Source organism: Haliotis cracherodii, unplaced genomic scaffold (assembly GCF_022045235.1).
Source record: "Haliotis cracherodii isolate W230 unplaced genomic scaffold, xgHalCrac1.p SCAF_4, whole genome shotgun sequence".
NCBI lineage: Eukaryota > Metazoa > Mollusca > Gastropoda > Lepetellida > Haliotidae > Haliotis > Haliotis cracherodii.
In genome coordinates, this window is record NW_027266297.1 from 24,414,014 (window position 1) to 24,558,192 (window position 144,179).

The 144,179-nt window shown below is 39.3% G+C and overlaps 4 protein-coding genes across 4 annotated transcripts; 2 read left to right on the forward strand and 2 right to left on the reverse strand.

The window, feature by feature from the left end:
• Positions 1-5,784: 5,784 nt before the first annotated feature.
• On the forward strand, positions 5,785-13,794 carry LOC139478785 (XK-related protein 6-like). The gene is made up of 3 exons (XM_071261409.1): positions 5,785-6,598; positions 7,352-7,554; positions 10,084-13,794. Exons 1-3 carry the CDS (start codon positions 5,862-5,864, stop codon positions 10,788-10,790), a joined length of 1,647 nt encoding a protein of 548 aa, XP_071117510.1. The 5' UTR covers positions 5,785-5,861; the 3' UTR covers positions 10,791-13,794.
• A 123-nt stretch (positions 13,795-13,917) lies between these two features.
• On the forward strand, positions 13,918-27,172 carry LOC139479720 (XK-related protein 6-like). Its single transcript, XM_071262572.1, has 4 exons — positions 13,918-16,162; positions 22,190-23,147; positions 24,488-24,690; positions 25,179-27,172. Exons 2-4 carry the CDS (start codon positions 22,597-22,599, stop codon positions 25,799-25,801), a joined length of 1,377 nt encoding a protein of 458 aa, XP_071118673.1. The 5' UTR covers positions 13,918-16,162; positions 22,190-22,596; the 3' UTR covers positions 25,802-27,172.
• A 2,186-nt stretch (positions 27,173-29,358) lies between these two features.
• On the reverse strand, positions 29,359-71,568 carry LOC139478911 (uncharacterized). The gene is made up of 11 exons (XM_071261597.1): positions 71,314-71,568; positions 42,153-42,656; positions 40,226-40,335; positions 39,595-39,862; positions 38,122-38,271; positions 37,511-37,571; positions 36,867-36,913; positions 35,056-35,146; positions 33,564-33,726; positions 32,263-32,346; positions 29,359-31,508 (listed from the first exon to the last, which is right to left on the reverse strand). The coding sequence occupies exons 1-11, from the start codon at positions 71,366-71,368 to the stop codon at positions 31,455-31,457; spliced, it is 1,587 nt and encodes a 528-aa protein (XP_071117698.1). The 5' UTR covers positions 71,369-71,568; the 3' UTR covers positions 29,359-31,454.
• Positions 71,569-85,886: 14,318 nt separating this feature from the next.
• LOC139479044 (bone morphogenetic protein 4-like) lies at positions 85,887-96,185 on the reverse strand. The gene is made up of 3 exons (XM_071261790.1): positions 95,902-96,185; positions 91,114-91,230; positions 85,887-90,103 (listed from the first exon to the last, which is right to left on the reverse strand). The coding sequence occupies exons 1-3, from the start codon at positions 96,164-96,166 to the stop codon at positions 89,514-89,516; spliced, it is 972 nt and encodes a 323-aa protein (XP_071117891.1). The 5' UTR covers positions 96,167-96,185; the 3' UTR covers positions 85,887-89,513.
• Positions 96,186-144,179: the final 47,994 nt, after the last annotated feature.

Below are 144,179 nucleotides of genomic sequence, written 5' to 3' on the forward strand. Positions count from 1 at the left end.
AGGAAATATCCAAGATAATATTTGATGGAGATTTGCAATTTTCTTTCCATTTGGCTGTTTTTATAATGTCCACAATTCCCTTTAATGCTAATACAGGATTTATGCCAGCATGCACAAATAAATATAAGGTTAATAAAGTATAGATGATTAAAAACTAGGCAACACCCAAGCCACAGTCCGTTTTTAAAGACAATGTATCTAAATGGTTTTGACAGACTATAATTATTTTTAACTTTGAAAACTGGATTTGTGTTTAAATATATATATATGTTCCGGTGTTTACAATTCATTAAAACGTTTACTTAATATTAACCTTTGCACTTACGCCGAGCTCGTGAAATTTCTCAATATGCATCATAGGCTCGGTACAAATCCACTGATAGACTGATAAAGCTGAAAGTCACTGGTTTGTCTGGTCCAGATTCGATTATTTACAGGCCGTCGTCATATAGCTGGAGTATTGCTGAGTGTTGAGTTATATAACAAACAACGTATGGTCAATAATGTTTCATTGAGGGTAAAACTGATAGACGGATAAAGCTGAAAATCGGAAACAGTGTCAACTTAGTACAAAGGACAGTTAATGTCAGTTAATTACAACTGTTTCATGTACAAGGATCCATAATATGAAACGGGGCGGTCTAGTGGTTAAAGCGTTCGCTCGTAACGCCGGAGTCCCGGGTTCGATTCCCGACATGGGTACAATGTGTGAAGTCCATTTCAGGTGTCCCCCGCCGTGATATTGCTGGAATATTGTTAAAAGTGGCGTAAAACCACACTAACGCACTCATAATATGAAACACAACAGAGATCCGAAAGAACAATGTTAAACAAAAACATGAAACGGTCCAATATATCCAGGGCAATCAGTACAAGTAAACATCCCCAATATGCATTTCCAACTATATCCGATCAACACAGAACAGAACAAGTCAGAGCTTACACTGTTTATTTTAGAAATCTCATTTATACGTTTTACTTCTCTGGTATCGTACAGCCTTTCCTTCTCTCTCTCAACACCTCCCTACATATCATACAGCATCAAGGGATAAAGTCCTCATCTCAAATCTCGCCAGGCATCCGCTCTGGGACCCAACTGTTGGTATTTGTAAACATAGCTTAATGTATAAGTCTGGTAGGTAATTTAAGGTACCGACGTTTACTACAATATCTGAAAAACTATCGGACCTATACTCCAGTCAAAGTTGGTATAAGATTATTAAACAGTGATACATAACTGGATATTACATTTAATGCCCCTTCATCTGGTACTTTTGCAGTTACACTTCTATAACTACCCATCTGGCCACCACAGGAATCTGAGTACATGAGTCGTCAGCGTGTGTAGTGAGTGAGTGAGTATGGTTTTACGCCGTTTTTAGCAATATTCCAGCAATATCACGGCGGGGGTCACCAGAAATGGGCTTCACACATTGTACCCATGTCGGGAATCGAACCCGGGTCTTCGGCGTGACGAGCGAACGCTTTAACCACTAGGCTACCCGACCGCCCCTGTCAGCGTGTGTAGAATCCATGTAGAAGGTTTCATTCTTCATGAAGTTTCTTCTTAATGACATTGTTTTCTGCGTTGCTTGTACCTTGTTGTTTGTCAGTTCGCATTGCATCTTTGTGTCTGTCGTGAGGGACGGGGACAGGCTCATAGTATATATATCGCTATGCGGGAAACATTAACAAAGTTCCAGTGTAGCGAGGTATTAGCTCTTTTTGACAGTGGTTACTGGTTGTCACACACCACAAATTAATCTAGTCACATCAGCTCCTGACATTTTACGGGCCTTAGAATTAGCTGCCACTAACAATCTTCAGCACTACTCTTACAGTATATTCAGCCACATGACATGACTCAAGGATGACTCAGTCACGTAAAGGAATAATGCATTGTTAATATTCGTATTGGCTTGTCAATTTTGACATGTAACACTGATATTGCATGCCAATCACCATTGATTTGGGCTCCATGTGGATAAATCGCAAATGTGGATAATCTGTTTGGCAGCCATGTTGGTTTGAAAGTTTTGACAATGCAAAGTTTAAATACACCCACTGTCGATATATATCATTCATGAAAGTACACAGCAACGCCTGCGTAACGGTCTTGTATTCAGGCTTTAATAGCATAATGGCCAACACAGGTGTCCAAGAAGCCAGTCTTAGAGGATTATACCTGAGGATTATCCTTCCTCGTCATACGTGTACGTAAACACAGATTGGACTCAAGGGCACCACCTGCACGGAGCTACTACGACTGTGGTCAACACAGCGAGGCAACAAACACCTTGATCATACTCGGACCTGGACATGTGTGCGTGCGTGCCTGCGTCTGTCTGTCTGTCTGTCTGTCTCTCTCTCTCTCATTTTGGTGACATATATAACATATATTGACAAAGTAATGGCTTAAAAAACGCAACGTTATCTTGTTTAATCTGTGTATTTCTAATATTTCAAACAAATCTGCGCAAACACCCCACACACGGTCTGTAATTAATCGAGTCTGGACCAGACAGTCGCAGTTTGCATCGATGACATGCATCAACCAAGTCAGCGAGTCTGACCACCCGATCCCGTTAGTCGCATCCTACGACAAGCATAGTCGCCTTTTACGGCAAGCATGGGTTGCTGAAGATCTACGCTACCCCGGTTCTTCACGGGTCGCTTTTATTATGGCATTCACCTGTGGGAATTCCCAATTGGCATTCACCTGTGGGAATTCCCGATTGGCATTCACCTGTGGGAATTCCCTGATAAAACAAATGCTTGTCGCAAGAAGTGACTAAATGAATCTGTGGTGACCGGTTTGGTGACTCGGCTGACTGTATGTCATCGTATACCACCACGGGGTTGATTGTTGCTTGTAGCATCAATCACCGGTCTGTCTCGTCCAGATACGATTATTTACAGGCCGTCGTCATATAGCTGGACTATTGCTGAGTGTGGAGTTATATAACAAACAACATGTGAAGAAAAATGTTTCATTCATTGCGGTAAAGGGTAAGAGTTTGATTCCCGTTGTTAGTAAAATGTTCTAGGGTCATTCATGGTTCCATACTTCCGTACTTTATTTTATCTGATTCAGTATGTAACTATGGGTGATAGAGCACAAATATTTCCTTGAGATAGCAATGAGGAAAAGGTTGTCCTATGTGACTTCTTGTGGGTTTTTTCATGGGTGATAAACTATCGTACCACAATACCCTAATTATATCAGAAACAGAATGTTTCAAGCTTGGTTGCTTTGGGAAACAAGGAAATGCCAACAGAGCACCAGCTTGCATCACTGTGCATCCATGTAGAACGCTACAGATGGACAAATACAAACAGGCAGCATCCTGGACCATATGGAGGAATATGGAGACGGGCACCGACTCCCCGTGCTCTAGCATACCAGCTGTAGTGCCTGTCACCAGTCCCTGCTCCCGCGGCCTCTTTAGTTGTGTGTCGGTATATGGTCCCTGTTTGTAAGGCTACTGGACCGCCTCCGTGGTCTAGTGGTACAGCGTCCGCCCGTAGAGGGGAAGGTCCGGTGTTCGATCCCCAGTCGCATTATACCAAAAGACGTTAGAAGAAGGTATACTGCCTGTTTCTCGGAAATAAGGGGATAAAACAAGGCTCGGAGTCAGTATACTTTGTCTCGGTTGGGCATCCATGTTAAAGTGCGGCATGGTATCTCAGGGTTAAGCACTGCGCATCTGGCATTATTCCGGACTAGTACACCACATACACGCACACACACATTTCACCTCGAATAACCCTGTACAGATACTATATTCAAAATATGCAAAGACTGTCGCAAGTCTGTGTTAAAGTATGGGAGTTACGATCGTTTAGCGATAAGATGGCTTTGTGGAATGGGGTACTGTTTAAATCTCTAGACAGCTGTCCCTAACCCGCTTGCGACTTAACACATGGTGACTATATATTAATGAATGTGCGATCTCCACAAAGGACGAGGTGTTAAGAGTTCCCCTGTGCTGTTTAATGCCGTAAAGAGCTGTATAATCGGATGAGATATGGTCAACTATTGAGATATGCCAGAAGAAAAGTATTTGGTCAAACCGGTAAGCCTGAGGCCAGGCAATCCCGAAATCAGCGTCCTGTCATTCAGGAAGTTAACTCTGTACTCTGCTCCTCCAATGACACCAATTCTGCTGAACAGAACAGAACAGTTTATTCTCTCCAAACCATCGGCGGTAGTACACAAGAGTACAAAAGAATAAGCTTGCACGCATAATATGTAATATGTGACAAGTTGACAGTATGTCATGCATAGATATATCATATCTTTTCTGTTTTGTGTTTTCGTACTGCTTTAAATTTTTCATCAATAAATCTCGATAGGATCTTAAGATCTCTAGTGTTTTGACTGGACAATAACCTCAAATGTACACAAATTAGACCATTTATTTCGGTAATTGGTAAGTATACAAGTCTATGTTTTGATAGAGCCTGGCATCTAAACAGATAATGAAATTCGTCTGCAACTGAAGGAGAGTTGCAAACCACACACATACACAATGCTCTTTCTTTACATTATTCCAACGGCGGGTTTCAGTTGGTAAACTTTGGGTACATGTTTTGAATTTTAAGATTGGGATATACATATTTTTGTCATTAAAAGGTATCTTTCAAATGTTGGCTTTTCTGTCAGATACTGCAATAACAGTAACCTTTTACTGCTCAGTGCCAAACTGCATCTCCATCCTTGTACGAATTGATCCTGTAGTACCTCGCCTACCATAGCAATTAACCAGCCATGTGATATTACAGGTAATAGAGCTACAGAATATGCAGGTAAGTCCACAGTTATGTAATGTAGTTTTAATCCATTCTAGCCAGGGATTACTTATATCATGATTCAGTTAACCAAAGTGATAAATAATTTGTGAAAGTTTCCTGTCACAGGTAGTGTTGCGATGTTATGCCAGAAATTAATTACATGTTTTGAGATAGTTATGCGTAGAGGTGCTCTGCCTAATTCGCCATAAACCACACAGTTTGGAGTTGATGCTGATGAACGATATTGTAAGTTACGTAATCTTAATTTGTGTTGACGATGTCTCTCTTCTGTGACGTAGGCCTACGATGTGAAATTCTTCAGCATTCTCTTAAATGAAAAAATGTTTTTTTGCGGACTCTAGCTGGCCCTACAGAGAAACAATAATTGGTAATGGTTACCATGAATTTCAATATAGCAAAAATATACTTAAACGTTAGGTTAGATGTTTGTGTTGGGGTAGCTATATGGTGTGAGGGGGTGGGGTTAGGGTGGGGGGGAGTGCTGAATCGGTGCATGAGGGTGGTCTTAGATAGACGGGGGGTGTGGGTGGGTGTGTTGGGGGGGGGGGGGGGGGGGGGGGAGTCAGAAAGTGTATGTGCAGAGTGTGATCATACTTCTATTTATTATACCTTCATCGATGCATTTCAATGTTATTGTATAATCGTTACATATGCGATTGAACGTAATGTTATGTAGGCTTTGTACAGTAGTGACACGTTGATAATCTCTCTCTCTCTCCCTCTCTCTCTCTCTCTCACACACACACATACACACACACACACACACACAGAGAAACAATTCCTATTTCTCAGAAGCTCTGGGTCATCGCGTGCAACATTCCTTGTCGGGAAAGCTAGATACTGTTTGGAGCTTTGTGTTATAACGAACTCTTTTTCAGCGCTTGCTACAATAGATTTTACGATCAAGGAGACGAGGTCTCGCTGCCAGGAGCTGTGTATGTTTCTTTTTTTTCATGAGAGGTCGAGGTCGTCGCTGATTTGAGATTTCCTGCTGTCAGTCAATGGGATGAAATATGATGTAGGACCGCTGTAAAAAGTCACTGGACATGGCCAAAATACCACTTTCAAGTCGGAGTAGGGGTGTAACACCCTATCGCTATCTATTCGGACCTGATTCAGACGAGGATGAAGAAAGTGACGATCTCAATCGTGTCACCAACCGGCCATCGAGAAAAATCGAAACAGCAAGCAGACGAAGATCTGACAACTTGGATGGAAGAATACAAACAGCGAATAGAGATCACTTTTACAAACCCAATGAAGTCAAAGAAGATGTTATTGACTACCTCACTAACGACAAAAAACATCAACCTATCATCATTTCACACGACTCCCGTGATATGGGCGTGGTTAGGGCTGGTGTTCCGGAGACACCTTCAAGTTCAACGCCTTTACACACTAATCTTAAATTTCCAACAAAACAAAAAAACACATTCCATTATGAGTTTGGCCTTTATGAGTTATTGATCGGACTTGGGTCAATCATATTATATTTTGGAGATTTTGGAACTGACATTTGGCTTGTCGTGAAATATTTCATAAAAGGGGAAATATTCTACGGTTCAGTTTCACTTGTACTCACAGCGGGGCCGTCAGTTGTGACATGTGGCCTAGGACTCACCTGGTATGTTTTGGACTATAAAAGAGAAAAAGAAGCATTGACTGAAGCAAGACGGGACAAAGACCCAAGTAAACTTGAAAAAGTGAATGAGAAGATAACACCAGGCTATCAGTGGGCACTTAGGTTCATCATGACAGCTCTACAATTTGGACCAGTGATCAGGTATATCCTTGTTTACATAATAGTTTGAAAATTACTCTTAACAGTTTCTAAGCAATGCTAATTGGACTAAAAATTGTCAGTGGCTTGATTTTGTCAATGACCTCAAATTGTGTCGATCTCATTAAAATCAGATTTTCAATTCAAAATCTCTCCACATCAAGATCTTACGAACTTACCAAACGAAGGCACATCAGCTGAACCCAAACTTAACATTGAAGGCACAATAGAGCTGATATTGGTACGTGACTGCGTGTTTATGTTTGTACTTGGAATGCAGATACTATGAATTTTGAAGTCTCCACACTGATAAGCTGAATAGAAATTTCACCTGTCATTACCTCCACATGTCCTATGGAAGCTTTGTCAGATCTTGACTCTGAGAGGTATTGAATGTGAGGAGATCTTGTTTCAATGGGATTGTCAGTGATCTCAGATTTAGCATTCAGTCTGATCAAAACTGACAATACTTGGTCAATATCCAATAAATGGATGTGTTTCTACACTACATGTCTAATGGTGTTCAACTGTGTATAAACATGATAGATATGGAATGAGCTTATGAAATAGTATAAACATTGGATAACTTTGAAGTCGAAAAGAATGACTTGTTTACATAATGACATACATATATGTAAATATGTATTCCTTATAGGTTCTACATATGTTTGTGTAAACAGGTACTGGTAAACATTGAAAAGGTTCTATTTGTAGTAACCATAAACATGACATACAATTCATCTTCAAATCTTTCAGGATTTCAGAGTACATATACAATGGTTGGATGTTCATGAAATCAGAGGGCAAGTTAAAGAAGCACTACTATTGGTTGATGTTGTATGAAGATGTGGATGCATGTCTTCTTCGACTGTTTGAGAGTTTCCTGGAATCGGCTCCACAGCTCACCTGGCAGCTGTATGTGTGGATCATGCTGAAGCCGGAGGAGGATGTGGTGGGATGTAAGCAAGGATAAAGGGCCAGATCACCCTCCATTTTCTCTCCATATTTTTATATCGTTACAGATAGATAGCTGCAGTTCCTATATCCCCTCATCCATTCCTCAATTTTATCCTTGTTTCTTTGCCAAGTATGTCAATACTGAGGGCTTCAGAGTTTCCTGTTAGAAAGTCTGCCAATGTGCGCTGTAGGATTTACAGCAAACTTCTTCCATGTTTACCATGTCTACATCTCCAATTGGATTCAAATGAAAATACAAATTTTGATCGATATGTACTTTTTGTTTATGTCTTCTCTAATCACTTAACTCCGAATACATATACTTTTTTCATGAAAAGTGAACTTTCAATAAACATTATAAAGGATTCCAGATCAAAAACAAAAATCGGTAGATGTTTTGTAGAAGCGGCCATCTTGTTTTCCTTAACATGTATCTGTTTTTGTTTTTGCTCTGGAAGTAGCATAATTTGAACATGTTGAAGGCAGTTTATAAAGGAAAAGATTTGTATATAAGATTTTAAAATATATTTTATGATTTGTAGCCAATCAGAGATGTAGAAGTGCACTGTAAATCATATCGGCAGATTTATTAATTGGACAAACCGAAGCCCCTAGTTGTGACATATAGAAGTACAGATCTTACACAATGATTGGATAAGTTGATATGGTAACTGCAGCTGTACAGATAGCTTGAAATATCACAAAATAAGGATGAAGATAGGCATCCTGGGGGGTACTTGTCGGTAAGAACAGTGAGAATACCATGAATTACCAGCTGTGTGGCACTGAAAGCCTTCCATACCTGAGCATCCATAACTTGAAAATATTGAAATACTCAATATGCAATGTCAAACTGAAGATATAAAAACTTTATTAAAAACATTCAGGAACTGTTAAAGCCAAGGTTTCAAGGGAAGTGATTTATTATCCCCAGCCACTAAGTGGTGTGGGGAATATTGGATGAGTTCGTCCATCCGTCATTCAGTCTTTCGGTCCATCCTTCTGTCCATCCGTCTGGTTCTCAAGGGGGACAAATTTTCTCAAAACTATTTAGTCCGAGAAATGAAATTTTGCACACTGATGTTACTGGTCATGATCTCAAATGAGTCCAAAAATTGATTTTGTTAATTCAAGTTTTACAGAGTTATGACCCTTGCTCCGTGATTTTCAACTTAGTGCATACACTACGTAAAATGGGGACAAGTTTTCTCAGAAACTACTGAATTTACATTAATGAAACTTTGCATGCTTATCTAAGAGAAACCTGTCAAGACTTTGTTCGAAAATTTGTCCTGTCAATTATTTGTTTACAGAGTTATGGCCCTTGCCCCATGTTTTTCAACTTAGTGCATAGTGTGCGCAATGGGGACAGGTTTTCTTAGAAACTACTGATGCTACAAGAATGAAAGTTTGCATGCTTATCTAAGAGATAATTGTAAAGACTGAGTTCAAAAATTGGTCCCGTCAATTTGTTGTTTACAGAGTTACGACCTTCGATCCATGTTCTTTGTCCAATGGGACAAATTGTCTCAGAAACAACTGAAGTCAGTTCATCTAAGAGATATTTATCAAGACTGAGTTATTTTTTCCAGACACAGCCTTTTGTGTGTATTAATTTCACATTTAATCCTTTTTTCTGATGACAAAAAGCGGCCCAAGTGCCTACCCATATCTCTTTAATTCCTTATGGGGCTCTTTTTTATAGTATATGTTCACTACTGTATGAATAAACAAACTTCTAATGCGCCTCATGGTGGGGGATAGTGACAACGCTGTTTTTTTGTTTGCATGGTTGTGATTTTATTTTTGCAATTTTCATACCATCATGTGCAGTGTATAATCATGACATATACCTTCACTCTACACAGCTGTCAGCTTCATACCTGAGTAAATAACTACATCATTCCTTCCCCCAACACAAGGGGGCTATACAGCCCTTCTTCTAAGGTGCACAATTTGCTGAGCTCTGTTGCAGCCTTTAGGTGTGTCAGAAACCTATGATTTTGTGTGTCCGAATCACAGATTCACACTGATAATGTTTATAGGTTTGTCAGCACCATACCCAATCTTGTGGGTTTACTTCAAAGTGGTAAATGTCTCAGACCTGCATCACTTCGGGTTTTCCTCCCACAACAACTTGACATTCTGTGATATTACTGAAATACTGCTCAAATAAGTAAATTCACGAAATGACGCAAACATGACAGATATTACAAAAATACTTTAATTACTAACCACCGAATCACACATTATATATGTGATCTAAAAATAAAATGCACTTACAAAAGCATTAAGAATGATATTTAGACGATCTTGTTTCTTTGTTGCAGTGAGTGAGTGAGTGAGTGAGTATGGTTTTACGCCGCTTTGAGCAATATTCCAGCAATATCACGGGGGGGGGGGGGGGGGGTTACCAGAAATGGGCTTCATACATTGTACCCATTACCCATGTCGGGAATCGAACCCGGGTCTTCAGCGTGACGTGCGAACGCTTTAACCGCTTGGCTACCCGACCGCCCTCTTTGTTGCAGTGTCACTCAGGCTGGGCTCCCTGATGTCGTCCTGGCTGTCACTGGCTGTGTCGCTGTTGTCGTATCACCGCTCACTCAGGTTCTCCAGGGAAGAGAAGGCCGTCATGGAGGTCCGATCCATCCCCTTCTACTTCATATGGCGGGCCAGCGAGGTCGGGACACGTGTTCTTTGTTTGTGCCTCTTCGCGTCTTCCTTCCAAGCGTTTGTGTTCATCCCTGTGGGAATGCACTGGGTCATCATATCAGTCTGGCTCATGTGCCAAAAAACAAGGTTTTACAAAGATAATCTCTGTTTTGAAAAGTTCTTTGACATTATCTGTGGTTATGTAATGATATTTTGTTTTTTGAACCTGAAGGAAGGTCATTCAAGGTTTAGGTATTTGTTGTATTATGCCCTGTTCTATTCCGAAAATATTGCAATGTTGACAGTTTGGTTTTTGTATTCCTCGCATGTCGGAGAATGGTTTCATGTTGGAGGCTTCATCGCCATTTTGACCATGGCAGGATTGCATGTAGTTTTCCAGCTGCTCTTCTACATGTGTTGCCATCCAACTGACAACATCAAGTATTGCTTGCCGTGTGAACAATACACATGCTACGAGCTTGTGTGTCATGACTCGGAAGAAACAGCTGATCGTGTCAATGTAGAAATGATTGTGAAACGTCCCAGTCAATCACAACTGGAGAAAGAACAGACTCAGATATGAACAGGGATATAGAGAATCTCTTCTGCTTACCACCGTGTTAGTCAAAATTTGTTTTCACTTATACATCCACCAATGTTCATGTTTAGGATTTCAAGTATTTGCCATTTTTGGTAAATATGTATTTTATTTTTACTTTTAGAGTTGCAGAAAGTATAGCTTGAAATCCACAACTCACATCCATCTGTCTCTGGTTCTTCATGTTCTTAGCTACTGGCGTACATGCTGTGTATCAGTGTTGGAAAAATTAAGATTGAGAGGGATCGTTGTCTCAATCCTAATGTTAAAAAGCAAATACTATAACATCAAACATCAAGGATCCCATGATGCCTGTTAATTTAAAGGCGACAGTTGATATAATCTGTTAGTAATCTTCAAGGTAGGATTACGACAAAATCTGTTTTTGCTCATTTGGGATTCTATATTGTGAACACTCTGATTTTGAGAAGTATTATTGAAAAGAAAACAGTATTAAACACAAACAGACAAAGGATTATTATTTTTATATTATGTAGCCTTATCGTTTGTCAAATTATAAGTAATGCTGTTTATATTGACATTGTGCATGCTGATTATGATGCTGCTGATTATGATGCTGCTGATTATGATGATGATTATGATGATGATGATGATGATGAATGCATATGAACATCATAAACCTGTGTAGCATAAGGGGAAGGTAGTGCATAGTAAGTGCTAATATTCACATTGTAAATATTCATATTCATTTGTAAATAAATACTTTTCATTATCATGCAAAAACTAAAATGAGTTGTAACGATACAAGGTTCCTGAAAGTGAAATGAGCAATAATCAGTATCCATGTGTCATATCATGATACACTTGAAATGTACCATATGTGAGAATTGAGGCGTTTGTGGTTTTGGTCCATGGCACCTTCTCAACCTCTAAAGTGAACTAGCTGTTGAATGTATTTTCTTGGTTGACAGGGGCAGACATCATGAGTTAAATCCACCTGTCCATAGCTTCTTTCAAAGTTAATGGTGTTTGAAACCCAACTAGATATTTAAGGTATACAAATATTTTTTTTCAAGTCTTGGAAATAGTTGCTGTGTCAAACCATGGGTAATAAGTTTAATGGTTTGTTGTGTATCACAAGTAGTCTCACAGACAAGGGGGATATCTTGAACTTCTACATTGTGTATCATGTTGTTACCATGGTTACCCTTGAAGATGTGCCTTGGTTTTATATGTGATGCTCTGAAAAAGAAGGTAATTGCAAAACAATGAATTGCTAATGAATTGATTAAAGCTGGGTACACCATTTGTTTACGATATGTATAAATATTCACTTAATGTGAAAGATATGCAAACTAGTTTGGTGTGTTATAAAAGAATTATAGCATGGTACATATTGTATGTAACTCTGAAAACATGATGATAACGATAAATATATTTCAGTGTACCTGTTGTTTTGTATCTGGCTGTATGTCATTTGGAGGTTGTAGATAAGACAAATTCAGCTTGTAACTAAAGCCCCACAGAGCACTGTTTTCACTTGACATAATGTACCATTTTAGTTGTGTTCAAGAAGTTAAAGGTTCCTATGAGCAATACTGATGTCCCTCTGAAAAACATGTTTACCTCAAGTTTACAATGTAAATACCTCTTGTGTGATTGAGCAGAGCTGATTGTTTTGCCAGACTGAGCTGAGGGACTGTGGCGGAGCGCATGTGTACTTACATGAGAATTATGCTCAAAATGTTTGTTTCACATAAACGCATATTTGATTTGTTATGCTTGATCACCAAGTCTGCCTCACGTTTCGTTTTTATTTCCATTTTTAAAAAACCCTAAAAATCCTTAAATGTTCCAAATTCAACAGTAGTCAAATACTGTATTTTACTCATCAAGGAATACATTTATGTAGGAAGGCCCTTTTCGAGGGTGATTGTACACAACTGTTTATTTTGTTACACAACTGTTTGTTTGTTTACATACCAGTTTGAAACATCCCCCCCCCCAAAAAAAAATTAAATAAATAGACACTGCCCGCCTGCACTATGTTTTCTAAAACCATTGCCTGAGAGTTTAAAGAAGTACAATGTGCCTCTTTAACAGTAATATTATGATCAGCTGTTGTAGTTCTTTTTCCCCCTCTCAATATGATGTATGTAACAAAACATGGTAATATTGAGAAACAAAAGTTCATCAACATGCTGGCATTACCCTCACCTCTTCCTGGAGAAGAACATGGGTGGCACCGTTGTCTTGGACATGGAACTGGGCCGTTGTCAGTTTGAATCCCAGTTTTATTAGGTTACCATTTATTGGATGATGCCAGTACTTGCAGGTTTCAGCCTAGGTGTGAACATCTACGATCTGTGTCACTTGAGGCATTTACCCACATAAAAAATGAACCAGTGTATTATGACTGGAAGACTGTTAAAGTGAATGAGTGAGTTTGGTTTTATGCCGCTTTAAGCAATATTCCAGCAATATCATGGAGGGGACCACCAGAAATGGGCTTCACACATTGTACCCAGGTTTACAGCGTGATGAGTGAACGCTTTAACCACTGGGCTACCCCAGTGCCCCTGTTGACAGTCGTGTTCACCCGCACCCATTCACTCTCATTTCTGTTTATTTTTCCCAGGCACTTTGGAATAATCATTCTAAATTTTGAATATCCATGTCTGAATACGTGTTTTGAAATATTTATTTTCTTCAAAACATGAATTATGATTTTAATCTGTAGTTGGAATGGTGCTGCATAGTTATCATTCCTGTTTTTGTTTAACATTTGTTTACTGGTGCATTTTTGACCTTTGTTTATGCAGAGTGAGTGAGTGAGTGGGGTTAGGGCAACCATGACATGTTATCAGTTGTTTTTCGTATTTCGTAATGACTTTTCTAATACTGTGTTCCTCTATACTGTATATTTAAATGTATAGCCAAGGCTCGATCAAATTCATTTCTTGTTTCACATATTTTCTTGGTCAACTTGCAAGAGACAATGAAGCAAACTAATGAAAATAGAAAATGTTTTCCTTCTTGATTTGAGGTATATTTGTTTTTATATTACCTTCATGTTGAGAAAAGCGTGTTTTAATTAAACACATTATTAAGTTTTTTTATCAATTTTAACTCTTTTCACTTGTCCGTAAAACAAGAAAATGAAGCAGTCCTTTTGAGGATTTTTTTAATGTCTTTATGTAAATTTTATTTTATTCTGTAAATGATTTGTACTTAATATCATTGTGTGTCTGACCTGTATCTTATGGGTCGTAACACAATGCTGTACATTTGCATGAGTGTTTCCCTTTTTTTAAGAAAGGTCTATTGAGATTTGTTAAGTCAGTTTTGAACAACATTTTGACATTTATTATATTTATAAACATTTAAAAGCTCTAGCATCAGCGAAAACTGAATTGACCTGTGGATTTCAACTTCTTTGTATTCTTTGATAAGCAAACAAAGGTGCAAGTTCCTGAACTGAAACAACCAGATTGTGAAATTTGAATTCTTAAAATAGTCTTGTCTTCATCAGCATATGAAATGAGGATGTGTTGAGACTGGGGGTTTCTTAAGTTACCCTTGTTGCAAATCTTGCTAATACTCAGAAGTAATTCTTCTTTTTATAGAATAGAGTTGATGTTTATCATATTTAAATCTACAATAATAAGTAAAGAATAAATTGGCATTATTAAATTTAATCATATATCATGCTACAGGTATGAACAATTTCGAAAGTTAGTGCTTGAATATGTGAAATGACAGAAGTAGTTTGTAAAATTAAATTATAATTCCATCCAATCCTTAGAAACTTTGAATATTTTTGTCATATATATTGTGTATCTTTTAACACTGTTGATCCAATGCATTTTTGTGAGGTGCTTGCATTATGTCAGTTGTATACAATTTGGCATGCAGCGACAGACTATCAATATAAAACATACAAAATATATACGTTGTTATAAAATAATGCATTAGATATGATCATTGTAGAATATTATTAACTCTGCTTTAAGGGCAATTGTATTTATAATGAATTCCCATCCGGTCGGCATAGATTAAAGGGAGGTAATTCTTGGTTGATATCCTGACTGGGATGAGGTGTGCATTTGAGAACATTTCAATTTTCTGCTGTGTGAATTTTCAAATCAAGTACTTATTTGAGTTTGTTTTCTATATATGATTTCAGTTATTTTGTTTTATTGCTCTATTTGTCTTCTAGTCATATTCTAAACCTCTGCTGAATGGTGGGAAAGCTTTATCATTTTGTCTTTTTTCTTTTTGTTTTTGTTAGTGATATCCTGATGATTATTATACTCAATGATTGACTGACTGCCCTGTACTGATGCAATGATCAAATGTATGTGTTCCTTATTGATTGTGCTTTTTGATACAAGATTTGTATGTGAAATGTTTGACCATTTCATATGATCTGTCATTACTTAAACAAATGGCAGGGTCAGGTATTGATTAACATCTAATCTCTGAAATGAAAATATTTTACGAAAAAAAGTGTTGTTAGATTATCTTTATATAATATAATAAAAAATAGCCCAGAGTCCCTTTTAATTTGAAATCAAATACAGTAATCAAGACTTGCCAATTAATATAGACATGAATGGGATGTATTGGACATAGTTCTTTCAGGGTCTGTATGATGGAGTATGTCAGGTATTGACCAGCAGTTAATGTTTTAACTGTTGTAAATGTATAAACATTCATTATGCCTTATCACTATGCAACCATGATAAATTAGCATCCAGGTTTGATCAGTTGGAACAAACTGATGACCAATGATCAAGGACAAGATCCGAACCATGTCCTGTTCCAGTTTACCCTCTACGTAGAATAACCAAATATTAGCAATATTATAACCAGGAATTATTGTGTTTATTTATACTATATGACATTATCTTGGTATGAGAATAATCATCTGTGACATACTTGATTTTAGTGACTGATACATTCTTTGTTGAAGCTACTTTGAATTGTAAACATTTGGTAAATAAGGATTTGTTTTCTCTTGTGTGTCTTCTGAGAGTTCTGCCAAGACTGTTTCATTGGTGATCTCTCCATGCGGTATAGGATATGTCTCCATCCAAGACCTGTTTGACCAATGGCAGTGAACAATCTGTGTCCTTCCAAGAAAAATAGTATTTAAAAGGAACTTTCATCCGCCCATTGATATTAAGACAATATATTTTTCTTGCACATTTTTTGAAAGCATTTCTGACACTGTTATCGTTCTTTCAGATGTCTGATTTTGATTTGTTCAAGACCAACCTTGAAACTGCTTCATGGGACTTGAACAACCAGGAGTAGGAAATGACAATCAAACTAGTGGTTGTATGTTGTAGCAGTGAGATTCTGAGAGTCCAGAGTGTTCCTGTTGACTGAAGGTGAGGTGAGGTGAGGTGAGGTGAGGTGAGGTGAGGTGAGGTGAGGTGAGGTGAGGTGAGGTGAAATGGGGTTTAATGTCGCGTCCAAGATTATTGCACTTATATAGCGACGTGCATGCACGTGTGTGTGTGTACTAGACCGAACTGATGCCGATTTATAGTGCTAGCCCACTGAGATATCATGCCGCAGTTTAACATGAATACACCACTCAGGCACAGTATACTGACTCCGAGCTGACCAGTCCTTGCTTTAACCCCTTAATGCCGAGTGCCAGACAGGGTAACAACAAGTACCATCTTTTAACGTGTTTTGGTATGATGCGGCCGGGGATCGAACCCCGGACCTTCCGCTCTCCGGGCAGACGCTCTACCACAAGATCACAGAGGCGGTCCTGTTGACTTTAACCTGTTAATCTGTTAAATAACAATCAGATTAGAAAAGTTCAATCTCAATGGCCTCTGAAGTTCCATTCAACAAACCTTATTGATAGAAGACTAGACACTAGAGCATTTCTGCTTTTTAGCTTTATGTTGTATTTATGTACAGTGAAAGTCTGATTGTTCGAACAAAGCTGTTTGTCCAGAAAACTGCCTTACAGATGATTATTGTTGGCATTGTCTGTATGTATTTATAGGGACATTACCTGTGCTTTGTTAATCTGTTAATCTGTAACTCTTTGTAAATAGGATGATTCTGTAGGGATGGTATAACCAGATTAACATGGAACAATTGACTTGCCTTTGCATGTGTTTGTGATGGGTGCCACTGGTTCGCGGACACCTGGTTTCATCACTATTTGATAGTGATTCACATACACATTCATATGATATAGTCGTACAGTTGACTCTGCTTTTAGCAGATATTTCATATGATATTATGGAAATGGTTATGCCGCTTTTTAATGCCGCATGCTATATGCAGCCAACCATTAGGGTTTGGGTGGAATCATAATGATATTTGAACCAAATTCCACCAATACATTTAAGTGAAATATTTATCGAAACCATACAGTCAGTCAGTGTATGGTTGGATCTGGCAGTACCATGTACTTGATGAAGTTTAACTTGAAATGTGAGTGTTCCCTAGTTGTGATGATACTATCGCCTCACAATGCGTTACTACCACTATAATGAAAGTGAAAACTGAACTTGTTTTGCACTGTGTTATCTAGGGTTAAATAGAACCATGAAGTCATAGTCGGTGCTTGTAGAGTACAGATAAATACTGTTAGTAAAAAGAACTTTTCATGTTCAATTTGCAGTAATGTACTAGGAGGCATTAACAGTGCAACTTCCATAAATTGTTGTTACTCCCAGTTGCAGCCGTTACTGTCCGTTAAGTCTAATGAAGTATTAACACTGTTAGTATCCAGAAAACAAATATGATATGAGTGACACCAATGATTACCTTTGCTTAGTCCTCTGTCATGTATATGGGGGCATGAGTAGCCCAGTAATCTAAGGTGTTGCAATTCGCTGTGCAGGGTTACGTCCCTTAGGCATGCCAGGAACCTATGATGATGGGTTCAAATCCCAGTTACCCCTGACAACGTTTCTTGGTTTGTCAGACCCATACCTGTGCTCATGGGTTTCAACAAAGTGGAAATCCAGTTTTTAATCAAAATATTTTGTTTGTTTTCATTAATTTGGAAAGAAAACATGTCCCCATTCCTCAAAACAAACTTAGCCCAAAGATGCTCATGACTCCCATACATGCTGTCTTATGGCAAATTGTCGGACTAAGATTGCCTTATGGAACGGGGCTACAAAATTGTTGGATCAGTATGATTGAAGTACAAATATTTACAAAAACAGATTGAGTGATTATTTCTACTAACAGGGCATTGCAGTTTTGTTGCCTCCCTGTACATTCACCGGGATTTTATGCGTAAAACAGTCAAATACTGTAATGCCTTAAGAGAATGATACCCTCCCTAAATATGAGCAATATCAATATGTGATTATTTTCCACCTCCAAACATGTGAGCACACCTAGCAGTTTTAGAATGTGACTTACTGGAATAGGTTTTGCATTTACCAGCAACCAAATACCTAGGTCTGTAATTACAAAGATAAAATGATGTATGAAAGCTCCTTGGTAAATATTTTTGGATGCATCTACTGTAACATTGTATGATGATTGTATATTGCACTGAGGACTGTATGATAACCTAGTGTTTAATATCTTAGAAACATAGCCATTTCCATCAATAAATTTCTGTAACCAAAGGTTCCAGTTCTTAAAAGCTGTGGTACAGGGTAAACTGTTCAAGATGTTTTCATGAAAGTTAAAGTCATCATTCTGTCATTTATTTCAAGTTCCCAATTTTAATGTTTTTATGACTTTACTGCAGCATTATTTGGCCTTATGTGACATTACCATTGTTACATCATTTTGATTCTTGTTATGTTATCTTTTCAAGGTCTCGTGTCCATTACTCTCAAAGTGTTTGATATGGGCATATGTTAATATAGACTACTCAAAACTAGTTAAAGAACAGCCACATTTTGGTGGTTGTGTGTTGCAATGACAGATTAGTTATATTCATATGAAAATATCAGGTGTTCTTTAACTTCTTTTGAGTAGGTTATTTCCTCTATTTCCATGCTATACTTGTATGTGTGCGTGAAACAAAGGGAAACCCATTATAACTGTCACTTGAAATATATCAGAATATGATTTGAATGTAATCAAAAAGGTGCTGCAGAGCAAATACAGACAAAGACCAGTCTGTAAGAGAAGTTCCGCCCTGCAGCATGTGACACAATTGTTAAGCTCTCAGTAGAGAATGACTGATATATCACCTTGTTATAGGGAATCTTGTAATAGAACGGAAACCTTTGAGGCCATGATCTATTGCATGTATTAATGAATGAGGATATATGTGTTCAGCATGATGGTTGTAAAGGAATCTAAATATATATCAAGTAGGAAGAAGTATGTTTCTCTTGCACAGTGAGTGAGTATGGTTCTAGCAATATTCCAGCAAAATGGGGTCAGGTGTCATCAGAAATAGACTTCACACATTGTACCCATGTGGTCTCTATCACAATAGCCACACAAGCTAATAATGTTAATCTGTTCTTGTATCTCAAAAGAATTTTTTATGGATTTGAATTTTATTTGAATTTATCTTGGTAATGTGTTTCATTGATTGTATTAGCCTCTTACCTATTTTGACACCTACCTGTTTATGAAAGAAATAAACACATATATGAAAGGACAGTTTTGCAATGTGGTTACTATGACAACTATTTTATAAATAGTTTTGCAATGTCTGGAAGACTGTGAAGTGCTTTAATATATTGTTTTCATGGTAGGAAGATTATTTTTATACAATAGGATTTATGTATCTTGAACTTGTATGCATGTCAATTTCATACTTACAACTTGTATCATTATGTACAAGTTTATAAGTAATAAACCTGTTTTCTACACTTCGATTGCTTGTTTCTGTATCACTGTCACTATCAGTGTCTCTTTCCCTCATCCATGATTTACCTCATACTGCATCCCCTTGCTGGAATCATGTGTTGACATTCCAGGTGAGAATATTTCCACACTATTCTAGGCCTGTTGTAAGAGGTGAAATTGATCGGATGGTCAGGTTCCGTGACATGTTGACCGCCTCCGTGGTCTAGTGGTAGGGCGTCCGCCCGGAGAACGGAAGGTCCGGGGATCGATCCCCTGCTGCGTCATACCAAAAGACGTTCAAAGATGGTACTTTTTACCCTGTCTGGCGCTCGGCATTAAGGGGCTAAAACAAGGACTGCTCGGCTCGGAGTCAGTATACTGTGTCTGAGTGGGGTATTCATGTTAAACTGCGGCATGGTATCTCAGTGAGCTAGCACTATAAATCAGCATCAGTCCGGACTAGTACAAGCAGCCACACACACACACACACACACGTACATGCACGTCGCTATATAAGTGCAATAATCTTTGACGCCACGTTAAACCCCATTTCACCTCACCTTACCTCCGTGACTTGGTTGATTTTGTGTCATCGTACCAAGATGGTGTGGGATGTTGATCATAATGTCAGTCACTGGTTTGTCTGGTCCATAATTAATTATTTACAGGCTGCAGTCAGGCTGAGTGCAGCATTAAAAACCAAAAACACAAAAGTGAATGAGTGACTGTTGATTTATTACAAGTATTTAATCTATATTACAGTGGCCTGTGATTAACTTAATCTGATCCTCACTAGTCAGCTGCTGTCACAAGTGGGGATAACTGGTGATATTCTGTCCCACATGGAGGCGAGGCATCTCAAATTTGCTGATTAATATTGGCAGGAGTTTTAAACATTTGGACACCTGAATACTGCTTCTGCTGGTTGATGTAGGGTATTATTGCAGTAACCAGAGGTTGAAATCTGGTCCTCTGGTTGCTAAATGCTTGGTATGTTTCAGACTTCATGGACTGGTTTTGTTGACTACCGTTTGCTCACTCACTCCCTCATCAGATGTGACATGTAGAGTGTTCATGTTTGCTTGTAAAAGCAGGACAACAGTTTTGCATCCCTTGAGTTATTTTGTGTCCATGAGCTGAAGCCACTTTCATCTATGTGCTCTGAGCTACAATCACTTTAAACTGTTGCCTAGGAACTAAACCACTTTGATCTGTGGCCTATGAACTGAAACCACTTTCATATATGTGCTCTGAGCTAGCTTAGTGCTTAAAGCGTTCGCTCGTACGCGGAAGACAGTGTTGATTCCCCACATTGTTACAATGTGATATTGCTGGAATTCTGCTAAAAGCAAGGCAACCGTACTCACTCACTAAGGCTGACGCACTGTTGTATAAATGCTGTTCACAGTAGCATTAACCTTATTAAACCAAACCCAATCATTTACATCAATGACCTCGCAGGTTCTCACAAGTTTACCTGATTACACAACTCATTATTGAATAAAATTGTTATCTTCGAAGGGGCTTGGCAGGTAGTATTCGGGTTTTATTGGCTATAGCATGTGAACGTGCATCTGCTTGTTTCCAACGTCTTGCCCTTTGACTGAGTGAGCTGGGTTGAACGCCGCTTTTAACAGTATTCCAGTTATATCGCGGTGTGTCAGCTTAATGTGGGAGGAAAGTCCGAATTGATGCAAGTCTCAGACGATTACCTCTTGAGTGAAACCCACGAGCACGGGTATGGTGCTGACAAATCTAGAAACATATTCGGGGCGAACCAGGATTCGAATCCACAATCATAGGTTTCTAGCGGGCCTAAGGGACCCAACTCTGTACAGCGAATCGCGGCGCCTTAGATGACTGGGCCACCCGCGCCCCCTGCCCTTTGAAAATGCGATAGTACATGATTATTCAATAATGGACATTGTAGTGTTATATTCAAATATATACAGTCATGAAAGTAAAGACACAGGAACAACGAGGTATTTGCACGTACACTTTTAACCTGTGTCATTTAAGTACATCATACTTACTTGTGTCCTACAGATGTGGAAGGGCCAATTATATTTTCTTAGAAACATTGACATCTCCTGTATTAGCACACGGTTATTGTATTCATCCGCCCTGATTTTTCAGCGATAGTAAGAGAATGTTTTACGCCGCAATCAGCACTACTCCAGGCCTGAACAAATAATCGTTCACGGACCAGGGTCGTTCCACACAGCGATTGTAACTACGCTCAGATGTTCTTATTCATACGTTGACATGGATGTACGATAATCGTATCGCAAAGATCGCTTTTATTTGTGAAACGGATCCCAGGAAATAGCTCGGTAGCTGTTCTGACCCGTGGTTCCCACACGGTGTCTTTAGGGATATACCCAGACACTGCTGACGCAACTACTGTTCACTGGCTAATATCGCTGTTACACAGAAATATACCGCATCATGCAGTGCTGCGTTGGTGTAAGTTATTCATCCGTTGGCGGGTCTATACTGCAGTGCAGGTCGCAATATCACAACGTGTGACCGTCCCGGGAAGGCCGTATAAACTGACGTTGTTGTTGGTTGAGATATAGCTATTTCAGGTATTCTTTTGTTACTTCTTTCAGCGCGTAACACACTCACCACGAATTAACCGGCAAAAGAATGACGGGTTACGGTTACATGTATAGACTACGTTTGCCGCCCTGCAACACGATTCAACACCTAGCTGTTGTCTGATTCACAGCGTTTCCCGTCTTTCAAGGCTTCTTATATTATATTCACATACTACCTTCTGCTCAGGATTCGGCTAACTGGAGCCACTGTGTTCACAAACAGAGGGTTGCAGTTACGTCACAAGTGGTGAAGCAATACTTCAAAAACTCGCCAGTCGGGACCCCGGTTATACAGAACCCCACCTTCAAGACGAAAGCTGCCTGCTTACAAAGTGTCCTTTATTCGTTAACACGGAAATTCGTAATCGGAACGGATAAGGGAATAAACCGAGTGGGTCTGAGTTTCACTTCCCAGCGTCATGGAAGCACCGGATAGAAGCGAAGACCCTATGGTCATGTCAAATATACCTTTGTCAAGCCGGAATAAGGCTGTAACGCCCTATACTTATCTATTTGGGCCTGAATATAAAGAAACCGCTGATGATACTGTGGATATAGGCATGAGTTACGTTGAGTTTCCGATAGAAAGAATGGCAGCAGAGCCAACCAAGGAGGAACAATTCGCGTCCGAATTTGGAAAGGTGGGCGCCGTGTTCGGATTTATTGGGATTTTATTCTATGTTTTCGATGTTGGATCTGACATTCAGATGGCTGTGATGTATTTCATAGGAGGGGAGCTACTGCACGGGTCTGTGACACTGGTTCTGATTGTTGTGCCATCCCTGGTGATATGTGTGCTGGGGCTCATCTGGTATGCTGTGGACTACGACAAAGAACAGAAGGCACTGGATAAAGCAAAACGGGATAAAGACCCAAGTATGCTTGGAAAAGTGAAAGAGTTGCTAACACCAGCTTATTTGTGGCCGATAAGGGTTATCGTGACACTTCTACAATTTGGAATGGTATTCAGGTATGTAAATATTATTGTTAGATGATTGGTTCTCAGATTATCTGTCAAATGGTATGAGACTTGAACCAATTTCCTTTGTCCGTCTGTTCATCCATCTCCAAAACTACTGATACTGTAAGTCTGCCTTGTTGATTCCCTTTTCGAGTCCTATGAAGTGTCAAATTGTCACTACACATCTCCAGCATTGTTTAATGTTTGTAATGCGTGTTCCTGGCCATACACGGGCTCCGGTTTGTTCAAGAAACTTAATTTGTATGTAACGAAATCTTAAGCCCCCAAGTTAGGAAAGTGTGAGTGACTATATGTTTTTTTCGACTAATTTAGCAATATTCCAGCAATATCTCCTGAGGGGTACGGGAAATATGTTTCACACATTGAGAATCAAACTCAGGACTACAGCGTGACAAGCGAACGGTTGAACAAATAGGCTGCTCTCCCACCCCAAGGAAAGTGTGACTGTTAAGGAACTTAGTTGTTTTCGGTGTGCGTAAATAACAGTCTTTAAAGATACATGTTGGTACAAAAAACATCAACGTGAAGCTGTGCCACAATGTGTACAGAGGTTTCAACAATGGCCATAATTATGTGCAGATGGTCATTCATTATAGATCATCATCGTCGTCGTCGTCATCATCATCATCATCATCATCATCATCATCATCATCATCATCATCTACACATCATTTCACATCGGTTACTGAAATATTCGTATTCTTTTTCAAAAACGGTTATGTTTCTTCTTCAAGAAACATGATCGACTGAGTGAGTTTGGTTCAACACCGTTCTGAACAGTTTCAGTTATATCCCTGCCAGCTTGATGTGAGAGGAAGGTGAAAACAATTCAGGTCTTGGCCATTTACCACTTCGATTCTAGTGACCGTAAACCTCACTGTAAACTTACATGCTTGAGTGAGTCAGTTTTCTTTAACGCCTCTTTGATCAGCATTTCAGTTGCAGCAAGACACGGGAGGAAAGTACTAAGTGATGCAGATCTTTGCCAACTACCACTTTTGCGAAACCCACGAGCACGGGTCCTGACACGTTGAAATATTCAGGATGAAACTGTGATTCGAACCCACCAAGTCATTGGTTTATGAACCGCGCATAGGCCGCAAATCTGCACTGCGAAACGCGGCGCCTTAGATCACCGGGCCACATTTCTAATAATGAAACAGATAGTTTTAAGTCCACTATTTTCATACCTAATGCGATGGAATTTTGTGTGTAGCAAGTGCTTGTTAGAGCCTTCACCCAACAGATATATTTTATTGTAATATCCGTGACCACAATGTACATAAGTTAGTTTAGTCATCACACACAATTCACTTCCACTGTTTCAGGATTTACGAGTATTTAAAGAGTGGTCGCAAGTTCATGAAGACAAAGGGCCCGAAGAAGAAGGTCTACTATTGGCGGGTGATGTGCCAAGATGTGAATGTGTGTCTCCTGCAGCTGTTTGAGAGTTTCCTGGAATCGGCTCCACAGCTCACCTGGCAGCTGTATGTGTGGATCACGCTGAAGCCGGAGGAGGATGTGGTGGGATGTAAGCATTGAATGTAATTCACTTACGTTTTTCTTTGTCATACATGTATTTTTACAAGAATCACTGACCAAAAACCTTCCTTTAACATAATAATCATTGAATGAAATTAACGTGAATCAATCACTTTCGGGATTCCTCCCACATGAAGGTGGCGCGCTGTGACATAAATCAACTACTATTCAAAGCGGCGTTACACATAATCCACTCACTCATTCAATATATGGGAGGGAAGTTTCAATGGCTATGATGTAATGATTGCGTCAAAATTTAAAGCTTTATTTTGCAAGTCACAAATATTGGGTATTCTGATGTGGTGAAAATTGACAGACATGATCGTAGGTTATATAGAAGACATTGTGGGGTGCTTAGATGGCATATTATATAAGGTATGTAGATTACGTGGGATGCTCAGTGGGTATAAGGTTCCCTGGTTGTGGGCTAGGTATATAGGCAGGACAGTGGATGACGCTCTCCTCTATTTCTTGCAGTATCAAGACGTGTTATAGGACTGCTCTCCTCCTGGATATCGCCGACAATGAGTCTGATGCTTTATCACCGAACAATCAGGTTTTCCAGAGCTCGAGATGGTTTCAAGCCAATGACGTTTAGATCCATGCCTTTCTATTTGATATGGCGGGCATGTGAGTTGGGGACGCGCGTTCTATGCATATCTCTGTTCGCGTCTTCCTTCCAAGCGAGTGTGTTAGTCCCTGTCGGGGTCCACTGGTTCTTAATTTCTGCTTGGCTCATGTGCCAGGAGGCCAAGTTCTACGAAAAGAATCCACGACTTGATAAAGTTTTTGACGTCATCTGTGGCTTCGCTATGATATTTTGTTTCTTGAACCCGAAAAAAGGTCATTCAAGGTTTAGGTGTTTACTATTTTACATTTTATTTTATGTTGAAAATGTTGCAATGTTGACAGTTTGGTTTTTGTATCCCACCAATGTTGCAGAATGGTTCCATGTTGGGGGCTTCATTGCTATTTTGGCGTTGGCTTTTTTGCATGTACTCTTTCTATTGCTATATTACATGTTTTTCCATCCATCTGATGAAGACATCAACTATTGCTTGTCGTGGAATGAGGTTACGCTCTACAAGCTAATTTGTTAATGAAGTTCAGTTCATCTGACCAAAGGTCAAGCATTTTTATGTTATGGCCTGATTATCCATTGTCGTCTTCTCAGCACAGTCGCCTTTTACGGCAAGCATGGGTTGCTGATGATCAATTCTACCCCGGATCTTCACGGGTCCAGAAACTAGTGGACCACTGAAGTTGACATTTGCTTGATCACGAAATGGAAACTATGCTTGTAAGAGGCGGCTAACGTGATCGTGTGGTCAGGCTAATGCATGTCATCCTATCCCAATTGCGTGGATCGATGCTCATGATGTCAATCACAGACTCGATTATTTACAGACCACCGCCATGTAGCTGGAACATTGCTGAGTACAGCATTAAACAACAAACACCACCATACCAGAAATGACGAGACCTATATTCGTACGAGAGGCTCCAATTCGAACAACAAATCATTCCTGGTCATTATGAAGATTTGTGTAATTCTAAACGTTGTGGTACATGGGAGTACACACTGTTGTTATGTTTTAAAATATGTTACCACTGGTAGTGTATTGTACCCGGTATTGAAGTATTGACTTCAACATGTTTTGCGTCTATGGAGGTACACACGTATACAACCGGTGTGCACACGGTGTTGGTGCTAATTGTGCAAGGCAGCTTTTATTTTTATTTAAGAAATAAACGAAGAGTGGGAATTGTTTATCGTACAATGTAACACTGCAGGGAGAATAAACAACGAGGGCCGCAGACCCAAGTGGTTTATTCTCCCTGCAGTGTTTTATTGTACGATAAACAACGACCACGAGTCGTATATTTCTTATGAGATATCGACATTATGTACAGCCTCTTTAAGGATGTTGATAAAATGTGCAAGCTTCAACAATAGTTACCCTAATTTTAATAATGATGACTCCCTGAATAGAATCCGCCGGCAATGTCGGATAAGTCCATTTTATGAACAGGTGGGTTAAGTTTGGTATTTCCCGCATATTCTCACAATCCTCACGTCGATTTTATTTCGAGCGCATATTCGAATCTCCACAAATGACGTAATGATAGAACAATGTTTCATCGTGAAAAAACCCGCGCTACGTTCTTCATTGCTCTTTGCCGTTTATCTTGAAACCATCTTTTATAACTCCATAAACGCCAAAAGTTATTATTATTATTATAAATACGTCAACATTAATAACTTCACAGACTGCTTAATCATTAACACTTAAACAACTGAAGACAACAAGATGGAATATGTGACGTCGTTGACGTCAATAATGCAACACAAAGCCCCGCCTATTCTATAAACAGCCATCAATCAGTATCAGGAAATAGTTGCCCCATAGTGGGCACGGCCTAGTTTTGGGGTTAAAATCAGCCAACCACGGAAACACTTATTGAGTAATTAAACGGGTTTTTTTCTGCCCTGAGTGTTTTTTGTTTTATTATTCATGTATAATTCTCTCAACCCCCTCCTTGCAGTCTGTATAATACGACGGGTGACTGGAAGGTTCTGAGCCTACTTTGAAGGATGCGTGTTACACTCTGAACAGTTTACATGCTTTAAGTATAGTACTTAAGTGTCCATGCTTACAGGCTGTATTGGAACCAAATACACAACCAGGCAACATATTTCTGCAGGCATCAATATGACTACCTATTTTCTGTTCATGGAAATAGACAAATTTAGCTACCACGCTGTTTTCAAGTATCTCCATTAGCCACCAATGCCTGCAACTGCAACGAATTTTGTTCATTCCCTTTCCACTGTTAAGAGTTAAAGAGGGAAAGAGAGAGCCTCGAAGATGATCTAAGATCAGGAAAACCTTCAACAGCCACCACGAAGGAAAATGTTGATAAACTGCATGATGTTATTATGTACGATCGACGACTCACCACAAAATACATAACCAAATCAGTAGGCATCTCTCATGAGAAAACCGCCTCCGAGGTCTAGTGGTACAGCGTCCGCCCGGAGAGCCTAAGTTCCGAGGTTCGATCCCCGGCCGCGGCATACCAAAAGACGTTAAAAGATGGTACCCACAAACACACACACACACACACACACACGCTATATAAGTGCAATAATCGTGGACGCGACGTTAAATCCCACTGCACTTCACTTCACCTCATGCGTTGAGAGTTGAGAACATTCTGGGTATGACAATTAGTGATGACACCAGGTGTTCCCGAAAAGAGTATGCAAGAGTAGATAATCGAGACTGCTTATTGACGTTTTATGTTTACAAGCGCATTGGTTGTGTGCGCATTGTTTACACGCACATTGAACCCGGTCAATAAAATATTTCATCTTTTGTTCCAGACAACCAACGTCTGACCAACTTTCTATCCAAGTTGTTTTTCCCCAGCACTTCGGCCTTTACAGATTTTCAATGCAGACAGCGGCCCACAGAACGTTGATACATTAGAACAAGTACACTCAGATGTTAAAAGCACACTGTCAATACCTTACAAGAGTGAGTGAGTGAGTTGGGTTTAGCGCCGCTTTTAACAGTATTCCAGTTATATCACGGCGTGTCAGCTTACTGTGGGAGGAAAGCCCGAAGTGATGCAGGTCTCAGACGTTTACCACTTCGGTGAAACCCACGAGCACGGGTATGGTGCTGACAAACCTAGAAACATAATCGGGGCAAACCGGGATTCTAACCCACAATCATAGGTTTCTGGCGTGCCCAAGGGACTCAACTCTGCACAGTGAATCGCGGCGCCTTAGACGACTGGGCCACCCGTGTCCCCCACCCTGCAAGAAACAATAGCTAGTGTAGAATGAACTTTGACACCTTCTAATTTGGCGATTCTTAGATTGTACTTAAGTGTGCATAAATTCCTGGGTTTTTTTGTTGAAAATTATTGCCTTGTGAAGAATCAGTACGAGACACGGAGGCGGTCTCAGTCGATAGGGCGCTTCCTAATTGTTATGTGCTTAATAGTCCCTATCCGATATCCGTCTTAATCCAAAGTCATTAAATAAACAGTTTAAAGATTTATGCCTACGTGTTTACCCGTGTACCTGTATGTAATGTAGATATTCGGGTAGACTGGTTTTCCGACAGCGTGTGTTGGACGACCGCGAGCAGGATGTTCCAGTCGTAGGAATTGCTCGGATGTTGAGCTGGGACTCCGTTCACCTGGCTGCCTTGGCTGGAAACTCAGCTCATTGTTTATTTTGTGATTTTAGAGCAGGTTTTCCGCTCTTTGTGTATTTGTTATATTTGTTCATTTTGTGTATTAAATGTCCAGTGATGCCGATGTTTTTCTTCATTCCCCAGCACGGTGTAAAAATGACATTAGATGTTTACCAAAACCTATATTTGTTCTAAGATGTGCAGGGGCGGTCAGGTAGCCTAGTGGTTAAAGCGTTAAATCGTCACGCCGAAGACCCGGGTTCGATTCCCGACATGGGTACAATGTGTGCAGCCCATTTCTGGTGTCCCCCGCCGTGATATTGCTGGAATATTGCTAAAAGCGACGTTAAACCATACTCACTCACTCACTCACTCTCTCTAAGATGTGTAAGGACTGTGAAAGGCTGAGCCAACTATTCTTTCCTTCAAGTGTTTATTTTCCACGTTTACCATCACTACACAAAAGTAGTGTATATTATATAAAGTAATTGTCTAAAGAACATGTGTATCAAATATGTACAAACATATTTCAAAACAAGGCAATATTCAGGCATAGGCATATGTAGGTATTATAGCAACGGTTAGTGAATCAATGCTTGCCAGAAAAATTCTTCAGCATCTGGAGACAGAAAAAAACTACATTAGACCACAACAATTTTTAAAAATTGTTCTTTCCCATACTTCTTTGTCATTTCTTGCTTTCAAGGATTTTTGCCAAGACACATTTTTATAGCTCATCCCCGTCAACTGATTGAATAGCAATTAGATGACAAAGTCGATATTATTTTATATATTGTTTTCAACCTTTCTAACCTGAGAGGTTTTTTCAAGGCCCAATTCAATATTCCTACCTTTATTAGGCCCAGTAGATCAGTAGCAATGTTTCCAAGAGTGAGTGAGTTAATATTCAACGTCGCATCGGCATTATTTCAGCCATATAGCGACTTGTTTCCAATGAGAAGAACGGATAAATAACATGTTGTGGCCATATCTGTTAAAAGTTGAACTCTGAACAATGTAGGTGTAAAGTTATAACTATTTTTATATTTCAGTTGTATTTTAGGTAACGGATCATAAAAGTACCGAGAGAAAAAGAACCTTCAAAGGATACAATGAGGCAATAATGTGAATTCAGGCCATAAACCCATTAAGAGGAGTGTATGACATTGTTTAAATTTAGACGATTGATATAGTTTGTGATCACAACTGACCGTACACAAAAAGGATTTTACTATGATTCTACTATAACAATACATAGAATATAAAAATACAAATCTGGATGACATTGAAACTGTATATGAAGTATGCGTTCTATGTACAAGGGTATCTTACAAACAGCAGATGTATTGAAATACAAACACAATGTTGAACACCGTCTGGCCCTACACAATGTCCACAGACCCTATACAAATGCTGCGATCATAAGGTAAAGATGTATGTACAAAGCTTTAAACGTATAAATAGGAATATTATATCGCCATCGTGTCTATCGTATACAACCATTCTGCACGGTATATAGATATATGCTAAGTAGCAGAGTAGTACAATGGACGTGTTTCAAAAAGTTGCTTTGACCAATCACTGACTTCGTTATATCAATTGTTAGATAACTTAACAGACTGTAAAAAGGAGCCTTGTCATAAAGGGGGTCACATTTCAATACATCATTAGGTGCGGTTGGGTTAGAGGTGGTGTATAAATGTTTCTGATTGGTTTACAAATATAATCAATCAAAATGGGAAATTGTCCGACTATCAGAGTGTCACATTACTTCAACAGGTAAAAATGACCCTACCTTCACTTCAATACATAACGTTCAAGGATACAAAAAAACTTCCCGATTTCTTTGACAAAGTTCCTACTCACATATCAATACCCAAATAACCAACCCCATTGGTATACATTTACCTAAATGATATAATAGAGTTTAGAGCCAATCAAGTAATGTTTGGAGTGTTATTCGACCACGTTTTTAAGTATGAACTAGTTTTAAGAACTGGTTGTATCAGTAACGACCAACATGACCATGTGGAGAACAACTTCTTGAAACATTTCCACAACTGAGTCACACTAAATGTCTGAATAAGTACTGACATTTCAGTGATTGTCATTTCTTCATGTTCTCTTTGAGAACACAGATAAAGTAGCACATTGAGCACATGCTCTTGTTCAGAACGGGCAAACTGAGAGATCATCTTTCAAGAGTTATCTCCCTTCCACTGATTTCTGTTGACCGTCAGCTTCTATGAGACAGGAATTCTTTTTTCATTTTCAGACTTGCTGTACGTTAATGCTGAAGGAACCAGAGAGGTTCAGTGTTGGCAGAGTACTGCTAATGACTGGTCAATCATTTGAAAAGAAGTGTTTAACCACGTGGGAACCACGTCTTCTAGGAAAGAAGATTACTCATACTTGTCAAATTTTTCTCTGGCACTGTAAGAAAGTGATTTTAAGATTTTTAGTTTGCGGTCCAGACAGCAACACTGCACTATCTTTCATTCAAACTGCAAACATGGAATTGGTGAGTTCCTGTGACCAGCGCTTAATGTCTGGAGGCTGGACGGATGTTTAATGTTGAGCTACTGTAGGCCTGGTTCTGAAATTAAAATAATTTGTTGAATAAACGAAAACCAAGTACAAAGGCAAGAACGATAAGATTATGATATAATATGAAATCTCCCTCGTGAAGGTCTGGGTTAGAATTTGTCTTCAGCAACCCATGGTGGTTAAAGGATACTAACAGGATGGGGCGGTCCGGCTCTAATTTAGTTAACGCATGTCATCTATTCCTTTTTGCATAGATCGATGCTTATGAGGTTAACCACTGGATTGTCAGGCTAAGATTCGATTATTTACAGACCGTCGACATACAGCTGGAATATTGCTGAGCGCGGCGTTAAACAACAAACAAACAAACAAAGAGAGAAAAGAAGAAACAGCTGGTGTGAGGAATGTGATAGGGTGGGAGTGATACGTGGGAGGGGTGTGTGTGAGTGCGTACCTTGGGGGTAAAGTGGGAGCGATAGAGATCGAGTGAGTGAGGATGACGTTTAAGGGACTGAGTTAGTGAGGGAGTAATGGAGTGACTGAGTTGGGGTAACAGCGCAGCAAGGAGATGTGGGGTTGTGTGAGTGTGTTGATGTTGAGGGAATGACTGAGTGGAGAAGGTGATTGATTGTGTAGCAGATTTAGTCGAAGGGGATTTGATCGAGAAGAGAAGTGAATGACGGACGGGGTCCAGTGAGTGAGGAACTGTGAGTGAGAGAGAGAAGGATGGAGGAATGAGTGAGAGCGTGAATCAGAAGTGGAACCACAAGGTCGGTCAAATGGATACTCTGTTGTATATTTACCCCGTATGCAGGGTAGAATCTTTTCTTGGCGTCGTGTGACCGCGGGAGCGGCAGCGTCTCGGCATGAACGTAGTCATCCATCATCTGCAGCAACAACGACATCATCATCAACATCAGGGGTATACAAGGGGAGGATACGTGGAGATCAAAGCCGTGTATAGACCAGAAGTAACTCGGGATGTAAACATGAATTATATCTCAGTACACTGTTAGTGAGTGAGAAAGGTTTTACGCCGCTTTCTTTTTCAATTGTCCAGCGACATTACCAGAAATTGGCTTCAGTCATAGAACTGACGATCAGACGCCTTAACCACAGGGCTATTCAACCGCCCTGCATCACTATATTAAGGTGCACGGCTGAGATTCCATTAGTTGTGGGCACAAAACCTGTTTCACAGCCCCCGAACCATGTTATTTTTCCTTCTGCTCAACCCTTACTGCAATGCTATAGCCCTAAATGAAGCAAGTCTCGATTTTCTGAAATTCCCATATCTTTGGTGATCCTTTTCAGTTTAAGCGTAGTTTCCATCCAAGCTATAAACTGCCAGTCAAAAGAAAGAATACGCTTGAAAATTGTATTTGACTAAAAAGTTACAAATTTTATCAAAACATTACTGGGCTGAAAACGGTCGCCGAAACACTGCAAACTTAAGGCCGAAAACACAACTTAAACCCGCATCAAATCTCCGTCGAATCGTTGTTTGTTTCATTTGCCCGGCAGTTAATATTTTCAGAGACGAAGCGTCAGTCCACTAGGTCAGTAGTTTACTATTGCATGCCTCATAAATAAACATACATCCCCCCTACCCCCTCTCTTAAACCCAATCCCAACTAAGCATAGCATTTAAGGAATGATTATTTTTCAGGCAAGTTGACACATGTCAGAAAAGTTTCCCACCAGGGTATTGTACTGTTGTCAAACCAATGGCGCATGTTCATATCAGGGATCACATCAGCGAATCAGAGACTGAGCCCCCGCCACTGTTTCCTGTCAGCTCGTAACACTACGTTGCACCTTAGACCACTCTGGAATGTATCACATCCACATCGTTAAAGGTAGACATCGAACAGCCATTTCATGAAAAGAAGACTTGGGCGTATGCCCAAAACCCAAGGTTGAACGGTTACTCGAATATTGTTGTTTGTGAGATTCGGACAACGTGCTGTACTGCTACTGTGCAGGAAGAGAATTCCATTGTGACGTATTGATGTCACGTGTAAGTTTAGATCCTCCAGCCTTTTAGTATGACTCGATGACTATCTTTAAGTATATATATATGTGGTTACTAAGATACACTTACATATTCATCTACGTAGCGTATAGGTTCCGACACATAGCTCCATCTCCTCGTGTCCCTTGGGGGTAGTTCATATGGGCGTGTCCCATCCATCCACACCCGGGGTAGCTTAACCACACTGGTGTCTAAACTCCCCACTCCAACAGTGCTGGATCGGCTGGATTTTCTAGAGATTCCAAAAGATTTTGTGAGCGAAATATTAAACAAGGCCGATGATAGTTATACTAACAAAAGCGACAAGACCATTTCCATAATCATAAGAAATTTCCATTGTATGATTCCGACTATATTATAAGCATGTGTTCATGAATTACAATCAAATAGATACCAGGTATCATGAGGGTATCGTGCCCAACTGGCTGCACTCGTCACAAACACATCCAAAGGCAAGTTAATTGTTCGCCAGAAATAAACCATGGGAAATTGTCCGCCACATGTTCTCATAAAAACGTTTTGAAAGCCTTTTAGCAAGAATCGTTTGACAAAGTTGTGAAATTTAGACACGAAACCTAAGGATTGAGATGCTAACTATATTCTCGGGCGCCTCTTTTTTTATATTGACCAAGTTGCTTGAGCGTTTTCTTGATCAAAATTATGTTTTTAATAATCTGAACACAACCTTACCCGTACTCCTACTAGTTCGATGCTGTAAATAGTTACTATTGAATTAAAATACCTGGGTGGAATAATTACAAATTGTATTTATTTGTGTGTTTTTTATGTGTCGATGTTTGTTTCAGAAGTGGATTGTAAAGTAAGGTATCTCGATTTTATGTACAAGAGTATTTCAGAGAATCCGTTAGATGTACACAAGTAATAGTATAGAATGCATTCTTTTACTTAAAGGCGGAACCGCCGTCTTATAGCTGGAATATTGCTGAGTGCGGCGTTAAACAACAAACCAACCAACCAACTTAAAGGCGGTAGACACATAATGGCATCCACACATTCCTCACATGTGGGGACCAGAACCCGGTCTTCGGCGTGACGAGCGAACGCTTTCACCACTGGGCTATTCCACTGCTTCGTATCTAATCCAATATAACCGAGATTCTATTCTATTTCAGGCCCCCGCATGTTAACTATTTTTTGGACAGATATTTTTTTTATTCATGTTTACAGATCTGCCCCTGACTGTGTAAGTGTGTGAGTGAGTTTGATTTTACGCCGCTTTTAGCAATATTCCAGCAATATCACGACGGGGGACACCAGAAATGGGCTTCACACATTGTACCCATGTCAGGAATCGAACCGGGTCTTCGGCGTGACGAGCGAACGCTTTAACCACTTGGCTACCCGACCCTCCCCCTCCCCCCCCCCCCAAAACCGATTGTGTAAAATATCAAACAAAAAACATTTTTTAAACAAGGCTGTGAATGCTCCTTTGGAACAAATATTTGTATGAATATTTCCTGGCTTTCACATTTATATATTTAGTTGTTTATTTATATCCTGTTTACCTAATGAACAAGACCGCTATTTGGTCTGGTCTTACCTGTTTTTGACAGCACAGATGCAGACGAGGCACAGCAGGACGGTGAGGACCAGGAGTCCCCCGAGAACGCTGCAGCAGATGATGAGCAGGTCTGAGGCAAAGATAAACATCCGGTTATTTCAACGATGATAATAGGACATGTCGTGGTGTCGACGTTTGCCTTTTGGCAAGTTGTCAAAATATCGTGCCATTCATGTGATAAGCAAATAGTCCATACCCATGCTATGCAGTTGGATCAACATGTTTTAACATTCTCGACTACATTTTTAGATTTCTGAATTTTTATGACTGACCTCAACATCACCATTGCCGACACCATGTCAGCAGCAATGTTATCAAACCCCGGAAACAAACAATAGAAATACGGATAATGTTTTAAAAGTGATTCCGTTTGCTAATTAGATTTAGTTCTCAGCAACCCTCACATGCTGACATCTCAAAGGATTAATGATTGACTTTACATCATGCATAAGACTGGACACTAACGGTTCATGGCAGCGGGGAAGTTAGTGTACACTCACACACTACAAGGTGTTCACACACTACAAGATCCTCACACACTACAAGATCCTCACACACTACAAGGTGTTCACACACTACAAGATCCTCACACACTACAAGGTGTTCACACACTACAAGGTGTTCACACACTACAAGATCCTCACACACTACAAGATCCTCACACACTACAAGATCCTCACACACTACAAGATCATCACACACTACAAGGTGTTCACACACTACAAGATCCTCACACACTACAAGATCCTCACACACTACAAGGTGTTCACACACTACAAGATCCTCACACATTACAAGGTGTTCACACACTACAATATCCTTACACACTACAAGATGTTCACACACTACAAGATCTTTACACACTTCAAGATGTTCACACACTACAAGGTTTTCACACGCTTCAAGATGTTCACACACTACAAGATGTTCACACACTACGAGATCTTTAAACACTACAAGATGTTCACACACTACAGGATGTGCACACACTACGAGATCTTTAAACACTACAAGATCCTCACACACTACGAGATCTTTAAGCACTACAAGATGTTCACACACTACAAAGTGTTGACACACCACAAGATGTTCACACACTACAAGATGTTCACACACTACAAGATGTTCACACACTACAAGATGTTCACACACAAGATCCTTACACTACAAGATGTTCACACTCTACAAGATGTTCACACACTACGAGATGTCCACACACTATGAGATGTTCACACACAAGATCCTGACACACTACAAGGTGTTCACACACTACAAGATGTCCACACACTACGAGATGTTCACACACAAGATGTTCACACACTACAAGATGCTCACACACTAAAAGGTCCTCACACACTATAATGTGTTCACACACTACACGATGCTCACACACTACAATGTGTTCACACACTACGAGATGTTCCCACACAAGATGTTCACACACTTCAACATGCCCACACACAACGAGATATTCACACACTACAATATTCTCACACACTACAAGATGTTCACACACTACACTATTCTCACACACTACAATATGTTCACACACTATGAAATGTTCACACACAAGATGTTCATACACCACAAGATGTTCACACACTTCAGCATACTCACACACTTCGAGATGTTCACACACTACGAGATATTCACACACTACGAGATGTTCACACACAATAAGATGACCATCCATTATAAACTATTACTACACTACTGAATACGCAACGCCCAGAAGATGCATACTTATATACTACAAGATTGTGACCAAGGGTATACGGATGATTTCTTACCTTTTCCATTGATTTCACAGTTGCTTCCGATGAACCATTTCGGGCACCTAGTATGAATGGAATGACTTAGTTATACTAGGAATCTCACGGTACAATGCTTTATCAGAGGCAACATAGATATTAATAGAATGACACATTTTTCACTGCACTTGTATTTATTGACTACACACATCCCACGTAGTGTCGGGGGTAGAATAGCTCTCCTACCTTTCCCCAGCTAACCGGGGTTTCCGACGTGACGAGCGTACGCTTTAACAACTAGGCTGAGCGACCGCTTTAACAACTAGGCTACCCTGTCAAGCAGGACTGAATAATGAACATGATACATAATATATATATATAGTAGGTGAAGGATTAACAGTAACACCATGGACCCCAGAAATGGGCTTCACACATTGTACCCATGTCGGGAATCGAACCCGGATCTTCGGTGTGACGATTGAACGCTTTAACCACTAGGCTACCCGACCGCCCCAGAGAGAGATTAACATGAGTAGGTTAGGTAATGACAACAGGATATCTATTCTATTTAACCACCGTGCCGCCCTAACACCCGACGCCCGTCTATGGTATTCGTCGTATGAATGCAAGGGCAAGAGAATGTCGTTTGTGTGGTTATAGTGCGGACAGATGTGTCTCCTTACCGGCACTCAGTCTTTCCGTTAACAGAGTCACAGGTTCCGTTATTGCGACAAGGACATTTGACTGAAACACAATTGAGAACATAGACATGTATGTCGACGTGCCACTGAATCGTGTATGTGGATGCTATACACAAGTATTTTATTTCCAATTTCACGACATATAAATATAAAACGTTAACCCAAGAGAATAATCATTGCCGATTATCTGCTGAAACAGATACCATTGGGCGTAAAGGCAAAATAATCATGAAAATGATATGAATGGATCACTGAAAATCAGTGATGACACCAGGTGTTCGCGAAAAGAGTAACCATGTCCTGTTCTATCGGTAGCATCCACGACTAACACAATTTGTTTGTAAATGAAATCCATTGACATTATTTTAAGCTACGTAATTTACTTCCCTGCCTACATATAATATTTTAAAAAAATTCAAGTTACGTCAGTTTTGGGCAGAACATATGATGAACGAGTAATCGATTTGCTGAGGCCTGCGTTGATGTTTTCACATTTACGTCCCGTTTTTGTTTGAATTTTAACTCACTGACAGCTATTTGCAATCTTGCCCTTGGTTTTAAACAAAACAAGATCGTACAGAAAACTAACATACCAGCACATTGTTCGCCGGGACTGCGAAGCTTGTCAGGAGAGACGTCGACAAACCCGTCGTTGCAACTACAAGTGAAGGATCGCATCTTGTGGGTACACCTGGCGTTTAAGTCGCAGTAGTTGTGTGCCCGCTCCACGCAGTGGTTGGTTTCTGGAAACATCACTGGACAATTATACTTCTATTACGTTTGGCGTCTTTGAACGGAAACCACCGGAAATATACGGAAACCTTATCCTCCGTCGGTGGTTCGATCCCCGCCGCGAAAGATATGAAACACTTTCCAAAATTGAGACGATGTAATAAGTAAATTTAAAAAAGTCACAATAACTATCCTTCCTGTAAGAATTTCGTTTTTATTGTTACGAAAATTCGTGGTTCGATCCCCGACCACGTCATACCAAAGGCGTTAAATTTGGTTTGGTTTCAGCAATTACCAGTTATATGACGGCGGTCTGTAAGTGATCGAGTCTGGACCAGACAATCCAGCATCGATGCACGCATTTGGGATCGATGACATGTATCAACCAAGTCAGCGAGCCTGACCACCCGATCCCGTTAGTCGCCTTTTACGACAAGCATAGTCGCCTTTTACGGCAAGTATTGGTTGCTAAGGACCTATTCTAACCCGGAATCTTCACGGGTCCAAAGGCGTTAAAAGATGTTACTTGCTGTTACCCTGCCTGGCACTCGGCATTAAAGAGACATATGTGAAACAAGGATTGGTCGGCTCGGCATACGCGTCGCTATATAAGTTCAATACTCTTGAACGTGAATATAACACTTTAACGCCAGAAAGTAACCCGTCTCGATTATGGACGTAAAAAGGAAAAAAGCGGTGAAAATTATGTGAATGGAACACAGAAGATTAGTGATAAAACCAGGTGTTCGCGAAAAGGGTGAGGATGTCCTGCTCTACCAGTAGATCCTGCCACTGACAAAATTTAAATAAAATGGTAAATGTTTGATTGGTGCCCGACGCCGCACTTAATCCTGTAGTAATTCTAAACGTAAACGTGGTGCAATATTAGGCTACCTATATACACATGTAATTCAACACTATCCTTTTAACTCGATGTTGTAATGACACTTTTTTTCTGATCTGTATATACGAGGGACCATACAAAGTTTGTTGTTTGCTGTTAAACGCCGCACTCAGCAATATTCCAGTTATATGACGGCGGTCTGAACATAATCGAGTCTGGATCTGACACGCATCAACCAAGTCAGCGATCCTAATCACCCGATCCCTGTAGTCGCCTCTTACGACAAGAACCTTTTCTTACACGGATCTTCACAGATTGGGAACATACAAAGGCTTGTTATGATATATTCTAGTTTTTACGCCAGTGAAGTACATATTTTACAGATAATATTTTAGCAAATTTCCATTTGTCTTGTATTTGTAAATCCGACTCTTTTTCACACGGTAAATAAAGACAACTGATCGTCTTATATCCGAATGGGAATACTTACCGGTGAATGGTTTTAAATACCAAGCAATACTGCCATTGGTTCCAAGGATCAAGTCTGTGCCCTTAAGCTTGACCAGTCCCTCATTCTCATCCCTGTGGGCTGTGCTTGTCAGGCCTTGATAGTACTGACGCTGTAGGTAGTCACGGCCGCCGGAGTTCACTTTGTCCACTGCAATCTCAAAGGTAACCAGCACCTTCTCTGTAGCTATGTTGGTAACTTTGATACGCAAAATACCGGCTACATCTTGGCTTTTGAAAGCTCGTAGCAACTGAAAGACGAATTAAATACGTAATTTATAATTAAGTCTAGTTTTGGGAAAAAAAAGGCAAGAAATTAGATAAAAAGATCATGCTATTTACTTCGCGGAATTGGTAGAAAAAGATGACGTTTATTTGAAGGAAACACTGAAGGCGAATTTGATAAATCATAAAAGGCAATACTGATCTATCCTTATTGAATAAAATCCTCATATGTGAAGTTTGTATATTTATCACAAGAAGATTTGATAAAGAGAAAAAATGACCATATAGTGCATTAATATATATTTGAGGCTTAACACATTATGGGCGAAAGATAATTATAAATGGTCCTTATTATAGAGTATGACTCGACATAAAGATAATTTCCTTACAACTTGCTGCAGTTGTGATGTCAGTTTTATATATGCATCGCTAGATTTATCTGCAAAATCTTCTGTGTAATCGTTGGCTAACTCAATTTCACCAGTGAAGAACTGTGCAGCTGAAACATACAAAAAGGACCACGTATAAAGACATAACCTTGGCTGTCAAATATATTTCCATTCTTTTCCTTGAATTGTTATAAAGCACATGAAGGATTGTACTGTTTGAGTGAACGAGTGTTTTGGGTTTATATCAGCTTTGACAAGTATTCCAGTTATATCACGACGTGTCAACGTTATGTTGGCGAAAAGCCCGAAGTGACGTTGATCTGAGATGTTTACCTTTTTGGTGAAACCCAAGACCACAGGTACGCTGCTGAAAACCTAAGACAATGGCGAATCTTGGATTGGAACCCACGAGCATAGGTTTCCGGTAAGCGTAAGAGCCTCAACTCTGAACAGCGAATTGCGGTGCCATAGACGACCATCTTCCCGAGGCAAGAGAGTTAACTGACTTTAAAAGTCCAGTTTCGACTCGCCGAACTAGGCTGGAATTCCATGGCTCGATCGTAGCGCCACCAGTGGCTATTACGAGTTATGTCCTTTTTATGCCTCTCCTATTGACCAATCAGATTCAACCTCTCGTATCACTTGCATTTGCTTCAAACAAAACGGTGGCGCCCAGTCAAGACGATCTAATCGATAATCAAGATCTATATTGTGATAAAACGAGTCTTACATCGCGAAGTTCATCAAATCACGTGAGCATCTTGATTAAAAACATGAAAAGATTTAGAAAATATCTGTTGACAACGAGTTAGCGGTGCACATGCTTTGCAAACCCTGCAGTCGACCGAAATCTGCATAACAGTTTACGAACTGGATTTCGATTTCGGTGCGCGATTTTGATTGGACTATGCAGACTCGTTAGCCAAACCAAAATGTAACTCCATAATACCAGCCTAGTTCGGCAAGGGTGGAAACTGGACTTTTATAGTCAGTTAACTCACTTGCCTCGGGAAGATGTAGACGACACGCATCCCAGAATTAGAGCAATTGTCTTTCAATAGTTTGTCATTTTACATTCACATCTTTTGAGGTAAAATCGAGCATTTTCTTTTTACGAACATGTCAAATAGTGTCATACGACGATCAAGGCTTCAACATTCAAGACCTTGAGCTTTCAAATTTTATATGGTTTGGTTTGATTTGGTTTGCTGTTTTATGCCGCACTCAGCAATGTTCCAGCTATATGACGGCGGTCTGTAAATAATCGAGTCTGGACCAGACAATCCAGTGATTGACATCATGAACATCGATCCATGCAATTGGGATCGATGACATGCATCAACCAAGTCAGCGAGCCTGACCGCCCGATCCCGTTAGTCGCCTTTTACGACAAGCATTGTCTCCTTTTACAGCTAGCATGGGTTGCTGAAGACCTATTCTAACCCGGATCTTCACGGGTCTAAATTTAGTGGGCCTGATCACCCGATCCCGTTAATCGCCTTGAAAATCAAGGAGTGAGTGAGCATGGTTTTACGCCGCTTTTGGCAGTATTCCAGCAATATCACGGCGGGGGACACCAGAAATGGGCTTCACACATTGTACCCATATCGGGAATCAAACCCGGGTGTTCGGCGTGACGAGCGAACGCTTTAATTACTAGGCTACCTGACCGCCCCTGAAAATCATTGAAGACCCTAGGTATAAGCATACGATAGCCTAGTGGTTAAAGCGTTCGCTCATTGCTCCTCACACAAGGGTTCGATTCCTCACAGAGGTTGAAGGTATGAAATCCATTTCTCGTGGCCACCGTCGGGACATTGTTAGAACATTGCTATAAAAGGAGCGCAAAACCACACTCATTCACTCATATACATTTACACATCAATACACAATATACATATACACATGATAAGTACAAGAAACTCACCTATGCATTTTTCTGTTATGACGTCTTTAAGGTATCCTCTGAGGCATTCACATGTCCCCATTTGAGTACATCGTTCATAATTAATGACGTCGCATCCTTTGTGGGTCCTTTGATTACATGTAGGCTGAGAGCTATTTGTAGCGCTATTAGCCAGTGGCGTTGAACTGGTACCTTCCGGAGCCACTGTGCGTTCGAGGTTCGCACTTTGCATGTCGGACGTGATATCACGAACATTAAAGGGAGATAACTCAACGTCCGTACTATCTTGGTCATTTTGGTCGCCATCATTTTGGACAATGGTCGCTGCTGGTTTCTTAACATCGCGTGCAAGGTCACTCAGTGCTCTCATTGAAGTGAGGCTGCCAGCTGTCCCATCTTCAGCCTTAGAAGCTGTCTCGGAAGGTTTCGTGGATCCAAGCGTCGTCTGGAATCCTTTTGACGTAACTTCTCGGGGCCCGCTGTCAGTAATATTCTTATCCGACTCTTTCTGTTGTGTACTATATCCTGTATAACACACAGAAACATAGCGTGCAAATTAGTTGTTTTCGAGCATCCATACATAAATAAATGTCGGAAAACAGTTTGGCTGCTGCTTTAAGAATAACCCTTTTAGTTTGGTTTAACTGTTTCAAATCAATACTATTCAGAAGAACACAGTGTGATGCAAAAACTAAAATTGGTACCGAAATCACTTACTATCACATCCCATCTATACTCAAGTTATAAAACATTCAAATTCCAAAATAACATTCAAGCAGAAACGTATTATATAACAGTGACGTACAAAATAAAACATATCCGAAAACGCGTATTTCTGAAAGATCTTTGATTTATACATGAATCATCAGTCGAAACACACTCAGATGACCGCAAAGTTCGTCAGTTACAATCAACACGTTATCACTGTAGTTTATGTTCCCATGCTTCTATATGTTTAGATAAATACATGTCAGACTGGTTGACGGAAAGCTTCGCAAATGCCCGCCAGTCACATGCATGCAAACAGCCAACATACATACGTTCGCATTTAATTACCATCCAATAACTATTTTTTCCACCTAAATTCCTCGCATGGTGCGTTTTCAACAGTGATTTCTTAAATACCTTAGAGAAAGTCCAATCTCATAATGCCCCAATCATCAGAAAATGAAGGATGCAAAATTCGAAATGTCAAACCGCGAACGCTACGAACAAAATGTCACTGTGCTACCTAGAGGAAACGTTGAAACTGGCGGTCTGCCAATCGCTTAGACTGCAAGAAGAAGCGAGATGCACGGGAAAGGCTTTGAACCTCGTTCAACCTTTCATGCAAATTACGCAACGCGAAAGAATCTGCCCCGGCTGTATGTAAATATTGGCAGGGTCACCTTGTCTGACCTTGTAACGAGAACTTATTTGTCCTAATAAACCAATATTTGAAGGTTTTTATTCTTTTTGCACTAGAATGAAATCAACTGTCCTGTATGTGGCATGGTACAAAATACAATGAATTTCCTAAATAAGTTTGGTTACGTCTTTTTATATAAAAATGTTTGAGCCAAGACATTACAACAGACTCCTTTCCCGTAACATGTTCCTTAAGTGTTTCTCTTTACTTATAAGGAGCAGAATTTCTGCGCTTGTACACAACAGACGTAATCAAAATTAAAATATCGGTTTTAGCTTCACCAAATCAGTAAACGCCCTATCGTGTCACTGAACTGTCAGGACCAGAATAGCCATCACTGATCTGTATAGTCCAGACCCGACAATTTAAAAGGAACGTTGTATGACAGGGGGGATTTCTGGGTGCAGCATTAGGCAACACGCACTTTGCTGGAATACTGCCAAAAGCGGCGTAAAACCATGCTCACTCACTCCTTGATTTTCAAGGCGATTAACGGGATCGGGTGATCAGGCCCACTAAATCTAGACCCGTGAAGATCCGGGTTAGAATAGGTCTTCAGCAACCCATGCTTGTCGTAAAATGCGACTATGCTTGTCGTAAAATGCGACTATGCTTGTCGTAAGAGGCGACTAACGGGATCGGGTGGTCAGGCTCGCTGACTTGGTTGATGCATGTCATCGATCCAAATTGCATGGATCGATGCTCATGATGTCAATCACTGGATTGTCAGATCCAGACCCGATTATTTACAGACCACCGTCATATAGCTGGAATATTGCTGAGTTCGGCGTTAAACAACAAACCAAACCAAACTATATGCGAAATGTGTCAGTGACGGGTATCATCTTGGGAGCAGGACATGCTTACCCTTTTCGTGAACACCTGGTGTCATCACTGATTCAGTGATCCTTTTATTTAATTTCCATCACTACTTGGCATTTTACACCTGGTGGAATCTGTTTGGCAGGTAATCGAGACTGGTTATTCTCTGGCGTTGACGTTATATTTACATATCCGACATGTGTTTGTTTTGTGTGAAGTTTGAGTGTTTGGATTGTGTTTTGCGGTTATTTGCTGTCCAGCATGACGTCACAAATGTCATCCTTACTATACTGTATTAAGACCTAAAGCTTAATCCGAATGAAAATGAAACTGTCTGGCAGATTTAATGATTCTGATTCTATCACCTGTACATGACATTGTTTTAAGTGTGTGTGTGTAACACCTTTATTTCAAGTTCGAGGCCACAGGCCCATAGAACATAACATTACAGAAATACAATTTCTGATAAAGTGACTTATACAATTTCATTGCATTCAATATGAATTTCGATAGCTGTACAATAGTAGGTTTATGATTAGATGACATCAGACGAACAAAGGATTCCAGTGTCGGATTTACAAAGTATTTAGGACCAATGTGTCGTTATCTTAAATCATTAAAAGCAGGGCATACAAATGCAAAATTATATTCATTTTCCACGAGACTAACATTTTGTTTTTAAGTAATTCTATTCATAAATTTGTTTTTGGTAATCACAGATTTTCTTTTTTGTCATTATTCTTTTGTCATCTTCACATAAAAATTACAGATTCTGTCTTGCCCTCACTCTCAGTTTGGAAAGAATCCACACCAAACACGAACAGAACAGAGCAGCTATAAATTTCTCTCAGGCAGAGTGCATCGGCATATGAGGTACAAACAGTATTTTACATTGCGGCGGACAGAGGTTAACCGGGAGTTTTTACAATTATCATTATAATGTTAACATATTTACACAGTTTCTTTTGGACAGAGATCTTATGACAGTGAAATAACCGCTGGAGTTGTAACATGTTTGGTCTTTTTGAATAGTGTTTTGGGATGAACTTGTCACTTTGTTCATTGAAATATTCTTATTTGAAGATATATAGAGGTTATCACGCGAGTGTGTTTGGGGATGGTAAATATCCTACATTAGGAATAAACATTGTATTTAGCGAGCCTTGGCGAGCTAAATACATAGTGTTTATTCCTAATACAGGATATTTACCATCCCCAAACACACAAGCGTGATAACCTCTTTATCATATAATGTCATTCTTTAATTCTGTGCTTCAAAATCGCTTTCCCTCTCTCACAAACATTACCGAAACATTGCGAGTTTTCCTGGAATGCGCGCATTAATATTTATTACGTCACAGGGTAAGTGATGTGTCAGTCGGACAGTGACAGTAGCCAATATAGTTCCAACTGAAATCTGTTTCTTATATAGTGGCGAAGCAACATATACGCAAAACAACAGTTGTTTTTAATTGCCTTTCGCGGCAATTCATCGGTCTGTCCGCTAGAGTAACTGCCCTTTGTCAAAGGGAAGCTACTCTAACCCTAGTCTCTGAGACGTCACGGCCACGGTCAGACGTTGTTGACAGTCGGTCTGTCCTGTCATTACGTTAAGAAGTGTAGTCAGATGTACACACAGCGACAAAACGAAACAAGGTAACAATTCAAACATAGTTCGGCCCAATCCAACTATTTTAATATGTGGAGAAGGTTTTAAGCCGCCGAGTTCTACAAGCACAGATGTGGCTACTGATCCCGCTTGGCTAGGCCTCGTGCCCTCGCAAAATTGTTTCAAAATTTATATCTCCAAAGTTGCCAAAACTTATAAAATGCCTTAGCTACGTCACAGTTAGACACTGATTCTCAGTATATTAGACTGTTCTTTTGATAATGATAGCAATTATCCCTGTAGTTTATCCAGATTCCCGATGGTTAATTCTGACTCGATCGCCGAATGACGAGGGCGACGCCATGTTTGTTTACAAACAGTGAAAGTAGTCCTACTTGACCTTTGATATTTGCATCTCTATCCGCATATGACCCCAACGGATATCGTTTTTATCCGTTGGCTTTATCCTGCCGAGAAACCTACCCATTATATGATTAAGTGGAATTCATCTTCAATGTCAAAGCTATCACACAACTTGCACAAACGTTCATTCAACGGAGTTTTATTCCATCTTCCGGTTTCTATTGGCAGGCGGTGACAAGATGTCCTAAAGAATAGCAATTTGAAGGATACGTGGGGAGGAATGTTTTTTAGATATGTTTCAAGTTTATTGGCGATTTTAAGAAAAAGATATGATGAGGATTTATTAGAATTTGAAATATCCGTTTTCCAAGATTGTCAATATGTATCAGAGAGAGTTCTGGAGACATATGATTTCAACACTATACTGAAATCTAACACATGACACTGGGCTTGTAAATGACACCATTGACTACGTGATGTTAACTACAGTAAACTTCGGTTATAACGAACTGACGGATATAGCTAACTTACTTTTTTGTCCCGACTATTTGCTGTAGTTATGCTGTATATATGCTTATAACGAACTACGGTTATAACGAACTAAAATTAGCAGTCCCTTTAAGTTCGTTATAACCGTAGTTTACTGTATATGAGAACTGAAAAACAATTGGTAAACTACCACTGAGCCTTTACCATATAGTGTTGGATATTATTTCACATAAAATACCCAAACACATAGTGCTTATTTGTTTTGGTAACAAATCGCAACAAACGTGACAAATGACATGTGCACATTAATGTAGGACTATGTATAGGCGTGTGTAGAAATATGTAGTTAAGATACTGACTTCAGAAAACAAGTTATTTTCGTCGTTCGGCACATGTGGTATACCACCTGCGGTACATTTCATCAGCATGTTGTCATACATCCTTCATCATCACTTTATTAGAACCACTGTTGACTGACTGCACTGGCCTTTGCCAGCGCTGCGTCAATCACATAGGGGTCTACTTAACAAATATGTCAATGGACATACTCATTCATCATGAATGATATCCGTGATATTACTGGAATATTGCTAAACGCGGCCTAAAACCATACTCACTCACTTATGTGAATGGATATTGTATTAATTACGAAAGTTCTCTTCATATTATTATCAAAATCATGATACGTTCTTTAGAACTAAATGGATTTATGTTTCAAAATATATAGCATATTCATTTTCCCTTTGATCAGTTTTCATGGCAACATTAGAAAGATTAAATTGTGAATTTGACCAATTTTAATTATCAGCATTAGTTCAGTTCTGTTCAGCTTTTCGTATACAACATCCACATAATACATATGTACTGAGTATTCCATCAACGAATATTAGCATTTGTATCAATTCAGAAATATAATTTTCACAGTTCATTTTCACAAAAAGATAATATCATGCAGATCAACATACGTTGGAAATATATTTGTTATCCCCCCCCCCCCCCCCCCCCCTTCCCTCAGCATTCTGAATGTCTGAATGACACACACACAAGGAGCAATGTCCGGACGTCCATATTCAGCATGGCAGTTACAGACAATGTTGGGAAAAGCATAAAAAATAGGTGTCTTAAAATAGATAGGACATCGTGACCTCTTACATTTGTGCCAAGTCAATGACACCATCAGAGCCTCGGGGTGAGATTACCTTAGTTAATGTTAACACTCGGAAAATAGTCTCAAGTAAGAATCCATGTATATTTATTATTTCAGAGCAATGTTTTTTAAACATTTAACAGGGTCAACTTTCCAACTGTGTACACACGCAATTTTTCAAAAGAAAGTCAAGATAAACTCAGCGGGGGGATTTTTAATATTATTTTACAGAACAGTGTAAGGGTTTTCATTTTCAAATGCATGAAAGACAATTATTTTCTTCAGCACGTTTTTCGTTTTTCTATACCAGAGCCTGATTGCTTTCCCGAAACAAGGGACACAAGGAAAGGGCTTCGGATATGTACCTACGATTGGAATCGACCCCGAGCCATTGTTCTGACACGCGAACTCTTATATGTCTCCGAATTAACTTAAAAACCACACCGGGAGTGTCTCAGCCATATATAAGTATTTATAAAGTAATAACATAGTGATCGCATATGTTACCCTCAAACTGTAATACGTTTGCATGGGAATTTTGTTATATTTTGTTTCAAGGCCTTCATTGATAGGGGGCGGTCGGGTAGCCTAGTGGTTAAAGCGTTAGCTCGTCACGCCGAAAACCCGGGTTCGATTCCCGACATGGGTACAATGTGTGAAGCCCATTTCTGGTGTCCCCCGCCGTGATATTGCTGGAATATTCCTAAAAGCGGCGTAAAACAGTACTCACTCACTCACTTCATTGATAGACGGAAGTAAGCATACAAGTGTTCACTTATGTTATTCGGCTGTTTATTTCAATTCCTATTCAAAACCGTAGTATATAGCATGTGTCCAGGTCAGCCAACATGGCGAATTGTACACATCTGCCCCGACTAACATGGCTGCGTTTCTCACGGGAGGTTGTCATGACGTGCAGGCTTTCGCGTGACATTTTGCTGCAACTTCAGATACAGCCTCTGTTATTTGATGTTAGTCGTGAAATGCACGGCTCTAACACAGACGATGTGGTAGGTAACACAACAGTGTTTGGCGTTTAATCTAAGTGCCCTGAAACGCATTGCAACGATGGCTGCATTGTGCCCGAGCGTAAATAAAAGATATGTGCTCGTAAAAATTTATCAGTGATTATAACTTAACGGTAAATTCGGATGACGTCAACTATGTGGCATGGTCAACGTTCCACCTGTGTACACAAGCGACAAGTGATCCCAGGACAGTAAATAATGTTCATGCATATTGTGGTATATTTACCCTGCCCTTTTCACCTTCTTACACTGCTGGTGCTCGGATTGAGTGACACGAAAATTGTAATCTAACGTAAACTCAACACTGTCAGGAATAAAATCAAATTTGTTTGAATCTAAATGTATAAGTAGCATGAGCTTCATTAGAGTTTAAGGTATCACCTGAAGAGAAAACCCTTAAGTTAGATGTTTCTGCAATATCTCGCCGCGGGTAGCTGCAAAATTCCTGATGTGTCTAAAGCCATATTCACTCACACACTCACTCACTCAAAAAAATCATAGCGATATTTAGATAAATAAACCTTCGGGTAAAAGCAAGTAAACCATTGAAAATTGTGATATCTGTTTCTCATTCTATGATGTCTGTTTCTCATCTGTGATATATCTGTTTCTCATTTTGTGATATATTTCTCATTCTGTGATATCTCTGTTTCTCATTTTGTGATATCTCTGTTTCTCATTCTGTGATATATTTCTCATTCTGTGATATCTCTGTTTCTCATTCTGTGATATCTCTGTTTCTCATTCTGTGATATCTCTGTTCTCATTTTGTGATATCCCATTTTCTCCTTCTGCGATATCTCTGTTTCTCCTTCTGCGATATCTGTTTCTCATTCTGTGATGTCTCTGTTTCTCATTCTGTGATATCTCTGTTTCTCATTCTCTGATATATTTCTCATTCTGTGATATCTCTGTTTCTCATGCTGTGATATCTCTGTTTCTCATTCTGTGATATCTCTGTTCTCATTTTGTGATATCCCATTTTCTCCTTCTGCGATATATCTGTTTCTCCTTCTGCGATATCTGTTTCTCATTCTGTGATGTCTCTGTTTCTCATTCTGTGATATCTCTGTTTCTCATTCTCTGATATCTCTGTTTCTCATCCTTTGATATCTCTGTTTCTCATTCTGTGATGTCTCTGTTTCTCATTCTGTGATATCTGTTTCTCATTCTGTGATGTCTCTGTTTCTCATTCTGTGATATCTCTGTTTCTCATTCTGTGATATCTCTGTTTCTCATTCTTTGATATCTCTGTTTCTCATTCTGTGATATCTGTTTCTCATTCTGTGATGTCTCTGTTTCTCATTCTGTGATATCTCCTTTTTTTATTCTCTGATATCTGTGTTTCTCATTCTGCGATATCTCTGTTAGAAGTAGAAGACTGTAAAATCTCAGTTTCAATCGTTATTCCACTCGAACTTAAATACTGAATCAGTAGTATCTTACGCATGAGACGAAATGGCTGGGTTAGTAGCACGACACATTCGAGGGTGTGTTCTACAATAACAGTGTACCTTCTATGAGATTGATCAAAACATATTATCATCGTGACACTACACTGACACACGCACGCACGCACGCACGCACGCACGCACGCACGCACGCACGCACGCACGCACGCACTCACACACACACACATGGAAAGTCGGTGGTTCGATCCCCGGCCGCCTCATACCAAAAGACGTTAAAAATAGTACTCGTGGTTACCCTGCATGGCATTCGACATAAAGGGGAAAGAATAACGACAGATCGGAGTCAGTATACTGTGTCTGAGTGGGATATCCACGTTAAACTGCGGCTGGTATCTCAGTGGCCTAGCACCATAACACTGGCATTAGTCCGGACTAGTACAATTAGCCACACATAGCTACGCACGTAAAAACACACATATAGACACTGAAACAGAGGCACACACACACGCACGTATGCACGCACGTACGCACACACGCACACACACACGTGGCTATATAGGTGCACTAATCTTGAACGCGACATTAAACCCAATGTCACCTCACCTCACCTTTCATTGTTTACTGAATGATGGGTATCCCTTCAGCCCATGTGGGTTAGTCCCTTCTTTGTTGAGTGGGTAATGCCATCTTTTGAAAGGCTTGTGCCCGCTCTCTGTTGACAAGAATGCGTCCTTTTGTTTTCTTCATTACAACGCTGTGTTTAATTACCTGTACACTGTTAGACCAGGAGTTCAACCAAAGGTCAGACTGAATAGTTATTATCGCTAAGTGGTAATTGTCACACTATCACGATCTAGATGTTTAAACCCTACGTATGATGGCGTCGACATATCAACTGCCCTCATTGGTACAGTGCGTGTAAATCAATGTGACCCAATGTTGGTGCTCCTATTTTGCCAATATATGGTTAATAAGGTCTTAACCTCATAATCACTCTCACTCTTTATAACATTAAAAGTTAAAATACAGAGATTACCGAAAACAAACGGAAAATAAATCATTTTGTCATGACATTTTAAGTGTAATATTATGCATGTTATTCCATACAAGTAGATGCATATCTTTGACAATTGGAAAACATTCAGTGGACCTAAACGAACCTCGCAAATATTTCAAGGATATATATAACCTCCATTATTTACGAATATGAGGATTATTTTCTTATTCTCCACTTTGGAACGTATTTTGCTTATGATAAGCGACAGTGTTTCATACTCGATCAGGAACAGCTCATTGAAGTAATTTTGAATACATAGCTGCATATATGTTATGTTGGCCATTAACTTGTAAATATAAAAAGTCAACGCTAGATAATAACCAGTCTCGATTATCTGGCGAAATAAATTCCATTGTGCAGAAAAGACAAAATAGTAGTGAACATTACACGAATGGATCACTGAAAATCAGTTATATGTTATAATCTTATATACCGTCGTATTAGAATCTACAGTTTTGTTCCGTCCGTATATACATTTCCAATAATGACCTTCTTACGAAAGAGTGATGGCATTGTAAGGCTTCTTTACACGCATAAAGAGAACAGAACTTATGAATATAAAAATGCATCTAGATCAAGAGGACGAGTAATGCTGATGTGATTTTTACAGATATAGCATGTTAACCAACATGCAGAAACATGCATGGGTATAAATGTACGTGACTCTGGTAGGGTCTTGCATTATGTTACAAAGATAACTTTCATCAGATTGAAACTTCAGAGCGATCCGAACAAATATGACTCAAACTACTATTTTCAATATTTTTAAGAATTCAAAAATAAGACAGGAATTATATGATGAATATGTTTTAAAACCTTTTTAAGACTTACATTGTGAAGAGGTCATGTTCGCTGATAGAGTTACAAATTAGTTAAGAACATCATACTTTGATGTATGTAAACTGAATAACGAAGGTCACTGTAAGAGACACTTAAGTACAAGATTCCAAAAACAGTGGGAAAAGCATACTTGTAATACACCGGTCAGCCGCGGAAATTGTCCTTCCTGTTGTAATCAGAAGACGGGGAAATTCCTCGGACGTCCGAAAGCTACCTGTCCGGTTGTTCGTAAGAAATTGTAAGCCACGAACAGAGCTTCAAACCCGATTCCAGCTCACGTTCTTAAAGCATTCCGATTTCGTATCAGCTCTTTAACCGTCGTCTTTTTGTAGAACCCGAATCTGAGTTGACCAAATCTGTGTCAATATTGAATCCGTGGTTCGTTTGTAGACTCCCTGGAAACTGTTTGGACAATACCGGGCTAGCAGATAAAATTACGTAAGAGGTTTGTTTTCGGCGCCGTAAAAAGATGGTGCACAATTGAAAAGTAGAAGTTGCGTGTTCTCACTACTTTTGATATTGGCTTGCAGACAGCAGTCCCGAGGTCATGATCAACTCCCCGTTTGCCCAAAAAATAAACTCCAACAATGACCCATTTAAACAAGTGTCTCTAGTTTTACTCAAAGGTTCTTTTGTTATATAAAACAGACAAACAATTGTCTCGTCTTGTTGACTCAAGAACCGTATACATCTTTCCTAAATTCAACTGTTTTGTCTTACACCTGATTTCACACAAAAGCAGGTGCTATAATTCACAATCTAAACATTTTATCACAAAAAAGGTGACAAGACGCTCCTTCATTCGTGTTTTCTCAGTCATTGTGAGGCTACGTGCAGATATTTAGATATTTTGATTTTATATAAAAGGACTTAAAGAACTATTCAGAAATGTTTACGTAGTAAACATTGAACTAAAATGTGAAATTCAACTATTTTGTCTGCGTCGCTAACAGTTAGAAATATAAACTGACGTCCAAAAGAATTTTTACCAACTGAAAATATAAATTTCAGACGAAGTATAATTTCTTTTCCGATGAAGTCTATCTAAAACACATAACCTAACTACAACAATAGTGTATGCAGAAAATGTTAATCGTCTGTTACATGTTTGCGAGATAAAACGCTAAAAAGTGAAAAACATGTGCACCACGGACAACTGCAAATGCACGTGCGGTTAAGGGTATAAAACGATTGCAACGGCAAGTCAGACATCCACAGTGATAAAAAACACACAAAAGAAATGCCACGACCCACAGTCGAACAACGTGAACGAGCCTTGGGTATGGTACCGATAGGAGCCACCCACGCCCATATTGCACGAACCTTCGGTTGCTCCCGTGTTGCCGTTACCAACTTGATGCAACGTTACAGACAGACAGGGCGGACCGCTGACAGGCCAAGAACAGGTAGACCCAGGTTGACCACGCCCCATGATGACCGGTGCTTGCGTACCTTGCACCTCCGAAATCGCTTCCTGACAGTGACGTCATCGGCGACAAATGCCTTAGGTCACAGGGTTAGTCGACAGACAGTGGCCAGGAGACTCAGGGCTCATGGAATCGGGGCTTTTAGACCATACAGAGGACAACTATTGACAGCGCAACATCGTCGTCTGCGATTGAGATGGGCCCGGACTGTACGACGTTGGCAACGACGTGACTGGCAGAGGGTTGTCTTCACTGACGAAAGTCGATTCTGTATGTTTAGGGCTGATGAAAGACAACATGTTTACCGCCGAAGGGGGGAATGAACGGCGGCGTGTTGCGTGCAGAAGGTCGTACCATATGGTGGAGGGAGTGTCATGGTGTGGGGAGGGATCTGTGGGCAGGAGAGGACACCGCTGGTCATCGTTGACGGAAACTTGACAGCTCAGCTGTACATGGATAACATTCTTCGTCCAGTTGTCCTACCATTTTTCCAACAGCAGCCACGCGGTGTCATTTATCAGCATGACAACGCTAGAGCCCATACAGCCAGAATTGTCACTAACTTCCTCGCAGCCAACAACGTCAACGTCCTGCCGTGGCCTGCACGCTCACCCGACATGTCCCCAATAGAACACCTCTGGGACTTGATGGATCGTCGTGTTCGACAACGACCACACTCTCCAGCCAACCGGCAAGAACTGATCTTGGCCCTCCAAGACGAATGGCGTTAAATCCCACGTGACCTCACCAGACGAGTGACTTTTTCTGTGCGTCGAAGAGGTTTTGCGTGCATTGAGGCATTTGGTGGTCACACACGCTACTAATGACTTGTTATTGAACGTGAGCGATTGTTTATGTACTCTGCCTATTGTCCATGATTTTGAAAGCTCGAGTTTTGTACCACACCCAACTTTGGGGGGCTCTGACGTCATTCTCGGTCGCGGTATGATTGTCATTTTCAGTGTTGATTAATATGTTGATATATTTATCTTCTCAATACACTTTACTTCATACATGTATGTTTTAGTGTTTTTGAGCAAGAGTGATTTCAAACTCTGGTAAAGTTTCTTTTGGACGTCAGTTTATATTTTGGTCGTCAGTATTATTTTTAAAAAATACGTCGGACGTGTATGACCAGAGAGGGATTACTTTGAGATAATTGCACTTTACATAAAATGCTTCATTTGATTATATATTTTGTGTTTATGGTCGATTCAAAGAAGAATATTCATGAAAGTATTGTTTGATACACACATAATTACTATTTATGTGCAGAGTGACTTGCTGCACCAGGGGGCATACAGACATACGTGGTGGCACCTACGTATCAGACCCATGAAGATCCGGGGTAGAATAGGACCTCAGCAACCCATGCTTGCCCTAAAAGGCGACTATGCTTGTCGTAAGAGGCGACTAACGGGATCAGGTGGTCACGTTCGCTGACTTGGTTGATGCATGTCATCGTATCCCGATTGCGTGGATCGATGCTCATGATGTCATTCACTGGATTGTCTGCTCCAGACTCGATTATTTACAGACCGCCGTCATATAGCTATACAAAAGCGACGTTAAACTGAACCCCCCCACCCCCCCCCCAACCCACCAAAACAAACAAACAAACAAACAAACAAACAAACAAACAAACAAACAAAAACAAAACACAACAACAAACAAACAAAAACAACAACTACGTATCAATACCATCAAATGTTTCATTGTTAGAATATGTCTTGCAAAAATTCAAATCTCATTGACTTGTTGAAAGATTATGCACAGGCAATGAAAGGCCGTTACACGAACAGCTGCATCCGTGAACACACGTGTTTAGATGTTGACAAACAAATATTTCATCATACTCATTGCAAATAAATACGTAATCAAAATAAACAAGGAAGATTTAAGGCACTTGTGTGACACATTCCTGCCTGCCTTACGTGACTGCTAGACAACCAACGTTCGCGAGAAGCACCCAGAGTTTCTACCACGTCAATGTTTGAAAAGCCAACATGTGTAACTAATTTAATAACTTGATTAGCGATCCAATAAATACATCATCTTTACTGTATGCTACTTTCAGCAATTTGATCGACGGACGTGAGAATATAAGTGTTTATAGCATAATAAAGCGAAAACAATTTAATCAATCGAAAACATGAACTACTTGTACTGAAGCCCAAGGTTTTCTCATACAGTGAACTACGGTTATGACGAACTCAAAGGGACCACTAATTTTAGTTCGTAATAACCGTAGTTCGTTATAAGCATATATACAGCATATATACAAGAAATGGCCGGGACTAAAAAATAGGTTCGTTATATCCGTCAGTTCGTTATAAGCGTGTTCGTTATAAACGTAGTTTACTGTACATGTAAACTGCCGTCAAAGGAAAGTATACACTTGAAAATTGGATTTGAACAACAAATTACAAACGTTATCAAAACATTACTAGGCTTAAAACAGTCGCTGAGAACTTTAGGTCCAAAACACAACTATGATACCCGTCTCAAGTACATCACCATTGAATAACCATTTCTTGTTTGTTTCATTTTTAACCACCATCAAACATGGGTGTATTCTTTATGTTGCCCAGGTTATTTGAACGGCTGCACTCGCAAGCTTACTAGTCTATCATGTTCGCGTCAAACATGAACCTGTATTGTTCCTTAAGGATTGGAAACATTGTATTGACTATTTCTAGAAAATGGTCACTGCCCAACTCGATCATTTGTTGAAAGAACTCAGAAAGAAATACAGAAAAGTCTGTATTTTAGAAAGCAACTTTAACCAGAAAGACAGAAAAGATGTGGACAGCATATCTAAATAAATTGATGGAATGACTTCAGAATCTGTGTTTGTGTAGTGGCTGTGATGGTGACGTGTGCACCGGTGGGGCAGGAAAGTCCACCACCTTGTATCACCCCTTTTTCATAACACATACTCGTGATATCGTACAATATCGGAATCGTACAATCAGCTTTGCTTTTCGCAGAGATTGTTTATGAATATGGAAAGGGGCTTGTCGCTTTTATCGCTCTTAGGACACATCGATCGTTCATAGTAAGTCACCAAATGTCCAAATATTTCAAGGATAATACGGATTGGGTCTGATTGTAAAAGTTATTAATCGACGCATAGCATATTCATCTACTACGCGTGTTTCTGATCAGGCGCTTCACGTTCACTTAAGATAAGTTATTCTGTGTATTGAAGCAAGATCATGCTGGTAACAGGCGCAAACACGGCTATCAGGAATAGAAACGATACCATCTGCTGGTGTGAAAACGTTTTTTTCCTAGAAATTGTCATTGATTACAAAAACTATTTCAAGACAAGATGTAGTAAGAAATATAAAACGTCAACGCCAGAGAATAATCAGTCTCAATTATGTGCCGAAATAAATTCCAAAGGCAAATTAGTTGTCACTTAATGTAGCTCATTCTAATTAGTTCAATAGTGCTTACGTAATCACTGTCACTATTCGTTCGTCAGTTTAAAGTCACAACGCATTTTGATAATTACTACTGAAATAGTTACATGTTTTTCTCAAGGATATTGTATTGTATATTTACCTTCATTTAGAAAGTTCCTCAAGTGTTTCCATTTGTCTGATAAACTAATAAGTTTTTAACTGTAACCAGATAAAGACACATCTTGTTGTATTTATAACTTATTATAATAAACTAATATGTACCTATTCAAAATGTTCCTAATTTATTTTGGGATTAGTTTAGCCGTAACAATGGAATAACCGACAAATCAGAATTGAAAATAAACAACCTAAAATCTAAAACACTTGAGTGAATATTTACATGTATCCTGATATCTCCGAACCCAGCTGATAACACTTCCGGCATAAACGTATCCCTTTTCTCAAAAGGCGCCATACTAACACAATATGCAGGTATATATCTAGTAGTTGTCATTTCGTGAGCACCACGAGTTGTATATAGACGCTAGGATGAAGCCTCGCCTCGTGCACGTGTGTGTACAAGGGTTAACTACACAGGTTCGTTTATACTACATAATGATGTTGACAGATTGAAATAGTGTCCTTCAAATGGTGTGTGCAAACCATGCGTTTCATTATCCCTAAATACATAGTGGCATGTGGTGGGGATATGCAAGAGTTAACTATCAAAGACATTTCATGCTGCCAGACGGGTTTGACTCTTTTGTATTTAGTCACTTGTCTATCTGTTTATGATCCCTTAGATCTATTGAGTTTAATTAATTATAATATTGATATTGATATCAACTTTAACTCAAAATGAGAAAAGAAGTGTTTTTGCCATATCCAAACACATGGAATGAGAATCGAACCCGTACGATGACATTTACTGTGTATTAGTGTGTGTTTGTGTGTGTGTGTGAGAGAGAGAGAGAGGGAGAGAGAGAGAGAGAGAGAGAGAGAGAGAGAGAGAGAGAGAGAGAGAGAGAGGGAGGGGTGGGGTGCCTAACTACCCAACACGACTTAACTGGATTTTGTTGGCCATTTTGACAAATATTACATATGATTTTCCAAAGTGTTTCAGTATAGAACGTTTACTTATCACAAATGGCAGATGTTTTAATGTGGTTTCTGAATGTGGATGATACAGAAAACAACGGACAATGCTTTTAGCAAATATTTCCCATGAATATGGAAAGGGTTTTTTCAGGTGTATTCACAACCTTCTGTACCCTGAAATCGGTGTGCATGCCAGTCTTATATAATCGAAATTACTTGTAGGCGGGGTTTGATTCAATTTTATTAATATCAAAACGATATGTTTATTTGGATAGTGTCACTGTGCTTCTGAACGTGTTCAGTGTACTCCGACAAATATACATTACATCTACCGTTTGCATATTTATTCCCCTAGTGTTGAGATTGACACATGTAGGTGTCATTACAGCATCACTGTGTGCCTGTGGTCACAGGAAACAGGCCACAGGCGGCACATAATGTGTCTGGTAATGGAAAACACTACCAGATCTATAACTCCATCGAACAGCCAGATGTTTTTTGCTGAATACATGTTTGATAAAACAATGATACTCTGTGCTAGAATGCTTCCTCACGGAGAAACAAAGAAGCCAGACAACACAATTACACATGGTCTCCGCCGCATGGACGTTAGATCAAACATTCCAAATGTAACATTTTGTTGATGAATTAAATAATATTCCGTGACTTTGGCGATTCATGACGGTATAGAAGCTGAGATTGTTTACTCATATGAGCCAGCAAAACAATGAAGCCAATTTGTGAAAGGTGTAGTGTTTTCATAGTCATCACACTATCACACAAGTTGTGTGTTATGAATCACTGTCGAGTCATAAAGATGGATGTTTCTACACTAGCACCACAATGAAAGCATAAGCTCTGATGTTTCAGGGACGTATGAATTCAATGTATCTACATCTATTGTCTTCAGCAACATACTATTCATTAAGGAAAGTTTCAAGTTTGAATTTTCCTGATAAAAATTAGTTGGAGTGATTGAGGACAATCCAATATCGTTAATAGCTTGCTTCCCACATAATGAAACACGCAAGCAAACTAGCAACCTTCTTGGAAATTATCAATCATCAAATGCATAACTATGAAAACACACAGTTTTATCCAGTTGAGGACGAGAGAGGGAGAAAACCTGTTTTTGTTCAAACTCATCCAACATGATCATTATGTTGTCACGAGGAAAAGGCAAAGCCAGATACGTATGTCTTTAGGAAAAATATAACACAACACCCTCTATGATAAGTTACACATCATTTGAATGAATCACCCTCACAAAGGTTCATTCTGCACTTTAAGTTAATGCACTGTGCATCGACCAACAATATGTGTAACATACCACCCTCTTGAAAACATCAACTCATATGGTAATATTTAAATCTTGTTTTTTGTGTAATAACAAACATTTAGTTAGGAATAAGGACATAACTGCTGAAAACAGATGGGTGACATATTATTAAAAAATATTATCAAAAAATATTCACACCAAACATAAGATGTTAAAATATATTTATTTTAACCGTTCCAATCCTATTTTTACGTTTACGATCTTACGTGAACTTAATAAATGCTACAAGACACTTTTTATTTCTTAGAATAACACTTTTTCAAATTTTTAAACATATATAAATGATCCGCATCAAGCTAAAAAATCATCAAAGCTCTAATAGAAGCGGCAAAAACATGTCAATAATCATAAGAAATCTCTGCTTAAATCAGAGTCCGTTGTATGATTCTGTACATCCGGACAAGACGTCAGTTTTTGAGGTGAATGATAACACAATACCAAACCATCTGTATTTAGTGCTGTGGTCATATACAAATAAAAGCGACAAAATCCTTGCCATTTTCATAAGAAATCTCTATCAAAAACATAGTCGATTATACGATTCCAACTCTATCTTGAGCATGTGTTTATATATCACTATCAAATAGCGATGATACTAGGTGTTCACGAAAAGGTTAGCGTATCCTGACCCACCGGTGTCGCCTGTCACAAACACATGCAACATAATATGGTTTATTACGTCTGTTTATTGCAATAACATCATATGGTTTATTACCTCAAAGCAATCACATCAATGGTCATTAGCTGCTGATATAAATAAAAATGGACTTACCTATCTCAGTAAAATTCTTAAAATGTCATCGGTGTTATTCAGTATTGAAGGCTAAAACTGTACTAAGGTTGTACTACAATTCCGAATAGGTAATACACTACGGGTACTGTTACGTCCGTTTTGATTGGTCAGTTAATTGTGTGGCATGAACGAGGAGATTATCATGGCGCCATCAGACTTGATGCTTCTACATTGAGCCAAGGACATCGGATGGCGTGAATTCCATTGAAACTACCTAAATTTGTGCTTAAACGAATCGATTTCCACTGTTGTCTCTTTGTAAATATACATAACATTCAATGTTCGTTAAATATAAGGTCGTGATTAAAATCCAGTTGCCCGCCATCGATCTAACCAAGTCAGTTAAGCTCATATATGTGTCTTTTCATTTAAATAGTTTCTCTCAATGTGTTGATAATGCCGTTTGTGATTTAATTTTCCGCAAGGCATTTTATTGACGGACATCTACTGTTTACAGTCCTTTATTTCAGAGTTGATTTGTACGTTGACAAAATATTGCAGTTTCTAAGGCTGACTTTATAATATGGAACAGAACCAGCTAGACGTAGCTATTGTATCACAAATATATACGACAGTGTTATGTATCTGATCAGTTGGTTGTTTTACACATATTACATATTTGATTTATTCTACTTACATAAACATTGACGTATTAGTCATGTTGCATGTTCTTTCTGCTGTTTTTCACGCAATTATTCTAAGAAAATATATGAAGTCATAATTTATGTTCATGAGATTGTTTCATTGTAAGTTTGAAATACCGATAGTAATAGCACGAGGCATACGCTATTTTACATGCATTACCTCTGCTGAAACCATCTTGCACGGTTGATCGCTTGCGCCTCTTGATAACACTAAAGGTCTGTAGCCGAGGTCGATACAAGCTCATGCCAACATAATTCCCTCATAAATTATACACCGCCGTTAAGGAAACGAAAATTGAGTCTGTGGATATTATGCCTCCACAATTATTATTACCGCATGCATATGATGTTGTCACACATTTGACTATGCTTCTTATTATGGAAGGTGTTTTGTCGCATTCTTCTTCTTCTTCTTCTTCTTCTTTTTCTCATTATTATTATTCTAATTATTATGTTAAGGATGTCAAAACACATGCAAAGAAAGGTTCTTCTTCTCTTCTTCTTCTTCTTCTTATTATTATTATCATTTTTCTAATTATTATGTTAAGGATGTCAAAACACATGCAAAGAAAGGTTCTTCTTATTATTATCATTATTCTAATTATTATGTTAAGGATGTCAAAACACATGCAAAGAAAAGTTCTTCTTCTCTTATTATTATCATTATTATTCTAATTATTATGTTAAGGATATCAAAACACATGCAAAAAAAGTTCATTTGTTCATAAAAAAGCCACGGAAACATTATGCTGCAAGTCAAAATAGCTTTGCTGAGGCCTCGAATGTTGTAACCATCATCAAACAAAATGATCATATGAAACGTCAACGCCAGTGAATAGCCCTCGAACTTTATGTATGTGGAATATTTAAGAATAAATCGTGGTACTACATACCGAGCAAAATTTTCTCATTAGAAACACCTTGCTTATTTAACCATTTCCGGACGTGCAGCGACGTCCAGTTGGCGCCGTGAAATGATGTTACCGAGTTGTGTCGACATTGTCATGAAAGGTCTTGCGCAGCACACATTCCGTTCAGCCATAAGCAACGAAAGGAATTGTTGTGCAATTGATCTTGCCTGTAGACACCCATAAGCTGTTTTTGATAAGTATCACAAAAATTACTGTGTCTTTCATAATTATTTCTTTAATGAAAGACACAGTAATTTTTGTGATACTTACTTATTATTATTAATGCCAATTGTACTTACATCACTCTTACTTGTCCATTGGCAAGACAACTCCCTTTTTCTACATTCCACAATAGGATACCATCTAGGTGTGATACTAATGTCCCATTCCTTTTTCCCAAATAGTTGCCATTCCATCAACATGACAACATGGACAGTGGTCAAATATTTATGGCGGTTCTATTGTTTGCCTCTGTGATGACTGAAGTCTGGCTGAATTGCCTTTTGTTTCAGAAAACAATAGAACTTCCCAGTTGTTTGTCAATGCTTTCCATACCAGGAAGTGGTCGATGTTACTGAGGAACCATGAGGTTGCGTATCGGTATGGTCTTACGCCTCATGTCAAATTGATGCTGTGTGAGAGATGTTTCACAAACATTTCTGAGACAGGTCGACCTAACCCAAATCTTAGTCATCTTACAACACGTATACTGGCTTTCTGATATGTCTTGAAATGCAATGAAAATGCAGTGCTGATCACAGACAACTATATATTTCTTCTCTAATTATATTGCAAAGACGTTTTGCAGTACTGGTTATGATTGGAAACACACATTCACGTGAATCCATTCGTGTCTCAGTACAATAGGGCATTGGTAGGCATCTATATTGCATCTCGTTTTATGCAAACGACTATCACCTAACACAATATTTCATGAATGTGATATAATCTTTCTGAGTGTTTGTTTTTACTTCAAATGAAAGTATAAACCTAATTTATGTTGATCATACATTACGCTGCCAGTCATGTCATACGACCTTCATACAGCGGATCTGTGAAATCATATAATGTCACCACTTCCTTGCTGGTCGAAGGATTATCTAGTTAGCGGAATAAGCCGAGTGGACCCGATTTAAGAACACAACTACTCGATGCCGCCATGAATTTATAGAAACTGAAAACATAAAAATATTTCTGAAATCAGCGTTGCAATAGCCACGTGAAGGTTACCTCGATATATAAAAAAAATGAGAGACCGTGTATTGGTGATAGGGTGTGCGGGTGGGGTGGGATTTGGTGTGGTGGTGATGGTATGTGCGGTGTGTGGTTTATTATTAAATAAAATCCCACTTCCCGAAGAATACATGACCATGCAGATATTCCGTGGTTTGGTTTACTTACAAATAGTAGCAATAAATAATAACAATGTTCTAATTGAATTGAGTTTAATCAGTACAAAATTACATAATCATAAGAATCTCTGCCAAAAGCAGAGTCCATTGTACGATGACCGCCTCCGTGGTCTAGTGGTAGAGCATCCGCCCGGAGAGCGGAAGGTCGGGGATCGCTCCCCGGCCGCGTCATACCAAAAGATGTTAAAAGATGGTACTTGTTGTTACCCTGCGTGGTGCTAGGCATTATGGGGCTAAACCAGGACTGGTTGGCTCGGAGTGTGTCTGAGTAGGGTATTCATGTCAAACTGCGGCCTGTTATCTCAGTGGGCTAACACTATAAAATAGGCATTAGTCCGTACTAGTGTAATCAGCCACACACACGCACGCGCGCACACACACACACACACACACACACACACACACACACACACACACACACACACACACACGTTGCTATGTAAGTTAATTATTCTTGGACGCGACGTTAAACCACATTTCACCTCACCTCACCATTGTACGATTCCGACCATATCATGAGGATGTGTTTTGACTTGTACCATGTGTTGCTGTGTTGTTAAGGAGTACAACATGGAAATGCATCTGATACGTCCCACTTGGAAATGTCCTCCACATAATTACCATTAAAGCTTTACTGAGGCCTTGAATGTTTTAACCTTGATCAAAAAACTTTTGAGCAAGTATGAGTCGCAAAACGGTATTGGTATGGTATTAAGTCCCCCTTTCTCAAATACTTTCTGTGAATATATTATAAAGAAAGGCCTTCCTTTGTTATATTTAGGACTATGGTTAATGTTTGAGGCAGGAATTTGGAGGTATTTGCTAGACTCAGCGATATACCTCTCTTTGTACAGATACGAATACGTCTTCATTTTTGAGAGTCAAGGCAAAAGTTGACAGTAATGATACGTACCTTTCTTTGTCAGATTTCCTCCTCAGTTAACATACTGGGCTAATATGTGTCATTATTTGATATGTCCCTTACACCAAGTTCTTTGGAGCAAATAATTAACGCATTAACTTAAATGTGCTTATTTCAGGCCTTTTCAGTGGGACCAAGTACAAACCTTTCATGTAGGGCAGTCATATTTTGGATGACAAATGTCTGAGACAGGAAGGTTTTATTCCTATTTTGTCCCCCCTTTTTCAGTTTGTGCAATCTACAACTCACAATCTACCAAGAAATGGTCAGTTTCTTCAATGTTAAACCTCCAACTCATTTGCAATTCTGCTGAATGTATGGGTATGTGAGCATGCCCGTCAGTCTATCAAAATGCTACACACCTGTATAAAGAGAGAAAAAAGACACGCGTTAACGGTTCGGATTTTAGAGAAGGTCAATTTAAGAGGTAACTGATTGTGAACATATTTCACACACCAGACACTCCTAACTGTTTGAATAAAACTTTGTGGAAATAATTACATGTCTGCTCTCGCAAATTGTTTACCTGTACAAAAACAAAAGACCAAGCCCCACCTGTAGATGCGTTGGCCTTTGAAGTAGCCGACTGCGTTTGAAGGAAGAGCCCCCACTTTAACAAGAAATCTGTACCTGGCATGACGCATTTAGGGAGGCTAGGCCACCACATCTTACCACCTTCATGACAACAGCTGAGATAACTGGACGTTCAAACAACAAAGTTATAAACATCTCAAAGTCGTGAAAGATTAAATGATCTAAATAACAGAGGCGAGGCCGTGGACAACTGACAGCACTGGCAAGTTTGATTCGTGCCATTGGAAATCCACTAAGATTGTATGACGGATGTTTACCTGGATTACACAGAGACCATAACAAAGTAACAGTAATAACAGTAATTATTACAACGCCTTGACATCGAGTGAAAATCCGCACCATGTCTTAGAACATAATATCTCTACTATAACTTATGGCATAGGAATTGAAAGAAAAGAAACTACATCTCAAAGTGATCAGGTTTCTGCGAAGCCAAGTATTATTACCCTGTTGGCTTAACATATTTCACTGAGATAATACTAGCCTCCTATCACTAGACATAAAAATTATAACTTTATAAGAAATAGATGACCACAGATGAAGTTACTGTACAAGATTGTTAAGAGTAGTAATATGACACCTTAATGCACCGATGATAGTTCGATGGTTTGTACAGGAAAGAGCTTTTGTTGACCCAAAGTGGGATGAACATTACAAGAAAAGGCGTCTGTCCCGTGCTAGGAATTTGTGTTTTCTATTGACGATTTAACGAGCACTTCCGGTGGAATTGATGTCGATGTGGAGGGGTTTGTTTTAGATACAGATGATTAAACCTAAGTGGCGGTCAGCTTTACATCTTACACAACACGAACGACGCGTTTCAGGGAAGTCCTGATTGGTTCTAATGCTAACCACTAGGGAATCAACTGACTGGTTAGAACTGGTCTATTTCTAGTCACCGCAGGTTACCTTCAACAACCTCCCATAGGCTCATGTAGGTGTGTAGAGTAGAGAGAGAATCGGGGTGACTGAAGTCACACGAGAAGATCAAAACGAGGATCTGAGTGAATAAGCGTGTTTAACGATGATTTGAACATTATTTCAGTTATACCACGGCATGTCAGCGTGATGAAACCCCTAAGTGATGCAGGTCTTTGACTTGTGCCATGGGCGTGGTGCTGACAACCCTAGAACCATTATAAGGACGAATCTGACTTTGGAAAATCCACAATCATAGGTTTCCGGAAACCTAATGGATGCACTCTGCACATCAAATTGCAGTCTTATCTCTGTGTAATATTAGTCATGACATGTTAGATTGAAATACATCCAGTATTTGAGTTTGTAGCCAAACATATGGGTTCTGAAAGAACTGAATCAAATTTGGTGAGACTGCCAATTGACTGGATCCTTGCTCCCGTGTTTAATAAACACGAAGTTTGGGGAGGACACTGCATAATTGGACAGTGGTCATATTGCATTGATAGGCATTAATGCTATAATCATTTTAGTTTAAAACTACTAATATTGTCACAACCATTTAACTATACAGAGTTTAACTAAATTGTACGTAATCACATTCGAACTACATATAGGAATATGAATATTTCTACGACTACTCGTTAACTCCTGCTGGGGGCACGGGTGGCCTTGTCGTCTAAGGCGCCGCGATTCGCTGTGCAGAGTTGCGTCCCTTGGCCAGAAACCTATGATTGTGGGTTCGAATCCCGGTTCGCCCCGATTATGTTTCTAGGTTTGTCCGCACCATACCCGTACTCGTGGGTTTCACCGAAGTGGTAAACGTCTGAGACCTGCATCACTTCGGGCTTTCCTCCCAAATTAAGCTGACACACCGCGATATAACTACTAGTATAATTCTGTTTAAAGCGGCGTTCAACCCAACTCACTCACTTAATTAACTCCTGATAATTGTAGGTACAATTTCAATGACTAAACTTCTTCGCGAACAACCTATAATACAAGAATCAAATGGTAGTTTGCTGCTCTTGGCTCCACAACGAATCTATCACTTCTCAATCGCAATCAAATATGAAATGGAGTTCATCTTTAATGCTATCAGTATTACACATTCTACAAATTCGGTTAACAATAATACATTCTTTACATCTGATATTACAACGCAACGGCAGTTCATGCAATCTCAACAAACATATATATCTTCTTAATTCCCTAACAATGACTTATTATTCTTAGAATGTGCAAGTCGTTTTGAATCATTGATAATACTAAACATATTTTGCTTTCCACAATCTTCTAATCTCTGTCTGAACATCGACAGAAAATATGAAATATCTCCAATATCTTGACTAACCCATGCATATCCGAAACCATAGTGTATAACAACAATCTTACACAGGATGCCCATGTCTTCCTTCCTGCTGAATCATACTTCTTAATATGTAGGTAACATTCTCTTGGATAACGATCATCTGACATTATTATGCAGTGTGGACAAACAAGACTGTAGGAATTGTTTAAATGACCTTCATCAACAGTTAAATAAATAACAATGGTATCACAGGTTACGCGATTTGCGATGTTAATATTCTCGTGGTTGTGTTTGTTTGTTTGTTATTGAGCTACCGGCAATTCTGCCCTGCTTTCTATTATTCGGTCTTTTGTTTCAAAGGGATCTCGGCTCTGACTGTTTTCGTAACACGCTTTGACACTGTGCGCATTTATTTAGGACTTGACAAGAAAAACTTTGTGTTGACCAAAACTCGGCCCCTTCAACGCAGTTTGTTTATCGGGCGGGTTGTTTGTTTGCACGGCACTAACACGGAATATCAGCACTCACCATTCGCCCACACCACTTACAAAAAATGCAATTTAGATTGTGGTTTTCGTGTATGAATTATCTCCAATAAACTCACAAAGAAACTGCTTGTTTGTGTTATAATAATAATAAAATCCAAAAGAAATCTAGGTGGTTGTTCGATTCCGACTATATAATGAGCATGTGTTTATGAATAACTATGAAATAGTGACGACACCAGGTGTTCGCGAAAAGGTATCCTGCCCCACCGGTCACTCGTCACAAACACATGCAAAGGCAAGTAAATTATTCACCTAAAAAACACAGGAACATGGTACAGGTCAATATAGGGAATTGTATCTGACATATTTTTGTCTACGAAGCGTCAAATTTGAACAGACCCTAAAGTAGAGTATTTTTCTAATTATTCATGTTCGTATTTTATTCTGCAGGCGCCCCGACAGAGCAACATTACGAACACCTGGTGTCATCACTGATCCATTCATACCATTTTCATCACAATTTTGGAATTTTACACTGTGTTTTAGTAGATCCTGGAAATTATTATTCTCTGACGTTGACGTTTTGAATTTCCAGGTAAACAGTGAAGCTGATGCTACTACACTGGGACGACAGAACTCGGCTGAGTCCGTATATTGGTGAAGTTTAGATGTCCTTTCTGGCCCCTAGTGCACGTGGTCCCATTTAGCAACGTGGGTGGTGGTGAGTTGTATAGTATATAGTATGAAATAGTTAGTATTCATATCTAAAGTACAGTATATAGTATGACATGGTTGAATATCCCATCCAACGTACGGTATATGGAAAAAAAGTAGTTCAAGATTCAAATTCAATATCCGGTACATAGTATGAAATAGTTCTGCACTCCTTTCCAATACAGTATGAACTAGCTAGTATTCATATCCAAAGTACAGTATACAGTATGAAATAGTTTGTATTCATATCCAGTGTACAGTATATAGTGATAAATAGTTCAGAATATATATCCAAGTTATAGTACATAGTATGACATAGTTTAATATTCATATCCAATGTACAGTATGAAGTATGACATAATTCAGTATACATATTCAATGTACAGTATATAGTGATAAAATAGTTCAGGATTTATATCCAAGTTCTAGTACACAGTATGAATTACTTCAGCATTCCTATCCAATGTACTGTACTTTGAAGTAGTTTAGTACAGATATCCAAAGTACAGTATATAGTATAAATAGTTCAATATTCCTATCCAATGTAAAGTATAGAGTATAAAATAGTTCAATATTCCTATCCAATGTAAAGTATAGAGTATAAAACAGGTCAGTATTCCTATCCAATGTAAAGTATAGAGTATAAAATAGGTCAGTATTCCTATCCAATGTAAAGTATAGAGTATAAAATAGGTCAGTATTCCTATCCAATTTAAAGTATAGAGTATAAATAGTTCAATATTCCTATCCAATGTAAAGTATAGAGTATAAAACAGGTCAGTATTCCTATCCAATGTAAAGTATAGAGTATAAAATAGGTCAGTATTCCTATCCAATGTAAAGTATAGAGTATAAAATAGGTCAGTATTCCTATCCAATGTAAAGTAAAGAGTATAAAATAGGTCAGTATTCCTATCCAATGTAAAGTATAGAGTAATAAATAGGTCAGTATTCCTATCCAATGTAAAGTATAGAGTATAAAATAGGTCAGTATTCATATCCAAAGTTGAGTAATACACAAGGCATCACATGCATGTTCTCATGTAGTGTTATTTCAAGGACAGGGACGGTCGGGTAGCCTAGTGGTTAAAGCGTTCGATCGTCACGCCGAAGACCCGGGTTCGATTCCCGACATGGGTACAATGTGTGAAGCCCATTTCAGGTGTCCCCCGCCGCGATATTGCTGGAATATTGCTTAAAGCGGCGTAAAACCATACTCACTCACTCACTATTTCAAGGATAAAATATTTATTTCCCAACTTCAAACCATTTAAAAGTTGTTCATCAACGTGTTTCAGCATCCTCCAGCATTAACACGCATTACCAAGGATCTTAAGCAGAGTCAGTAGTTCTATCAGGACGGAGACCCAAAGTAATGTCTACAGGGGTTTCAAGGGACGTTGAATGTGCCAGGTAAAACCCCTATTTTCCTTCAAAGCCTGCCAGAAAACCATTGTAAAAAATCCCTTAAATCTTCTTGTGCCCGTTGCCAAGGTCATAATCTTCCTTTGGCCCCGGGTCAAAGGTCACACTGAACACACAGACCACTCTCTCCCTAGGTCTTTGGGACGTGCAAAAATGATAAAAGAATGGTCAATTCAAACACTGTTACATTTTTGGCCTCTAATTGAGGAACGGATACGATATGGTCCATATATATAATTGCTCTTATTCGTAACGTGTACTGCTTTCCTCTAACACGTATTCCGATAATTTGATTAACCATTACAGTCACTTTGTTAACTTATTATGATATTCGCACTCATTTGATCCTGAATAAACCCACAGTATATCGTGTTATACCTGAATTATAAGACCCAAAGGCCCGTTCTGTACTTTTCCGTAAAGGTAATTCTTGGTATTTGAACAATAGTGCTCGGTATGAGTGTGAAGACGAAATGAAATCATTCCTAATTAACCTGAAAGACAAACAGGGTTTGGTTTATGTATGACTAAAGTTACAAATGTTTGTCTTCCGGGTCGAATGTTTTTCAGCAAATCAGGTTTCGGCATGTACTTATTTGATTGAGTAATCATTGATCAGATGGCATTTATAGTCTATGTACCTTATAGCTGTTTCAGAATGGGGGTTAAACAATGGAAGTAAGACGCCAGCAAGATCAGCATAACACGAAGAAGGATAACAATAGAGAGAATAGAACCGTAGTTTCCAAACCTAGAAACCAAGCTATTTGAGTGTATGTGTGTCTAGCATTTACTATTATTTTAGTCTTATCAAATTGTTTTAAGACACGAGCTGTCTTTTAGTTTCGTTCAGTTTTTCGTTCATCAATTGTAATATTGAACCATCTGTGTCTCTTTCAAAGACAAAAACGGTAACTGGAGTAAATGGACGAAAAGACTTTTCCATAATCAGACGAAATCTCCGAGTCCATGGTACGATTCAGACCGTATCATGGGCATGTGTTTATGAACCACTATCAAATGCGATTATACCGGGTGTTTGCGGACGTATCATTCCCCACAGGGAGACACAATTCAGTAGCGTATAATGACATAACAGTAATACGCATGCACGAGACACGACACATGTTCAGCTTACCGACGTGCACACAGGTATTACGTGGAAATGAAGTTTTGCAAAAAGGTGACTGGAACTCAATGGTCGATATGATGCTTCACAACGTTTGATGTATTCACCAACCGTTACGTCAATGTGTACGTACACCTTACTTTGGAATTTCTATTAACAGATTTTATTCCTCGTCAAAACTGTATGCAGGAAGTAAACGAGAACGGCTGAACTTACTCCATTTCTTTTTTTACCTGTTCACCTCCTCAAAAAGATACAGAGGATGGTATACTGAAGATAGATTGGAACACCAATGACAGTAGAAATGTATCCATGAAAAGTATGACACCAAAACAAAAGTTGTCAATGTGGATACCATATGGAAGTTATGGAGTTCATAAAGTTTATGATCAGAGCTTAAAACGAATTGAGTTGCATGTCTACCACGATATATATTTTTTGTGTCTTTGTAAAAAAATGGAAGCAACTTACCTGTAAGGAGTAGTATCAGGGAACAGGTAACGGCTGTAGTCAGATGAAGCTTCATTTCTCACACTTGTAGTTTGAACCAGGGAAAATATCCAGAAAGGTTACGCTAAAATGTCCAAGAGAAGGCTTTGTAAAGAAGTTCCGCAAAAGTGCCCCCTGAAGTGAAACCCACCCTCACAACCTCGCTAGCGTTAGAGGGATGAAGCGAGGCGCTTGTTGACAAAATCAACGAATATTGGCACTATCACTGCCCCTTTTGCAAACACTGTCGCTCCGGCTCGGGACGTGAGTTAAGGTTTTTCGTTAAAGGTGGGCCATACCAAGCGGGGAAATCTACGAGTAAACACGGCCCGTGAAGCAAACAGAGTTACGGACCATAGGCACGTCCCTATCACCATGAAAGGCGATGTTGTCGGCGCTGAGAGAATTCTTGCATTTCATTTCACTTAAAGTGGTCGCCATTATGCAGTTGCCAACTTCTTCCATGGGTCAACGCGAGTGATGTGTTATTAAAAAGTCGACTCTATAAGTAAGAACGTTCCTCTGGTGTTATTGGAGACACCTTTAACATATTGAACACGTCTAACGGAGTTATCAGTTTCATTGCATGTCCATGCTACATTCCACCGGGAAATGATCGAAATAGATGTCGTTGCTGAACTACCCTAAACGTCTATTTCATATTTTACAATGAAACATTTAATGCGTATATACACATATATTTTCAAGAGAAAGTCAACATTTGACCATTGACAAATGTTAAATTCTTTTAGGGAATTTACACAGAACCCGCTGACGCTGTTCTTTTTAAATCGACACGCAACAGACATTCAAGGGTTGCTGATCTGCAATAACAACGTATATTTCCTATTTGGAGGGGTTTTAGTGACAAGTCATTATTTCACAAATAGGTTGCAATACCATAGCTAATACTTTCTTCGCATACCTTTAGAAAATATAGATTGTGAATAATACATAAGTCTATTTCTATAACAATTATCTATACCACTCAACTGTTGATAGGGATAATCAGATATGTCATTTTATTTAAATATACACTTGACACATTATGAGAATCAATTTTGTGTATCAAGGAAAGATGAAATATATCCCTGCCGTAGTGGAGTTGTGTATGTCCTTTCATATAATTCAATGAAAAACATCTGATCCTAAAGATCAGACAACTGTTCCAATAGTGTTCAAAAACGAAATCAAATCAATGTGGAAGAACCAAGGTAAAAAGTACGCTATATCTATATTGGCCCGATTTACAAAGCGGGTCAGATTTCTACTGCTCAGTAACTAAGATTACTGTCTTAAACAACGTATGTCCCGCACTATAATCCTGCTACTTCGAGGGCAATGAAACGTACTGAATATGTTAATGTCAACAGTACGATGCGCAAGATTCTAAAACAATATTTTGACCATGACATATCAGGAATCCATTTGAATGGTACAGCCATGTTGTTAAAACACACACGGTAACAAGAGCATTAGTATAAAGTATATTTTGAATTCGTAACGAAACAATTGTAACTGACACGTAAAATCTATGTTTCGTGACTTCTAGAAAAGTTTGAAGAACAGTTACGTCAGTCTGGTGAGTCATGTTATAATAGAACCTGGCTGCAACCTTTACCACGCAGGCGTGCTGTCGCATAGCCACGATCCCAGGTAAGACATCACACCTGCCGCCTACCTGTCAACACCTTTGAAGTAGACGTTGGCTACTTTGCATTTTTTCAGACTCAAACAACTTATTTCGTTGTTCGCGGTTGTCACGAGCAGCTTTGAAAGGAATTGCAGAATGTATTTTGTCAGAATGAATTATACTGGACTTTATAATTGTTTGTTTTGTTGATGTTGTTGTTTTGTTTTGTTTGGGGGTTTTTTGGGGGGGAGGGGATGGGGGGGGGTGGGGGGGGGGGGGGTGCTGGGTGTTGCGGGGTGAACGTTTATAAATGTCTCTACTTACCTTATTTGCCAACGAAAGGCAGTTTTTGAAATATATAATAACTTCAATATTTCAACCCAGCGGATATAAACGCTAGGTATGCAGACAAAACTAAAACAAGTATTCATATGCTGGAAATGCATCGCTACCAATCTGCCTATTTGGATCTCTCTCTCTCTCTCTCTCTCTCTCTCTCTCTCTCTCTCTCTCTCTCGTGATATTGCTAGAATATTGCTAAAAGCGGCGCGTAAAACCATACTCACTTACTCAGAAAGGAACTTGAGTGGCATACCACAGGCACTACCATAGCACAAATTAAGCTGAAATATCTAAAACATCATTCAAAGCGGAGTTGAAACTTAACCCAGTTAATATTTATAAAACAAAACACATGCTAAATAAATTAGTACATGCAGATACAGTAAACTACGGTTATAACGAACACGCTTATAACGAACTAACGGATATAACGAACTTTCTCTTCTGGTCCCGACTATTTGCTGTAGTTATGTTGTATATATGCTTATTACGAACTACGGTTATGACGAACTAAAATTAGTAGTCCCTTTGAGTTCGTTATAACCGTAGTTTACTGTACCGGACTACGCATTCTCATGCGAACATTTTGCCGTTCATAATGAGTAGCCCTTGTTTGAAGAATGTCTGTTTCGGGAGCTGGTTGGTGTGACGGGAATACCGACGGCCATTCATTAACATATAGAGTGACCAGTAGGACGCTACACACAATGTCTGGTGATGGCACCCTGGTCAATATATATTCGGGTCCGGTCAAAAATAATCCTGTTCCAGTTTGAGAAACAGTATGGCTATTGGCAAAGTAAAGTAGGAGTTACTGATATAGCAACTTGAAGGAAGAACATTTTCTTGACCTTAACAGGATATGTTGAAGAAAGGTAATGAAAACGTTATAACCATTTCAGTTGGGGATCGATCATTTGACATGCGGGGCGCCATTATGGGCTTGGTAGGCGTGATGGTGGGGGGCGGTGGGGGTGTCTTTGTAGAAACATATTAAGGCTCATGATAGCTTTGATAAAAAATAATATATCTGGTTTTGCAGCTGTAACTGAAAAGCTATTTTGTCTTTATGCAACATCCTTTCAAGAGACTCACGCCCCGGAATATCAAAAAGTCGGTTCCTTATATGAAGTGGGAGGAAAGTGGCAAGTGATGCAAACCCGACGTTTGCCACGTAGTGAAGCAAGCAATATAAAGAACGTATGCTCTCTTTCATGGGGGCGGTCGGGTAGCCTAGTGGTTAAAGCGTTCGCTCGTCACGCCGAAAACCCTGTGTACTGTCAACTGGGCGTCAACAGATATTTTCCAAATCTTTTCATGTTTTTAATCAAGGTATCACATGATGCACTTCGCGAAGTAAGACCCGTTTTATTACAATATCGATCTTAATTATCGATCAGATCGTCTACAATGGGTGTTGCCATTTTGTTCGAAGTAAATGCAAGTGATATCAGAGGTGGAATCTGATTGGTCAATAGGAGGGACATAACTCGTAATAGCCACTGCTGGCGCTACGGTCGAACCCAGAAATTTACGATTCCCGACATGGGTACAATGTGTGAAGCCCATTTCTGGTGTCCCCTGCCGTGATATTGCTGGAATATTGCTAAAAGTGGCGTAAAACCACACTCACTCACTCATTCTCTTTCATTGCGGTACAGTCAATCACAGGTCCAGAAGCTATAATAGTGTATCTCCGATGTAACACATATCAGGGAAAGTCTACTTTTTTCAAAATCGAAATGTAACGTTACTGACATATACGAAAATTGGATTACAAACCCATGGCTTGGTGTACCTTCAAACGGAAGAAATAAACAAACATATAAACAACTTGCACAGGATGCTATTTCTAGGCTTAACCTCGTTCTTAGAGACGACATTTTGTATGATAGGATCACGAAACAGAAACAGCATATCCTTGCTAGACAAGCAAGCTACACGAACAACTATGCGTAAAAAAGTATTTTCGCTAGTTTGCGGCTCATCGCTGTCGACCGAGTCGACACCGCTCTTCTGACGGGAATATCCGTTGTTGTCAACGAGCAGGATTTATAGGCACATTCGCATTAGGACTTATCAAGACCCCTACAGGGGAATGAGTGTCGGCATAACAAATGACAGTTTCAAAATTAAGATTTTATTAGTTTCCCCATCATTTTCATTCTTGTGTTAAATACAATGAGCCAGACTGCTGGTTTCGTTATAACATCATACTGAGAAACGTTAGTCAGAGTGTTGTAATGTACGCTATACGATATGGACGTAAGTTACACAAGTTGCAGCCGCATTGCTTTACAAGTAAATGTAGCTAAGCTTTGAACAGTGGACGCACACCTTTTTATGCAAAATGTGCGAGTGGAGGGTTCGGTAGGACAGAGCATGCTTACCTTTTTTTCGAGGACCGGAATTTGCTGGAATATTGCTAAACGCGGCGTAAAACCACGTTTACTCACTCACTCACTCATCCGACAAAGACACCGTTAGCGTTATTTGAACGACGTCTTTTAATGTTACTAAACACTGGTGGTGTAAAATGTCAGTCCAGCCCGCGACAGTAGTAGTTTCCAACGTCCACGTCCCGGGCAAACTGGTAGACCCAAGTGTTGACGATACAGACCTTTGTATAAGTCTTTGTATCAGTTCGGAGACGTTTAGGATGTGTACCAGAAAATATCATATGAACGAGCCCAGCGGTTTACTCAGTGAAGCTGTCGTAAAAGATATATTGAACGACATTGCATTGTTGTAATGAGTTCTTGAAGGGAACAGCGAAATATATTTGATCTTGGTACAGTCGAACCTTGTGTCGAAATTGGATGTGTCGAATTCCCGCTTGTCTCGAACTCATTTAGGTGTCCCAAGTATCCAAATTAATCACACATTTCCCCTGATGTCTCGGGCGCCGGATAACTCGAACTTTTTCCAGCTCCCCATGCCGGAGGTTTACACGAAAATAGGCAAGAAGTTGTAAAGTCTATGTAGTATTGTAAATAAATGCAAACGGGTTTCACTTCTGAAGGTCTTCATATATCGGTAATCATTTGGTTCTCCTAAGATAATAATTCATCCTTTATGCCATAAAATGTAAGCGAAGCAAACTTACCTTATTCTGTTCTGAATGTGGTTTTCATAATCAGATATAGCAGAAGAGATATTATTAGTTTGAACTTATACAGAAGTCGATTTTACAACCCCTACATGGCTAAACGTTGACACACTTGAGCCTTAGGTCTGTCTGACTCGATTATTTACAGGCGGTCGTAATACAGCAGTAATATTGCTAACAGCGACGAGAACATCTTCCCGAGGCAAGAGAGTTAACTGACTACAAAAGTCAAGTGCCCCCCCCCCCCCCCTCTTGCCGAACTAGGCTGGTATTATGGGTTTACATTTTGGCTGGACTAACGAGTCTATGCATAGCCCACTCAAATTTGCGCACCGAAATCGAAATCCAGTTCGTAAACTGTCGTGCAGATTTCGGTCGATTGCAGCATTTGCAAAGCATGTGCACCGCCAACTCGTTGTCAGCAGATATTTTCCAAACCTTTTCATGTTTTTTTTCAAGGTGCTCACATGATTTGATGCATTTCGCGATGTAAGATCCGTTTTATCACAATATTAGATCTTTGTTATCGATCAGATCGTTTTGACTGGGTGCCACCATTTTGTATGAAGCAAACGCAAGTGATACGAGAGGAGGAATCTGATTGGTCCATAGGAGAGGCTGAGAAGGGACAAAACTGGTAATAGCCATTGGTGGCGCTTCGATCGAGCCTAGTTATTCCAGCCTAGTTCGGCAAGGGAGGAAACTGGACTTTTATAGTCAGTTAACTCTCTTGCCTTGGGAAGATGGGATGGCCCAGTCGCCTGATGCGCAGAGTTGCATCGAGTTGTGGGGCCGCCCTGATTTGGTTTGTCAGCATACCCGTACTCTTAGGTTCATGAAAATGGTAAATGTCTGAGACCTGAATCCTGAATCACTTCAGCTGACATGCAGTGACAAAACGGCCATGAGCCAAACTCACCACAAAGTGTATGATTGTGGGATATCCAGCCAGTGAAGTGTTGATCACAACTGGATCAGAGAGGGTCACAAGGTGGAGCTGCACAACATCAGAAACAACAACAGCTGTTAAACATAACATACTGAACATTCCTCCGTAAGTTTACTGAGAGCTTCAAGGTTGACACAGTAGGATATTCAACCGATTTAACAACTGTTGATATTTTACTTTCAGAATAGTGGAACTTTTGCCGAGGTCAAAACCATTGTGGTTAACACTTGTTTATCGTGGATTGCTTCCTAGTGCGCTTCTGGCTTACCAGCTGACCTGCATCAACTGTGGCGCCACAACTGGTGTACGTGGAATGCACCAGGTAAGCTGATATTGTTTTTGGATCTATAATGGTCTAAGCGCATTTGAACAGTTTCAATTGGAAAGTGCGCTATGCAAATTCAAAATATATATAATATCTTATTTAAATGTAGACATACATGTATACACATTTTACAAATGCGTATGCAGGTTTATATCATACCTCCATGTCAGAATGATGAGATCTGATTGGTCCACGTGATCTTGATAAAATACTTTATCATACCTCCATGTCAGAATGATGAGATCTGATTGGTCCACTCGATCTTGATAAAATACTGTGCATCCCGCCTTTGATAAAAGCAATAGAGACATGTCGGCTATCGACCTAAGTATATGCACCTCAGACTTAGCCCAAAGCACTCAATGGGAAGTTCACGACGCCCCACTAGGAAGTGACCACTTCCCAATAAACATAACCATAGGAAATACCAACGTCCCCGACAAACCCGAAAACTCAGAACCCAAATTTAACTATAACCAGGCTAACTGGGATAAATTCCAAAATATCTGCAAACAAGCCAATCTAAACGAGATAGAACATAATGACCCAGAAACCTTCTGCAAAAACCTAACAGAATACATAATCACCTCAGCTAAAAATTCAATACCCTTTAGAAAAGCAAACAAATCAGGCAAACCCTCAGTACCCTGGTGGAACGAGGAAATAGAACAAACCAGACAAAAACGTAAAAAAGCCTTCAATAAAGCCAAACGCGACCATAACTACATACCTATAGCCCACAAACTAAACCATGAGGTCCAAAACCTAGTCAAAATAGCCAAAACCAGGGACTGGAAATTTTTTTTCGAGGGATTAAATAACCGCACAGATGCCAGGACGGTCTGGCGCAAAATTCATGCCATTAGAGGCCTAAAAAGACACAAAAAAACTCCTAATATAAATAACTCAACCAACCCCAGCGAAAAAGCAAATAACCTAGCTAAACACTTTTCGACCATCAGCAGTAACAAAAACTTCAGTGATAAATTCCAAACAAAACTCAAAACAGAATCCAAACCTACCAAAGAATTAAACGATAACCTAGAAATAAACCAACCCTTCACAATAGAAGAACTAAACTATGTACTCCAAAACAGGAAAAAGGGAACAGCCCCAGGACTAGACCTAACATCCTACCAAATAATCAAAAAACTCCCTCCCAAGCTACTCCAGTCACTACTCAAACTCTATAATCTAATCTACCTAAACGGCCATGTACCAACCTCTTGGAAACAGGCTCTAGTTATCCCTATCCCTAAACCCGACAAACCTACAAACCAAGCTAACTCTTACAGGCCAATATCTCTGACCTCAAACTTATGTAAAGTAATGGAATCTATGACCAAAAATAGATTACAGCACTACCTAACTCTAAACAACACCATAAATACAGACCAAAGCGGGTTCACTCCTGGCCGCTCAACTCTAGACAATCTCGCCCGGTTAGAACAGGAGATCAAAACAGGACAACTCAACAAACAATATACTACAGGCATCTTCTTGGACTTCTCAAAAGCATTCGACATGGTTTGGCACAACGGGCTAATTCAAAAACTTAAAAAAATAGGACTAAAAGGACAAATCGTTAACTACATCCAGGACTTCCTAAATAACCGAAAAATCACAGTGGGTATAGACCAGGTTCTATCGGACCAGTGTCCCCTAGAAAACGGCACTCCCCAGGGCAGCATTCTTAGCCCAACACTCTTTAACATAATGATCAATGACCTCTTCGAGGGCCTATCCCCTAAAATTAAAACATCCAAATTCGCAGATGACGGAGCCCTCTGGATCCGTACAAAAAGTATGTCAACTTCCCAAAATCTACTCCAAAAATCCCTAAATAAAATACAGCAATGGGCAGACAAGTGGGGCTTCTCCCTAAACTCCGAAAAAACTACAGGAATAGTCTTCAAACACCGAAAAATGAAACACGCCACCCCAAATCTTAAATTAAACAATAAACCAATTAAGTTCCAAAAACAAACCAAATTCCTAGGGCTAATCTTCGATGAACACCTAACATGGGAGGCCCACGTTAAAAACTTAACAACTAAATGCAGCAAAGATCTAAACGCACTAAGATGCCTCACCGGCTCCAACTGGGGGGCCTCCAAAGATACTCTACTCTCTCTCTACACATCACTAATTAGGTCTAAATTAGATTACGGATGTGCGATCTATGATACGCTTAGCAATAACCTAACCAAAAAACTAGACTCAATCCAATACCAAGCTCTTAAAATAGTCACACGTTCCCAACATGGCACCTCTCTCACTTCACTTCAGGCCTTAACAGGAGAAATGCCACGAAACCTACGTAGGCAACACTTAACCCTTAATTTCTGGGCCTCGTCCCAATCAAACCCTCTCATCCAAAACATCATAAACGAAAATATCCGCCCTCGTAACCAGGCTCTAACTAGGAAGCACCCTTTACTTACTCCAATATCTCAACGAATTTTCAACTACCTAAACGAAAACCAAATAGATAACCTCCAACAAAACTGCAAACCATCAAATACATTTACCCCAAAACTAAAAATCCCCAAAATAGACACATCTCTGGCAAACTCAATAAACAAACAAACCGATCCAAACATAGCTAAATCCACCACACTAGCTTACATACACGAAAACTGGCCAAATTGGTGCCACATCTACACAGACGGATCTTCCGATCCGATCACAAATCGCACTGGTTTCGGAGTCCACATCGCACAACCAAATAGGAACACTCAATCTTATCGACTCCCAAACAACCAATCCATCTTCACTGCAGAGTTAATGGGCATAGCATCCTCCCTCCATAACCAACATGCTAAAAAACATAAAAAAAATCCTAATACTCACAGACTCACTAAGTGGACTACAGGCCCTCCAAAATAAAAACACCAAAAACCGCCCTAAACTCATTAACCAAATACTCAAAAGCGCAAATAACTTAACAGAGGCAGGCAAACAAATAGCATTTATCTGGATCCCAGCCCACGTAGGAATATATGGAAACGAAAACGCCGATCAAGCCGCCAAAAAATCCCTCAAAATTCCTGAAATAAGCCTTAATCTACCAATATCTAAAGCAGAGATCAAAAGCATTAACAAACGTAAAATCACCCAAAAGTGGCATAAGACATACCTAAAAACAAACACACAGATAATCAAAATCCTCAAAAAACCTCTAACCAAACCTAAAATCCTCCATCCATCCAAGAAAATTGATAGAATAATCACCAAACTCCAAACAGGTCACACTAAACTAAACAGTCAACTCCTAAAAATAAAAAAACACGCAACCGGAAAATGCCCACACTGCCCACACCTGGAAACAATAGAACATGCACTCTTACACTGCACGCACTACCAAACCCACCGAGCAACACTCCAAACAAATCTAAAACTAGATAAAGCCATAACCCTAGAATCAATCCTAAATCCACATAACAATATAGAAAAATTTAAAGCACTAGGCGTATACTTAACTAAAACCAATCTAATGATCCGCATCTAAAAACACTCAACCACACCACATAAACAAACAAACACACACCAACACACTCCCTTAGTACACTACCACACCCCTAGGCATGCATTCCAAATTTCAAAATCTCCAAAATTTATATAAGCAACCACTAAAACCCCCCTCTGGTTGCAACACCTTTATTTTCCCTTCAAAACCACGCTAAATGGCCCGACCGGGCCCGTGTGCGAAATACGCTCCAGTCGGAAAGCGCACGTTAAATCTCCAAACGTAAGTAAGTAAGTAACCTTTGAGGGCAATATATTTCTCAGCGGGGGAATAAATCTCTTATACCCCGCCACGAGCAATCAAGACTGTACGTGGATTTTTGAGAGGCAGAATAAATCCTTTATAACACGCTTTCTATCAATTTCGAATTTGTGTTAATTCTTTTTCAAAGTCACATTAAAACACGTCTTTACATAAATTCGTTGTAGCAGGGTTACTTGGGTTACATGTTTTTTTTTTATCCGCCCCTCGTTATGTTTTATACCACTCGCCTCCTGCTCAGGTATAAAACCTAACGTGGGACGGAAAAAAACCCATGAACCCCTCGTGATCCTGCTACAACTTAAAATATAATCATGGTTGTTGTGTTTTATGTTATTCTTTCTGTAATGTAAATATGTTTTGAGTGTTGACTATAGAACCGGGGCTTGCATAGAATTTCATGAAACATTTGCCACAGTAATTAACCTTAACCTTTACTCCCTTGCACTTCTAGTGAGTGAGTGAATGATGGCTATACGCCGCTTCTAGCAATATTCCAGTAATATCACGGCGGAGAACACCAGAATAAGGCTTCACACATGTGAGCAATCAAACGCTAGGCTACCTCCCCTCCCCCTAGCACACCTACCTGAGGGGACGTGCAACAATATACAATGGGCATGGCAATAAAGTAAAAACTGTCACCACAATTATATATATTTTATTATTTGATATACGTGAAACAATAATGTGCATTGAAATGGACTACACACAGTGTACCCATGTGGGGAATCGAACCCGGGTCTTCGGCGTCTTCACTAGGCTACCCCACCGCTCCTCATTTCAATAAGACTTGTGTTTCTCTTGTGTATTTCGACAAACATGTTATTGGCTATAGTTTACAGTCGCGTTGAACAGTATTTTGTGCTGGCACGTGGTCCTGTGTACGGCGCACAGGTGACAAATGCGGCCAAATAAAGCACTGGTCGCAGAGAGTACTAGTCGTTGATCGGTGACCGAGTTCCGCAGCTTGACACCTGGGAGTTTCTAGAGCTTCGGTCCTGCTTCACACTGAAGCACATGTAGCACAAAGTGACTTCGTTCGAAACATGCCTTTGTTCACCTAGCAGGGAATGGGTATCCGTTAGAAGAAGATGGTAATGTAACTGTTAACCTTCAAGCGCCTCACATGTTGTATACTCCCCAGGGCGCTGAGAATGAACATCGAGTGGCCACGCATTCACTGACCGGGGTAATAATAAGGCAGGATTTTTATCCCTTTGTGGTGTGGAAACTTAGCGCAATATAAAAAAGACATATTATTTTTATACCACGGCATGTCAGCTTGATATGGGAGGCAAGAAGACGATGCAGGTTTTAGACGCGAACAAACCTTGTGAAACCAACGAGCGGGTTAGCTAGGGACGCAACTCTTCACAATGACATACACTACCGATATCCGCGTGCCTCTTCAAAAAATACCTACAATATACATGCAGACTTAATGAATTTCTTATTGTTGCTAATGCGTCATCATTTCTTTGTCAACGTTAAGTGTTGCCAGACTTTGATACCAATAGCTGTTTTAGCGTGAAAATCTAAGTTGTCAGCGTCATTCACTGTGTCTACTTGATTCCATCTTCCCTAGGCACGAAAAGTCCAGTTTCCACCCTTGCCGAACTAGGCTGGAATTATGTAGTCATATTTTTGCTGGACTAACGAGTCAATGCATAGTCCAATCAAAATCGAGTAACGAAATCAACATCCAGTTCTTAAAGGGGCACTTTTCTAACGCAATTCCCCGGGACTGGTTGTTGCCTTTGTTATTGTTTTTTCCCAGTGAGTACCCAGATGTATAGCAGAAATCTAGACTAGTTCGCGACCTGTGCTGCGCAATTCGTAAGCGCATCAGTCACTTTTATGGGTAGTAATAAGTGGTCACATTGATCAACAAAAAGAAATACAGTTTTCGAGATAATAAGGAAATGTAGGTATATTTGTGGGTAACATCGGTAATGGTGACGAAGTTTTGATAAGTCACTTGCTTGGTAATTTTGCGATTTTCGTTTACACTATTTTGACTTGCAACACAAAGTAAATATTTCACCTGAGCATTGCTTTTTTATAGTGTGTATATTTTTTTACTGTCAAAATGTGTAACATTTTCAAATTTATTAAAAGTGACTAAAAAACATTTCCATTTGTATTATTATGTTAACGAATTCCAAACATTTTGATGTTTAATGTCACCACCAAGAGACTGAAAATGTTACGTTGAAAAGAACATGTCTATGTTGTTTTGCTTCTAATCCTACATAATAATCTGTTGTGATGTTTGTAGGCCCTGTTGATCATCTTAATCAATCTGGACAGATTTTTTAGTCAAAATGACTGAAATATTTACACATTTTATAAATTGCCTGAGAGAATCACATTTTACAAATTGACGGTAATATATACACGCTTACAAAGGAAAAGACCTGTGAAACAACGTCTATCGCTCATTGAAGAATTTCCCAACCAAGACGTAGAGAAACATGAACGAATCGGTTCAAATGAAGGAAAACAAAATGCAAAAACCATAATTGCAACCTACCAAATTTATGTGTATAAATTTTAGGAGCTTCATTGTTCGAGGAATGTATCCGTGAATATCCACACACAGGAACAATATCCCACTCGTCTGCAGCTGTACAAAGAAACTTATTTGATGTCACGTGTCTCTGTAACAATCAAATATTTTAAAAGATATATATCGTTTCGGGATATTATAACCCGTGTTGGTTTCTCAACTGATCACTTGGCGTTCACATAGGTGTCAAGTCTCAAGGGTCGGCTGAGAAAGCCCACGTGACAACTATTTTCATAACGTCCACGGTTCCTAAAAAATCCATTGAGTGATAGATAACAATGAGCAATCAATCAACGTATTATCAGTTAACCCTTTGAACAAAGTATGTTGTTTTTACATCAGCACTTCACGCCATGATATGAGTGTATTCCCTTTGTTTTAGTAAACCTAGACGTGTAAACACTCACTTTTGACATATCCACTGTGCAAGATAACAGTAATAAATCAATCAACGTATTTTCTGTTAATCCTTTGATGACTTGGAACGATCCGTTGATTTACAAAAAAAAGTAAATCAATTGATCATTCAACTCTTGCTGGTCTGCCACGTGCATATTACATAACACACATTTCACCTCACTTCAAACCTTGATTTAGATTGAATAATTACCCCAGACACAATAAATGCCAAATGGGAACCTTTGTCAGGTAATCTAAGTGGTGCTACCACTAATTGTACCTGTAATAAATTCATTAACTGAGCATCAAGTGAATGACGAAAAATACACAAGTGTAGGGTTATACCAGAAAACGTGGATGACAACAAGGGAGTAGTAGTCGTATTATCGACGCAATCCGAAATCCGAAAATGCTTTCACTGCATAGATACTTTTTTGTAGCATTAAACTATAACCATCTGGGGTATTTCCAAATCCGATGAGCTCCGCCTTTTTTTTGTCTGTTTGTTTAGGCTGAAGAAATTAATTTACATGCGCCCTTTGTCGAAATCTTTATAGATCACAGTTAACCAATCAGTGTTAATGCAAAAATTCGTAAAACAAATATTGCCTCCGGCCTCCAAGTGTATTTAGCTGTCCTTGCAGACGGTAGCCCAGTCTCTGGTCCCCCTCAGTTGCGTTGCGTATCATCCGGGTACTCACGGGGGAAAAAACAATAACAAAGGCAACAACCAGTCCGGGGAATTGCGTTAGATCAGTGCCCCTTTAAACTGCCATACAGATTTCGGTCGATTTCAGTATTGTCAAAAAATGTGTACTGTCAACTGGGCGTCAACAGATATTTTCCATATCTTTTCATGTTTTAATCAAGGTATCACATGATGCACTTCGCGAAGTAAGACCCGTTTTATTACAATATAGATCTTAATTATCGATCAGATCGTCTACAATGGGTGTCGCCATTTTGTTCGAAGTAAATGCAAGTGATATCAAAGGTGGAATCTGATTGGTCAATAGGAGGGACATAACTCGTAATAGCCACTGCTGGCGCTACGGTCGAACCCAGAAATTCCGGCCTAGTTCGGCAAGGGTGGAAACTGGACTTTTACAGTCAGTAAACTCTCTTTCCTTGGGAAGATGTCTGGATTTGAATCCTGGGCGGGATCGAGTCCCAGATTCCTGATGCTTGATTCTTCCTGATTCTTGGTTTGTCAGCACGAGTAGGAAACGTCTTAAACTTGCGTCCCCATCTAGCATCGGGGTTTCCCCACGCTATGTTGATGTAACGCCGTCATGTAACCGTTAAAGTACAGATCAAAGCGGCGTTTTGTAACATTTTGTAATTACTTTGTGACCACAAAAGAACAGAAATGATTACATAATGACAAGTAAAAACACATAATAAATTATGTAACAATAACTTTATTCCATCTCGTGTTCCTTGACGTCTACTCATTGGTAGCATACACATAATAAAACGTAAATAGATGTATAAAAAGATATACATATCAATCACCAATTGTTAATACATTTCTTCCACTGTGATACTGTTACCGTATTGCCTCTTTTAGACGCTATGTCGTCCATCAAGCACGAGCTGTTGACCGGCGTCTATTTGAAGCAGGTACCTATTAAGAGCCCGGCGTCTATTCTGTTTAATGCCGGCACAGTGACAACTCACTACCTGTATATTTTAGAATATTGTATATCTTCGGTATCACGTGACTGAAACCTTGGGTCACCTAGTCGTTGGTATAGCCGAGTGTCAGCAACCAACTTTACTGCAGGGCAAAAGAAAGTATACGCTTTGGATTGGACCAACAACTATAAACGTTATCAAACCGTTTCTATGTTGAAAACGGTCGCCGAAACGCAACTATGATACCCGTATTAAATACATCACCATCGAATACTAGTAACCATTTCTTGTTTGTTTCCGTTTTAGTCACCATCAAACATGGGCGTATACTTTCTTCTGCCCGGAAGTTTGTATAACGTGCACTTCACAAATATACTGCGTAAATCATACTGTGCGGTGTACGTACAGCGGCCTTTTGTTAATCCGAGCAGTTTGGTTTAACCGTCTTAGTTCGGATAAAGGCTTTCTACCACATGGTGACTGATGTTGACTAAGTATGAGGGCCGTATAATGCAATATTATACTCTAATTATATCATAATGCCATGTATCATGTCATATACAATAACTGTGTTAATATACACATATACATGTACAATCATAAAATATATCTTGATAGAAGACTTACTATTTAGAAGCAAAGTATTTCCTATGATGTCACAGGATTCATACCGTAAAAACATTCCTATAATGTCACAGGATTCATACCGTAAAAGCATTCCTATGGTGTCACAGGATTCATACCGTAAAAGCATTCCTATGGTGTCACAGGATTCATAGCGTAAAAGCATTCCTATGATGTCACAGGATTCATACCGTAAAAGCATTCCTATGATGTCACAGGATCCATACAGTAAAAGCATTCCTATGATGTCACAGGATTCATACCGTAAAAGCATTCCTATGATGTCACAGGATTCATACAGTAAAAGCATTCCTATGATGTTACAGGATCCATACAGTAAAAGCATCCCTATGATGTTACAGGATCCATACAGTAAAAGCATTCCTATTATGTCACAGGATTCATACAGTAAAAGCATTCCTATGATGTCACAGGATCCATACCGTAAAAGCATTCCTATGTTGACACAGGATTCATACCGTAAAAGCATTCCTATGATGTCACAGGAATCATACCGTAAAAGCATTCCTATGATGTCACAGGATTCATACCGTAAAAGCATTCTTATGATGTTACAGGATTCATACCGTAAAAGCATTCCTATGATGTCACAGGATTCATACCGTAAAAAAACCATATAGCACGTAACGTAATTTGTGTTTCCATATCGTAAGTAAATTATTCTTTACATCATGCTAGTTGGTATCAATGTCACTCTCTAGATTTATAGGTATTCATATTTCTCATCGACGGAAGTGTATTATGGTAAGTGAAATATACATCAACAACATACCCGAATACTTGACAAACATCGACCAAAGAGCATTTGAATTGGGGACCAACTATTTTGATATTTTAAAAGGAAAAGTCTGTTCTCGAAAATGCTGGAAAAAATAATTTGTACTCAGGTTACAAGGGTTAAAAAGCAATATTAAACACCCCAAAAGGAACAAAAGAAAACGGATAAAAATCTCAAAAATTGTTCAGAAAAAGCGGTGGGGTAGCCTAGTGGTTAAAGCGTTCGCCCGTCACGCAGAATCCCGGGTTCGATTCCTGATATGGGTACAAGTCCACTTCTGGGGTCTCCCGCCATGATATTGCTGTATTATTGCTAAAAGTGGCGTAAAATCATACTCACTCACGCACAGTCACTCCTTTAAAACAACGAGAATTTTTTTAATGTTTTTATGCAGGGAAACAAAAAATAATCTCTCGAACAAAGCACCCCGCCAACTTATTAAATGATCGGTTAATAAACTGCAGTGAGATCTCGCTAAGTCAAGTTCTTGGGACATCGAAAGGCTTTATTTAAGAAATTATTTTTTGAACACAATGCCATCGAGATCAAGGAATTATCCACGTAACCATACTTATTTGTAGAAGGATCTATGTTCTATGTTCTATGTTCGAGACACGTGATTGTAATACACACACACAAACACACACACACACACACACACACTCACACACACTCACACACACACACACATGTACGTGTGCTAGATAATTAACAGAACACTTGCAGGATTTGACCTGTAATTGACATCGATGATGTACAAATATGCCATATGATTCCACTTTTTCAATGAGAGGCATGTTGTTTCTTTTTTTCAAATTATAAAATTTCTCCGTTTGACGGACTTATGAAATATGTGACACGTGAAATAATGACACAGTTCGTGTCATGTGCCTTACCGGCTGGTCTGTCTCCCAAACCCTAGAAAATGAATGACAACATGAATCCAACTGATTGCTTCAGCTCTAGGCTGAAATAAAACATTGTTCTGGGCTCCATTTGGATTATATTTTATATTTTGTGGATATATATATTATTATAACTTTTTTCTTGGACTAAATGTTCGTCTACTGACCTACCTCATCTGAAATATCATTGTTATATAGGTAAGGCCACATATTATACTCTTGTTTCTGATTTCATCACTAACTACCGTTTTCGACGTAATGACCGCCCAGGGCGCTCTCAAGATTAGAAAAAGGGGGCTCTTATTAGAATATTATTCTGGTGAAAAAACAACAGGGTTGAAAGATAAATTTCGTGGTTTATGCTGACAGCCTGAAATGTTTATATACGACATATATATTTTTCCAGAATTTAATTGCCTGTAATTAAGGGTGCATATAACACACGAGTGCGTATTATACGCGAATAAATGTCTTGCGTACATTCATCAATCCGAAGGGGTGATAATTGGGATTGTTCATTAGTCAATATATTAGCAAATATCGCCGTGGGCGCTTATTAGAGCGGGGCGCTTATTACGTCGAATACGGTATTTGGTTAACTTTGCATCATAGTCCCATGAAAAATGGTTCATGGTAAATGAGATCTTTGAACAAGTGCTTTTCGTGTGTGAAACATAGATATAAAGGATTTGTTCACTCAAATAAACCGTTTTACAAAAAAACAACTAGAAACAGAATATATGTGCATATGCCGGCTTAATATGTTCAATCCTTTAAATGAATACAAGTTCGTCTGTACTGCGATATACGTGCCCATGCAAACGTCTGTGAACCAGTTCCGTTTTACATGTCAAGTGTCAGTTCTGCACGTGGCGCCCGGGATATTGGTGAAACCAGTACACAATGAAGTACGTTGAATGTGTGAGCGATATGTTGACGGTTTGGACGCAACTCACCCTAGCCACCTGCTTCGGAACCAGCTAATGTCCTTCGCTGCCACCACGCTCAGGCAACTTCGTTCTGTCACTCAGAAACATTCTGAGGACCTTGTTTGACAATCCAGTTCTCGTAAACTTCCGCTTTTCCCGTGTGAAGTGTCACCTACAGCCACACCCAGCCACAATGAATTCCGGCACGATCCGAGTAATCACATTAAATTGCCTATCGTAGTATATGATAGTCATGGGAGCTAGTAATATGGGCACACACGATGCATGAGGAATTGTCCCATCGTTGTTTTGGATGTGATACATTGTCTTCATGAACGTATAGTTAGTAGTGTTTTGATTTGTCGACAGTAAACTACAATCTCCTCGGCACACTCCGGCTGACACAGTATTTGGGGCAATGATCCAGAACCAGCTGATCGCATCAAAATTCACATCCCATTCCATGCGGCGACAGTCACGATCATCCACATCTCCGATGCTATTCTGGGTTAAACTTTGAAAGAAATACAACGATGTGTTTTGGAATGTGTTCCTCTTGCGACGCGCATGATCAAGCGTCTGTGCCGCAATGTGTTGATACACTACCAGGAACACATCCCGAGCCGACATGTGTCGAGTGTGTGGAAAGTGAAAGTGAATTCGGCTGCGATTTTCATTTCGTGTAGTAATCACTTCCTCCACGACATTGAATGCGTAGTAGTTGTCAGAAAATGATGCGTAATGTCTTTCCAGTGTTCCTGAATAAAAAAAGAGAAAACTATTATTTGAGAAAAAAATGAGAGTTGTAAGTGAAGGGGTGGTTTCCAGCAATATCACGGCGGGGGACATCAGAAATGGGATTCACCCATTTCACCCATTTTAGAAATCGAATCGTCCTTTCACGAGCATAAACTTCGACCAATAGACAATTAACAACGCCATCATTAATTAGAACCTCGTGCGTCTGCAATTCGTAACTCTTAAATTTCTGGTGTCCCCCGCCGTGATATTGCTGGAATATTGCTAAAAGCGGCGTAAAACCAAACTCACTCACTCACTCACTCACTCGTAACTCTTAATATAACATATTATTTATTATCAGTAAAACGTTATAGTTAATTTGAATAAAAACATGGCTCCCTTGTCTTTGACTGGGCATTATGTGGCGGATTGTCAGTTAGACATCACTTGGCAATAGCCGAACTACTTTCTCCTATCGCATCACTTGGTAGAACAATTTCACGATAAACGTGTTTCGCTACTGGGATTTGAACCTGCGAAGGCTAATGACTGCAGTCTTCTGCACGGCGACATGGAAGAAACTTTATGAAATTAACAACTAAATATTTACATTATCTTACTAATTATATAAACGTTTATGAACAGCGAAATATGTTTTATGCAGTAAGTATTATGTAATTCTTTGCATTGGGCATACGCATGATTTGGTAACTTGAAATAACGCGGAAAAATATCAAAATTACAAGAAAATAATGGAAGCAATGAGACAAAATGAGAAATTTCGAGTTTTTTAAATAAACTTGAAATAATGAGAAAATAATCGAAATTACTAGAAAAAATCGAAATAGCGAGAAAATGATTTAAATTACAAAGTCATAATCCAAGTAATGAGAAAAAACTCGAAATTTCGAGAAAATAAACAAATAATTGAAATAACGAGAAATTTCGATTAAACAATATCCAACCAAAGTGGCACCATTATGCTTCCGTATTCCACGTTAAGATGCAACACGTCGGCAGAACTTACTTCCTCTATACTTGGCCGTGACGTTGACGTGCGATGCATTCACGATCAAGTACGCGTCGTGTATGTCGTTGAGGTTGAGTGATGACGGTATTTCGAATTTGAACCTTCTCCCGGAATCTGCAAGACAATACACGTTACACACTGTGTTATATGATGCATTATCTGATCCGTGACAACAAATATATATTTACTAACGAATATTGATAATTCTAATAAATTCACATTATTACCACACTCTTGCCTTTCAGTATTTTAGATGCGTACCTTTCCCAGTGTGGTTTGTAAACACTAGAAATTGACTGCTACTGAATTTAATTGTGTATTGACATTAAGGGGCCACCGGCCCACAAACATACGGGACAGTACTACCTACATCTGGACAAAGCGCAGAGTATCAGCTGGTACAGCAAGCAAAACACATTATACTGTTAATGTTGAATTAATTTATACGTATATAATGCAGCTATTGAATTTAATAACAGTGCTCGCTTTCTTCAGGGCTAGAAATATATAATCTTTTCAAATCACAAGAGATACAAGTTAACATTTGATGTTTTGTATGGCTGGAAAACGTGCAATTGTATTTGGGAAGAAGAGAATAAAAAAACTAGAATAAAAGGACATACTAGGCAGATATTATTCTCAGATGCACCATAAGGGATAATAGAAAACAGACAAAGTAGTTTCGATCGTGGGATGTAGTACATTCATCCTACTTTAATCAATAGGATTAACCGCTACTTCAGGTAATAACGTATTCTCATGTTATTAACCACTACTTCAGGTAATAACGTATTCTCATGTTATTAACCGTTATTTCGGGGAATAACGTATACTCGTGTTAACGGCTATTAGTGACATGAGGATACTTTATTACCTAAATCGGAAATTCTGCATACATGTGAAAATGCTAACAGCTTATCGGATTTGCTAATCACAACATAAATAAACTGGGCGGCAAAAGAAAGTGTAGGTCGAGTTCCATGATCGATAAAAAAATAACAAGAAGAGGTTTTGTTGTGAATTATAATATAATCAAAGGGAGGGTTAACAAATCATTGATCAACCACAGTTTGAATGGAATTGTGCAATCAAAGGTAATGTACGCTCAAGGTAAACAATGGTGGGGTAAGAAATTTCAATTTCAAAAGTTGTCTGAAATGTCACCAAAAAATTGTCAGACACACTACAAGTTCAATGACGACACAGTTGCTTTCAATAGCATATAGACCTCCAGCTGCCTCAATGCATGCTGTGATACGCCGCCTCATCGATGACGTCAGTCTTCTGATGACGTGGACTGGAATCCGTTGCCACTCGTCTCTCAGGGCCTGCTGCAATTCTTGTCTCCCGACGGGAGGCTGATGGCGTGCTCTAATCTGTCTGTCAAGATGGTCCCACAGCTGTTAAATAGGATTCATATCGAGTGAGGCCAGGGCAAAACGTCAACGTTCTGCGGGTTTAGAAAGTTCCGAGTCAGTCTTGCAGTATGGGGCCTGGCATTGTCGTGTTGAAACAATGTCCCCTGCTGTTGGTTTTGTAAGAACGGAAGCACAACTGGCTGCAACACTTGGTCTCTCTACTGCACAGCGTTCAGATTTCCCTGTATAATCACCAAATCAGTCTTCTGATCTCCACAAATACCGCCCCACACCATCACACCTCCCCCGCCGAATGGATGGACCTCTCGAATACACGTTCCCCTCTGCGTCGATAATCTCGTTCTCTGCCGTGATTTCGAAACAAGTTAAACCGACTTTCATCAGTAAACAGCACTCGACGCCAATTTCTCACTTGCCAGCGTCGAACTTGCCTCGCCCATCGCAGTCTCAGGTTTCAGTACCATTCCTTGGAAAGGACGATACGCTCGGATTCCAACAGCACGAAGTCGTCGTATTACTGTTCGTTGGCTAATGGGATGTCCCAACGTTGTTGCTGCCGTCGCCGTCGCCGTTTCGCCGGTGAATGAGCCGTATCTGACTGTCTTCGAGTGGTGTTGTCACTCGGGGTCGTCCGGTTCTAGGCCTGTCTTGCGACCTACCTGTCTGCCTGTACCGTTGAATCAGCCTGGCTACTGTCAACGGTGTACAACCAAACCTTCTGGCAATTTGGACCTGTGTTGTCCCAATTTCGGCCATACCGATGGCTCTCTCTCTCTGCTCCTGTGACAGTCGTTGCATTTCTGTTGTGTGCTTTCATCACGTGTGGTTATACCCTGCAGACGAACACCTTTATACAGCTAACATGCACGTGCAGTTTATGCCAAAGGCGGGAAACCTGTTTCACCATTTTTTTTGTCACCGCACGAGCGCCGTCAAAGGTGGTGCGTTCGGGTGAGGTGTTTTATTGGTACCTGTTCCTGTGCAGTCATATTCCCAATACCCACTTTCCACAAGTTATCGCTGTTTAGGAATATTACAAATTGCAAACCTATACTTTCTTTTGCCGCTTAGTTTGTGATCTCTGCTTAAAGCATTGCACGATTCCGACTATATCGTGAGTATATGTTTAAAAGAAAACCATGAAGATTAAACAGCAAAACAGTGTTTAACAATCATTTTAACAATGAATGCTGTTGGGTCAAAGATCTAAGAGCTCTGTTTGTAAAACTTGGCTAGATGAAACGCCGACCAGACAGTAGGGGTGTATACTCATAACTTAAAAAGTGGTCTAGTTCAGTAAAATTGTTATGAGTTAAGTTTCAGCACGTTTGTCACAAAAAATGGTAAGTCAAAAAGTACCCCGGATATTTGGTTTGCTTATAAAACTAAATGTGTAAAGACGTGATACAAAAGAAGCCACAGAGCTCCGAAAGATAACAGGTTAAACTATTTTGATAAAAAACAAAAAAACCCAATGATAAACAAGACACATAACAGTTTGGAGGACATAAAAAGAACATAATTCAGGCAGAAAATGTAAACTTTGTTGACTTTTTTTTATATCAGATCAGATCGCCGCGAAAAGCTGCAAAATTACTGATGCGGCGTTAAGCAATATTCACTCACTCACTATATCAGATCAGACAAAGGTTAATATATTGTTAATGCACCGAGGTTATCAAGTGATGAGTGAGTGAGTTTGGTTTAACGCCGCTTTTAACAGTATTCCAGTTATATCGCGGCGTGTCAGCTTAATGTGGGAGGAAAGCCCGAAGTGATGCAGGTCTCAGACGTTTAGCACTTCGGTGAAACCCACGAGCACGGGTATGGTGCTGACAAACCTAGAAACATAATCGGGGCGAACCGGGATTCGAACCCACAATCATAGGTTTCTGGCGTGTCCAAGGGACGCAACTCTGCACAGCGAATCACGGCGCCTTAGACGACTGGGCCACCCGTGCCCCCTATCAAGTGATGAGTGTACGGAGATCCTATATGGTTAAAAGTCCGAGTAATATGTGATACATTCACAATAAATTTAAAACGCCAGAGAATGATAAGTCCCGTTTATCTGCTGAAACAGATTTCACAGAACGTAAGAGGCAGACCGTCGTTTTTCAATGTGTGCAATCAAGGATATACATTTTTATCACAAATTCTCTTTTAAGTGAAATTAATGTTTTACTAACGAGTCTTTGTTTATGATGATGCACTGTTAAAGTTGATAAAGTGTCCCCATTGATGTCCTTTCTTTTTATTTTGACGTTTGTGTGGATAATGTTAACTCCTAGTCACGTATATAGGTTACATTAAGGCCAGTCACGTGACGGCAAGGGGGAGGAGACTTATCGGTAGGGGTCAACAGCTATGTCATCCGTCAACGCTAGAAACCTAATTGCCGCTTACTCTTAGTCCTGCGACATGATTGTGGAATTTATATTGTTTAAATATGTCATCCGTCAACGCTAGAAACCTAATTGCCGCTTACTCTTAGTCCTGCGACATGATTGTGGAATTTATATTGTTTAAAAGTCATGGCAAGTCTAGATCAAACCAAACCAAGTTGTCTTCTTTCGTTGATTCCACAGCAGGGGAGGAAATATTATCTAAAAAAATATATATTACAATTATTTTAAAGAAACCTTTCATAGACTAAGTGTTTGTCTACCTTACTTTAACAAAGACATGTTATTCATTTTATTACATCTGTCACGACAAACGTACAAAAAATAGCAATCTCAGCAAAAAACAAAATAATGTTTATTTAGAACAATAATCCCTATACTTCCGAGAAAATAATTATGAACAATCACTACTTTCAGATTCAGTCTGATGATAAAGTTAGTTAAGCTTTTTGTGATGAACAATGCTGTTACTTTCTTCTCAATCATTACTCAGAGCGTCTTTGTTAATCGATAGGAAACTCTTTGTACTTTGTAAATACTTATGAAAAAAGGTTTTTCCTTATTTCTGTGATATATTCAGATTATTTTAGATTTACCTTTTGATGTAATGAAACCTGTGTACGAGGGCGAATACCAATAACGCTTTGATTATTAAACAGTTCAAAAACAGAGACATGTCTATCAATATAAGAAGTTGTACCATCTACACTAATATAACAACATGGTAAGCTTATAAACAGAAGTTCCTCCAATATGTATGTTTCCCAATTTGTTTGTTTGTTTGTTGTTTAACGCCGCACTCAGCAATGGTTGTTTCCCAATTGGAATAATCAGACACGACAATGGATAATGCCATGCCCAATTATTCTCAGACAAAATGCACACACGTAAAATGTGTTTTAGCAAAATAAAATTCCATCATGTATTTTCCATTTCAAATATTCATAGGTTTCATTCGTTTACCTCGAACACAACATTGTATGGTAAAGTGTAATACGTACTATCTTTTGATCTTGCCCGGAAGGAACGAATAACTGGACTGCGAGCGTACATCTCCCATGACGTCATGTGAATACGCAACATCTCCAGCTTCAGATCCTCGTACAAAAGATGCATAAATGCTGGCACTCTGTCTTCTGATGGGCGATGGCTCAAAGACGAATCGACCTCTGTCAACAGATTCTCAATGGTGGACTCCAGTAAAGCACCACCGTTGAAAGGCATCGACACATAGAGGTATGCATTCAATAATAATATCCAATTCATGATGTTGCTTCCGTTAAAAATGCTCACTCACACAATCCGATGTCTGTCAACCGCTTGTAAAAAGCATCTGGTTGTTGATTGCCGCTCACGTAGATGTCACGTGTTCTAGTTTAGCGCAAGCGCAGAAATACTTTGGTGAGGATATAGACATATAATATCTCAGCAATGCAGTTGTGATGCAGTGGAGGTAACATCCTATGTTATCATTGTAATAGTCAACAGCAGACTATATATACATAAAATCCTTCACTCTCAAAGGTGGTGAGGTGAAATGGAGTTTAACGTTACGTTCAAGATTATTACACATATATAGCGACGTTCATGTACGTTGTGTGTGTGTGTGTGTGTGTGTGCGTGCGTGCGTGCGTGCGTGTGTGCGTGTGTGTGTGTGTGTGTGTGTGTGTGTGTGTGTGTGTGTGTGTGTGTGTGTGTGAGACACCGAGATGCCTTGCACCGGGCAAGGTAACAACAAGTACCACCGTTTTCATGTATTTTGGTTTGACGCGGCCGGGTATCGAACCCACGATCTGAACTGCACAACTATGCGTTGTGAATGCCCAGAAGAGACTCGTTTGAGCAGAAAGCGCTCGCCTATAAATGAATTAAATCTACTCTATTTTTAATATTTTGTATCTACAAACCAGTGGCCCGTTTTCACTTGAGCTACACTATTGTTATCAAAACACTGATTTGGTATCATCACTTTATGATATTGATTCATAAATACATGCTTTTGATATAGCCTGATACAGTTGGAATAGTACAACGGATTATGAAAATGATTTTAATGGCCTTTAACATAACACGGGTATTATCAGCATTCTCATGGGAATAGAGTGTGAGATATGATAATACCGATTTACATTGCAAGATTAATGCCTATTGTGGTAAATTTTCATCGACTCGTCTTGATATATTGGTTATCAAAAGACGCCAGGATGAGATTCTCTATAGACATCCCAGAATTGTACTAACCGACAAACCGATAAATGGGTGTTTGGGGTGAATGTGACGTATTATTTTGCGATGAGAGAATTAGAAAACGGAACCATAAAAAAGAGGTTTCCGCACTCGCGTGATTATCTATATTTACACTTATCCCCGCCATAAAGTACTGGAGTGTTCCCTGTGTGATCACTGCGGCAATATAGAAAGTGTACACATGGAGAGCATCAGTGGAGCATATGGAGAATAGTTGAAAGAATAGTTTAAAAAAATAGAAACATGTTATAATTGTGTGAAACACATTGATTGTACATGAAGCTTTTAGAATGTAGAGGTCGACACCAGTACGAAATCTGTACTGGACCGGAATAGGGCAATGTAGGCTAAACGATATTAAACCAGGCTAGCACCAGTGCTGGCCCAGTACCAAACACATGGTTTGAACAGTATTCCAGTTATATCGCGGCGTGTCGGCTTAATGAGGGAGGATAGCCCGAAGTGGTGCAGGTCTTAGACGTTTACCACTTTGGTGAAACCCACGCGCACGGGTATGGTGCTGACAAACCTAGAAACATAATCGGGGCGAATCGGGATTCAAACCTCGGATCATAGGTTTCTGGCGTTCCTGAAGGGACGCAACTCTGCATAGTGAATTACGACGCCTTGGCGTCCTCAATTTTGGGCCAGTATTGGTACAATGTAGGCAGGTGTTTATAAACATAGGATCGCTCTTGTCTATTGGCTATCGAGTGACAACCGGGATCCAGACAATTTATTGGGATAATTGTTATAATTATTATAATAATAGTCTAAGATACCAAAAATCAACTAACTGGGACACAGCTTATACCTTTTAAAAGTGTAGGCAACACTGGAGACAAACGAAGTATTTTAGCGAGGATGGTGTGGATATATGTTTCCATTCCTGTGCTTGGAGTCTTTTCCCGAATTAACAATAATTGGATTTAACCGACTGAAGTCCGAAATTTGACTTTCTTTCATTTTGTCGATGTGTCGGACATGTGACTGCATAGAGTAACTTGGCATCTCGTAGACTAGAGTAGCTTCCCTTTAATAAAGGTCAGTTACTCCAGCAGTCGGATGTATTGATTGCCCAGAAAGACGATCACTGACAAAGTTATTGTGGTGATTTCAAAAGTACCTTTAAAATCATATAAACTTGTTTAGCCAGTGTTTCTGTTGGAATTATATTAATGTATTTTTGTCGCTACTCGCCCCTTTCCGTAACCTGTTTGTCCCGGACCAGCACGAGTAGGTCACAAATGATATTAGTGTGCACATTACAGGATAACTTGCAATGTCTTTCGTAAACTTGGTGAGATATTTTTTCGACGATTTTTTTTTAAGAATGGCATTATATGATAACGAGGTTGTACACATTCGCGTGATAACATCTATCTATATTTACGTTTGTCGGTTAAATCCCTGCGATAAAGTACTGCAGTGAACCGACGGAGTACACATGGACTGGGCAAGGTGTGTTAAAGCGACATTGTCGAACACGCATCCTAAAACATTATGATTAACAACAAGAAAATCTAAATACCATGCTTTCATGTTTATGAGACCCGTGGAGATCCGAGGTAAGTGTATTTGTGTATTTTTTTAGGCAAGGCAATTATTATTTTCCCAACAGCCTGATGCATATTCATTTTTTTTCAAGTATTTTCGGGAACAATATACGGTGAAATCTCAGGTTATCAATGTTATGGGAAAACAGTGTATACATGAATATGCTATTGTAGTATACACCATTTCATTCAAGCCATGTTCCACCCAAACACGGGGTATACATGAATATGCTATTGTAGCATACACCATTTCATTCAAGCCATGTTCCCCCCAAACACGGGGTATACATGAATATGCTATTGTAGTATACACCATTTCATTCAAGCCATGTTCCACCCAAACACGGGGTATACATGAATATGCTATTGTAGTATACACCATCTCATTCAAGCCATGTTCCACCCAAACACGGGGTATACATGAATATGCTATTGTAGCATACACCATTTCATTCAAGCCATGTTCCCCCCAAACACGGGGTATACATGAATATGCTATTGTAGCATACACCATTTCATTCAAGCCATGTTCCCCCCAAACACGGGGTATACATGAATATGCTATTGTAGCATACACCATTTCATTCAAGCCATGTTCCACCCAAACACGGGGTATACATGAATATGCTATTGTAGCATACACCATTTCATTCAAGCCATGTTCCACCCAAACACGGGGTATACATGAATATGCTATTGTAGTATACACCATTTCATTCAAGCCATGTTCCCCCCAAACACGGGGTATACATGAATATGCTATTGTAGCATACACCATTTCATTCAAGCCATGTTCCACCCAAACACGGGGTATACATGAATATGCTATTGTAGTATACACCATTTCATTCAAGCCATGTTCCCCCCAAACACGGGGTATACATGAATATGCTATTGTAGTATACACCATTTCATTCAAGCCATGTTCCCCCCAAACACGGGGTATACATGAATATGCTATTGTAGCATACACCATTTCATTCAAGCCATGTTCCCCCCAAACACGGGGTATACATGAATATGCTATTGTAGCATACACCATTTCATTCAAGCCATGTTCCACCCAAACACGGGGTATACATGAATATGCTATTGTAGCATACACCATTTCAGTCAAGCCATGTTCCCCCCAAACACGGGGTATACATGAATATGCTATTGTAGTATACACCATTTCATTCAAGCCATGTTCCACCCAAACACGGGGTATACATGAATATGCTATTGTAGTATACACCATTTCATTCAAGCCATGTTCCACCCAAACACGGGGTATACATGAATATGCTATTGTAGTATACACCATTTCATTCAAGCCATGTTCCACCCAAACACGGGGTATACATGAATATGCTATTGTAGTATACACCATTTCATTCAAGCCATGTTCCACCCAAACACGGGGCGGTTGGGTAGCCTAGTGGTTAAAGCGTTCGATCGTCACGCCGAAGACCCGGGTTCGATTCCCGACATGGGTACAATGTGTCAAGCCCATTTCTGGTGTCCCCCGCCGTGATATTGCTGGAATATTATATTAAAGCGGCGTAAAACCATACTCACACACTCACTCACTCCACCCCAACGCAGAATGAGTGAGTGAGTTTGGTTTTACGCCGCTTTTAGCACTATTCCAGCAATATCACGGCGGGGGACACCAGAAATGGGCTTCACACATTGTCCCCATGTCTCGAATCGAACCAGGGTCTTCAGCGTGACGAGCGAACGCTTTAACCACTAGGCTACCCGGCCGCCCCTCCCCAAACGCAGAAAGTCCGGTGGAATGTGAGCGTCTGACGTGGGAGAGGGCAGTTGAAACTCAAGGTACACGACCAGCTTGTCAACTCCTGAATGATAGGCTTCTTTATATGCGAAATGGGGCTGTAAACTGTGACGCATGAATGTATTAGCCGACTTTGCCATCATTGAGTGCACTTTTAGTTTAAGGTGAGGTGAGGCGAAATGGTGTTTAGTGCTGTGCGGCGTCGGGCAACAAACGCTTTCCCTTCAATACAAATTGTGTGAGTGGCGGGCTCTACCTGTAGAGCAGAACATGCAGATTCTATTGGCGAACAACTGGTATCATCAAAGATTTTCAGAGCTTCATTCATACAATTTCCATGGCTATTTTGCCTTTTAGGCCCAATGAAATATGTCTCGGTGTATAATCGAAACTGGTTATTGTCTCGCATTGACATTTTATATTTTTTATATTTAAGGTCGCATATTTGCGCTTATATAGCGATGTGTATGCTCGCGTGTGGCTGTTTGTAGGTAGTATGAGCCAATTGAGATATAATGCAACAATTTAACATGGATACTCCTCACAGTACATTGACTCCCAGCCGACCAATCCTTATTTAACAACTTTAACTTTATGGTACTCGCGTTTCTTTTGTCGGTGAGTATATATACATGCATGTAGTTCAAACTTGTTAAGTGTTCAATGCTGACACTAAATAATGTAAAATGCTGACACTAAATAATGTAAACGTAAATATAACGCCAGAAAATACCCAGTCTCGGTCATCCGCCGAAACAGATTCCATTGTCTGTAAAAGGCAAAATACTAGTGAAAACTATATGAATGGATCACTGAAAATGACAACAGATATTCGCGAAAAGGGTAAGCATTTCCTACTCTACTAGTAGCACCCGCCACACTCACAATTTGCACAAAAAATGTAGTTGTTTTTTTTGGCCGCACATAAGTACTCGGTGATATGACGGTGGCCAGGAAAATAAACTTGTCTTGACCAGATAATCAAGTTGACCAGCCAATCTAGAGACACGATAGGGCGTTTACTGATTTTGTTGAAACTAAAAACTATGTAAATTTTGAAAAAACGTCTGCATTGTGCAGAGATTGTAAATTTACGTGTAAATAAATCGGTGTTAAGTTATTTACATGTACACGCCTTATTTCTCTTTTACAAAATATGTCAAATATTTCACCAATCTTGTTTTTCGAAAACAAGAGGTGAGTGCCATGACCTTTAAACTGCATCTTGAGAAGGGTTTTCCCATTTTTTCTTATATACATGACATAGGTATGTCAAAGATGTACATTCCTTTACCGTTATAAAAGTTGAACAAGCAAGGCGGAAAACAACAGAAGAGCGTGTGATATGATACATCTGAAACTTGCTATTTTTCTAAAACACTTTACTCAAAAAGGTGAAGAATACTATTATAGATTCCATCCTCTATTAGGTCGACAAATATACGTGAACCTAATTTTGAATTAGCGAGACTCCGTTCAATTGAAACAGACTCTCCTTTGTAAAACGTATGTGTAACTGAGTATTGACAACCTCGTTGTCCATCGTCCTTCTGTCGTCGATATAACTGTCGACGTCTCCGTTACGACAGACGCAATGAGCCTGAAACCCCATGGCCTAGGAAGGCTTCTAGAACCGCATAACTCATATTTAAGTCTTTAAAATAATAATTAATGAAGGTTTGTGTACGACCAAAGTGCGAAGTGAATTTATTATGGAATTAAAAACATTTGGTAATTTATTTTTTGGGGAATATTTTTGAGATTTATCTTAATCAGAAACTATGACTTATGTTAGTGAACTCAAAACATTTTGTATTTGTAACTTGGTTTGTTCATGGAACAGAATTGAAAATTGAGATATCCTTTGAAAATTAAAAAGTTTCTAATTTTTAACGTATTATATATGCAAAGTAGATATATATACTCAGTAAACGTTAGACACAATATTACCCATACAAACTTATATCAAACGCTTTATCTGTCAAACAAATGGGGTTTAACGTCACGTTCAAGTTTATTACACTCATACCACACATTCATGCACATGTGTATGAGGCTTCTTGTTGTAATCCGGACTATTTGATGCCGGTTTCATAGTGCTAGCCTACTGAGAAACCATGCTGCAGTTTAACATGAATACCTCATGCAGACACAGTATACTCTCCGAATATATACGTCGACAAGTCCGTGTTGAATTCACTTAATACCAAGCGCCAGGCAAGGTAACAACGTTTATGGAAACAGGTGCATGGTGCGTGATGTATCGCCATACCTGAGACCCAGCATTACGTGGGCATTCCGGGTTAGAATCGGTATCCAGCAGCATATGCATGATGTAAGAGGCGACAAAATGGATCGGATGGAGAGGCTCCTTGATATAGATGTTTACGTGGCTTAATACCCCGACGTAGCACATACTATGATCACTGGTTTGACTGGTCCAGACTCGATCAACGAAGGCTTGCCGGACTGGCCAGAGACTTCAGCGTTCTACCAGTGCCCCACTGTCCTCGGATCTCTTATTCAAAGATTGGACTGTCCAGCAAGAGGTCACACAAGACAGCACAGCTGATAGTCAGCCAACGAACCAACAAGAATACAAACATAACGAGAATTTTAGGTTCGTTTAAAAACAATCCACAAAGCACCCGCGACCTTTAATTACTGTGCAATCACTTACCAAACCACCCTGAATGGTTTTCCATAATATATATATCGATTAAACAGGTACCCCACTGTATTGATTAAAATACCGTGAGCAGATTTCCGTTCGTTCATATATTGAACAGGTTCACATTGTATTGATTAAAATACCTTGCGCAGGCCCCCGTTCGTTGATGCATTGGACAGGTACACTTCTGTATTGACTAAAATACACTGAGGCCTTTTCTCACCTGATAAACGTAAATGGTCCGTACATCTTTAACCAAAAGACCGTCTTTATGCCAAATTCAAATGTTTTGTGTTGAACATTTAAGTGTTTTGTGTTGAACATTTGAGTGTTTTGTGTTGAACATTTGAGTGTTTTGTGTTGAACATTTGAGTGTTTTGAGTTGAACATTTGAGTGTTTGTGTTAAACAATTTGAGTGTTTTTGTTGAACACTTGAGTGTTTGTGTTGAATATTTGAGTGTTTTGAGTTGAACATTTCAGTTTTGTGTTGAACTTTTGAGTGTTTTGTGTTGAACATTTTAGTTTTGGCTGACAAACACAAACACACATCACAACGGCCATCTTAATGTAGATACCCCCAATAGATGCACATCATAGACGCTTACAACTGTAAATCTCACGAGGATAATCATAAACCTGACAGATTCAGTATCTAGGATTCAAACCCTTTCACTGCCGGATGCGGGTAGAGAAGTGACGCAGCTTCACGTAAAGTTCTGTCACTTTACACCACTGGGCAGGTGCCTTTATATACTAAATAACAGTGCCTGTTTTCAATTTAGTAAATTGGAATTTGTTCTACCCAATGGCAATAAATAGATTAGATCAACATGTGGCTGAAGTCACGTCCGAGTACAAACACACCGAGGTGACGTCCGATGATTGAGAATGTGGTGATTTGGCACAACTTGTTTTCGTGAGTTTGGGGAACACTGAGTTCATTTCTAGCGTCCTTTGAAGTTTTCTCTAACACTTATCCGTAGACAAGTCGGTCCGAAAGGATGTACTTAAAGTGTCATTGTAAGTCGTGTTTCCGGTGGGAGAAATGTTTTAAGGATTCTATATCCTTGTCTGTCATTAAAAAAGCTGAAAGCTCTGAGAAACATAGGCAACGGAAAAGTCTAATAAAGTCCATAAAAATGCCATTTGTATGGTTTATATCTCATGTTTTAACAGGCTTTAAGTGTATATATCCGTATGAGCTTCATGCCATGCCTGTTTATATACTATATGTATGTATTGGTATTCCAGATGTACTTATATTATATATACATTGATACTTTAAACGGGTGTATTTCATTTGTGTTCATATACAATCTGTATTTATAATATATATTCATATACTATATGTATAAATATTTCATTATGCATTCATATTCTAATATGCATATTCTGTGTGCATTTTGGTTATTTATGTTGTCATACATTATATGCATTTTCATCATACCATGCTCAGGGGGAATCCCGCGACCAGATCCTTACAGGTAGGAAGCAACACTGCACAGAAAAGTACCAGTGTGATTTCCAGGCAGTGGATCGAAAGTCAGGTAAGCGACCACCGTATGTTTCAGTTACATTTTGTACTGTATTTGTACCTGTGCTACATGTACTGCTATATGTGGCGTTTTGCAATGGCCGCTAGATCCACGTGCCCCAGTAACTTCATTCATAGTGTTTCAGTACAGTGGGTGAGCTACAATGTACCTACATTCATGTCACATGTCTTCAACAAGAGGAGCAAATACACTATACATCTCAGTTGAGTTTATAATATGTTTTGATTTTCTGAAGTCAGCGATATTATATCCAAAACATGAACTGTACTGGCGTTTAGTCGGCACTCACAGGATACTGTTACATGATTTTAGAATATAATTTGATTTAAAGATTTTAAAAGTAGAAAAATCAATGATGGGTATCTTTGACATTTGATTTTTGAAAATAAATATATTTGCTTTTTTTGCAACATTTCAAACATTGTAGGGGTGATGTGGTTGCAGATTCATTTCTTACTTCACTGAACCATTTTATTTTTACACAAACTTATCCAGCCATAGATTATTATTCACAAACTGTTGCAGGGAAAACCTACTGGAGGAGGAGGACCAATGCCATTAGAAGAGCCAGTCTCTAGCGTATTTCTTTCACAATGGACAAGCGGTGATGGATGCAAACTTCAAACGCAACGAAAGTATAAGGAAAAGGAAGGATTTCTATCAGATCCGACCTTCCCGTACCCATGACGAAATTCAGGGGCGGACATCCTACTAAAGCACACACGCTTCGCCAGAGACTCAAAGTCCAGATAAAGATCCACTAGAAAGGGCTTGACATTATACTCCAATACAGCGAAGATGCAGACAGCCAATGGAGAATTGCCGGAATCGAGGACTCTGTGGACAAATTGATATCGTGATCTAAACACCAACGCGATCGCTCATTTCAAAACGTGGGCATCTGTTTACAAACAAACGTCACATGAGTATCACATGACATTATTTCTTTGGGCGATGCCCGGTAATCGTGTTGATAAGCAATCTGTATTTAATAGCACAAACATTTGAGAACAATGAGAATCTTTGAAAGGTATCTTACGCATATATCTCTAATGAGTAAGTAGACATGGGGACATGTCTTTGTGAGCGTAATAATTCGGAAGTCGGGACTGGCTTTGTTTTGTTTACACTACTATATTTAGAAACCACGTGATGATCCTGTGACTCTGTTCTGAGGTAATTCACTTGCATGGTAATAATACACATATACAGCTGTCTATTGACTACTTCTTACGATTTCCACAGATATTATATCATATTATCTAGTTTTTATAATGCGTAAGTGCCATTCGTGACCAACTCTTGTTATTCTGGGACAAGCCGAATATCGACTCGTGTCCCTCTCGTGGCCATTTTTGTGACCGGGTTGGGTCTTAACGCAAACGGGCATACCTAAAACAATTGTCAACTCGTTGCGTAATGGTTCACATATATTTCCCCATATATTATTTACATTTCAGATGCAATTTAAAGCACATCGGGACATGCGGAACTATACAGTATGATTGAACGCATTTAACTGTGTCTTGGGTATATGTTTAGATCTAAGACATATGTAAAATCAAAAATTATTTCTGAGGGATTCTTTGACGAACCATACGCGCATTCTGATTGGTTTGTCGTATTTTCGCACATAACATTCATCGATAGGGGGACGAGTCTTCTTGCAGGTTACGAAAAGGGGCGAGTGGTGACGAATGGCGTAAGTGCACGCCATCAACTGATCACGTGGTACATCTCACTGAAAGCGAACATGTGTTTGTGTTGATGCAATCTCTTTATTAATTTAAAATCAGATCTTAGTTCTCGCTACCGCTAAACAAAGATCTGAAGACATGCTATTATGGGTCACGTCAGACCGACATTTCGCTAACCTTGACCGACTAATGGAATGACTGACTAGCCAGTCAGAAGGAAGCTTTCTCGTGCTTTACGGCGACTACGCTTCAAGTTCTCGATTAAAAAAATGAATCTGATCAAAAGAAATTTCTGGAATGGCTTATAGATTACGTAGATTGTATGGATTCATTCATAAAACCCACAAATGTCGTTCGGAATACCCAGTGTTAATTTTCGAGGTTGCATGATTAGAAAATACATGCCGACTGTCACTTTCATGATCTGGTAAACCAAGCTCTGATTGGTTGAATCAAAGGTCGTTCTGCCGTGACCTGTAATGGGATGTCCTCAGATCTATGTTCAGCAGTATCGAGGACTAAGATCTGATCTTTATGAGACTGTGTACGGATGCAATACCGCCTCTCACCCAGACCAGACACACTAAATCGGGCCCCTGAACTCTCTGAGTAAGTGCGTCGCATGTTCGCTGTTACGTGACTTATATATGTATAAAGACGAAGTAAGGTACACCTAGAAATTTAACGAAGACGTAACCCGAGACAAATGGTCAAATATTTCCTTACTGTAAATCAGTTTAGTAATACACCAAGAGTTGTCACCCTTTGTGGACAAAACTACCTCCTGTTTCCATCTCTCATGTTTCTTTTTTTATATGACTGTTAGCCAAACTAATGCGTTGGTACATTTGACATATATCATAATAGATATATATAGCATATTATCCACATGGAGATATTATCTAATATCTTATCTAATATTATTTGACCAACACTTGATTATCTTTAATATTTAAACTTTTACTATTTTATTCCATTGCCACATGTCATATATTTGGACACTGATCCACTGGGGTTCATTAGGGCCTATAACTTTCTTTTTATATATGGATAGTCTTCACGCACAAACAAAGCTCCTTCGTTTGTCTTTAAACATATTTTGAATTGGTTGATTCCAATTTATTGAAAATGTCCAGTTCAGTGGACTTTGCAAAACAAATAACACCAAAATACTTCCTGCAGAAAAATTCAAATGGATCTATACATTTATTATCTATACATATCTACTACATGTGTGACACTTCGGCTGCAAGACAGATTTTCATTTTCCGTCGTCTGCGGCAATCAGTACACTGAAAGCCTTGTGAATGTACCGTTTGCTAAGAAAATTATCTAAGTGTAGTGAAGAGAAAATGTGTGCTATGTATTTCTTTCAGACTACCATTGTCTTATATCCTGATACCTGATGGAACCATATGCAAAGTCGCGATACAACAAGTATCGTGGTAGTAAGGTCACGATACGACACATATCATGATATGGAAGAAAAGCCATGTAAACATGGGCCAAATAGACTTCCATTCAACTTTTGCAAAAGTGGGGGATATGAGGAATTTAATTTTTAGATTTTTTAACACAAACTTTTCAATGCACTTGTGCACATTTGATGCAGACAGATGAGGATCACATGAAGCATTAATGTTTGGTTGGACTCTGTTGGTTATCTATTTCATCAAGTAAAAACAGAAGACACGAAAATAGATATCTTTGATGTAACCAACAAATGATTATGGTCACAAAAATTACTGAAAAATAAACAATCCATGATGTGACAATCACGTCATTATTTCTATTGATTGGTTGATTAAAAGCGAGTATATTATCAATTAATGCCTGTTAACTTCACCTGCAAACAAAACAAAGAAACCACAAAGCATCGCATTCTCAGACAAATCAATATAGCATGGTGTGAAATATGTATCGAGGGCTCTTTTTTCTAACATTTCATATTGCATTTTGAAATATGTCTTGAAAAAAGTGTTATATGTGAAATGCGTCGCATATGGATCGACTATGACATTATTTGCACTGAAGCAATGAGACTGATGAAATTTCAAACATCATTATTGAACGTTATACATGATAGTTTCTGAAATAGTTACTAGAAGAGAAATTAAATCAGGATTAAATTGAATTATATTTTGCTTTTGTATGCTGACAATTTGTACGTGATGTTAGATACAGTTCCCGAACTTCATAGAAATATAGAAAACGATTTTAAACGCATGGGGTTTCAAGGTTATTCTTGACAAAATTGAAGTTTTAGTAAACAGAAATGGAGGCAAGGTAGGAAATTATGACAAGTGGAAAGTAAGGGACATGTCTGTCAGAGTTTCTACATAATATAGCTGCATTAGGGATTATATTTTCAAATAAATTGTGCTGGTCGAAAACTGTCCAGACATTAGCGTCCAAAGCTGATAAAGTCATTGTTCCTATAAAACAGCTTGGTTAAAAACTGCGATATATATATCCAAAGGTATTATTAAGAATGTTGTCGTTCAGATTAAACCTATTATTATCCCTCGCCATGTGGAAGGGGGATATGCGAATGGGTGCCGTCCGTCCTTCCGTCACATTTCACAAAAACAATAAGAGACATCTAAACCAAACTTGGCACATAGATAGGTCTAGCGGTGAACTGGTGCCTTTTAATAGTTAGGGATTTAAAAAAAACCTATATTTCGAGTTTCCCTGGCAACGACTTTAACTTAGACTGAAAATGGCGGTTGTCCTCGTTTTCAGAGCGGATCTTGAAAACCGTACAATATTTCTTAACCAAACTTGGCACAAACATTACTTGTAGTAAACAAAAAAGCATTGGATGAGATGACTAGATTGCGGAATGAAAGACTGTTCACCTGGACACACCCTGTAGAGAACATTCATGGTGATGGACTCAAGGTGCTCATGTTTTGTTTCACAGAACCACATATCAATGATTACAGTGAAAGAGACCTGCCAGGATATCAAGTCTATCCAGGAGACACTACACATGGTATTGCTGTGTATGTTTCTACTAGTTTCAAGAACAGTGTCCAGCTATATGATGTAATGTCATCTCGCAGTATTGAATGCATTTCCCTTTCTTGTTGGCAAGTTCTGCACTGCTTGCGTGTATGTTCCTCCAAAAGTGTCATGGACACGGTTGTCGCATTCACTTACTAACTTCATGCAGAAACTTCAGGATCTCTCCAAGCAGCTTGAATGTGAACATGTCCTAGTTACTGGGGATTTCAACTGTGATCTGAGTGAAAAGCTGAAACTTAAAAATGTCTTTTATGTGTGGAAAATGACTCAACTCATTCACTCTCCAACTCACTGTCTTGGAGCTACACTGGACTTGTTGTTTACTGGTCAGACCAGTGTTCTATCATTCCAGACTCCAGTCTAGTACTCAGATCATCAGATGATTGGTGCTGTACTTCTCAGTACACCTCATGGTGCCTCCTGCTCTGAATGATCTTTTAGTATAGTAAGAACTCCCTTACTTCTCTGATTATTGTTTAAGTAATAACACTACTCATTACAAATACAGTTACGTTTTCTATCATAAACTAGAGATGGCAAACCAAGACCAGTAATAACTTTTTAGGGCTGCAATTAGGCCATGTACATAAAGGTCCAGTGAACTTAGTTCACAGGATCTAATGCATTGCACACAACCGGACATACCATATTGGCGGGGAATATGACTATTTCATGCTTGTTTCATATGCTTCAGAGATTTGGTGAGTAAGTAAAATGCTGTTTCTCGAACGTTTTCAAGCTAAGTTTTGTGAATTTGATTTGGGACTTGGTTCAAAGGCGACAAACTTTGCAGTGTTAAGAGATTGTGGTGGTTTTGTATTCATGATGATACTTTCACTAGATGTATGAAATACTTGGTATGTCTCAAAACAGACATCCCAGATAGTGTTACGATATGTTAGTTAAACTAGATGCAGTCTAAAGAAATGTGAAACATAGGCTTCAAATAACAAGACTATAGTATTTTCTTTGTTTATGGCAACTCAGGGTGTTGGTGAGACTGAATGGTTCTTAAATGAATTGGTGAACTGGAAATTATGAAAATGATACGGAGGGGAAAGTGCATCGATAGGACACACTGAAAATGAAATTCATTTTATAATGATATTCCCCACATATATTAATATTCGTTCAATATATTTCCTATTTTTAATGTTCATCTTCCTGTGTTATAAAACATTTAGCAAGTTACATTACAGATGCCATCAATCTCAGATCTTCATAATTGTAAATATTTGCTGTGCACCCGTGTTCAAAATGTCTTCATTGTACTAATTGTACGTTGACATGAGGCCTTAATACTGAAATAAATGATTGATTATTGTACTGAAGCAATGAAGCAATGAGAAATTTCACACATTCTAATTGAACTATATATATATATATTTTCTGAAAACGTAAAGTTACTCACACAAAAGAAATGAAATTATATACTCTTGTCAAAAATATGATTGTAATGAAAAACAAAAGATGCATTATCATTTTTAATTAGGGCTTCACTTATCAGTGCCTGTGATATATCTGTAGTCTATGTTATGTCAATATCCTCAAGTTTATCCAATGGAAATATATGCTGAAGACATTCAGTATTTGTATATGAATGTTTAAAAGACATGAAAACGGGTACATTATAAACCTGGAGGATTGATTTGAATGAAAAGACTTTGTGTTATTTCCAAGTATTTTCTCTGTAGTGAGTGAGTTTGGTTTAACGCCGCTTTTAACAGTATTCCAGTCATATCGCGGCGTGTCAGCTTAATGTGGGAGGAAAGCCCGAAGTGATGCAGGTCTCAGACATTTAGCACTTCGGTGAAACCCACGAGCACGGGTATGGTGCTGACAAACTTGGAAACATAATCGGGGCGAACCGGGATTCGAACCCACAATCATATAGATTTCTGGCGTGCCCAAGGGACGCAACTCTGCACTGCGAAACGCCGCGCCTTAGACGACTGGGCCACCCGTGCCCACATTTTCTCTGGAACAATGTATTCCATAGGACCGTCGGAGCACATTAAATGTAATAAGTTACCTGTCACCAAAAGATAGAATACCACTGCCCAGGCACCTTCTGTTTGGAGGAGGGGGCACGGGTGGCCCAGTCGTCTGAGGCGCCGCACGCACGCACGCACGCACGCACGCACGCACGCACGCACTTTTTCACAACTAATTAGTGTTAAGTGCAACAGTTATTAAAGCAAATTTGACTTTGATCGATATTGTGTATAGAGGCGTTAAAAAATCGCGATCCCCCGATGCATCGGTATAGTATGGAATCCTAGAAGGGTCATCAAACGTTTTGCTTGTATTTGTGAGAGCGACAATGCGACAACGCGACAAAGTCCCTTCTAGGATTCTATAGTGTATCGGCCCTGTTATGGACAAATATAATCAAAAAGGGATCATCATTATCAAATAGGTAAACATTATTAAATAGGGACAACTATGGTATCATTATCAAATAGGTAAAAATATTGCAGTAATTGCACCTCACGAATTTTGTAGGTTTTGATATTTGATGAATATATGAATCATATATCTGTTTCATAGCCGAATAGTGAAAATTAATATCTTATTGGACATCACAGTTTGACGGTCTCATGTAGAGGAACCAGAGTGCTTCGCAGGTTGGATATTACGTCTCTAATCCTGTAACATATCCGGCTAAATGAAAAGGTTTGTTGTTTGTTTGATTTGATAAACTCAACATTGTGAGCAAGAGCGTGGTAGATTGCATGGGCTCTTCAATCAGTTTACCTCAGTAACAACATCCCCACGAAGCCAGAAGACGTTGATGGTGACCGTTTGATTGTTCGAGTCGGAGGGTTTTCCGACAGTTTAAGTTTGGGAGAATTGTATATTTTCAACTATTGCCAGGGTATTGAAGTATAAATTGGAACTTCACTCATAGCCATGACGACAGACCATCAGATCCGCTTTCTCCATTTATTACTTGAAGAAGGAATAAAATACTAGAGGCAGGATCATAAGCCTACATCTGACGAACTGTTTGGTTACAATTAGTCCATAGCTTATCAATGCTTCAAACGTTTTTCTTTTTCTTGAAAGGGTATTAACATCCTGAGCCATATTATAGGGTATAATTAGACCATTCTGTAATACGATACACTGATAGACAATGTGAATCTTGTAGCTCCTGTGGATATCTCGCTTTAGAAGTTCTTATTGCCGCATTATCTGATGGTCAGACTCGTAGTTAACAAGTCTACATCGTTAGTGAATGAATGACACGTGGCGTGTTTTTGTGAGGGCGTCACCGATGGGGCAGGATATCACTTGGTACCATCACTATTTGATAGTGGTCCACAAACACCTGCCTATGATGAAGTCGGAATCCTACAATGGACTGTGTTATGATTATGGAAAGGCTCCTGCAGCGTGTATACTACAGCTATATCATGTAGGCTCCTGCAGTGTGTATACTGCAGCTATATCATGTAGGCTCCTGCAGTTTGTATACTACAGCTATATCATGTAGGCTCCTGCAGTTTGTATACTACAGCTATATCATGTAGGCTCCTGCAGTGTGTATACTGCAGCTATATCATGTAGGCTCCTGCAGTTTGTATACTACAGCTATATCATGTAATGTGCTATTACAGATGTGGTCCAGGACATGACACTTGACAGCTGGGCAACATTCATGAGTATCGTGGCTAAACATGTCAGCTCATGGAACTTAACATCCATATTGTATTTGTGAAGCTATGTCACACATCATGTAAATAGAGTTTCACGCATCACTTCATTACTGCTTACCCAGCTCAATCTGTTGTATTTACATGTATTTTGTCATTGCCGTTGTCAAATAATGTAATGTAATTGTATGTACTACTCTCCAAATCATTGGGGGAAATAAAGAGCATTCATTCATTCATTCATTCATTCATTCATTCATTCATTCATTCATTCATTCATTATCATGTAGGCTCCTGCAGTTTGTATACTACAGCTATATCATGTAGGCTCCTGCAGTTTGTATACTACAGCTATATCATGTAGGCTCCTGCAGTGTGTATACTGCAGCTATATCATGTAGGCTCCTGCAGTTTGTATACTACAGCTATATCATGTAGGCTCCTGCAGTGTGTATACTGCAGCTATATCATGTAGGCTCCTGCAGTTTGTATACTACAGCTATATCATGTAGGCTCCTGCAGTATGTATACTACAGCTATACCATGTAGACTCCTGCAGTGTGTATACTACAGCTATACCATGTAGGCTCCTGCAGTGTGTATATTACAGCTATACCATGTAGACTCCTGCAGTGTGTATACTACAGCTATACCATGTAGGCTCTTGCAGTGTGTATACTACAGCTATATCATGTAGACTCATGCAGTATGTATACTACAGCTATACCATGTAGGCTCCTGCAGTGTGTATTCTACAGCTATATCATGTAGGCTCCTGCAGCGTGTATACTACAGCTACATAATGTAGGCTCCTGCAGTATGTATACTAGAGCTATATCATGTAGGTCCCTGCAGTATGTATACTACAGCTATACCATGTAGGCTCCTGCAGTATGTATACTACAGCTATATCATGTAGGCTCCTGCAGTGTGTATACTACAGCTACATAATGTAGGCTCCTGCAGTATGTATACTACAGCTATATCATGTAGGCCCCTGCAGTGTGTATACTACAGCTATATCATGTAGGCTCCTGCAGTATGTATACTACAGCTACATAATGTAGGCACCTGCAGTTTGTATACTACAGCTATATCATGTAGGCCCCTGCAATGTGTATACTACAGCTATATCATGTATGCTCCTGCAGTATGTATACTACAGCTATATCATGTAGGCTCCTGCAGTATGTATACTACAGCTATATCATGTAGGCTTCTGCAGTGTGAATACTACAGCTGTATCATAAGGTTCCTGAAGTGTGAATACTACAGCTATATCATAAGGTTCCTGAAGTGTGTATATTACAGCTATATCATAAGGTTCCTGAAGTGTGAATACTACAACTGTATCATAAGGTTCCTGAAGTGTGAATACTACAGCTATATCATAAGGTTCCTGAAGTGTGAATACTACAGCTATATCATAAGGCCTCTGCAGTGTAGTTACTACAGCTATATCATAAGGTTCCTGAAGTGTGTATACTACAACTGTATCATAAGGCTCCTGCAGTGTGTATACTACAGCTGTGTCATAAGGGTTCTGTAGAGTGAATACTACAGCTATTTCATATAAGCTCCTGCAGTGGGTATGCTACAACTGTATCATAGGCTGCTGCAGTGTGTGTACTACACCTGTATCATCAGGCTCCTACAGTGTGTATACTACAGTTGTATCAAAAGGTTTCTGCAGTGTGTATACTACAGCTATATCATATAAGCTCCTGTAGTGTGAATACTACAGCTAGATCATAAGCTCCTGCAGTGAGTATGCTACAGCTGTATCATTAGGCTCCTGCAGTTGGTATACTACAACTGCATCATAAGGCTCCTGCAATGTGTATACTTCAGCTGTATCATATAAGCTCTTGCAGTGTGTATACTGCAGCTGTATCATAAGGCCGCTGTAGTGTGTATGCTACAGCTGTTTGACAGGGCTCCTGCAGTGTGTATGCTACAGCTATATCATGTAGGTGTCTGCACTGTGTATACTACAGCTATATCATGTAGGCTTCTGCAGTGTGTATACGACAGCTATATCCTAAGGTTTCTGCAGTGTGTATACTACAGCTGTATCATAAGGCTCCTGCAGAGTGTATACTACAGCTGTATCATAAGACTCCTGCAGTGTGTATACTACAGCTGTATCATAAGGCTCCTGCAGTGTGTATACTTCAGCTGTATCATAAGGCTCCTGTGTTGGGTATACTACAGCTACGTGATATAGGCTACTGATGTGTCTATACTACAGCTAAATCATATAGGCTGCTAATGTGTGTATAATATAGCTATATCATGTAGGCTCCTGCAGTGTCTATACTACAGCTATATCATATAGGCTGCTAATGTGTGTATACTACAGCTATATCATGTAGGCTCCTACAGCTGCAAGCTCCTGCAGTGTGTATACTACAGCTACATCACGTAGGCTCCTGCAGTGTGTATACTACAGCTGTTTGATAGGGCTCCTGCACTGGGTTTACTACAGCTATATCATAAGGTTCCTGTAGTGTGTATACTTCAGCTGTATCATAAGGTTCCTGCAGTGTGTATACTACATCTATATAGTAGAGGCCCATGCATTGTGTATACTACATCTGTATCATAAGGCTCCTGAAGTGTGTATACTACAGCTATATCATTAGGTTCCCGTAGTGTGTATACTACAGCTGTATCATAAGGCTCCTGTAGTGTGTATACTACAGCTATATCATAAGGTTCCTGTAGTGTGTATACTTCAGCTGTATCATAAGGTTCCTGCAGTGTGTATACTACATCTATATAGTATAGGCTCATGCATTGTGTATACTACAGATGTATCATATAGGCTTCAGGTTCGGATGTGCTACATCTATATGATATAGGCTCATGATGTGTCTGTGCTACAGCTATATGGTATAGGCTACTGTTGTGTATTTACTACAGCTATATCATATAGACCAGTGATGTGTTTACTACAGCTAAATATATAGACATTTGATGTGTTTTCTACAGCCTTGCTACATCTATAGGCAATATCCTTCTGTACATGTAGTGTATTAAACGTCCTGTTTTGTATATAAACACCTGTTCATTACAGACCCTGCATGTACTTAGGCAATAGCAATGTCGTTAGACACCGATCCCATATTGAACAACGAAGAAGTATTACTTGATTGTATCAGGCTGTCGACGATGGAAACATTTCCATCTCCATTGGTCGGTCTGACCACTCAAACAAATTCATATTTTAGTCACCTCTGTAGACAAACAAAGAGTATTTATTCCCTGTCTACCCAGGAATCCTCAGAGATGATTGGACGATTAAGCAGGGACAGGAGCTTCGCAAGAATCTAAATGCACCAAGCAAGGGTTTTGTATGCAGAGAGGCCAACGACTGCATCTCCAACCTGTATGTGATGACACACGGGTGCATTCTGTGTTGATCTACAGACACACATATGAGTCATAACAAATAACAATTCTTGTGAAAATGTTTGGTTTTCTCTCAGGTCTTGCCTTGTAAAACACCGTTTAACTTACGTTTACTGATAGGAAAATACATTGTCGTCGTATAATTGATATCAATACTGAGTCAGAATTGTCATAGATATTGAGAGATGAAAATTGATGGAGTGATGGCGATGATCCATAGTTCCTTGGTGTAGAGGACTTCTACGACAAGGATACCTTGGCGACATTGATATGTCGTAATTACATGTTCATTGCCATTCAGTACAACTTTATTTGTTGTTATTTTATTTTAGGAGTATGCTGCCTGTAAATCTGACGGCAGTAAATTGAATTTGGGATCGAACGAATAGCTTGTGGTTTCAAATATTGAATTAAGCGCCGACAAATCTCACAACGTCCATTGGACCCGTGAAGATCCGGGTTAGAATAGGTCTTCAGCAACCAAGGCTTGTCGTAAAAGGCGACTATGCTTGTGGTCAGAGGCGACTAAAGGGATCGGGGAGTAAAGCTCGCTGACGTGGTTGATGTCATCGATCCCAATTGCCTATATCGATGCTAGTGATGTCAATCACTGGATTGTCTGGTCCAGATTATTTACAGAGCGCCTTCATATAGCTGGAATATTGCTGAGTGCAGCGTTAAACAACAAACAAACAAATAATAACGTCCATTGTGATGTAATAGATGTGACGTCACCGTCGCCAAATTGCCATTTGGGCTACAGACCTAATCGCAATCTTCAGGATTTTCTGTGTAGTAAGTATTGACTTACATTGAGGAACTTTGAAATAGTTCAACAAGGCTACATTGAAGGCCTCGGTAAAGCTTTCAAAAAGTGTTATGGTAGACCTGTGGAGGACATTTGGTGCATCAGTGACACGAATGATGTCCGATACAATTCCCTACTTTGACTTGTACCATGTGTCCCCGTACATCCCCATAAACAGTAACATCAACGTTTAGGGCGATACGGCCATCAAATTAGCTCCCTCATTCAGAGGTTTTAATTGTCAATTGAAACCTGAGTGACCAATCATAATCGCGTATTTAAGAAAAAGGCCATGTAAATATTCTAGGCCATCGGTTTGTTGTTACAGTTCACATACATTTTGGTTATAAACTACTACACAAGGTTGTAATCTTGGGGTTAAAGCGGAGCCCATTTCCAGTCCAAATCTAAACGTTGTAATTCGTGATTTCCCCCCTGCAATACTACCGTAAGTAAGGATAAGATTTATGGATGAACGACTTCTTTATTACAATAAGAAGCGACGTTTAAGTGTAGGAAACATCGTATCCATAGGACACAAGCTGGAAAGAGTCCCTTGATAGTAGTGTTCCAAACAACAGTTTACAGCTTGGCATCTCGTGACAGCAACGTGCAACATGTTCGCGTCTGATGTTTCTAATCAGCCATGCATGACGCAGCTCTATACCTGAAAACACGTTTTGCTTGAAAAAGATACAAGAAAAGCGTTTACAATTACCAAATTGACTTTCTGATAAATGTACCGCCATTAACAGGCGAACACGTGTATGACAAGGTTTAATGGCATTAACGTCTTGTTTGTTATGTGTTATGAATTATGCAAGTCGTTAAGCCAACTGTGTCTTTAATCCATACTGTGTACGGTGCACGACGAGGTGATCCTTTGTTTGTTCTTAAGGGGATGCAGTTTGCTTTGGGTCAATAATATAGTATCTTTTTAAAAGTGGTTATATGAAACAGCGTCTTTGCTAACGGTCCAGGGGGTATGCATAAAACAGCATAGTGTTACGGTACTTGTAACGGATGACACTACAAACGAAAAAACAATGACTGGTCCAAACTGTTTTTATTTATTTATACAAAAACGTTTTCTTATCCACTGTGGACACAGGTGGCCAACATATCAAAGGATCCGTTATTCTCTCCCTTAAGTTGTCCGCTGATCCTGTGATCGTGGACCCGAAGCATTGTTCTCCAAAACTGATCACTATTAAGTCAGCATCCGTGCTCGGGGGTTTCACCGTGTTGTAAAAATCTTTGACCTTCGTCACTTTGAAATTTCCTCCTAAATTATTTTGTTCCTTGTTTAACGCCGTGACCAGCAATTTTCCAGCGGCGGTCTGAAATAATACCTCAATACTTCTTCAATGTGAACTACATTGATATAATACCTCAATACGTCTTCCCTGTGAACTACATTGATATAATACCTCAATACTTCTTCCATGTGAACTACATTGATATAATACCCCAATACGTCTTCCCTGTGAACTACATTGATATAATACCTCAATACTTCTTCCTTGTGAACTACATTGATATAATACCTCAATACGTCTTCCCTGTGAACTACATTGATATAATACCTTAATATGTCTTCCCTGTGAACTACATTGATATGGTACCTCAATACTTCTTCATTGTGAACTACATTGATATAATACCTCAATACGTCTTCCTTGTGAACTACATTGATATAATACCTCAATACGTCTTCATTGTTAACTACATTGATATAATACCTCAATACGTCTTCCCTGTGAACTACATTGATATAATACCTTAATACTTCTTCCCTGTGAACTAAATTGTTATAATACCTCAATACGTCTTCCCTGTGAACTACATTGATATAATACCTCAATACGTCTTCCCTGTGAACTACATTGATATAATACCCCAATACGTCTTCCATGTGAACTACATTGATATAATACCTTAATATGTCTTCATTGTTAACTACATTGATATAATACCTCAATACGTCTTCATTGTTAACTACATTGATATAATACCTCAATACTTCTTCCTTGTAAACTACATTGATATAATACCTCAATACGTCTTCCCTGTGAACTACATTGATATAATACCTCAATACTTCTTCCTTGTGAACTACATTGATATAATACCTCAACACGTCTTCATTGTGAACTACATTGATATAATACCTCAATACGTCTTCGTGTATCAGCTGTTGCTGCCCGGCATGTCCACAAAGAGTGGCGCCTATTTACGAAGTGTTGCAGCTAAGCGTAAATCCAGGAATAGCAAACCTCTGGAGCAATATCACCCTGTAGCCTAAATTCAAAGGTCACACCGCAAAATCTAACCCTTATATCAACATACATGTGCAGAATCGAAAACGACAAACACAATTTAACAATTTAGGAATAAAAAACCCAATAATTGTTATTTTTCCATACATGTGCGACAAATGTGAACAATGTTTTAATCGATTACCTCTAACGGGTAGCCCCGTGTATTTAACACACGACGCAGGGTCTATGAGTACTGTCATAAAAACATACATCTTAAGGCTCAGTGAAGGGTGGCTGGACTACCTACATTATTAATCCAGCGAGTATCGGGGGACAACGCGTGTGGCCAAGAAGCGTTACGGAGGATGAACATACAGCGAAAGGAAATAATTGTTTGTGGCTTTTTTATGCAGGGTTATTGGGTGTTTCGAATGTTGCAAACTTCATTTCATTTATGTTCACTGATGCAGACACATGTAATTCTTTTTTAAGTGAGATCATTTAAAGATTATGTTTTTTTAGTGCCAGTGGTACGGTTCTTGAATTTCAGTATTAACAGAAATTCAATTTTATGTTTTGAGTGGTAGGCGGGCATTTGTGATAGGAGAGCAGATGTTGGCTTGTGCATATAATTCGAGTTCAAATCTCAAAGAGCGAGAAAGCTTTTCAAGCGCATTCCCTGGTTTGTGACCATTATCTCAATAATGAAAATAAATTTAAAAACTTATGTTCCATAACTGGTTTCACTTAGCAACTGATTTTTTACACATGAAATTCTCATACATTTTAAGCTCGTGGTATTATCACACGTGCAAGTATTCATGTTTTCTCCACGTTAAATGCGATTAGTGATTTGTAAACATGGAGATCACTGTAGACAGTTTAGCGGATATTTCAAGTGAGTGAGTTGGGTTTAACCCCGCTTTTTACAATATTCCAGGTATATCACGGCGTGTCAGCTTAATGTGGGAGGAAAACACGAAGTGGTGCAGGTCTCAGACATTTACCATTTCGGTGAAGCCCACGAGCATGGTGCTGACAAACTTAGAAACATAATCGGGGTGAACCAGGATTCGAACCCACAATCATAGGTTTCTGGCGTGTCCAAGGGACGCAACTCTGCACAGCGAATCGCGTCGCCTTAGACGACTGGGCCACCCGTGCCCCTGAATATTTCAAGATATTGCCTACTACTTAGAGACCATGCAGTATACACATGCATTATAACATTTGTAAAATATCACGAACAGTGGTGTAGTTGTGATAAGCCAGGAATCATATTTGAAACAACGACCAGCGGATACTGACATCTATGCATAGCCATGTGCGGCGCCTTAGACATGTGGAACACCCATGACCCCATTAGATAACGGCATGGCAGACAATGTACTTCATACTACCGCACTGTATTGAATACACATCAAAGCAGTACAACACATACGGCATCATAGATATATGATGAAATGTCCATCCTGTAACAGATTTTATATCACAGTTTATATCACTTTATGAGCCACTGTACAAAAGGTTGTAAAACGTAGTGTACAGTTCTCTGTGTAGCAAACTGTACAGTACAGAATAAAGCGCAATGAATAACAGAGTGTGCAGCTTAGTGTATAACGACTGTACAACGTATTGTGTTATGCCATATTGCATTACGCACTGTACAAACGTGTTGTGTTATACCACATTGCATTATTCACTGTACAAACGTGTTGTGTTATACCACATTGCATTACGCACTGTACAACGTGTTGTGTTATACCACATTAAATTACTCACTGTACAACATGTTGTGTTATGCCACATTGCATTACACACTGTACAACGTGTTGTGTTATGCCATATTGCATTACGCACTGTACAACGTGTTGTGTTATGCCATATTGCATTACGCACTGTACAACGTGTTGTGTTATACCACATTGCATTACGCACTGTACAACGTGTTGTGTTATGCCACATTGCATTACGCACTGTACAATGTGTTGTGTTATACCACATTGCATTACGCACTGTACAGCGTGTTGTGTTATGCCACATTGCAATACACACTGTACAACCTGTTGTGTTATGCCACATTGCATTACGCACTGTACAAAGTGTTGGTCGCGCTTGGTGATCTATGATTATACAGATATCTATCTGATACAGTCTTACCATAGAAAACCATGTGTGTGAATAATTTCCAGATAAGTTGAGATGAAATGTGTTTTCAAGATTATTGCAATCATATGGCCACATGCACGTGTGTGTGGCTGCTTGCTGTGGACTAATACTGGGTTTATAGCGCTATCTAACGACGATACCATGCCGCAGTTTTAACTTGGATTCTCCACTCAGACACAGTATGCTGTCCAGTCCTTGTTTAATCCCCTTAATGTTGAGAGCCAGGCAGGGTAACAACAAGAACCATCTTTTAACGTGTTTTTGTATGACGCGGCCGGGCATCGAAATACCACCCTTTCTCTCTCCGGGCGGACGCTCTATCCTCTAGACCGCAGGGGTGGTCTCATTACCAGAAACAGATATCAGAGAAACTTGGTTTTAGTGCAGCATGATTATACACCTTAACATTGATCTCGTTTAGGCAGCGTAAGTGTTCATATATTTCGATGCATAGATCTCCATGCAACATGATGACACATACATAGATCTCCATGCAGCATGATGACACATAGATCTTCATGCAGCATGATGACACATAGATCTCCATGCAGCATGATGACACATAGATCTCCATGCAGCATGATGACACATACATAGATCTCCATGCAGCATGATGACACATACATAGATCTCAATGCAGCATGATGACACATACATAGATTTCCATGCAGCATGATGACACATAGATCTTCATGCAGCATGATGACACATACATAGATCTCCATGCAGCACGATTACACATAGTTCTTAATGCAGCATGATGACACATACACAGATCTCCATGCAGCATGATGCCACATACATAGATCTCCCAGCAGCACGATGACATATACATAGGTCTCCATGCAGCATGGTGACACAAACAATGATCTCCATGCAGCATGATGACACATACATAGATCTCCATGCAACATGATGACACATACATAGATCTCCATGCAGCATAATGACACATAGATCTCCATGCAGCATGATGACACATACATAGATCTCCATGCAGCATGATTACACATAGATATCCATGCAGCATGATGACAAATAGATCTTCATGCAGCATGATGACATATACATATATCTCCATGCAGCATGATGACACATACATAGATTTCCATGCAGCATGATGACACATAAATCTTCATGCAGCATGATGACACATAGATCTCCATGCAGCACGATTACACATAGTTCTTAATGAAGCATGATGACACATACATAGATCTCCATGCAGCATAATGACACATACATAGATCTCCCTGCAGCATGATGACACATACATAGATCTCCATGCAGCATGATGACACATACATAGATCTCCATGCAGCATGATGCCACATACATAGATCTCCATGCAGCATGATGACACATAGATCTCCATGCAGCATGATGACACATACATAGATCTCCATGCAGCATGATGACACATAGATCTCCATGCAGCATGATGACACATACATAGGTCTCCATGCAGCATAATGACACATACATAGATCTCCATGCAGCATGATTACACATACATAGATATCCTTGCAGCACGATGACACATACATAGATCTCCATGCAGCATGATGACACATAGATCTCCATGCAGCATGATGACACATACATATATCTCCATGCAGCATGATGACACATACATAGATCTCAATGCAGCATGATGACACATAGATCTCCATGCAGTATGATGACACATACATAGATCTCCATGCAGCATGATGACACATACATAGATCTCCATGAAGCATGATGACACATACATAGATCTCCATGCAGCATGATGACACATAGATCTCCATGCAGCAAGACACACACATAGATCTCCATGCAGCATGATGACACATAGATCTCCATGCAGCATGATGACACATAGATCCCCATGCAGCATGATGACAGAGAGCATGTCCAACATGATTATACAGAGAGACAGGTTCAACATGATTATACGGAGAGACAGGTTCAATATGATTATACAGAGAGGCAGGTTCAACATGATTATACAGAGAGACAGGTTCAACATGATTATACAGAGAGGCAGGTTCAACATGATTATACAGAGAGACAGGTTCAACATGATTATACAGAGACAGGTTCAACATGATTATACAGAGAGACAGGTTCAACATGATTATACAGAGACAGGTTCAACATGATTATACAGATAGACAGGTTCAACATGATTATACAGAGACAGGTTCAACATGATTATACAGAGAGGCAGGTTCAACATGATTATACAGAGAGACAGGTTCAACATGATTATACAGAGAGACAGGTTCAACATGATTATACAAAGATAGGTTCAACATGATTATACAGAGACAGGTTCAACATGATTATACAGAGAGGCAGGTTCAACATGATTATACAGAGAGGCAGGTTCAACATGATTATACAGAGATAGGTTCAACATGATTATACAGAGACAGGTTCAATATGATTATACAGAGAGACAGGTTCAACATGATTATACAGAGAGACAGGTTCAACATGATTATACAGAGAGACAGGTTCAACATGATTATACAAAGATAGGTTCAACATGATTATACAGAGACAGGTTCAACATGATTATACAGAGAGGCAGGTTCAACATGATTATACAGAGAGGCAGGTTCAACATGATTATACAGAGAGACAGGTTCAACATGATTATACAGAGAGACAGGTTCAACATGATTATACAGAGAGACAGGTTCAACATGATTATACAGAGAGACAGGTTCAACATGATTATACGGAGAGACAGGTTCAATATGATTATACAGAGAGACAGGTTCAACATGATTATACAGAGAGGCAGGTTCAACATGATTATACAGAGAGACAGGTTCAACATGATTATACAGAGAGACAGGTTCAATAATGATTATACAGAGAGACAGGTTCAACATGATTTTACAGAGACAGGTTCAACATGATTATACAGAGAGACAGGTTCAACATGATTATACAGAGAGACAGGTTCAACATGATTATACAGAGAGACAGGTTCAACATGATTATACAGAGAGGCATGTTCAACATAATTATACAGAGAGGCAGGTTCAACATGATTATACAGAGATAGGTTCAACATGATTATACAGAGATGCATGTTCAACATAATTATACAGAGAGACAGGTTCAACATGATTATACAGAGAGACAGGTTCAATAATGATTATACAGAGAGACAGGTTCAACATGATTTTACAGAGACAGGTTCAACATGATTATACAGAGAGACAGGTTCAACATGATTATACAGATAGACAGGTTCAACATGATTATACAGAGAGACAGGTTCAACATGATTATACAGAGAGACAGGTTCAATATGATTATACAGAGAGACAGGTTCAACATGATTTTACAGAGACAGGTTCAACGTGAATATACAGAGATAGGTTCAACATGATTATACAGATAGGCAGGTTTAACATGATTATACAGAGAGGCAGGCATGATAATACACGGTTGTACGGAATGACGAGATGGGCATGATTTCTACAAGCTTATGTAGAGCAGGACAGGCTTATCCTTTCAGCAAACACCTCAATGATCTCTTAAAATCTTAAAAGCCGAACTGTATAATCATGCCAGTTACTTTTTTCCGAATGAGGAATGCACCTCAAATACACTTACTATGACCACTAAGGCTCATCGCGAAACTATATACCCTGGCAAGAAGCAGTAATAACAGGAATCTTGGCTAACGTTATGAATACTCTCTTATCTAAAGACATACATTAAAGATGTATATTACTCCAAAGAAGTTAAAGAACACCGGATTCTTTTTTTATATTGCTATTATTAATTTGTCATAGCATGACAGATAACCTATAGTAATATGAAAGAATCCGGTGTTCTTTAACTTCTTTTGAGTAGAATATTTTGATGTTTCGAATAAACCCGTAAACTATGGGCAATGCATACATCATCACTGTAGGCCTGTTTGTGTGATATAATGCACAGTTGGGCTCAATATTTTAATGCTGTTCTATATTGATTATTTCACTGCTGCTTATGTCTAATGTTTTAGTGTAACCTGACTAACGGAAACCTGTCAAAGAATAATGTAAAATGGTAAATATGTTCATGTATGTATATTGTCAGCCAAAGTTCTGATTCTTGATTTTAAATATTGTTGGCAAGGTAATGCAATTAGAAATTCATGGCGTTCAAATACGGTACGTCCTATGGCAAGGCATGAATACATCTACTGTAACAATACGCCGACGAGCTCCAGCGATGGATCGTGTCTTCTTTAATTGTTACACCTCCTTTGTTTCCGAAACCAGATCAATTCAGGTGATGTTTGAATGCAGCAACTCGAGTGTTGTTAGAACAGAATAAAATATTCATCCATCGACCCAGCTGAAGAGCCGAGCGTGACGGATGTTTATGGATAATCTAATGCCAGACTACATTCTCTTGCATGTCAAGCCGAAGACACTGTTGTTCAGTAATGCGAGAACGTCAGGATACTGAAGATGACAAGGATGAAGAACCGTGTCGTCTTCTGATTGGCTATTTCTGAATTTAGGAGTCGGTGATTGGTTGTTTCTGCTCATGGGACCTGCCATTCACGACGACGCCGACAGTTTTGCCCCGATGTACGGCGCTTCAAGGAAACGGGAGGCATTGATTGGAATGAAGAAATGTCGCTGTCATCTTGGAACATTTTGCAGGTAGTGTTGTGGATCGTACAGCAATGCTTAATTCTATATAAAAAAAACTGTCGGGCTATTGCAGAATTGGGAATTCATGAAGACACCGTCATAATATTGATAACAGCTCTGAGTTGATTTTTGCGTGTGCAGTCGTGTGATAATGTGTCCGTCACTGCTTTTCATAAATAATTTTTTTTTGTTCCCGAGAGCACGATAGAGGCTTTTTAAATATATCTTTCAAGGAGGTTAATATAAGTAACATTTATAATTTATAAGGCCATTATCTCGTATAGTATAGGTACCAGAGAGTTATTGGACATGTGCTCACTTCAGATTACAATGTGCACAGATTAACAGTTTGGCAATTCGACACGGGATTATTCTAAGTCAAAACACACGACCTTTAGCTGCAGGTATCGGTTGGTTGTCGGACTGAATCAGTGAGGCGCCCTGATAACGTTTTTTTCCGTTTGTCACTTTATCAAGAACTGTGAATTAGAAGTGTGTACTCTAGGGAAGAGAACGGGTATCGATACGACCCACTTCGATTTTGTCCATTATATAACCTACATGAATTGGAAAATGAAATTAATTTTATATTGTATGGCCCCCATATGTGAATAATCATACAAAATATTTTCCATGTTTCAATATCCATACTTATGCTAATCCAAGGGCTACTCTTAGAACATGGTGCAGCCCTCTGATGTAAGCGTTCTAAAAATATAATATTTACTCAAATTGCATTAAAGATGACATCAATCTCCGATCTTCACAATTATAAATATTTGCCGTTGCATTCATGTTCAAAATATCTTCATTGCATTACCTGTATTTGCGCCTGAGGTCTTAATACTGAAATAAATGATTGATTGATTAAACAGGCCGGTCACCACGAACTTTGAACAACAATAACTTGCTGCACAAACCAAAGCTGTGTTTACCTACATTCTGTCGCTCGTCTTCAGAAACCAGCTATCTCCATGTGTAGTCTAAAATATATCTTACTAATTTATTATATTGCCTCTGTAGTGAAACTCGGAGAAGTCAACAATTGCTGCCCTCTTGGTATGTGATACGTGTATGGGTGTAAGAAATTCCCGATAGTTTATATTGTGTAACCACTACGGATTTTTTTTATGTTTATGTTTATAGCAACACCGTGGTGTAGTGCTTAGAGCGCCATGCCAAAAACCGTTATAAGCGTAACTTGTTACCCTGCCCCGGGCTCGGCATTACGGGGCTAAAACAAGGACTGGACGGCAGGGGTGGGAGGGGGCCGATCCATGTTAAACTGCAGCATGATATCTCAGTGGACTATCACTATAAAACCGGCATAATCCGGACTGGTACAGGCAGCCACACACACGTACATGCACGTCGCTATGTAAGTGCAATAATCTTGAAACCCCATTTGACCGCTTGTGGGTTGAATCCTTCAATATAACAAGTTTATGAGCATATCGAGTGCAGTTGAGCATATCACGGGAAAAAAATAACCTTTTGTCGTCAATTAAAAGTATTTAGAAAAGAATTTAAATTGGTGAATTGATCGTAGTTAAAACCTGCCTATTGATTGCCATTGTCTCCAGCTGGGTTATTCAATAACCTAACAAACCACGGCTCCTTATGTCTACTTGGCAAACTAAGATGTGGTTACTGCAATCAAACGCATAAAATAGAGCAGTGCAGATGAGTGAGACAGACAGTTAGACAGACACAACCAGAAAATAGGCCAACAGACGGGCAGTCCGTAGAATAGAGAGATGGAAAGAGGGAAAGGTAGACATATATTTGCCGGAAGAATGAATAATAGAAAGACAGAAAGAAATATATCATACAGGTGTACAGGGAGGGGGGCTGAAGAATTGATGGAGTGACAGACAGAACGAGTGATATACATTGTAGAGTCATAGTTATATAGACAGACATACATAAAGAGATAGATAGATGGACAGATATATGTGCAGTCGTACAGATAGATAGACAGACATATGTATAGGCAGACTGAAGGAAAAAAGATAGAGAGACAAATAAGGATAGACAGGCAGGTTGATAGGTAGGTAAATGGAAGACTGAAGATCGGATCGAGTGACAGGCAGAACGAGAGATATACATTGTAGATAGACGGCTCCATAGACAGACATACAGTTAGAGATGGACAGTCAGATATATAGACAGACAGACAGACAGACAGACAGACAGACAGACAGAACAGGTGAGGTGAAATCAATGGAGCACGTAAAACGTCTCTTCAGTTTCCAAAGTAAAGGAATCATACAAAAGGGTCATCAATATTAACTCCGTCAAAGACAATATAACCGTTTGATGACACTTTGCCAGTTAAAAAGAATAAGAATACTTTATTTTAATGCAGTGCAATGTGAAATACTTCAATCCACTCAGTTTACTTTTGTAAATATTGTTAACACCTATAAGTTTCTTTATACGACAGTAAAGTTATGGAGAAAGGTAGACACAGGGTTGAAATGGACAAATATAAAATATTTTTATAGTGGAATACGTTAATGATAGAGTGACAGACAGACATGGCGGTTGTAATACAGGGACGTAAAGACCTAAAACCCGGGAAAATGGATAGAAGCAGAACTATAGTTACAGAGAGAGAGAGAGAGAGAGAGAGAGAGAGAGAGAGAGAGAGGGGGAGAGAGAGAGGAGGTATGATTACAGTTCCACCGACAAAGAGAGAGGGAGAGAGAGTGGGAAAAAGATGAAGGAGGGAGAGGGAAGTAGTGAGAGAGGGGGCTGAATGAGGGAGAGAGAGATGGGAGAGGTAAGAGAGAGAGAGGGAGGAGGTTAAAGAGAGAGGGAGAGAAGGGGAGGAAGAGGGTGAGAGAGAAGGAGAGAGAAACTGAGAGGTAATATTTAGAAGGGGAAAAGGAGAAAATGTACGTATAGGTAAACAAATTGTGAGATAAATAGCCCCGACACGATAGATTCTGGAAAAGGTGACACTATACATAATGGCATGTGGAATGCAATGGATGCTCCATGAATCTAGACAAGGATCTACAAAACTTGAAGAAGAACAGCTCATTCGGTTCACGTGAAGAGTTCGATCATCAGGTAGGCAGGCACTCCCTCTGATAACAGCGAATGGTTTTGAATTCAGTCAGCATTGTGATGGTATTGTTCACGCACGGGCTAGCCCAGTCAAACTCGAGGACCCTTGGAGCAAGTCTGAGCAAGACTGATACATCTTTTACGTGTATCCGCTGGAGAGTCACTGGACCGTTCATCTGCCGGTGCACACAGAGACATAAGAGGGGTTATTCACGTGGAGACAAGAACAGGCATACCCGTGTTTTTCAAGTCATTATTATTTGTATCGATTTTGTTGTCATGGTTATATCAGGAAATCATTTGAAGTACATTTCGTCATTGTTAACTTACCGCAGTGGGCTAGACGTGTTCTGTAAAACAAAATAACACGCAATGTTCAAGAAATGTGGTAACAAACGTTTCCTCTTTCCCATGAGTGAGCATCCAAAATCCAATTTTGTTTAAGTGTACTAAATATAATTATATACACTCGAAATTTGAAAATAAACTTTACGTAAATGTACAGCAGGACTAATTGATTTTGTGATTTTATTTTAACAAAATTGCACGATAACTGAAGGCGAATTCTCATAATCACAAAATGCACATCCTATTAAAAAAATGTATACGCGTTAATTCTTGCAGATATTGCGCTTATTTGTTTTGGAAGCTTCCTTTTCTTGATATCAATCTAATATGAATGGGAAAGCAAATGCGTTTCTTATTAAATGAATGTCATCATTTAATTTGATATATATCATTACTTTTACTGTCATCATTTATTTCTAACAAGATTGGCTACTTTTGACTTCTATGTCACCATAACCTGTAAAACAATATTATAACAGTTTCCTTTATATTTGGTGTGTATTTCTAACTGGAAACGGGGCACGGGTGGCCCAGTCGTCTAAGGCAACGCAATTCGCTGTGCAGAGTTGCGTTCCTTGGGACGCCAGAAACCTATGATTGTTGGTTCGAATCCCGGTTCGCCCTGACTATGTTTCTAGGTTTGTCAGCACCATACCTGTACTCGTGGGTTTCACCAAAGGGGTAAAGGTCTGTGAACTGCGCCCCTTCGCGTTGGCTCCTACATCAAGCTAAAAGCCGTGATATAACCAACTCAACTAAATGAAAAAAAACCCAACCAATACCTCGACCTACAAAGTGTCTGCAGATTATATCTTTATTTTAGCTAGAAACATCTTTCCGCAGATATGCATTCCCAGACATGCTAAGACCCATGAGAGAGCCTCATTGTTTACTGTTTATATTCTGTTACGAAGCAAAAGAAACCTGAATATATAAAACACGGCCTTGAAAACAGTTCTAAAAACACCCCCGAGTGAAAGCCATCTGTTCATTATAAATATGCTTTCAGAAATCGAATAGTCAAATAGATATCAATCAAACTCGCGGCTTCAGATCTAACCCTACAATGTTGACAAAGGTAACAAAATAAAGGGTTTAATTCTCGCGTGATACAGTTCTCGCGTGTAGTCACACAGTGTAAGACATCAAAGTATAGTTGTGTGTCTCTGTCTGCTGTCATCATCCGACACATGTGGCTAGCTCACACTGTTCTCTAGCTGGAGGTGAGTGTGAAGTAGTTTACGTACAATATTCTTTTGTGTACCCTCGCTTGTCCATTGTCTTGTCACGGCATTCATTCTCGTTATCTCAAGTTTCTGACTTTGAATAGGTCCATAATATCAACTGAAGCATGTTTAGAATGAATAAGGAATTTATGCAAGGATTGTTTTTCTTTGACCTTAAAATCATGGAGCATGTCCATGTTTGTGATAGTTGTATGATGAATTAATGACGGTATTTAGTTTATCAATATTAAATGGTACTTTGATAGCAGGGCATCATCAGATGTGATGTGTTTGTTGTTTAACGCCGCACTCGGCAATATCCCAGCTATATGGCGGCTGTCCGTAAATAATCGAATCATGAGCATCGATCCACAGCAATTGGGATATGATGACATGCATCAACCGAGTCAGCGAGCCTGACCACCGATCCCGTTAGTCCCCCCTTACGACAAGCATAGTCGCCTTTTACGACAACCATGTGTTGCTGAAGACCTATTCTACCCCGGAATCTTCACTGGTAGGCATTATCAGAGTGAGTTGCACTTAACGATGCTTAATTTGGCCAAGACGTTTAACTTAACCTCCATGTATATCGAGGATCTGATATCGTTCAATAAACATCAAATAGCCAATTCCCTTCCACTGATTTACCCACCTGAACCAGAAATAAAGGAGACCAATGAGACTGCCACGTCTGTTTAATATTTAGATCTATGCATAAAGATTCAGAGTGACAAAACCCTCTCCACAAGACTGTATGACAAGAGGGATGACTTCAACTTTCTTCGTATGGAAACAAGTAACTCCGTTTAAATTGAAAAGGAGCCCCAGTGAGATGAACCGGTGAACAATCTAGACTTGCTTCATTTAGTGCTATAGGATTACAGTAGCGAAAGGGATAAAAAATGGTTCAGGGACTGGCGTGGTCTGCCTATCGTGAGGTTATAACGGTTTGCCAATCCTCGGTTTAGTCAACCCGACATGAAGACCAATCTTACCATTAACTGACACAGGATTATATCTTTCTAATATGTACAGTGAAAGCCAGGAAATTACTGTTAATGACGTGTTTTTGTATTCAAAGCACAAATAATGTTTCGTTAACTATGTACAGTAAACTACGGTTATAATGAACTCAAATGGAACACGGATTTGAGTTCGATATAAACGTAGTTCGTTATAAGCATATATACTTATAAACAGGAAATGGTCGGGACCAAAAAATACGTTCGTTATATCTGTCAGTTCGTTATAAACGTAGTTTACCGTAGTTCCGGATTATTTCACCAGGAACGTGTGTCCGAGTGTTATACAGATTGAACCTGATATCAAACATGGTGTAGTGATGACATATTTTGCACTGGAATCTAGCAGACCTGCCTACAGGCCTATTGGTACGTTTCACATATTCCTTCGTGTCACAGCTTTACATATACCTCCAATGGTGCGTTTACTAATGCAAAGGTAGCATAGTTCGTATCTGTTGGGATCATCAATTATCAAAACGCTCTACAAAGCTTTACATACATAACAGATCCACAAAACAGTTAATTTGGGTTCACATTAAACATTCAACAACTCGTTGTTCATAAGAGTAGCGTAATGCCATATTTTAAAGAATCGTTTTAAGAGAAACCAAAAAAGAATACTTTAGGTTATTTTTAGCGGTATGCCCAAGTGTGTTAGCTCTTTATCTCAAAGTCTATGGGGTGACATTCTGGTTATTGTGTCAAGATTCTGTAGGAAATGGCTGTATCTGTTACAAAACAGTTATAAGAATGCTTGATTGGCATGCATTTTGTTGTTATCATTTCTCATAATATTGTCACATTGTACTACTGTACAGCTCTGTGATAATACATAATATCATATATGATATGTATCGTCAATATCTGGAGGAAATAAAGAATATCTTTCAATGATACAAGTCAAAATAGGCGTCAAATTTGGAAATGTCCTCGACGTGTCTACCATAACACTTTTTGAAAGATTTACCGTCTTGAATGTTGCACCTTGATCAAAACAACTTTTTTTCAAAGTACATTAATGTATGTCGATGCATTTCAAACTTGTGGGACCACGGAGGGGTGGCAATTTGGCGACGGTGACGTCACATCTATAACTGACCCGTGAAGATCCGGGGTGGAATAGGTCTTCAGCTACCCAAGCTGGCCGTAAAAGGCGACTATGTTGTCGTAAGAGGCGACAAACGGGATCGGGTGGTCGGGCTCGCTGACTTGGTTGATGCATGTCATCGATCCCAATTGCGTGAATTGATGCTCATGATATCAGTCAGTGGATTGTTGGGTCCAGGCTGGATTATTTACAGACTGCCGTCATATAGCTGGAATAATGCTGAGTGCTGCGTTCAACAAGAAACAAACAAACTAAATACCATAAAACGTTTTGAAAGCTTTACTGAGGCCTTGAGTGTTGTAACTTTGGTCAAATAACTTCTGAGGAAGAGCACTATGACGCTCTTTGAATTCCTGGTAGAAAGTGCTTGCTCACTTGCATTTAAGGGGTTGTGAACTGTACCAAGGCCGAGCTGCTGGAATTTTGCTCGACATAAAGGGAAAGTTGACTATTGAAAAGTTTTCATCCGTCCTGTCATACAGTCTTGTGGAGAGTGTTTTGTCACTCCGTGTCGTTATGCATAGATCTTAACAGGCGAGTCAGCCTCACTAGTCGCCTGCATTTCTAGTCATTGGTAAACAGTCAGTTTCAAACAACGGAATTCTGAATTGGATGCCATTGGTACCTCGGTGGCAATTGACAAGATACCACGTCTACCTTTTGCCATCCACCCGATTTAATAGCTTTGTTTGGCATTTTATGGATTTGAGGAAATATTATGGAATTAAATGATATTTTCAAACTAACAATCCTCGTGGTTAGACGTTATAAAGCGTCGTGATAAGGTCAACTGTATACTTTATATTGAAACTAAATATGTACAACATTACGTTCCAGCTGTTTACTTTCTGCTACCTACCTATTGACCACATGTGCATTGTTGTACCCCTTTAAACTGATAAAAGTAGTAGCATGGATATAAATAATTCCATTTACAACGCATCATTGAATATAGTTTACAATAACGGTACCCACAACCATTCGTCGATAGAGTTTATCAAAATCAATACACAGAGTTAGCAATTTACAGAGATCCCGTGGATCCAATATAACTACACATTTGTCTCACAGTATCAGTAAACTCAAAACATGCAATGAATCAAGCGACATAAATGACAACTCAAATATTCCAAAGAATTTTTCCGGCTTGACGGTTTTGAAATAGTACATTTCCATTAAGGATATAAAGTTTGTGGGTCATGATGCCTTAGGCTCAATGTTATTGGACTGGAATTCTGCTTTCTATGTCTCCAAGCAAACAGGGTATCCTTTCCCCTTTGAATACCCTGAACGAATTTTATTTGATTTGATCATTTCAGCCTTTATGGGCATTGTAGCCGAGTGCATACTGTCACTGGCAGTCCATTGTCTCGTGTGCAAGCGACAAGAGGCGGTCGGTTCAAAACGCACACGTTCAATATTTCATTGCGTGCTCATACAAAGACGGCGCATCCTCATTATCATTGTATTAGGCTGAATACACCGATGATAAGAGAGAAGTCGGCAGGACCGTCCCGTCATTTTCCAGCTTGCAACCCTCCAAACAGGTCGGGGTTCCGACATTCGGAATCGGCGAAGCTTGGCGGAAGGAGTGCGGCGCATTCATCCTTGATACCATCATCACCAACGGCAACAGCCTGTAGCTCCACGTCCGCCGCAGATGGTAAAGGTAGGTGTACCTGCTTCTGTAATGGGCTGTGTGTCCCACTGACGACTCTCTGTTTCTGTGTTCAATTAGCCCGGTACCAAGTATCGTCATTGCTGTAGTGTAACTCCTTATACAGCAGTTTGTCCTACTTGCAACTAAATTCAGTTCGATGTCAATAATGATGACTATCGCTATATATTTTTTTAATTCTTTGCAAAGAAAAGGATAAAATTAGATGGATATGGTTAATTTTTTCTCTCAACAAAATGTGTGCATGATGACCGTTATATGCAATCATAGGTAAACAAAGACTTTTGTAACAACAATTTGACGGTTCTACCAGCGAGTCATCACCATGACATATTTAGGCCAGCATCCAATGGGAGCAGAACAGGTTTGATATTTCCCACGATGGGCTATTTATGGGTCAAATTCCGAACATGATTTGTGCATGCAATCACCATATCCTGTGCGTTTCTACATTTCTAAAACTACGATAATAAATTGCAAGCTATATACAGTGAAACCCTGAGAGTAGAAACGATAGGACCGGAATAATCTCTACAGGCTTTCGAGTTAACCAACTGCGACTTGCGTGTCACTGAATCATCTACTTCACGTTCTTTATGCATTGTTGCACACACGTACATTGACATGAGACACGAATGATAACTAAAATAAAAGTCGTGAGGTTTACAATCTTTATTTCATGTTTACATTTGATGACGCAAGTCGAAAATTAAATTGCATTATGCACACATCATGGCACTAAATTGAATGTCACTCGAAAACTTCTGTCATCATGGACTGCCCTTTCTGCATACTGTGGTCAAAGACTTTATCTGAAAGTCCCATAGACACACCAGGTTTTTCCCTGGATTGCCCAGTCATTGTGCTAGAATTGACAGATTATTATAGCAAAATTATAGCAAATCCTAAATTATGAATAAGCATGAAATATGTTTTATCATCCCTTCTGTAACGTACTTCAAGTGATTATTTTAACAAAGTGTTTTTCACCTTTGTTTGAATGTATTCTGTGAAATGTTCTTATTCTCAGCCAAAGTCAAACCTTCATATTAACCCTACAACGTTTACAATTAGGATACAATGTATTTATTATACGTCCAGCTAAACATGCACCAGACTGATTCAGTTCTTAAACGCCTATTTCCTGTTCATTTGAACAGAGTACCCCACTCTGCATTTAGGTTATTGATAAAAGGTAATCACACATAAATTCCATAATTGACAGCTGTCAGTGTGGCGTTTATGTTTTCATTCCCATTTCATAACGTCAGAATCGTACTCTCACACCTGTTGCCGATGGCATGATCACTAATGGCATTTATCATTTCGACCAGACAACGCACAATTCAATAACATGTAATTACATGTACTTCAACAAAACTTTTTAGAATACCTGCACATGAGTATGTTTGGGTATATCACAAATACAAAACCACGACGTTATGAAGGCAGTGTGTTAGTTGAACATGTACATGTATATACACATGTTGGCTAGTGTCCCCCTTTGTGTAAATGGAAATATATCAGGAATATTCATGATTAATCACACATGTGAAACGGTAGACATTAGAGTGTTTGAATAAGGTTATAATTCCGAAGTAACTTAAGCTCTTAAACGTGTTTGTAATAGTGCAATGGAGAATATTTTGTGATGTGATGTAGAATGTTAACACATTTACAATTTCTTGAACCAAATTTATCAAGTTTGTTATTTCATTAGAATAATGAATTTCAATTTCCAATAACACCGAATGTAATGATAAAATCATATTTGTTAAAGTTTAGGCATATAAATGTTGATCACGTTCGCTCGGAAAACGGCATATGCTGATGTTGGCTTTTCAGCTAGATACTTATGATGACTAATGTATAATGTCAACACAATGGCAGGATGTCCACAAATGGTCTCAGACTCCGCCTTGACACGTTAATCAATTAGGACGCTGACCACACTTACTGGACGTTTGCCGATTTCAGACAGGCAGCGCTAGTATACCCATTTGTCCGCCACAATATCTGGCAAACCAGTCAAATATGGCTAATGCGTGGTGTTTGCTTTTGCTTAGCTGGTCTCAGAGATCCGAGAGTCGCCTCAGAGAGCTATTGTGAGGCTCACGGAGCGTTATTTGAACGTCGTCCACGGCTGCGTATCCGCCAAGTGCTGCCGAAACTCACAATCCACTTGAAATGATAGACCGAGCTAGCAAACCGGCACGCTGTCGATGTACATTGTCAAACAATTGTTTCTATACACTGGTCAATCGATAACTGTAGTGTTTTATATTACTGTACCAAGTTTGAGCCCGTCCAACACTATCATGTTTGTATTGCCATAGCGATACAATGGATGTTCCGCATATGATGCAAACGTTTTAGCGATGGGGCTTTATGTTATTTTATGAGAAAGAATACTCAAAGGTTTTTTTAATCGATTCTTATGATGTTTTCATAAAGCTCTGAACTTAAAGGATGTATTTAGCTTTACTTTATATGTCTTACGTCTGTACTGATTTTAGAAATATAAAGTAAAAAGAACATTATAGATGACATATCTTAATATTAACATTGTAGCATCTTAGTTTTCAACAACACATGCTGACGTGGTACTCTACATTTCACTGGGTGTTGTCACGATATTGCTGAAATATTGCCGATGTGACGTTAAACTGTAACTCACTCACTCACTGGGTGTTGATGAGGCTAGGGGAGAGGTCATTGGGTTGATGAGGCGTGATGGGGTGTTCAGCTAAATCTTATCGCATTGTATAATTATATCCATTTTATTTATTAGGTACAAAATCAGTTTTGTAAATATAGCATTATACTTTGATGTGAAAAAACATCAAAATAAAACTCCTGTCTTATTAATTTTAGTTAGGAATGCATTTAACTGTAAGTTAGAAACTATCCCCTCTGTCTTCTCGGTGTGCTTGCAATGGCGTTTATAATTGCATTTAAATAAACTTGTTTTCAACCATTTGTCATCTGGAACACTAGCTATGCCGGAAGCACGTGATCCACGTGAGGTAGATATGTCGTGGTTCTCGCTTGTTGGTTCTCGTGGTCCTTCCAGGTTTCAATCAATAATTTTCAAAAGACATAATCAATTATGCATATTTGCATATCTGCCGACATAATCAATAAAATATGCGATCACCTGGGCGTATAGCCTCTTAACAGAAATGTTTTGTTGGGATTCAATCATCAACGCTAGTTCAAGAGAACTATGGGACTTTGTATAGTCCACGGGACTGAATTGTTCATTAATTAGTCATTTCCTCTTTCTTCCGTTGTTCGCCAATAATTCTGAATTTCTCATGGTCATATTTCCATCGGTGCATTACGTTACAAATGCATAATTTATCAATTCTTTGCTATGGCGAATTATGATACATGGACTAATATGAAAATATGGAAGAAAAGGTAAAAGCTTTAACACGTGACTTATGGCACGTCATATACAGCAATTCGTCCTGAGGGTAAACTCGACCATGCTCGTTTTTCCACTCAGGTCATGCGGTGAATGTATTTTTATACAGTTATAAAAATGGTCCTAACATTTAATGGCAAACTCCAGCGTAGTTTTGACTTTTAAAGAATATGTAGTCAGAGCTTTGCCGCTTATCTATATATGCACTCTACCTACTCAGATCAGGCTACGTGAAGTTTCCATGGTGAAATTTAAACATTTATAATGATATATTTCACAGGTGACTTAAATATTCTATAACATAAATAAAATGTCGCGTTACCAGTTGTTGTGAACACTTGAGAGAGGTGCTTCACGTATATTTATGAAAAGATAAAATTTCTGTGGGAAATGAATTGAGATAATTTTACTTTATACTCAAAATGACAGAAATAAGGATCACTAAGTAACAATGTGTCTCCGGACCCCGACATAATTTTTCCCAAGCTGTAAACCACTGTTTTGTTTCCGGTCCTGGCTTTGTTTACTGATCAGCACGCTGAAGCTGTGATAGTGTCTACTGGGACGAAAAACTGCTTTCATTAACTCACGCAGAAAATAGAATATAATTATACAAATTCAAGTTATGCACGAGCTGATGAAACACGTTTTCCCACTAGAGTACCCCGCCTCTTGTTTAAAAAAAAGTCCAAATGCATAACCCGAACAGCATATCGTCATGCCTGAATACACTGACGGGCATGGGTCGCCGTTTTGAGACAAGAACAAAAACTAACATAATCACCACAGTGTAAATATTTAAAACCACGTAATAAAGTCATGCCTGGTTCTCCGTCTTCATTCTTCTACACATACTTGTTCTCTAGCTATGCATGAGCAGCGACAAGATGATAAATAGCGTCACTCATTATTGCAAGTCCCGTGTGCAAGCGTTCATCCCTCTTTAGCATTGTGAACGCTTTTAATTTATGGTCTTGAATGAAACTGTTGTATGACAGGAGGAGGATGTCTGTCTCCAAGGTAGTTGAGACCGCTGTACCTACATTAATTATGAATGTGACTGCGCTGGGAAGGTTCACAGGAAGAGAGTACGTGAGAGGTTGAACATTACCACAGGCATGTGAATGAGATCCCCAAACATGTTGTTATTTTTTGTAGCTGAAAAATAATGATTCCAGGTGTTTATTAAAAACATAATGTAGGACACGTTAACATGGTTCATATCTCACCTTATACGAAAGATTGGCTTACCTTTTGACATAGTTCATAAATGTCCTTTCTATTTCCAACAATCAGTGTAGCGATATCTTCCTGTACGGAAGACAGTAAATGTTAACACATGTACATTTACTTAAACTGTGTGTATGTGTAGGTCGTGAATGTATGTTTTATGTTGTGTCTTTGTGTAGGTCGTGAATGTATGTTTTATGTTGTGTCTTTGTGTGGATCGTGAATGTATGTTTTATGTTGTGTCTTTGTGTAGGTCGTGAATGTATGTTTTATGTTGTGTCTTTGTGTAGGTCGTGAATGTATGTTTTATGTTGTGTCTTTGTGTAGGTCGTGAATGTATGTTTTATGTTGTGTCTTTGTGTAGGTCGTGAATGTATGTTTTATGTTGTGTCTTTGTGTGGATCGTGAATGTATGTTTTATGTTGTGTCTTTGTGTGGATCGTGAATGTATGTTTTATGTTGTGTCTTTGTGTAGGTCGTGAATGTATGTTTTATGTTGTGTCTTTGTGTGGATCGTGAATGTATGTTTTATGTTGTGTCTTTGTGTAGGTCGTGAATGTATGTTTTATGTTGTGTCTTTGTGTAGGTCGTGAATGTATGTTTTATGTTGTGTCTTTGTGTAGGTCGTGAATGTATGTTTTATGTTGTGTCTTTGTGTAGGTCGTGAATGTATGTTTTATGTTGTGTCTTTGTGTAGGTCGTGAATGTATGTTTTATGTTGTGTCTTTGTGTGGATCGTGAATGTTTGTTTTATGTTGTGTCTTTGTGTAGGTCGTGAATGTAAGGTCTATGCTGTGTACATGTGTAGGTTAGGAATGCAAGGTCTATGCTGTGTACATGTGTAGGTGGTGAATGTATGGTCAATGCTGTGTACATGTGTAGGTCGTGAATGTATGGTCTATGCTGTGTACATGTGTAGGTAGTGAATGTATGGTCTATGCTGTGTACATGTGTAGGTGGTGAATGTATGGTCAATGCTGTGTACATGTGTAGGTAGTGAATGTATGGTCTATGCTGTGTACATGTGTAGGTAGTGAATGTGTGGTCAATGCTGTGTACATGTGTAGGTAGTGAATGTATGGTCTATGCTGTGTACATGTGAAGGTAGTGAATGCAAGGTCTATGCTGTGTACATGTGTAGGTAATGAATGTATGGTCTATGCTGTGTACATGTGTGGGTAGTGAATGTATGGTCTATGCTGTGTACATGTGTAGGTAGTGAATGTATGGTCTATGCTGTGTACATGTGTAGGTAGTGAATGTATGGTCTATGCTGTGTACATGTGTAGGTAGTGAATGTATGGTCTATGCTGTGTACATGTGTTTGTCGTGATTTAAGGTCTATGCTGTGTACTTGTGTGGGAAGTGAATGTATGGTCTATACTGATTGTATGTATGTTTGTGCTGTAAGTTGTTTGGATGTGTACATCACACATGAACTGGCAGTGTATATATATATACCCTTGTATGTTTTTTTAATGCATTTACATGGTTTTATTCAATGGACGTGTCTCATAGGCCAACTTAGCAGGATGTTTTATTTCATTGATGAGTGCTAACTGTAAAATAATGTTAGAAAAACGTGTGACACAAAAATAAACTATTTTCTCTTTCTCTCTCTTATTCCTTGTGCTCTAAGATAAGAAGAATGAACTACACAGAGAACCAATTGTATTCCACCGACATGGTTTTAATCGTCACATTATATGAATAAAACAGGTATATCTTCACAATAAAACAATGTTTTTCGAGATACACTGTTCGATTGTTTTCCATATGTACAATAGGCCCCTCGTAATAAATTAGCATGTGATTTAATTGGTTAAAAACACTTTTATTCATCAATCTTTATTGCATGACGAAGCAGCAAATCTCACGAATGCACTTTTAAAATCTTTAGGGTGATAACAACATTCTGTTTACTTAAAATCTCTTTTTATAGCAATCAATAAAGACATGAGTTTTATATCGTCGTTTTCTTAGAGATCATTTTGCCCGTGCCGCAGGTTTCAAACCGTACTTAACATATAGAGGACCATTCTATAATTTTTCAATGACAGAACTTCCCCGCGCGACACTAAGGGTTTTACCACACGCAGAGATATTGATGAAATATATATCGAATTTTTCATCCGTTTTTGTGCAGAAACATACGATCGATAACTCGGTTCGGGACTCAAATCTAAACAATAGATACATATTTAAAATATTCCCTATTTAAGCTTTGGAGACCGACGAATAAATTAATCATGCAACTTGGCGGAAGAGCAAGGTAAAAGTTGATACAATTGTTGATTGCAAATTGAAGCGAGACGTGTTCATCTGGGATGGTGACACATCAAACTTTAATGACCTCCCGTGCAAGGTTTGTTGAGCGTTACAGCGATGAAAAGCTGTTGTGAACAGTTTTTGTTCGATTCAGCATGGGAGCCTGCACTCGGAATCTTGCATTTCCACCGCGATAGTTCCAGCTGGATGATACTTTGTGTTGGACGGATCGATCATCGATCCCGCTTGTCTGTTGTGAGAAATGTAAGTTTAATGGAGTCTTTAGTATGGCGAATGTTGGGGTAATAACAGATAGGTTAGGCGGTAGATGTACAATAGTATATTTCAAGTTCTGACATGCAGTGACACGGGGTGTTATCAGACTGGCTACTGCGATCTTGCATACGTTTGGAAGCTTTGGAAAGAGTATCAATAGATAATTTTATTTATAGCTATTTTGAAAATAGATTGAGAGATAATTTCATTTCATGACATGAATGTGACGTATATATATTTGTTGAATTGATTTAAATGGTTAATGTATTATCAGTAGATTATTATTATATAACTGTATATGCTAAGTACACCATTGAATTGAGTGAGTGAGTGAGTTAGTGAATGAATGAGTGAGTGAGTTGGGTTTAATGCCGTTTTGAACAGTATTCCAGTTACATCAGGGCGTGTCAACTTGATGTGGGAGGAAAGCCCGAAGTAATGCAGGTCTTAAACGTTTACCACTTCGATGACACCCACGAGCACGGGTATGGTGCCGACAAACCTTGAAACACAATCGGGGCGAACCTGGATTTGAACCCCCGATCACAGCGAATTGTGTTGCCTAAGATCACTGGGCAACCCGTGCCCCTACAGCATTGAAAATAATGTATGTAAATATAGATAAAGCGAACGTATTTTCATGGTTCATGTTATTAAGCATGTTTACATTAATGGCGAATTAGTCCTGTTTCCACAAGAATCAATTATCTGGATGAGGAAACAATACAATTCAGGCTTATCAGTTCTGGAAATCCATTAAGCATGTCCTTTCCTAAATCGTTTGCGTTACCTTGCAGATCTACAGTGTGTAAATGTCCATCACTTCAAAAGAGCTAAAACAAGTATTGTTGGTGGTTGTGTCTCGTTGGCAATGTCATTACTATACAACACAGTCGTGACAGAAAATATGGATTTTAGATGAAAAAGCAAATATGTGTCCAACTGACAGCGCTATTCATAATCAGACAAGCGTGTCCAACATCAATACCCTGTTCTATATGGCGGAACATAATCATATGTGGCATCTGAGTACAGCTGAAACATGGTGACGGGTTCGTATGCTAAATACCGTGAAGCTGACATATTGGTAGTGTGGTTTTACGGTTGCTCGGCCAGTCAGCGGATACGTAAAGCAGGGTTGGGCTCGGAATTCAACCACGTCTCCGAAAATCAAGCGAGAAATCATTCATATACTTGTATTTCATTCTTTACAAACATGTTTTTATGTTTTCCACACATTGCGCGTTTAATAGCGTTAGATACATGTTTGTTTCTTTGTTGTTTAACGCCGCACTCATCAATATTGCAGCTGAATAACGGCGGTTTGTAAATAATCGAGTCTGGACCAGACAATCCAGTGATTGGCATGAGCATTGATCCACGCAATTGGGGTACGATGACATGCATCAACCAAGTTAGCGAGCCTGACCACCCGATCCCGTTAGTCGCCTCCTGCGACAAGCATAGTCGCCTTTTACGGCAAGCATGGGTTGCTGAAGACCTATTCTTACACCGATCGTAATGGGTATGATCATACCAAATAGATTATTCAGGTTTTATTCAAAACATAACATAACCTGAATAGGTTGAGAGTCGGATGGTTATAGCTGTGTGACCTTTATAACTGTGTGTTATCGTGCCCCGAATTGTGTGAATTGTTGCTCACACTATCACCCACTGGTTTGCCAATGCCAGGCTCCATTGTTTAATGGCGTCAAAATAAAAAACTGGAATAAAGATGGTTTATTTTGTAACGGCACTTGTTCCTGTGAACAGCACAGAGGTCACAAATCAGGTGAAGTGCAGCAACGTTGGTGGCGGAGAGTAGTTGGATGGGTGATAGCGTTCGGCAGCTTGACTCCTGAGAGTTGCTAGTGTTTCGATCCTGCCCCAGACTGAAGCACATGTTGCACATGTAGCACATACGGTGTCTCCTTAAGTGATATTGTTCGAAATGTGCACCTCTTCACCCATCAGTGAATGGGTACCCGGTAGGATGAGAAGGTAATGTAACTGTTAACCTTCAATTACCACAGGCAGCTTAGTTTGTACACTCCCCAGGGAGCCTAGAATTGCACACCGATCCATTGACCGGGTTAATAACG

What these genes read in the sequence shown, in the direction of transcription:
- LOC139479044 (XM_071261790.1), bottom strand. Translation starts at nt 96,166, where the DNA reads ATGAATTGGATATTATTATTGAATGCATACCTCTATGTGTCGATGCCT. An exon ending in CCGGGCAAGATCAAAAGATA is followed by an intron (nt 91,231 to 95,901) that starts GTACGTATTACA and finishes ATTGTCTTGCAG; the next exon opens with ATTCCGGGAGAAGGTTCAAA. An exon ending in CACGGCCAAGTATAGAGGAA is followed by an intron (nt 90,104 to 91,113) that starts GTAAGTTCTGCC and finishes TTTTTTATTCAG; the next exon opens with GAACACTGGAAAGACATTAC.
- LOC139479720 (XM_071262572.1), top strand. Translation starts at nt 22,597, where the DNA reads ATGGAAGCACCGGATAGAAGCGAAGACCCTATGGTCATGTCAAATATA. An exon ending in CAATTTGGAATGGTATTCAG is followed by an intron (nt 23,148 to 24,487) that starts GTATGTAAATAT and finishes CCACTGTTTCAG; the next exon opens with GATTTACGAGTATTTAAAGA. An exon ending in GGAGGAGGATGTGGTGGGAT is followed by an intron (nt 24,691 to 25,178) that starts GTAAGCATTGAA and finishes TATTTCTTGCAG; the next exon opens with TATCAAGACGTGTTATAGGA.
- LOC139478785 (XM_071261409.1), top strand. Translation starts at nt 5,862, where the DNA reads ATGGCCAAAATACCACTTTCAAGTCGGAGTAGGGGTGTAACACCCTAT. An exon ending in CAATTTGGACCAGTGATCAG is followed by an intron (nt 6,599 to 7,351) that starts GTATATCCTTGT and finishes CAAATCTTTCAG; the next exon opens with GATTTCAGAGTACATATACA. An exon ending in GGAGGAGGATGTGGTGGGAT is followed by an intron (nt 7,555 to 10,083) that starts GTAAGCAAGGAT and finishes TCTTTGTTGCAG; the next exon opens with TGTCACTCAGGCTGGGCTCC.
- LOC139478911 (XM_071261597.1), bottom strand. Translation starts at nt 71,368, where the DNA reads ATGAAGCTTCATCTGACTACAGCCGTTACCTGTTCCCTGATACTACTC. An exon ending in CCTGATACTACTCCTTACAG is followed by an intron (nt 42,657 to 71,313) that starts GTAAGTTGCTTC and finishes TGTGTTATACAG; the next exon opens with GATATAGTACACAACAGAAA. An exon ending in CATCACAACTGCAGCAAGTT is followed by an intron (nt 39,863 to 40,225) that starts GTAAGGAAATTA and finishes TTCGTCTTTCAG; the next exon opens with TTGCTACGAGCTTTCAAAAG.